At 45.1% G+C, this 119,178-nt stretch overlaps 10 protein-coding genes across 14 annotated transcripts; 5 read left to right on the top strand and 5 right to left on the bottom strand.

Moving 5' to 3' along the window:
* Positions 1-2,833: 2,833 nt before the first annotated feature.
* F2RL3 (F2R like thrombin or trypsin receptor 3) lies at positions 2,834-5,797 on the bottom strand. Its single transcript, XM_076359182.1, has 2 exons — positions 5,678-5,797; positions 2,834-5,027 (listed from the first exon to the last, which is right to left on the bottom strand). The coding sequence occupies exons 1-2, from the start codon at positions 5,766-5,768 to the stop codon at positions 3,952-3,954; spliced, it is 1,167 nt and encodes a 388-aa protein (XP_076215297.1). The 5' UTR covers positions 5,769-5,797; the 3' UTR covers positions 2,834-3,951.
* Positions 5,798-10,428: 4,631 nt separating this feature from the next.
* Positions 10,429-25,122, bottom strand: SIN3B (SIN3 transcription regulator family member B). 2 transcript variants are annotated; one of them, XM_076359193.1, is made up of 19 exons: positions 25,015-25,122; positions 24,195-24,301; positions 23,440-23,593; positions 22,162-22,425; positions 21,616-21,759; positions 21,238-21,360; positions 20,648-20,737; positions 20,090-20,208; positions 19,143-19,350; positions 18,299-18,415; positions 17,684-17,922; positions 17,239-17,422; positions 16,419-17,013; positions 15,739-15,908; positions 15,005-15,178; positions 14,631-14,723; positions 14,220-14,314; positions 13,566-13,770; positions 10,429-13,172 (listed from the first exon to the last, which is right to left on the bottom strand). In XM_076359193.1, the coding sequence occupies exons 1-19, from the start codon at positions 25,105-25,107 to the stop codon at positions 12,942-12,944; spliced, it is 3,405 nt and encodes a 1,134-aa protein (XP_076215308.1). In that variant the 5' UTR covers positions 25,108-25,122; the 3' UTR covers positions 10,429-12,941. The 2 variants fall into 2 exon arrangements, with proteins under 2 accessions (XP_076215308.1, XP_076215307.1); XM_076359192.1 differs by lacking the exon at positions 25,015-25,122 and having other exon boundaries at positions 20,648-20,734; positions 24,195-24,281.
* Positions 25,123-25,885: 763 nt separating this feature from the next.
* Positions 25,886-37,365, bottom strand: NWD1 (NACHT and WD repeat domain containing 1). The gene is given in 21 exon segments (XM_076359687.1): positions 25,886-26,115; positions 26,671-26,776; positions 27,526-28,076; positions 28,508-28,724; positions 29,422-29,484; positions 29,486-29,569; positions 29,968-30,017; positions 30,020-30,065; positions 30,383-30,655; positions 30,792-31,002; positions 31,178-31,292; positions 31,732-31,926; positions 32,498-32,566; positions 32,569-32,658; positions 33,133-33,250; positions 33,727-33,886; positions 34,069-34,272; positions 34,676-35,097; positions 35,099-35,934; positions 36,395-36,629; positions 37,219-37,365. Coding segments are annotated over 21 exon segments (4,422 nt in total).
* Positions 37,366-46,731: 9,366 nt separating this feature from the next.
* Positions 46,732-53,468, bottom strand: TMEM38A (transmembrane protein 38A). 2 transcript variants are annotated; one of them, XM_076359654.1, is made up of 7 exons: positions 51,890-52,852; positions 51,423-51,501; positions 50,895-51,051; positions 50,133-50,317; positions 49,402-49,489; positions 49,169-49,286; positions 46,732-48,859 (listed from the first exon to the last, which is right to left on the bottom strand). In XM_076359654.1, the coding sequence occupies exons 3-7, from the start codon at positions 51,038-51,040 to the stop codon at positions 48,638-48,640; spliced, it is 759 nt and encodes a 252-aa protein (XP_076215769.1). In that variant the 5' UTR covers positions 51,041-51,051; positions 51,423-51,501; positions 51,890-52,852; the 3' UTR covers positions 46,732-48,637. The 2 variants fall into 2 exon arrangements, with proteins under 2 accessions (XP_076215769.1, XP_076215768.1); XM_076359653.1 differs by lacking the exons at positions 51,423-51,501; positions 51,890-52,852 and adding an exon at positions 53,313-53,468.
* Positions 53,469-53,734: 266 nt separating this feature from the next.
* Positions 53,735-57,564, top strand: SMIM7 (small integral membrane protein 7). The gene is made up of 5 exons (XM_076359652.1): positions 53,735-53,816; positions 53,898-53,939; positions 54,045-54,097; positions 54,838-54,928; positions 55,511-57,564. Exons 1-5 carry the CDS (start codon positions 53,791-53,793, stop codon positions 55,524-55,526), a joined length of 228 nt encoding a protein of 75 aa, XP_076215767.1. The 5' UTR covers positions 53,735-53,790; the 3' UTR covers positions 55,527-57,564.
* Positions 57,565-58,390: 826 nt separating this feature from the next.
* MED26 (mediator complex subunit 26) lies at positions 58,391-81,116 on the top strand. Its single transcript, XM_076359651.1, has 3 exons — positions 58,391-58,472; positions 76,926-77,000; positions 78,379-81,116. The coding sequence occupies exons 1-3, from the start codon at positions 58,398-58,400 to the stop codon at positions 80,071-80,073; spliced, it is 1,845 nt and encodes a 614-aa protein (XP_076215766.1). The 5' UTR covers positions 58,391-58,397; the 3' UTR covers positions 80,074-81,116.
* A 2,640-nt stretch (positions 81,117-83,756) lies between these two features.
* On the top strand, positions 83,757-92,319 carry SLC35E1 (solute carrier family 35 member E1). The gene is made up of 6 exons (XM_076359097.1): positions 83,757-84,153; positions 84,757-84,827; positions 85,224-85,361; positions 86,056-86,181; positions 86,696-86,941; positions 87,376-92,319. The coding sequence occupies exons 1-6, from the start codon at positions 83,757-83,759 to the stop codon at positions 87,607-87,609; spliced, it is 1,212 nt and encodes a 403-aa protein (XP_076215212.1). The 3' UTR covers positions 87,610-92,319.
* A 1,234-nt stretch (positions 92,320-93,553) lies between these two features.
* Positions 93,554-106,531, top strand: CHERP (calcium homeostasis endoplasmic reticulum protein). 2 transcript variants are annotated; one of them, XM_076359663.1, is made up of 18 exons: positions 93,554-93,625; positions 93,724-93,897; positions 94,453-94,634; positions 95,404-95,541; positions 95,775-95,926; positions 96,297-96,408; positions 96,758-96,847; positions 97,487-97,721; positions 98,069-98,247; positions 98,675-99,071; positions 100,986-101,224; positions 102,066-102,199; positions 102,492-102,578; positions 102,865-103,014; positions 103,143-103,259; positions 103,755-103,849; positions 104,400-104,585; positions 105,794-106,531. In XM_076359663.1, exons 1-18 carry the CDS (start codon positions 93,601-93,603, stop codon positions 105,796-105,798), a joined length of 2,697 nt encoding a protein of 898 aa, XP_076215778.1. In that variant the 5' UTR covers positions 93,554-93,600; the 3' UTR covers positions 105,799-106,531. The 2 variants fall into 2 exon arrangements, with proteins under 2 accessions (XP_076215778.1, XP_076215777.1); XM_076359662.1 differs by having other exon boundaries at positions 105,375-106,531.
* C25H19orf44 (chromosome 25 C19orf44 homolog) lies at positions 104,633-111,931 on the bottom strand. Of its 2 annotated transcripts, XR_012997117.1 has the most exons (9): positions 111,837-111,931; positions 110,921-111,562; positions 110,303-110,660; positions 109,644-109,720; positions 108,809-109,280; positions 107,865-107,960; positions 107,568-107,734; positions 106,782-107,129; positions 104,633-105,718 (listed from the first exon to the last, which is right to left on the bottom strand). XR_012997117.1 is itself a non-coding variant. In XM_076359664.1 (8 exons), exons 1-8 carry the CDS (start codon positions 111,882-111,884, stop codon positions 107,043-107,045), a joined length of 1,947 nt encoding a protein of 648 aa, XP_076215779.1. In that variant the 5' UTR covers positions 111,885-111,931; the 3' UTR covers positions 106,075-107,042. The 2 variants fall into 2 exon arrangements, 1 of the variants encoding a protein (XP_076215779.1); XM_076359664.1 differs by lacking the exon at positions 104,633-105,718 and having other exon boundaries at positions 106,075-107,129.
* A 157-nt stretch (positions 111,932-112,088) lies between these two features.
* Positions 112,089-117,915, top strand: CALR3 (calreticulin 3). The gene is made up of 10 exons (XM_076359685.1): positions 112,089-112,148; positions 112,194-112,422; positions 112,562-112,663; positions 112,803-113,006; positions 113,671-113,765; positions 116,182-116,391; positions 116,507-116,620; positions 116,711-116,854; positions 117,510-117,602; positions 117,715-117,915. The coding sequence occupies exons 1-10, from the start codon at positions 112,089-112,091 to the stop codon at positions 117,880-117,882; spliced, it is 1,419 nt and encodes a 472-aa protein (XP_076215800.1). The 3' UTR covers positions 117,883-117,915.
* The last annotated feature ends 1,263 nt before the right edge of the window (positions 117,916-119,178 follow it).

Genomic DNA, 119,178 nt, shown 5'->3' with positions numbered 1-119,178 from the left:
AGTTACATGCAATTGCCTGTTGCAAAATAGTGTTAATATTTTATCTTTCCACTTCTATTGTTACCAGGACCCAGAGTGGGGTGGAAACTCCTTTTGAGGGTGTTTATTGGTGAATGGAAACAGGAAAAAGCCCAGCTCCATTCATTTTTAGGGCTTGTTTACACAGGAACCATGACAAGAATATATCCCAGTATAGACATTCCATTCCAGAATAAAGGCAATTTTATTCCAGAAAAATGTCCACATGGGGACAAAACAGGAGGTATCCCAGAAGTTGGGCATATTTAGTTTCCAGTCCTTTTTGTCTGGGGCCAGATATTTGCAGAATGTAGTTGACATGATGAAGGTCTGGGTCTTGAAGTTCCCAGAAACTTCAGAACTGCTTTGTTGGCAAGTTTCCAAGCCTTCCTTCATGGCTGCTCTGAGCTTTCCTCACAGGATCTTGACGTGGCTGCTGCCCATATGTACCCACTGCTTCTCAGCAGAGGTTTTTGCCACGTCTCTTTAGTGTGCATGAACAGACCATGTCCTCACTGTGTCCGCACAGCACGGCAGAAGCACTGGTGGCTGCATTCCTGTCTGGCAGGTAAATAAATGCCTTTAAACTAAATTCCATCTCCTGTAAGCAACTGGCCTGGTAGACACTGGCTATTGTGTACACACACAGGACTGAGTCAATATTTATCCCCTGGGTAAATAACAGACCTAGTGTGAGCTGCAACAAGAGGGTGGTTTTTTTTCTTTTCTAAATAGCAAAGCTGCACAATACAAACCCTGCTGTTTGCTGGTTCCAGCCTCAGCTGTTGAATGCTTTGAGTCTGGGAGAATTTAGTCACCCTGATAATGTCTGTGTGACTAGCTTCCCACAGAAGATGGGACCTGTTCTGGATTCTTCAGCCTCCTATCCTCTGTCCCTTTCTGGCTTTAGTTTCCTTGTCCATTGTATGCTTTTGGATAGATATTTGAGGTAATCTTATATTGCTTGGTCCTCTCATAGCTCCTTGGGCAGTCAGACAGCATCACCACTGGGGACAAGGAAATGAAGGTAGGGTGGTTCAGCCAAGTATTAAACCTTACTTTCTTCACTTTCCTCAGGCTCAGGTACGTGTAGTGTACTGATTCAAGATGCAGACATCTCCCCATTGCTGCCAGCTAAATAATTCCTCCTGGTGGTGCCAGCCCATCATTCATGGCCTTGTTCTGTGGGGTCTCTGTGTGCCAGTGCACTCACCTGTTTGAGGCAGAGGAGTCTTGCTTCTGTTTTACAACTACAAGAAAAGCCAGAGAGACCTGGACCCTCAGAAGGTGAAGGCAGAGCAGCCTTAGCGTCCTTAAACCGAGACAGTTAGAACAGGACAGTGTGTGTGAGGTAGTGTGCCAGGGTTTCTGGATCCTGGAGCCTGACTTCACCTTGAGTGCTTCTTCACAGCTTTGGTACTTTCAGGGAAATCACTAGTCCGTCTGCTCTTGGCAGCCTCCACCTCCCCCCAGTCTTGCCACACCAAACTAGCTCCTTTCTGTAGTTAAAAAAAAAAAAGTAATTTTATTTAAGGAATTGAATAAAGGAACCTGCAATTACACAGCTGTGGTTGCCTTTTCTCCCCTATCACAGGAGTAAAGGAGCAGGTCTCTACCCTCTTCTCCACCCCAGCTGATGGTCCTTCTGTCCATAGCTTTCCCCTGTCCCAGATTTGTTGTTCATGTTTCTTGTAATCATCATTAATTCTTATCTAGGAAAAAAATTTTCCTAGATTATTTTTCCTCCATTCTTCACAATCCTACTTGGAACACAGAAACTCTTTAGGACTAGGTCCATGAGAACCACTGGACACAGCATAGCCTTATCAGACTCAATATTATTCAAAGGCTTTGGCCCAGTTCTGACTGTGAAGCTTATCAGTCACACTCCTGTCCCTGAGAACACAAGAACGTCTCAGCACTGAAAACTCAGGCTCCAACTTTGTGAAGTCCAGCCAATCCTAGTTTGGAGAGAAGGGATTGATTTGTTTTGTTTTGTTTTGTTTCCCACCAAGGAAGAGACCAACTTGGTGGTGGAAAGCCAGCAAGGACAGCAGACCTGCTGCTGCTTTGGGCTTTGAATTGTTTCTGGCTTAGAGACATTTGCCTCCCTCTGTCAGAGAGATGCTTCTCCTTTCCTTTCTCTGATGGTCCCTCATTGCAAAAGGAGAAAAGTGCCAGTGGGTTTGTAAGACACAGAGATTCCTACTTACATCAAGTTATGTTACTGAATAGCTGCAGCAGTGCTAGTTATCAGTGATTTTTGCTTGCAATCCTTTCAATGAAATTAATATTTATATATTTGTAACTGTACATTATGCAGAGTAATCATTACCATGGTATTTATTTTAAAGCAATAGTTCCCTTGTTCTTTCTTGTCCAAGTGTTTTGGTCTTGCCTCTTTCCCTTCTTCTTAATCAGCCTCAGTAGAAAACAAATACCAGAAGAATGTTCAGCTTGCTTGAAGAACATCATTGAAACAACAGCACTTGCTTTGCTGACGTCGACTATTGACATTCAATGCACAATAACCTGGTTTTCATTATTGTGAATAGATCATCTATTTAGAAAACCTCAGCTCAGTTTGGGGTTTGGGTTTTTTTAGTACTTGCTATTTCTGACTGAGTGGCAATAGCCCTGGCTACACCAGGTCTCCTGTGTTCAGTACCTGGCACATCCTCTGCACGTGCAGTACTGCAGCCATAGGAGATAGGCTCTAGTTTTTCACCTGTGTTTCGCCCCCACACATACATGTACATGCAAACAGTTCTATGACCATTTTTGTTTTGTTCACACAAATCTTAGCAAGTCTGAGTCCAGAAAAGGGTTTGTTTTAGATTCTGATAAATATTTTATTAAAAACTGATTTTAAGACAATCTTGTCTGCCTCTTCTTATTCACATTGTAGGCTGTAAGTTTGTTTGATCATAGATTAGGGTGAGGACAGAAGTCATGTCTGTACCAGTGAAACTAAAGAATTCAGGAACTCTAAGGAGGTTTATCACTCATTTTCTACCTTGCTGCTTACTGGGATATGCCCTAGTTGTGTCTGAGAGATGAGTTGGCCGCATTTTGTCAAATTCGCAACAGGTTCCAATAAGCAACAAGCTTGGTCACCTGCTTCGTAAGACAGCTCTTGATTGTGTATGACATCACGCAAAAGTGTGGAGTTCTAGAGTGAGGGTTTTATCAATTCCTTCTTTAATATTTCCCTCCAAGAGACATAATATTACTTTTTTTAAAATCCATTTAATACAATCCTTGCCTCAAAGAAATTATGGATGCCAAGGGTCATTTGCAAAAATAGGGATTAGTGAATGGGATTTTTACACTTGTTACCAACAATGGGCTGACTTTACTATGGTATTGCTTACTAATCAAGCCAAGAATGTATTTGCTAGAAAAGCCAGTGCTCTGCATTCTCTTGACAGTATGTTTTAATTCAGGAGAGTACCTTTCACGTAGGTACCTCCTAGTACTTTTGAAATGTTTAGAAATTTGGTTTTGCAAGCACCTGTTCTTTTTCAGTTTTAGGTGAAGGGAATGTGCGTTCAAGGACAGCAAGCAAGTCAGTAGCAGCAAAAAAAAAAATAGAACACAAATAGCAATCAGTCTGCAAGATGCATTAGGAAAACCAGACCTAGATATATTGGCAAGAACATCCCTGGCAATACGTGACCAGATGAGAAGTTGCATGCGGTAACAGATCTATGCATGTTCAGCACTCCACATCTTGGCTGGACTCCGCACCTCTCAAGGAATCCTGTGGTCCAGGTTTATTCAGTTTTAGCTGTGCAGACAGGAGACAGGACTTGTCTCCTGGGAAATACTGCTCGCTGCTCTGGATGAAACTTGTGGGATCCCAGTGTTGTCTTCATCTCATCCCCAGTGTATGTTGCGAGTGCCTTAGGAGCAGGGAGCTGGGACGGAGGCTTACACCAGTGAATCTTTGGAACTTTTTTGAGGGAGTGTTTCCTTGGAGGTTTTTAGGGATGTGGTGTTTTGTTTTCTGTGACTGAAGAATCTCCTTCTCACCTTATCCCGGAAGTCTTCAGAAACGTAGTAGTAGACAAAGGGATCCGCGCAGCTGTTAAAGGTACTGATGGCCAGGCTCACCATGTAGCTGATATACAGGTTGCCATACAGCTTGGAGTTATAGCTGGAGTAATGAACAAGGAGGAGAACGTTGCTGGGTGTGTAGAAGGCCACAAGTGTGAACAGTACGAGAGCTGTGAGCTTGATAGAGTAGGAGTACCGCTTCCCACTGTCCAGGAGAGCTCGCAATACTGAGCAGTAGCTGAACAGCATCACCACCAGAGGAGCGAGGAAAGCACAGGCGATCAGGCAGATGAAGTAGTAGAAGTAATACCCGTCATCCTCGTGCCTGGGGAGAACATCGTGGCAGAGAGTGACGTCTGCTCCATACAGGGGATACGACTGCTGCTGCAGAGTCAGAGGCAGGGTGAGGATGGCAGCACAGAGCCAGATGGCAGTGCAGGTGCAGGCAGCAAAGGCAGGGGTGCGGAAAGAACGTGAAAAGAACGGATGCACCACAGCCAGATACCGGTCGACGCTGATGCATGTGAGCAGCAGCACTGAGCAGTACATGTTCCCATAGAAGAAAGCTGTGGTGAGCCGGCACAGGCCTTCCCCAAAGGGCCAGTTGTTCCCCAGGAAATAGTAGAAAATCTTGAAGGGCAGTACCAATACGAGCAGCAAGTCTGCTGCAGCCAAGTTAATCAGAAAGACAGTGGAGGTCAGCTTCTCAGCCCTGGTGGCCAGGACCCACAGGGCCAGCCCGTTTGAAGGCAGCCCCACCAGGAAGACGAGGGTGTAGAGGCAGGGGATGAGCCGCACTGTGACCACACTGTCCAGCTGAGAGCGTGTGGTCTCGTGTATCAACAGGTATGTGATGTTGTTTATGGTTGCTTTTTCCCCGGGGATAGCTCGGGGACACGGTGTGATCTCTGGTGTCGTTACCTGCTCGTTGGTGCTGTTCTGAGAGTAATCTGTCAAATAAATACAGTCTGTTACTTGCTGTTTGTACCCTTGTACTTTGCAGAGCAGGCTTACCCCAATAATGCTTACCCCAAAGGCTACAGTTTTGCATTTTATGTTGGGGTCCCTAGCAGTGGGAGTATTCAGTAAAATGCTGTTGTGTGACGGGCAGAAAAAGCTGGCTAACAGAATTAGGTGTGCAGGAGTAGCCATCAGCAACCTTACTGAAAATTTACGTGATTCCTCTGTTGTGTGGTTTCCCACAGCTCACAAATGATTGCTATGTTGTACAACTATCAGCAGGCCTGGGAAACCAGAGAGCAATTCCTCTGCCCAGCTTTCAAAAGAATCCGAAGATCTGGGGCCACTCCAGGGTAAAGTCATGGCTGTGGGAGTCTAGCAAAGATTTTGGTTTCAAGTGATCTCTGTTTTACTTCTCCTCTAATTTTTCTTTCTCTTTTTAGTTTCTTCAACCCCAGTTTCTTTCTCTTCCGTATCACCTGCTATCACCTCCTGCTTCAACTGGAGTATGCACGAAGCTCAATTAGAGTGTGCTCCCACGTGATAGTTTTAAAAAATGAGTTTTCAGGGATCTTATAAAGGTACCAAGTATCTAGTACTTTAAGCAGCAGCAATTTTTCACCCAAAGATACGCACTCACCATCGTAGTCTGGAGAGGCCAGGCAGAGTCCCCAAAAGGCGCAGCACAGCATAAGCCTCCGTGACAGCCGTCCGCTCCCGAGGGTCTCCATTCTGGTGCAGGATCCAACAGTGCACTGCTGTGCTCAGAGCTGTGCGGGAAAGGCAGTATTAAGTGACCCTGCTTACGCATTTCCTTCTGTTAGTCCTTAACTCACGGAAGCACCAGGCTTATCCCGTGAAGGATGAGGCGTATGGGGGGCTGTCACGACATGCACGAGTATGCCCAAGCAGAGGCTTAGCTCCAGTGTCAGATGCAGGACTGGGAGGGGCATACATATCTAGATCCACAGCGTATTGGGGCCATACTGCATCGTCAGAGCTAGACGATGGCTCGAGTGACTCATTTGGGCCTCCTTCCTGCTCCAGAATATTCCTGGAAATAACAAATGTGATCAGATTTGATGCAGTTTGAATTTGGTTTAGAGTGTAAACTGAACTTCTGACCTCCTATGTCAAGCATCCTTCCACACAAGAGACCCAAGTGGCTCTGTGTGAGATTCGAGGTCTTTCCCCACACCCTGATTTAGAAGGCTTTCTCGTAGTGCAAATTGAGAAGGTATCCCCTCACAGAAACATAAATGAAGTGCAGGAGAACTGCAGATCCAGAGAAACCTCTGGGCTCCCACAGCCTCATCTTGCGGCAGTTAAGGGTTTTTACTGTCTGCCTTGCAGTCCCCAGATCAGGCTGGGCCTTTCAGAGTTCTCTCGTTTCTTTACTTCTGCTCCTGCTCCCTGGCTAAATAGGGGACAAAGCTCCTGCACCTTCCTTCTTGATCTCACTGCAGAGGTTGATCAAAAGTCCTGTGGGTCGGAGCTATGTGCACTTGAAAGAATCAGCACTAGCACCAGCCTGGAGTGCGGTAACATATAAACGATAAGTGGCGAGGTCTCACGGCTTGATGGAGACACTGTGCTTCCGCTGATAAACTACCAGCAACAGGGAGAGCAGCTCCATCCAGCAGGAAAGGGGCCTGACAAGGGTGCACAGGAAGTCTCTGCTGTTGGGTAGATAATGGTGAATTTTAGTCACTCTTGCCCAAGAGCTGTGTTTTTCCAGCAGTCTCCACCCAGTAAACTCCCAAGAGGGTTGAGCACTCTGTGTTAACTAATAGCTTGGAGCAGTGGCATGCTGCTGCCACATACCTGCTGGTTGTATGGAGATGACCCACATAACGTAAGAGGGACTGGCAGATGTTACCTGAACCTTTAAGATCCTTTGCTGCTTGGTCCCCCCTTCTCTAACTCCTTGAGAGTGTAAGTCCCTTCCATGCTCTGTCTTGCACAGCATTGCTGGGAAAGTCCCAAATCCTCTCCCATCACCTGTGTAAGAGCCCCAGCACGACCACTTCCCAGTGGTCATCAAGTGGGTAGGCCAGTGGGGCAGGAGGTCATAGCTTCAGAGGTTGCTGGTTTTTAGGCTTTTGCTCTCCAGTCCCCTGCCTGGCTCTGCAAGGGAGTAAAGACAGAAGCTGGAGTCCGGGCAGTAGGAACTGTAAATTTGGTTTGGCAACCTGAGGAGTAGTTCATTTCTTTCTCCTCAGCTTATGAATGGCCTCTTCTGTGAAGGTTGCACATCTGAGCCTGGCTGCTGTTTGATGAGATTCTTCTATTCCAAGGAGAAAATGATCCTATTTCCTTTGCTTTCACCATATTCCCACATCCTTGTGCCGAGCGTGTCGAGAGGTGGAGTTCCACTGGCAGGGACAGGGAAGATGCAATGTTAGATGTTTTGCTTTTGTGATTCTCTCAGGATTTATGAACCATTACAGAATGACTCATGTGGCCACATATTTTCCATGCCTCAGCCAGGATCCTTTCCGTGCTCTGTATGCAAAAAATTAGACATAATCAGGTTCAGATAGTGTGCAAATCGCAGCCCTGCTTCCTATGGACAGGTCTCTGGAGTGGAGCAGAGAGAGGTTACTCATTGCTGTGTCCTTCATTTTTCAGATGCTGTGTGATCTTTAGTGACTGCTTTAGATGCAGAACAGCTTGCTTGAAAATTCTAATGCCAGAGGTTTGTCATGGCTTGTTAACATCTCTTTAAGTCGTGTGATCCCTGCCCTGTGGGGCAACAATTTGGTTTTAAAGTAATTCATTGTGCAATAGATCGTCTCCTGGGAAAAGGCGCTCTTTTATTCCATGGCTCTGAACCCAAAAGATGTAATGCTGGAAAACAGGCTAGGGATTTTAAAGCTCAGAGGGAGGGTACAAACAAACATCACCTGGCTCCCATACATCTTTAAGGCTTGGAAGAGCAAACTTTGGTAGGCAAATAATGGGGCTTGCTATTTCTGCTCTGTTCCAGCAGCTCTAGAGAGTTCTTCAGCTGCGAGTCAGGTGTGAAGAGGGAAATGTTAGTGGAGCTAATACCTGCCCCAGGCTGAGGTCGCATTTGCAATGCAGACACAGGAGGCAGCTGACCATGGAGGCAGCAGCTCTGCCTTAGCGCCAGCAGCATGAAGCATTTCCACCAGTGTCAGCACAACCTCACATTTTCCATGAATGCAATGCTGGCCCTGCCTTTCCCAGCCGCTGGGTGTGCAAGCATCTGAGCCTTCTCAGAACCACAAGGCACAGAAAACTTCCACTGACTATTGAAACAGAAACGATGGTCCTTCGAACCAGGATCCCCCCACCCCGGATTTGTCTTTGCAGGCTCTGGCACATACAAGACGACTTCATGCCTTGGGCATTCTTCCTGACTTTGCCATCACACCAGCTCCCCTTCCTCTCACTTCATCAGGTCTCTTTCTTACCATCACCCTGAGACTCTCCACAGCTCCAGGGAATCTCCCTGCCTCTCTTCTCTTCTGCTTGTTCCACAGTTCTCGTGTTCCACTGGGATCCCATCCAATCTTTTCCCTTGGTTATGCCACACCTTTTGTGCTCGCATTCTCCTCACCCCTTGTAAGCCTTATGCTGGTGTAATACTTTTGGGGAGACAGGTTTTTTTCAGAACTGCTCTTCTGCTTGCTTGCAGTTTTCACTTCAGAGTGTAGGAAGTCCACGTGAAGCCATTTTTCAGGAATATCTGAGTTTATTAGCATCACTACAACTCACTATATGTTCTGGAATAGCTTCTTCTGGTCCTTTCTCAGCAAGATAGTGACACTGGGGTAGGGGCTACTTTGCCTCATAGAGACAACATCATCCCTTTTCAGCACTGGGTCTCAGATGATTCTTTTTGGATTCATCCTTTAGCACAGATATGGTTTAGAATTGCTAGACTTTAATTTACTCTTTAATTCTGATGAGTGGAAGGTAGAGCGTACCTCTGGTTTCATTAAGGTTGAGTTACTTAGTTCTAATCCAGAGGAATGGCTAAAGCACGAAGAAAAACTCAACTCATGTTTACACACATACTTCTAGACTACCTCTCACTGGTCCGCAGCCCCGTCTTTCTCTATGTGCATCACTGTGATACGGAAACATGTTAAAAAAAAAAAAGTCCTGAAATATTAAATACTGAATTCAGGTACTCCCTTTAGCAATTCTTAATTTAGAAAACCATTAATTCTTATTCCACCCTGCAAACCTGAAAGAGATTTTTTAAGCTGTCGTTGCCAAAGCTGTCCACTTGCTGAGATCTCCAACTGCTCTTGGGTGATGTCAGATCTGGCTGTCCCTCCCCTTGAGCACAGGGAACGTCCTCTTTGTGAGAAGTCCAAGATCTCTGCGAGAAGCCTTGTGTAAAGTGGACTGTGTCCTCTGAGACACCACTACCATCATTTTAATCAAATTATTCCATGCAATTTATGCATCAGAGGATTGTTATTAGGAGAACAACAGTGTGTTTCCCTGTGAGCAAGTAATACGCTGCACAGAAAGCAGACTTGCCTTTTGTTATGGCAACGGAAGTGTTGAGAATGATGTAAAGGAAACTCCTATCAGATCTGGGTCACATCACTACAGCTTAATTTGCAAAATCTACACATTCATTTGTTGTGCAGAGCTCACAGGGAACACAGTTAAACATGTTATTACCCAGGAATTTGGGGAGGTTGAGGGAAAGGCGGGTGGAGGGTTATTTTCATGGTTGCAGTTGTATTGTCTTAACCTGTAGCAGATGTGCTTATAGATTTCGGAACTGGAATCAGTCACTTTTCTTGAATGTCTGTTGTATTTAGCGTGCGAGGACTTGGGGGCCAGGTCTGGACCATATTTTTGCACCACACCTCTCATGGCAAAGGTGCTGCTAGAAATAAACCAATCTGCAAAAAGATACGCTTTGCTGGCACCACGCAATGTTTTCTTTTGAAACCCTATCTCTGCATGGAGCAACTATGCCACCCCATGGACTCCCGTGCTCTCGTCCCGCCGTGGGCCTTTGCTCCAAGAGAGGTCTTGGCAGCGCACACAGAAGTACAGAGCCACAGGCACTATCTTCCTGCATGGGATCTCCTATTGCACGCTACTTGCAGGAAACTTATTTCCCTTTTATGTTAGCTACTGCACTAGCTTACATACGCTTACTGTGCACTAACTTCTCGGTGTGGGTAAGGTTAAAGATTTGCTGCCTGCTGGCCCACATCTAAGTCATTACATCCTGCAGCCCGTCTTGCAACTGCTTGAAGGGAAGTTTATCCAACTTTTCAATTGCATTTTTCTACCATTTAAAATTCAGTTTCAGGTGCAAGACAATCAGTTCTGGGGATTGTCAGAAAGTTTCAATTAATTTAAAACAAATTTAAAACAGTGAGAGCTGCAGACTTTTAAAATCAATATTTTATTTTACTTGAATGTGCAAATAAATATAAAAAAAAACTACATTCAAAGAGCTGGCAAAGCAATTACAAGCCCAAAAGCAAAGATCCTTCAAAAAAATGGAAGAACAAACTCTTGAATTAAGGTCGTGCTAGCAGATACACAGCGGTCGACGTTAGCAAGCCACTCTCAAACCTGCACTGCCTGCTTATTCCATTCACATCATTTGCTACTATCATTTTTGAGACAATAGCACTGTAAAGGGCGAAAGTCTTACTTAATCTGTTCAGATTATAAATTAAGGTTTACAAAATAAGGATGCTTAAAAATACCTGAAGTACACTTAAAAATGGGGAGATGGAACAGGACGGTGCACAGGTGCGTTACCCTCCTACACCCTGGTACACTTGGAATCAAATGCATTTTAAGCCACAAGTTGCAACCTATTTTCTAGTAAACATTTTTTCTGTATCATAAAACCATAAAATTTGGCACAGTTGTCATCTCCACTGGAAGACAGCAGAGAGGTGAACAGGACTGAGGTGTATTTTGTTGAGCTGTCTGGAAGCAAAAGGGGGATACTGTGCTTTGCAGTGGGCTTGTCCACCCAGCCCTCACATAGCTACGTGGTCAGTGTCTTTTATCACTTACTGCAACAAGAGCGGGGAAGAACCTTCAGATCGTTTCAGTAACCAAAATTTAACAGAGACCCAGACAACGAGAACATGAGTTCTTGATGAAAAGTCCTCTGCTGGCAGTGGTTGTGCAAGTGGCCACGAATGCCAGAGGCTGGCCTCCCTCCTTCCCTCCTACAGATTATTTTGCAAAAAAGACAAAGAGTCAGTACAGTTTTCTATTAAACGTACCCCAAAGGCCAATTTTTCTACTGTCAAGTGAGACAATTGCAAAACCAAATGTTGTACAGTGGAAATAACCCAGGACAAATCCTACAGGCTGCTACTTAGGTCTGGCAGAAATTATAACCTAAAAATCAAAGCCACAAAAAATATCGGGGTGAGGGGGTTATTCCCCCAAAAGCCAGAAAAAACGTTGGAAGCAGAGCTGAAAGGAGGCTTGGACCTGCCTCAAGACATTATGTTTGTAATACACTCCATGGACAGTGTGCTTGCCCTTGGCCCCTGAAAAACAAGAGCGAAGTCACAGTGGGGCTGCAGGACGGACACAGCTAAATTTTCTTGATTTTTCAATAGATTAAGTCAGACAATTGACGTAGTGTTCTGCATGGTTTGGGGTAGGTTTTTTGTTAGGTTTCATTGCAAGAAAGCTTAGATAGAAGTACAGATGGTTCAGTGGAAAAGCTTGTCTACGATGGTTGTGGCTGGATCTAACACTGCCCATTACAGATTTCCATGTGTCACTGCAAACACAGCATCTGTGCTGACCCAGCAGAAACAGCAAAGTATCTGGGACAAACCTCAGATCCAGTGCAAACACTGTGCCGCAAGAGCTCCATCTACTGATGTTACTGAAGTGGTACAACCCAGCAGAACCAAGGAGTCCGGGCATGCACAAGGAAAGCGAAGCGCCCGAGAACGCGGTCTCCAGAGGCTGCCAATCGACATGCAAAATACAAAAAAAAAAAAAGAAAAAAAAAAAAAATAGGCCAGACCTCGCAATGGATATTCCTCCTCAGGCACACGCTCTAAGCAGCTCCAGATCTGAGAAGGCAGAGTCTGCAGCAGGTCGTAAGTTCACAAAGCAACAACATGGGATCCGGTGCACATCTGCAGAGGGGTAGCTGACGGGCCTAGGCTGTCTTGCACCGCAAAATGCTCTCTTGCCTAGCACTGCAGCTCAGAGAGTTTCTTCCCCTTAGTTCACGCTCCAAAATACTTAGTTGATGAGTGAGAGTTAGAGCGTTTAGTACGCCGTTCACCCTTCTCTCAGTTTTGGCATTTTTCTCACCAGAGCACCAGTAACAAATACTGCATTCATTGCCTTATTAGTACACATAGATAATGAAGCAGCCCATAGTGGGGCTAGCAATCTGTGCCAGGTGCTCTCAGCCCCGCTGGCACTCGGAGGTTACATTGAAGAGTTCTGCAGGCTCCAAGACGGCATAAATTCAGGAAGATAGGGAACATTAAACCTTTCAAAGTGGAAGCAGCTGCCAGCATCTGCTCGAACACCAGCCCAGCTCCATCTCTCCAGCAAAGCCACTAGTGGTAGTTCGCCCAGAGCCTGACCCCCTCACTCAGCCTTCCAGTATTGGCTGGTCAGCAGTGGCCTAAGGCTAGGAAACTACTAAAAAGTGTGTGGCAATGCCAAGAGCCCTCTTCCCATAAAGCTTTTAAAAGTCTCTTCATGATGGCTGGAGGATTACACTGCAAGGAGACAAGTCTATGCCATATGGAAAATACATCATAATCCAAAGTAAAATGCTGTTTGGATAAATATCATTAATACATACATTGCATTCCCACCACTATTCTCAGAGTAAATGTATTTCACCAGCAACGCTCCTACTTGTCTTGGTCCCAGGAACAAGTCTCTGCTCACGGTGAAGCTGGACGGCGACTGTACTGAACTCTGTATCTGTTCACTGGGACCCCATGGACATTCACCGTCTCACAAGTTGTTTTACAGGGCACCATCTCCTCATCTTCGTCTCCCATCAGCCAGTCTTGAACTACATCAACTGCCTCCATGGTCACGTTCTCTTCTAGCCACCTATTGTGCCACTCTTCAAACTGCTGGTGATGCTTTAGCAGCACCATTGGCTGTACCTGAAAGCAAGACAAGTAAAGATCACTGAGAGGTTTCTGGGGGAGAAGCCAAAACCTTCGCCTCTTTGTGTGTCTGAGATGTGCATGCTTTACAACACAACACAACACAAACAGTAAAACAGGAAACTGCATACCTGCATTTAAAGATCTCTATTTCTTAATGTTTGCCACTCCCCCTTAAAATTTGCATGGTAAAGTAAAGGCTGCTAAACTAAACTAAAGTACAGAGCATTTACCAGCTCTCCTCCATGTTTCATCCAACACAGAGTAGTAACTTCTGGGTGTAGTTTGCAGGGATTCAGCCACAAGACTTCTTATCGGTACCTGTCTTTTGGCTCACATCCTCAACCTCTGCTACTGCCCGAGCTGCAGAGAGAGTAATAGGAGATGCACCTGCTTGGCTCGGCAGAGCGCTCCCCGCCTGTACATGTAATCCTCCGAGTTCATGATGAACATCATTTTGTGGGTGTTGAGCTTGAACCGGCAGTCCACGTTGCAGGCACTTTCCACCCCAATCAGCCTCTTCCAGGAGCTCTTCACTTCGCTACGCAGAGCTCTCACTTGCTTACATTGCCACTTGCGAAACTTTTTTAGGTTTCTAGAACAAAACAAGGATTACGAAGCATGTGTCACACTCGGTTATCCATTCTCTTAAGCTAGCAGAGCTGACAGCGTAAGTATGAAATTTGTATTCCCACATTTCGTTTTCAGACTTTCTCCAGGATCTTCCTCCATACACTCTTGACAAATATTTAGTGAAATGGGAACAAATTAGACCTCAAATCCCTCCCAGAAGGGACTGCTTAGACAGTCCCACTCCTTTCTAAACACAGTTTCATGAAAAAACCTCAATGCCGTGGTCATAAATTTTTTCTTCAGCATTCTTATGCAGTGCACTGGACTACAGCAGCCCCTTTGGACCTCAAAGATGAGTGCGTTGCCCTGGAGTTGCTTGTATGGCACATCACCTAAAATGGCTGCCACATATGGAGAGAGGAAGCAGTACCAGCTGCTGCAGGTGTGACTCAGGAGAGGGAGCGCGCTCACCTTTGCAGAAAGACCGGTTTCAATAAGAAGCCATCATTCTGGTTGTTTGGAGCTCCTTCTACCCCAACGTACTGCTCCATGTAGTTAGCCAGGTGCTACACAAGAGAGACCATTTTCAAGTCAGACTTTGCTCTCATCAAGACAAACACCACTGCAAAGAACTAGTTTATTTCCAAGCTGCTTTTTATGAAGCTGCTGGTATCTCACTCAACCCCAAGCTGATTTACGTTGCAACTCTTTCGCTAACATACCCATTTCTGTCAATGACCACAGCCCCACATGTAATCTTCCCACTTCCCAGGTAAACTTCTCCTGGCAAAGTCTCACAGTTTGGAACAAGAAAGCGGAAAAGCATTCTTAGACATCTGCTTTGTCTTGGTACAGCAGACTCCACGGTCACTGTGATACTACCTGGACCTCCACAGGATCTTCTGTCTGGGTTTCTTCCGTATCCAGAAGCTCAATGGTCATGATCACCTGTCCTTTCCGCTGAAGAAACATTACCTGTAAAAGTTACAGGCACAAGATATTGGCCACATGGGTTCACAATAAAATGCTGTATATTCACAACAAGTCACTTGGACAACAAATATGAGCTAGGAGAGAAGTAAGCAGCAGGGCTTTTCAGTGAGCCAGGATGCCACTTCACTGTCTATGCTCTGGTTTTGGTACCTTCTCTTCACATTGCTCTCTCTCACCATTGTGGCCTTGGAGCTTCCAAACCCACTTCTCCCAGGTAAAGTGCCACAGTCACTTTATGAAGTTCCCTGGCAGCAAGTTCTTACCTTGAAACAGTTCTCATCCGCCATGCAACGTTCAGCCTTCCACTGATAGCTGGTCTCCTTTGCTGCCCGGACACACCTAGAGGATAAGTTACCTCCAGCAGCACCTCGCTTCCTTTCGTTCAAGTAGAGCTCAACAACCTTCAAGCAGATGTCATCGCTCACTAGATGGTGAAGCTTCCATTAAAAAAGGGGAAATTCAGTCAGCAAGTCTGGGCCAAGAGTTAAGTCTAGCGTGTTATGAAAGGAGCACAAAACTCAGCACAGCATCATACCTCACATGAAACAGCAAAGTCTCTCTAGAGACTTCACACATTTCACTCTCTTTTTCATTACTTTGCAATAAAAGGAACAGAGAAGACTGGGGGGCTGATGTGCCTTAACTGTAACAAAACTACAATTAGAAGACAGATTTGAGTAAAAAGGACTGGACCTTTTTTTTTTTTTTTTTGCCTTAGATGTATTTTGGGAATGGCAGAATTTTGAAAAGGCTGGAACTCAAAAAAATGTTGGAAAAGGCCAGGAAGAGTAAATCCCCTAAGGTGGTCCCTGTACCGAAGCTGAACAATCTCACTGAACTTCTGTTAGAGTGTTTCCCCTACATATATAACTTTTCTATGAATTTGCTTTAAGTTTAGTGAGTCCTTGCATTACAGGTTACTGTGAGAAACCTATCTGTCTATAGAAGGGAGATGTGCAGCCCCCCAAACACGCAGCACAGCCATCAAATTAGTTACCTGGCGGACAATATTCTGCACCAGTTTGTCCATAGTAAAGCCAATATAGGCATGGATAGTGAACATCTCCCTCAGAGTGTCCTCGTACTGCGTTGGGTCAATATTCCCATCCAGCAGACTCCTCACCATATCCAGGAACGCGGGGTAGTACTCCTCCAGCTCCACTTCACCTGGGTAGGGGAGAAGTGCAGTCGCTTAATGCATGTAAGAGGCAGAGTGAAGTCAAGAGATACAAGGGACAGCACTGCTCAAGAACCATGACATTCAGTATCGAGAATATGCTTACAGGCAGACAGTTCTCCGTAAGGAGTGCTGACAGACTGTAACAGTTTTATCTCGTGCACTTCCATGACTGCCTTGTGTAGTTAACTATTTCATTGTGGAGCCATTTACATTTTAAATCAAAGCGACAGATTAATACAATGAGACGCTTGAGAACATCTGACAGCAGGGGGCTTGCGTGAAGTCTCTATGAACTACGCATGAGAGCCCTCAGAAGATAAATTGCAAACTGGCTATTGTGTTGAAATTAGCTGTATCCACAAATCACAAATATAGCGGAGGTTTGCACCTCTGCATTCCTTACAGACTTGCCTGCAGGTCTCAGTTACTCAGATATACACAATCGTGCACTAGCAACCAGAGCATTAAGAATGGACTATGTCCTGGGTTATTCTTACTTGGTTGCTTCAGTCTTAGTTCCATGGCTGGATCATTGGTTTTTTCTTTTCTTCCCTCACAAAGGAGTTTCTCTCTCTCTTTTTCAGTCCGATATTCTAGAAGCTGCTTCTGAGCTTGACGATAAATCTTTAGGAGCCTTGAGCACAGAGTCTGGTGAAGGCGGAGGAAGAAATACCAATTATTATTGACAAAGAACAGACTGTAAACATCATCCAGAGTGTTGTGGGGCTCAGCAGCTGTAACATCACAGAAGGTTGCTTTTGCCTCCAAAGGACTGCTTGGAGGCCCAGGCACATTTTTTTTCCGTAGCTCAGGAGTATCCAGGTTCTGCCCCTGATGGTTTTCTCTGTCTTCATCTGTTGATTCTTCAGAAATACTGTGCTCAGGGGGCTGAGAGAAAAACAGCTCAGGTATGAAGTGATGCACTATCTGCCGGATGGTTGCTTGGTCCTCCTTTTGGATAGTAGGCTGCCTTTTTACATAATAGCTGATAAGAGACGCTGCATCTTCCAAAATCTGCTTATCTTCATAGATGAAGATAAGATGAGGCTCGTTTGTGGACGAACTTCTCCCTTCTGAATGCTGCTCCTGATGCTGTAATCAAGAGACAAATAGATAAAGATCCTTCCAATCCATGCTCAAGAGCCATTCCTGCCAGAAGAAATAAGCCAGTATTAACGCTATGCTTGGGACAGTAATTTTTGACTGAGAACTCTTCAGAGCACTACCACTTCAACAAGGTCCCAGGTGCTATGTAAACATCTAGATAATACTATAAATGAAGGACACACAGGATGGAGTATTTACTAGCATACGCACCTCATCGTAGACACTCTCAATTTCATTCAGCAAGCTCTTGGAGCGCAAAGCTTTGGTGTCATTTTGTTTGAAGTTGACGGCCTGGTGGTCAAGGGACTTCAAGTAGGCTTTCTCATACTGCTCCCGCCAAATTTTGTTGAAGCCCTGCTGGGCCTCCCGCCATTCCTCCTCTTTTGCTTTCAATCTGTGTAAATGTATGATCTACTTCAGTTCAAAAAGACAACCACAGAAATGCACACAAAGCATTTTTAATGTAGCCAACTGTGATGCACCAAACACTTTTCAGTATACCTGGAAGCAATAAATAACTAAAAAAAAGCACCACCACTGAAGAGAAGTTATCCTTTGAAACAACATCTACAGAAAACAGTTGTTTAAAAATGCTTTAAAAATTATGTATCAGTTTCTTAAAGAACCCGGGTGAACACAGGAGACTGGGAATTACCTCTTAAGAACAACAGGAACTGCAGTAACTGGGTTTTTCTTAAGACTTTCAATGATCTCTGGTGCTTTATCACCATAGATGCGATAGATGGCCCTGCGCTGGATCACTTCTGATGTTCCTCCCAAGCAATCATCCAGTCGAAATTTCTCCTGATCCTCTTGAGTCAGTCGTGACAGTTTTTTCTGCACACTCTCCAGCACACGTATTGTGGCTAAATTGGTCTCCAAGACAACATCCAACTGTTAAAGAGTTCACAAAAGACACAGTGTAAGAGCAGGCATAGCAGGAAAATGGAGACCAGCGGCACCAGGTTTGTGGCATGCATTCCAGCCCCACTGGGTGGAGCTAAGAAACATCAGCAAGGTTTCTTACTGGAAAATATACCTCCGCCAGTTCTCCCAAAGGTAACGTGCTTTTTAGAACTGGACTCATGCCTAGAAAGAACTATTAGACTCCAAGGAAGTGGAAAACACCAAACTCTAGCTGAAACCAACGAACACTAACAGAACTTTTCAGTAACTGGTCCCCAATTAATTCAGTCAAACTCCTCATAGCTACAAGTTTTGCTTTCTGAGGAGGCAGACAGGCAGAAAGGAAGCTCAGTAGCAGAGGTACCTCAAACCGCTCATCTTCACAGCGGTGCAACTGCTCCTCATAAGGGGTCTTCTTGGAGCTGACAAAAGTGGAGTCTTCAGACCAGGATGGAAATGAAACCCAGGTATCATTTAACACCTGCAACAGTGCAAAGACATGACATTGAACAGAGCCTTATGAGCCCAGAGCTGTTCTCATGGGGTCTGATACTTCTCTGTTTTATTTTTGCACAGTTCTTCCCTGAGTTTCTATTGGAAGTTTCAGACCTAGTTCACAAGTCACTGTCATGACTCAGAAGATCAGAGGTCTGTGTGGAACTGTGCCAGGGCCCTGCTCAGAAAGCTCAAAAGCACCTTCACTATCATCTCACAAACCAGAGAGATCACTCTGCAGTAATCAGCAACTGTAAGTAAAGGAGACAGAGTTGCCAACGACAGTGAGAGGTGGGAGCACCTATGCTGCAGATGTCTGTTCTCAGTGAGAACAGTGCCTAAGACACTGGCTCACAGTGCTCTTTCAGGAGAGAAACTGTTTCTAAAGGCCATATTGGTCCACTGCTAGAAAATTAATTTCAGGCTATTTAATATACTTTTCTGTCTATAGGAATAAATTTGTGTATGCACACAGACTCAAAAGACGTTAAAGTGAAAGACGTGATTTGAGATGGGTTTAGATAAAATTAGTAAAATGCACGTGGATACTCTTATTTCAATAAATTGGATGAGTAACTGCTGTGAGATTAAAGCTGGCTAATCAGCATTAAAGAGGGGAATCCACATGCAGAAGCTGTAGCACTAACTACCCCACTTCAAGGTATGTAAGTGCAATGTGTGTTCAGGGATTGAACAGGTTGATCCCAAAGTACCTCCTTGCAAATGGCTGTTCTTCCACTGCACTTTGGCTGCTGATAGGTTTTTGGGAGAGCCCGGTAACTTGATCCTATGCGTTTGCAGGAAGCATAATCAATTTCCCGACTCATTCCATCTCCAGATCGGTCGCTCAGAGGAGAAGCAAATGAAAGCTCTTTCACACCAAGAAAGGACTTGAACTGTGCAAACAGTTCTGGGAATTTCCTTCAAAAACACAAGTAAGCATATTTTGTTATTTCACTCTAACAGTTTTAGGGTGGCTAACGTGTGTTATAAAAGCGAGGGAGAAAATCTAAACAAACAGCATTGCAGTGAGAAATCTTTCACCAACGTTTTACCTCTGTTATCATTCTCTCTGAATTACTTTAGGTTTTTTTATTACTTAAGGCAGGAAAAGAATTTCCCTTCACAACTTCACGAATGCTCCCCTTAACTGATTGAGGAGTCACTGATCCTTGCCATCTGACTCCCCCTCTTGTGTTGGAAGCCAAACAGCACGAGAGGCTCACATCAGAGCTAGCACTATTTATCCTTTTCACAGCTCTGTTCTGAGATTTCATGTTTATACCTGTATTAAATTTTGAGAGATTAGAACAGGGAGTGTGAACAGAGACCACCCTCCAGAATTAATGAGATTCTCTGCCCCCCGATGATTTGGTGTAACATCAGCTAGTCTGCTGCTTGTGAGGCTTTCAACTGGATGCACAGACAGAGGGAAATATCCTCCCCAAAATGCTCTTTAAGAGCTGTGTAGATATGTTAAAAGATTCCGATTTTATTACTCCTCTTTTTGGATTAGCCTTCAATTTCTTGCATGCTACCTAGGAGATATTTCTGAAGTTAAATCCAAAACTTCAGTAACAAATTTCACAATGTCTACCAAAAAGTAACAGAGTAAGACCTAAAAACTATGACACAGCAGAGAAGGTAGTCAGTAACTTACCCTAAAAACGGTGTAACTAGCTGGAGCAACTCAGAGCCAGAGACCAACTCCTGGTTGAAGAGAGCAATGCAACGGAGAAAATTTTCGTAGACTTCCTGACTCTTTAGCACCCTACGCACCTAAAGCACGGTTTGGAGAGAAACGATCAGATCGCTTGAACACCACTTTTATTTAGTTCATATTCTAAGTAGTCTGAACCATGGGTACAGTGACAAACCTCTGTCTAGACTGCAACATAAGAAGAGAATATGCACAAAAATGCCCAGTTTCAAACAATAATCTAGTAACGACAGATGGTACCATGAGGAAACATCACTGAAAAATAGAGAAAAACATGTCTGTAAGAGACAAGCATTCAGGAAAAGGTTAATTATCCGTTTCTCTTCGTCTCCCAAACCCACCTATTTTCTCTTTTCTTGGTCTGTCTTTCTCTACCACTTGACAAGTCAGCAATTGCTAAGTGCTGAGACACAGATCGTATAGAAAACCAACCAATTAATAACCTCATAAATGGTTGGAAATAAGTCCACAGAATGTGAGAACAGGCCAAATACTGACCTTGTCAAAGAAGGAAAACTCTTGCAGCGTTCCATATTTTCCCACTGTCGCTACTGACAGATCTTTGGTACCTCGCAGTTTCATTTTCTTCTGTTAAAAGAACAAACAGTTACCCGACTCAAATGCTATTGAATCCCTCTTCGCTGACATCTAACAGCTCTCTGCAAAGTCTGAAACTCAGGATTTCCCAAATAGTGATCTAGCACTGCTGTGTCAAGTCCTCCACAGCAATCTCTATCAAATGACTCCCAGCTAAGAAGAAGAAACAACAACAAAAAAGGATCACTTGAGAAAGAATTCCAAAGAACCATTTCTTTGTAGAAGCAATAAATTGTCCCTTTCCAGGGCCAATACTTAGTACAGAAGATCTTGATATTTAGTATTCAACACGTTACCACACACATTTAAGCATACTTTAAAAAATCCCTTTTTCGACAGTAATTATTTTAAAAATAACTTTGAAATTTTGTTTCTCGTACCTAACACCTACATACCTCGAAGACGCTACTCATTACAGCTTCATCTAAGCAATTATCTAAATACAACGAATAATATCAGGTTATTCTAAGTTTCTACTTGCTAAAAGATACCTTTGCTGGCCCAGAAACAGGACGCAACAGCAGTGGTCTGGATCGCTTTTTGCTGTGTTCCAGATTCTTCTCATGCTCGGTTTTTTGGACACTGTTCACTTCACATGGTCCATTTCCTGTGAACTGAAGTAAATAAATAATGATTTCAACGTTCTCTTCTTGGTCGGCGCAAATAAAGAACCCTATAAATCTGAACAGAACAGAGAACATGTAGTTAAGTCATCTGTTCTGCGAAATTCCAAACAATGAAGAGGAGCAAAGTTCATCTACTGGCTGTATGTTTTCCCATAATGTTTTGCGTTCCTAAAGCTTCTTTATGTATTCTACATACGAACAGAGAGTATTCAATATTCTGCCTTGTTCTAAGCCTACACATACCAAAGACCTTTTAGCCTCTGGGAGGAACTGTCCAAACTCAGAAAGCAGATCCTCCTGTCCCCTGAACAGATTTGCTACTTCGGTAAACACTTCTTCCTCTGACATGCCTCGAAAGGGTCGGCCTTTAGTGTTCAGCTGTTCTTTCTGAAAAGATACGCACAGATGTTAAATAGAGTCAGAAACATACCTCACTATGCAAGAAAACTCATCAACTCAGCCAAAAACCTTATGCTACACAAACTTGAAATAACTATCAGATAGCCCAAGGTTCTTACAGTGCATCCTTTCACAGAGAGTATCACTAAATCAACTGAAGGTTAGTAAAGACAGCTCTAGGTACAACCCCTTTACACCTCAGCGCCTGGGAAGTTCTACAATTTTCACACTTTTGTCATTTCATGTGAATACCTATGAGGCAACTGCTGGACAAAGGCTAATGCTCGGGAACTGTATAAGCCTGTTCAATAGGCAGACATTTCATCTGACAACAACTACTCAAACAGCTACAGTGCAAACCCACAATCTCTTATATGGAAGACTTTTTACCTGGTAAGTATGAAGAATTTCTAAAAAGGATCTGTAAATTTCTGGATGGTCAAGAAAACGTGTTTTGATCTTATTCACGTAACTGATAGCGTTATTGAACTCTACAGAATCAGACTCCAAAGGAATTTGGGATTTATCTTCTTTGTATGGAAGCTGTTGCCTAAACTCCTCAGAGCAGTCACTGTGATTGTGCGAATTCTCCTGGGAGTAATGCAACAACAGCCCGCTGCCAGGGAGAGCGCTGGGAACAGGCTCTGAGGGCACCTAGTGGCATAAGACACAGAAGACAGTGACTTGTACAGAAACACAGGTGCAAGTTCAACCACAATCTAGCATCAGGATTTTCAAGCTGTTTAGCTAAAAAAGATTACCACGTGAAGAAGAAAGAAAAAAGATTTAATTAGTCAATAAATTTCCCTACCTCGTTTATTAACACCATCAGTTAAAAAAACCACGTAAGTCATATCTGGCTTAGGAACCACCTGACTCATTACCGCTTTTGACTGCCACTGCATTGTCTGCTACACTTGAGAGGGTGTACCAGACAACACGCACCACAGTTTCTGTTACCACGGTTTTACTTCAGAGGAACTGCCAGTTTTAAGAAACATATTAAAATGTAAGGCTCTTAAAGATGCTAAATTTCCAAGCAACAGAGAGATCTAAGGGAACTGAGGTCTAAAAGATATTTACTGCTACTAATTAGGGTTAAACCATAAGTTTCTCAGTAGCCTTCAGGTAATAGCTCTGTTTCAGCCTCCACAACAACACAACAACAAAGAAGCAGAGGCCAATACGTATCCATCTGTATTACAGCAGATGTCCTTTATTGCAGGATGTCAGCAATTGCATGGCAATACCTGACATGTATTTTCTGCCTATTGCCTAATCACGTTTCCCAGTTTCTCAGCGGAAGACTGGAAATGCGATTCTTCCAGGATCTCTTTTTGAAATTTGTCACTACACACACCACGTATTAAGGATCTGTATAAATATGTCAAGCCAATTACAATTTCAGTTTCCAAATCTGACCGAAGTATTTGGAGTTGAAATGGCACTTCGTGCAGGAATATCATTCTTGTGTAAGCTAAACTAACAACTGGTTTGAAAATAAATGTTTAAATTTATATTATACCCATTATCATAGACTTTCAAAACCACATAAAAACTTCAGCAACGTGCAATACACGTAAATCTACATAGCCTAAACTGTGCAAGAGATGTGTATAGCGACACATGTAACAGAATTATTTAGAGAATATAAGTTCTATAACCTACCTGACTATTCAAAGGTGACTGTATACTTAACTTCCCATTCTTTGGAATTTCTATCCTATAGCCCAGAGGGAGGAAAGCATTGAATCCTACAATGAGGTCGGGATGCTCATGGAAAAGCTGCGAAACACGTCGGATTACTCCAGGTGTGTCAATGCTAAAATTGAGAAGAGTTTGTTACTTGTGTCCGAATCAGAAATACAAGTTAAGCCTGGCAAATTACAGAGGTATGTGAAGCATCTGGCTTCTAAGAAATGCAATTTTTTAACAAGAAAGTTTGGGAACCTCGGACCTAGAAATTAGCCCAAGCAGAGGGAATGACCACCACCCACTGCAGCCTCATACTGGGAGTGTTATCCACAGAGCGGAGATATGAGTGGGCACGTTACCCAAAACGGGCAAGACAGCCATCACCTCTAGGGCTGACAGGTCACAGAGAGGCTCTGCACTCAAGCTTCTTCACTTATTTTCCAGATCTGCATTTCAGAGCGGGAAGTAAATATAGATTTGCCCTTTCCTGTGGATTTCATCTCTGGAAAATGACGGGATGAACAGAGACCCTCCACCTCCAATGTTTAGTGACTACACTACTGGGGGACAGGCCAGCAGGGCGGCCCGTGTGTCTGTGGAGGTGGAAAGATGATGTGAAGGCGGGGGGACCCTGCAAAGGCAGAAAGGCCCCTGCAAAGGCAGAGAGACCCCCACAAAGGCTGAGGAGCTCCCCGGAGCAGCCCTGGGCCGCAGGGCCTGGGCCTTACCTCTGGCTCTTGAACTCTTTCATGATCTCCAGGAAGCCGTTGTAGGTGGCAGGGTCGCTGCCAAAGCGGATCTTCACCTGGTCCAGGTAGGAAAGCGCATCCTCCACCTGCAGGGTGAGAACGCGGGTGAGGCACAGAAAGGGGGAACAGGCCCCGGGGCACCCCACGGTCCCAGAATGGGGGCAGGGGCACCCCACGGCACTGAGGGAGGTGGGAACAGGCCCCGGGGGGGGAGCCCCACAGCACCGGGGAAGGGGGAGCAGCCTGGGGAGGGGCACACGGTACCAAATGAAGAGGCCCTGAGGATGACAGGTCCCGGTGGGGCACCACCGTACCGGGGAAGGTGGGCCTCACGGTGCTGGAGGAGGATGGCAGGGCACGGAGGACGGCACGGTACCGGGGAGAGGGGAACAGGTCCCCGGGGAGCATGACCGCAGTACCGGAGGAGAACAGCCGAGCTGGGGAGGCGGGGCACGGTATAGGGAAGAGGGGAACAGGCCTAGGGGGGGCCCTCACGGTACCGGAGGAGGGCGCAGGCCCCAGGGGACCCCACCGTACCGGGGAAGGAGGGCGGGAGTGCCCCACGGCACCGGGGGGAGAAGGCCCCGGGACACCCCACGGTATCGGCGGGGGGGGACAGGCACCGGGGGCGGGTTCGGCGCTGCGGACGGGGCGGGGCAGTTCACGGCGGGGCGGGCAGGGCCGTCCCGGGGGGTCGAGGGCGGCGGGGAGCGGCCCTTCGCGGGGGGGGTGGGGGGGGGAAGGGGGAAATCACGGCGGCCCCGGCGGGGGCGGCCGCCGGGGCGGTCGCCGCACTCACATGCACCGGCAGCTTCTCCTGCGCCGCGGCTCGGCCGCCGCCGCCCCAGCGCGGGGCGCTGCCCCCCCGGCCGCCGCCGCCCCCCGCCGCCATGTTGGGAGTCGGGCAGCAGCGCGCCCCCCGTCAGCGCGTGCGGAGCGCCTGCGTCAGCGCGCACGGCGCCACGGCCCGGCCCGGCCCGGCCCGGAGCGGAACCTTCGCGGCCGCCGTCGGCGCCGCCCGGGAGCGCGCGCTGCTTCCGGCCGTTCAACCGCCATGGCGGGAGCCGCGCCTCGGGCGGCTGCGGGAGGGGGAGCGGCAGCGGCGCGGCCCCGGTGAGCGGCCTGACGGAGGGAGGGGATCACCGGGGGTCCGGCGCCGGTGGGGTGAGCGCGCTCCGGGCTGGGGGGCTCGGGGGTGGCTGTCGGCAGTGCCGGGGTGGTGCCGGGGCTGGAGCCGAGCCCCTAAGGGGGCAGCGGCGGCCCAAATCCCCGGTGGCCTTCGCGGGAAGGGGAGCGGCGAGGTGGGGCGCGGGAAGGCCGCAGCGCCGAGTGCCCGCCGGCCGCTTCTCCTGAGCTCCGGCCGGGCTGCGGGCAACGGTCCGCACCGAGCTCTGATGCCTGGTCTGGTGTAGTTGGATAAAATGTGGGTTTAGGGTTGGGTTTTGGTTTTGGTTTTTCTTATTTACCTTTCTTACGTGGTTATGACTATGGTACTCGATAGCAGTAGTATTGTGCCAAGGTATCAATAGACTCTAAATAACCGCAGCGAGGGAGTTTTCAGCGACGTTTAATGTTGTAATTCTGAGACACCAGGGCAAAAGGGTAGAAAGAGAAACCCCCAAGCTCAATCCTGGGTGTTTATGCTGGTTTATCCTATTCATCTTTGCTCTTTACACCACTGAACAGACTTGAGAGAGCTTGCTGGTATGAATCAGGCTCCCAGAAGAATTTCCTTGGTTGTACTGTTGCCTGCTTGAGTTTTCCCTGTCTTCCGTTCTGGATTTTACCGTGCATGCTGCCACGATGTTCTGGAGTGGGTTATACCGAGGAGGGGTGGTCTTAGGACAGTGAAACTTCTCACGAATTATATAACCAACTTTTGTTATTGCAGCAAATCTATCTGCAGTTGGTACAGTTCCGTTAGCCGTTGTGTATGCACACTGTACAGCCAGCAAGGCACCTGCGGAAACCAAGCTCGGAATAAAGCATTTGCTCTGTAGTAGGAATGGACTTAAAATATGCTGCTTCCCTCAAATGGTCCCTCGTCACCAGACGATTTGAACTCAGTAAAACTGAGTCACATGAAGAGCAAGGAGGAGAGGGGAAAAAATAAGCCATGCTGCTTGTTTCTCTTTAGAACGTTATAGATGATTTGCATAATAGAAACATACAGAAACCTTTCCTGCTTTGCCCTTAAACTCACTGCTGTATTTGACCTCAGAATATTTCTCACTACTGTGTGCTGGAATACTCCAAGTGAAGTCTTGCGATTGCAGCTTCCAGTCACAATGCTAATACGCTACCTCTGGATTCGGTATTCTCGCCTCTGTTCTGATACTTGCACAAACTGTTGCTGTATGGCATGTTTCCCTTCTTACAACACGAAGGATGCTACAAGCCTATTTAATACAGGAAGGAGTACAGACTGTCTCGTAGTTGCTAGCATTTCACTCACCACTTGCAACATCCTGGACTGCAATGGACTGATCCAGCGGTCCAGTGTACAAGTACTTATCTTCTGAGAAGGAAGCACAGCAAATGCTTTTCAGGAGAGATGTAGACCGAAAATGGATGGTTAGGGTTGGATTGTTATGCTGGTAAATACAGGTTGAGGTGAAGATACCTTAGAGTATCCAGTGGTTATTCAATGCTTAAGAATAGAGGTAATAAATAAAGATTTTTACAAGAGTGATCCTGGAAGGAGAGTGGGAGGTATCACAAAAGAAAGCCCCTAGCTTCTGAAGCACTCCATAGCTGTGCAGGAAGGAGAGCCTAGTGTGACTGTACAAAAGCCTGTTATTCCACCTATGGCGAGGAGTAGCTCAAACACGTCTGTGGTATATTGTCAGGTAAAAGGGAACAGCATCGATCCAGCCTCCTCCATCGCTTTTTTTTTTTCCCTGTACTGGATTCTCCTGAGCTGGCCCAATTTACCCCTTCTGTTGCTATTGTTAACTTGTGAAGTCTCATTCTCTTCAGTTTAGATTTGTGTCACCTAGCTTACACTGGCTAAATGAGCAGTAAAAAGCTGTAGATATATAACTCCTATGACTTACGTTTAAAGTCAGACTGGTGTTAACACCACTCATTCACTTAGACAGCATTGACACCTTGATAGCGTATCTAGATGTGAGGGTGCTTTAAAATCAGACCTAGACGCTGAGAATAGCTTGCTGCCTGTCAGTCTGAACAGCTACATACAGGATTTGGGTATTCTCTTTGAAAGCTGGGAATCCTGTCAGTTGGATCTTCCCTGACAGCTCAGGGCAGTGATCGACTATTGATAGTCTTACCACTGTAGTACCTTATAATAGCACATCTCGTGTTCCTGCTGACAGAACTCCAAGTCCCAGAGGTACTGCAGGGAATCTTCAGACCTACTGAGTGCCCACTGCTCTCTGTGGCTGCTTTCCAAACAGGAGATCTGGCTTCTGTGACCTTCCAAAGGAAACACTGGGGCTCGAGGGCAGTCATAAAGGAGTAAGTCCCCGCTAGTCATGCCATAGAGGACTCTGTGATCTGCAAGGACAGCCGCTCTGGACATCAGAGAGCCAGGGATCTGAGTTTTAAAAGTGTAGGCGGGCCTGTCGATCATTGGGCATGGATCTGCAGGGATAACACCCAGCACAAGGACTAAATCATCCTGTGCTATGGCAAGCTGCTTTTCCTGCTTGTTGATTGCCGTGTCGTTGACTGGTTTCTGTGACTCTGGAGGTGGGATGCGTGCTACATCCTGCCTGGCGTTCAGTAGAAAGACAAGGACTGTTCCAGATATAAGCCCTGTGAAAAGGAGCTGGTTTTGCTCAGCTGGTTCCAGTCATCTCACTCGGGCGGAGGTGTCCGGTGTGTCACACGCTTCACCTGTGAAACAGAAGGAAATCAGCAAGACTGTTCTTACTCCAGCTGCACGTGAATGTCTTCCCTCAGACGGGGCTCACGATTGGCTTCTTTATTTGTGAAATAATTTGCGTATTATTCATTTTTTCCAGTTTTCCCATGTCATAATAATAAGCTATTCTAGACAAAAACTTTGGAGAGGAGATTAAAAAGCTTTCCAAGCCTGAAATAACTTTTCCTAAATCTCACGCTTAGAAAAAGCAGGAAGGAGCAGACTATACTTGTCATATGCTCAGAAAGCTAACCCTACCTTTGCTGCCTCTGTGAGTTGTTTTGTTTCTATCCTACCCCGTATTCAGGCTTAATTTAATGCAGTATTTCTGAGATGCCGTTCATCTTCTGTGGCGTTCCAGATGACGACTTTTATGTGCGTCTTCAGTTTGGGTAAAATAGACATAGTTCCCCCTCATGGGACAGTGCAGCGCAGCCTGTATTTGGGATAGGTGCCAAGGTTTTCTGCTGATGATTGTAAATGGGGTTCCACACTCCTAGATACAGTGCGCTGTGGGAGACAGAGACCAGAGTGCAGTCGCACAGGGCTAAGAGTGTTACCGGTGCTCCCATGCCATCCAGTATGTCAGTCAGCAACCCCTGGTCTGATAAACTCCACACCTGGGAAAAGTTGAGGGGGAGAAGTCATCAGTGCCTGAGCTACTTTTTCCTTAGTCCTATTTAAGAGGTAAAACAATATACCTTAACTAACTTGTACAGAAACGTAAGTAAAGTCAAAGGATAACATCCTAATACTAGAAGGCAAAACATTGCTTTCTTACTCTAAAACAAATGTTTGAAGCACCTGGAGCCATTCAGCCCACTTGCTTCCTTTGCTCTGAAAGATGCCTAATTAGATCCTGCACATTTTGGACTGTACTGGTTGTTTACCTCTTTCTTTGGCAAGAGATGGTGCTCCAGATGTTGTGTATTCCACCTGGCTCCTGCTCACAGATGGGTAACAAGGCAGCTTTTAGGAGTTCAAATTTAAAACATTTCGGAAATGAAATAGTATTTCAGGCCTGAGGTGTACACTGGCTTGAGGCTGGCCCCCTGAATTGATAAAGTGCTCTCCATTCAGTGTCAAAAATAAAAGGAGAACAGAAAGGCTTGAAGCAATAAAGAGAAGGGTCAGTGGTCATCTTCTTTTTAGAAGCGTGGCAGTACTAGAAACATGTTCAGAACTGCAAATCCAACCCCCAGACAGGTTGCTGGGGATCAAGACGACCCCTTTGCTGGATCAGAGGCGTATTCTGTAAGCTGGATTTGTAAGAGATGCTTCTGATTGGGAAGTTGCCCAGCCTTCCTTCCTCCCTACCTGGATAGATGCAGCCTGAGAACCAGTAACAATAATGCTGTTGTCAGCAGTGATAACAGCCGTTATGAACCACTCCTTCACGTTCCAAATGTGCCACTAGGAACCTGTGGAATCCCTTTGGGTCTGCCAGGTACACTTGCACATACTCCTCAAAGCCTAAAACAATAAAATGTTAGTTACTGATTTATTGAGCTGAGGAAGTCTCTAATCCCCTTCAACACCATGTCCTTAAGCATACGATTTAATTCCTGTATTTCTTTAAAGGTAAGCCCAAAGGGTAGCTTAGAAACCCTAAAAAATAATCACGACAGCTTAAGTCTTTTTCACTACTTACATCTCACTTATTCCCTTGAAAAAGGGCTCCTGGTACACAGGCAATGTTCTGACTCTTTGTGAAGAGAATTTCACCTAATCTTTGTTACTCTCTTAAGCACAATAGTTGAATGAGGCCAGGCTAATGGGAAATTCCACATGCTGGCCCCTTTTAAAGGACACTTGGCATGTGGGAGAGCAGCTATTACCAACGCTTTCCTAAGGAATGGGTGCTATTGAATCTGCAGCAAGAATGGACTCGTCTTCTGACACCACCGCAAAGCAACCCTTCCAGGAAGCTTCTCTAGCAAACCGTTTCCATCAGAAGAGACCTGCACAAAAATAAGGCAAGAGTAAGCCATGAAGCTGGGATAGCTGAGCTGCCTGTCTCGTGAAGGAAAGAGGATAGATTGGCAGTGAAATTTACTTTGGCTGCATGGTATTGGGCAGAGCTATAAGGTGCAGAAGGATAGAAAGCATTATGCTTGTCCATTTGGGAACTAGGATATGGAAGTCTGAGGAGGATGCTCTATTCAGAATGGAGGAGGGCCCGTTGGTTACCAGATGTGTTACCTGGCTCAGCAAACCTCTGGATATTATAAGAAAATACAAGAAATGTTATAAGAACGTTGAACAGATAGGTGTGTGCCATGGATAGAGATCCCCCACTAAATCCCACTATCATCTTCCCTTGCTTCTGGATCAGAACACTGGACGTTGGTGTTTCTTCCTGTAGCCCTGATAGCTGACGCTTAGATCTCAGCTCACTGGTGTTGCTGCTCCACGGACTCGGTGTTCCTCCTTCAGACACAGTCATAATCACTAGCCTTGGGCTGAATGCTGCAGAACACACCCATACAGCTGACACCTCTCCAGAAATCTGGAAGATGAGTTCTGCTGTCCCCAGGTGCCAAGCATTGACCTAGTAAAGAGGTGGCAAAAGAGAGAGGAGTAGTGAGGACTGAGGTAGCTTTTCTGTCTACAACCTTTGTGATTGTGGCTGTAACTTCTAAAGTTCTTGTTCTTTCAGCACGCTTTAAGTTAAAGACTGGCCATACCTTTGTATCTGAGGAAGAATATACAATCATGTGCCACTCATCCACATGAAGGTGATGTGAGAGCTGTTCTTTGATATGTGTATCCTGGATAATAAACCTTGCTCTGCCAGAAATCAAATTCCAGATGCGCAGATCCATGTGATCCATGGCAGCTGAAACAGCACAGGTTCCTTTTCCAAACACTTTCACACACCTCACCTCAGCTATAAAATAAGATGAGGATTCACAAAATGAGGGATTCTCAGTGCTTTCAGCAATTGGGAGAATGCTGGCAGCTGGGAGGTGTCTGTGTGTCTACAGCTCAAGGATCGCCAAGCTGTCAGAGCTCTTTTCAGACATGAAAAGAGCTTTCCAACCATAAAAAGTGGAGAAGGCTCACTGGAGTGCCCGGAAGGGCATGCAGCATCTCCAAAACTTTCATATTCCAGGCAAGCATTGAGCCATCCTGGGAACATGCCACCAGCAGCCAGTAATCAGAACTAAGTGCTATCACTGTGACAGCTGCCATGAGACACAAAGAGGAAAGGCTGTTCTTGATACCACAGACAGGAAAGAGACATTTTGGGATTGTTAATATGCTGTGTTTCCCCAACTGGAACCCCCCCTATACTGTCTGAACCCCATAGTCTGTGCCAAGAGCAAGATTAGGTTCCCTCAGACATATCTAGGTCAGTGCGTGCTTTTGTTGTCCTGACGACAAAATGACCCACTTTATCCTCATTTGTTGAAGCAATTGCGAATGGGACTGGTGCATGACTGAGCACAAAGGCAAATGGACCTTTATCCTGCCTTTGTGTAAGCTCACAGGCAAACTGTATTTCTACAGAAATAGACGTTCTCTCCTTCTTGCTCTGTTTATTATGTTTCTTGGATCTCATTCGTAACAGGTGGATGATCAGATATATTCTTGGGCTGTATCTGTCCCCGGGAATAATCCTACCTTTGAGGAATCCGGTTAGTGTTGTGTGTAGGGGCCCACCAGGTGACTGGAGAAATCCACAGAGTAGAATGAGAACAGGATAGGGACAGACACTGCACCAGCTTAGACACTGCTGGCACAGCTTCCCAATTACCTCCAGGTAAGAAGGCATGGAAAAAAGAAGCCTGGCCAACACTTCTGTGTATATTATACTCACTGCTAAGAGGGCAGAGACAAAAAAAGTGTTTTAGAACATGACTGTGGTGGGCCTGTGAGAGCTACCATAGTTGTATTTTATGTGATGTACAGTATGTAATGAACTGAGCTGGCCTTATCTGGCCAGGTACTTGAATAATATAAGCATAAAACATGGGCAAATGTAATGGTGTGGCAGGATTTTTCCCCTGAGAGAGGAATGGGTATTCTGAGGAGAAGACAGAGGAGGAGCACTGTGTACCCTCTTCTCTAGTTAGCTTTAAAGCTGCAAGGGAATCCAGATAGCTAACGGGTGCTTCTACTAGACGTGGAGCAACAGGCGCTTTGGTTGTGGTAAAATGCTCTAATCAAATAGACAAAATGTCTGTTGGCAAAGAAGAAACCTCAGCTTCCCATACAGAGGCCCTACCAAAATGAGGCATTTATGAGTCTTTTGATGGATCCCAGAACAGAGAATTTTGTCACTGGTTGTAATTCCTCAGAAAAGTACTTTTACTTGGAAAGGAAAATTCCAGTTCTTTCCTCTGGTAAACATTTGCGTCACGCTCTGTCACTCTGACATAGCTGTTACCTTCAGGGCTGTGTATAGTGCTGATGGCAGGCTTCAAAAGGAGAAGTGTGTCCTGCACAAGGCGTAGTTTGGACAGCTGATGCATTCAGTACACATGGCAAAGTCATCAACACTCTCTATTCCAGAGGCGATTATTTTACGGCTGATCCAGTTCATATTCCCTGCAGAAAGAAATACTATTAAAGCAGAGAACATCAGCCCTGAGAATGCACAGTTATTCTGAAAAGACTGAGATAAAAAAATGCTTTTTTGGGGAAGGAGGGGATAGAAGGATTAACAGCCACTAGCAGTGGAACTAGGACTCATTTGCTGAGGAAGCGGAGGGCTCGCATTGTCACAGTTTCTTCTTTAGCCTCTTAAATGCTCTATGTAGTTTTTTTTAAATTTGTTAGGTTTTTTAATAGGTTTTCTTCTCAGCGTTTGGAGGATCTAGATCATTTCTTTCAGCTACTGAAGGAGTGTGGTGATAATTCTAGGATAACAGTTCGTAAAAGTTAGCTTATTTCTCTTTTTCAAGCTTCCTTCTCACAGCGGTTATTGACGCTGTGCAGAAAGGTTGTGATTCTTACCTGTGGCTGTAGGCATGAAGCATGCCTCTGCAGAGCACTGTATACCCCCTCTTGCCCAGTCCTTACCCAGCACATCCTGTTTTAGCTCCTCAATTCATCCAGCATTAAGTAAATGAAATGGCAATTCACTCAACTTCCTCAGATTTGCAACAGTATCAGAGAACCAGAGTGGCTGAGGGGCTACCTAGGAGTAACCAGAACAGTGGATTTGAGACGTGGCTTGTGGATTAATCTGTTTGATTTCACAACTTCAGTGCTAGATGATATCTCAAGGTACGCTAGACAGCACTTCCAGGACTTTCATTGTTTTCCTGGTAGTAGGAAATGTTTTTCATGACTAAATTTCTCTTGCTACAATCTAAGGCAGGCTGCCTTTCTGCAGATGTGAATAATAAATTCCTTCCTTTCTTGTTGCAGTAGCCTTTTACATATATGAAGACTGCATGACAGAGTTTGTAAAATGACTTTAGATCTCCTTGGTTGGAGATACCTGTTTAAAACAAAACCAAACAAAAACTTTGTCATTGCTGAAAGCACTGAATAGTGTTATTTACTATTATTTACATTGTCTTCTGATTTCAGACCCTGTCCAGCAGTCTGGAGACACAGAGCCCTAGTCCGGAGCTTACAGGTATGGAAATGCCTGCTAATACTCCTCACCTTCCTGTCGGCATTCAAGGTCCTGCTAAAGTGTGGCAATGTAAGAGGTTTCTTCATTCCCCAGCTCCAAGTCCCCTTGAAGAAATCTGCCAGGAGAAAATGCCTCTTGATTCGGTCTTGTTTTGATAGATAACGGTTCTGCACCATTTCAACAAATTGCCTGGGAAGGGAAAAAGTACTAGGTGTACTGGAACAGGGAGCTAGAGCTGGGTTTTTTCTAGAGTCTCGGCACTGACAAAGTTTAAGAATGGAGAGGAGTCTAGGCAGGGTGCCCGAAAGCCCAGGATGGGAACATCTCATACTCAAAGGTTTGGCTTCTCATTCTCTGCCCTCTAAAAGTACCTGTGTGCAAAGCAAAGAAGGGTGAAGCCATCTGCCTTCCATTCTGCCAGGCACTCTCCCATGTCACTGCGTAGCCGTGCCTGGTGGAGAGGAGGAAGGTGCAGGATAGTCTTACTTGAAGAAAGGTGGCAGTGGTGAATCTTTGAGAGAACTTCATTGTCAAGGGATAAAATGTCCTTCAGCTCCATGTCTGACAGTCCATTTCTGCAAGCGAAGTGTGATATATGAAAGGAAATTATTTCTCCTCCTCCTTACTGTTTACGCTGCTATCCGTAGTGGGAGGGTGAGTGGTTTTTCTGGCAGTTCAAAAGTACTAGTCACCAAAAATCTCACTAGCTCACATGCACACATGGCAGTCTCGGCTGAGAGCTTAGACCCTGGATAAGCCATGGAGATCAATTGTAATCCCAGAATATCTCCCTTCAAGACAGTAGTTTAGGTAGGCTGCCAGGTATGAGAGGAATGTTATGCTTGCTAAATATATGTATGAACACATTCACAGGCTCAAAGAACTGAGAGCTTTGACTGGTTTTGGCTGTATTTAGTTGGATTCCCTATGAACAGCAGGAAATATGGGCTCTTCCATCAGAGATACAGCAGTACTCACCATGAGGAAGCAATATAGCCAAACCCATGAACCACAAGGACTGTGCCATGTGACTTTTCCAGTCTCTCGCACAGACGGTGCATGGCATCCTGGGCTGTGCTAGCAAACGCTAGTTCTGAAGGTGAAGTGTAAGATGCCCATTTTCTGGCCTCATGGAAGGCCAGCTTGAAGAGCAGGGCTTGTCCACCACTAGGGAAGCTCTGACAGAAATAGGCCCGTTGAGCTGGGTTTAGCTGTTGTCTGTCTGATGCTAAGAGCATCTCTAGCATCTCCTCACCTTCCTCACAGGATAAGGGTCCTACTTCAAAGTATGCTTCAGCCTCAGGCACAGCATGTTGGAGAGCTTTCAGAGTATCGGGCTCTGCTGTGGAAATGGAAATGATGATGTGGACCTTTGGAGGGCAATCTGTAGGGAGCCAAGTGGAATCTGTGAGCACCATCACCAGAAAGTAACCTTTCCACAGAGTCAAGGAACAACACCAGTGTTTGTGTGCCACAATGGGAGACAGTGAGGAGGAGTTTACCGAGGAACAAGACTAAATCACTGCAAGCCTGTTTGGTCTGGGTTGGAGGTGGTGGCAAATCAGATGCTAAACACACTTGGAGACAGATGTCCCTCAGCAGGCTGTGAATGGCAGAACTGAGCTGGGATGTCCCCAGTAAACGAATCATGACTACGGTGTCTTGCCCTAAAACAGCTTGCACCTGCTCAGATAGTTTGCACATCACAGCTGTTTTTCCACAGCCTGGTGGCCCATAAAGGATGAAGGCTGTGTGGGTTTCATTATTGTTCTGCTTAATACGGTGAAAGATGTTATCCAATAAATTCTGTCTCCCACAGAAAAATCTGCAGTTCTTCAGGCACAGAGCTGTGTGGTGGCCTAGCTCCTGCAGAAGTCGCCCTGGCTCCTTGCTGATCCCTCCTCAGTATCGAAGATTCTCTAAAACCTGGTGATTAGTGACAGCAGTGAACTGCTCACAAAGTTGTTTCAGGTATTTGTTATTGTCCTTGTGCTTGCGGGTTCCCAGAGTCTTTTCTGTATGCCAGTGTGTGTACTTTGAGGTGTTTGGGATAATGGCTTGCAATTTTTGCTTTAAGGTTGCTGAGCAGCTGTTTGCTTCACTGTCTTCTTTCAGCTCACAGTTTGTCCATTGCCCAATTTGTTTGTTGGAATCCTCAACCTCTCTGAGGAATATGAAAGCCCCCGGGTTGCTCTCCTGGGTATTGAGGAGACCCTGTTCAATCTTCCATTCAATTGCTACAAAAAAACAAAAACAAAAAACCGGGAGATGTGAGCATTCACTTTCAGAACAGAACACAGGAAAAGCCATCCATCAACATTAATGTGACATCCCTTGGTCCTTCTGTATTTCACACGATGCTAGCAGGTTAGCATTCCCCGTGTCCTCTGAGCTAGGCATACTCCTGGATGTGGTCAGGGAGATTGGGGGGAAAAAGGAGAAACATTTGTATCTGGTGTATTACTGTTTGCTAGTCAGCACCAACCTCCCTCCTCAGGATTTGGGGTATCGCAGATAGTTAGCAAGTCTCTTCCTTCCCTGCATCTTTCCTGTTGTGTACAATCTGATGTTGTCTTGAAACAAACAGCTGTCCTCCCTGACAGCTCTGGTTAGAAGGACATTACAGCCCTGCCAGAACACGCCTGATTTGTTGTAGCAGTGCCTCTGCTCTGGGCTGAGCAGCTCGCACCTCTCTGCCTCCTGGGCTGCCAAGGCACAGCGCTGAGGCCAGGCGTCTCTCCAGGCGAGGCCGGGCCTGCCCGTCAGCCGGCTGCAGCACGTAGCAGGTGGGCAGCACGTTCTCATCCCGCCGGTACCACTGTGTCAGGAGCTGGGCAGAGTCCCCTGACAGCTGCAGAGTTAGGGCCTCAAATTCCTTCCCTGCAATGAGCTGAGGCACAGTCTGGTGCCCACAGTGGTCCCCCAGGAGTCCCTGCAACAAGCAAAAAAGGTCCAGCATTCAGGCGCTGCTTCTGCAGTGACAGCTGGGACGTGGACTGGCTGCTTGCCTTAGCACCTAGGGTTGCGAGGGAGGGCTGCTCAGAAAACCTGCTGGTAACCACAGCGCCCTTGTGGCTTCCATGTTGGATGGGGACAGCCAGGCAGAGCCCCAGCCTGCCCCATGGTCGGGGAGAAGTGGCTTTACAGCAGCTGCTCCTCAGGCCTTTACAGTGTGTCTAGGGGGGGAGAGTGATGGAGGTGAGGCAGTGGAAGCACAGAGCAGAATTGGTTTGGGGACTTTGGCCAGTGGTGCTCTAAGATTGGCTTTGGGGTGGAGAAGAACTAGGGGAACAGGACTGAGCCTGGAGACTTTTGATTAGGACTGAAGGCTGGGCCGGGGAAGAGGGAGATCCTGCAAAGGGTCAGCATCCAGTATCCATGCAGTCTGGAAACAGCCAGAATGAGCTCAGAGCGCAAACCCACAGTGTAATCCTTGAGCAGTGCTCTTCTGGTGGGTGTAAGCGGGAGAGGGAGTAGTCGAACCTTTGTGGCTGGCTCTACTGAGATTTCTAGGTACACACTGAGAACCAGTCTGAGGAATACACTGCGTGAGTGCCTGCTAGTGCCATCTGCATATGCGATATGGCGCTGCTAACAGAGGTGTGAGCTGCAGGGAGCTCAGTGATGGTGAGCTCCTGGGTGCAGTAACACTGTGGTGAGGCTCTCATGGTCTCTGCCCTTCCGTTGCTGGCTTCTGGTGGAAGGGTCTTGAGGGAAATCACGCACAACTTGCACAAATACTTAATTGGTTATTTATTTACTTGTGGCTTCAATTATGCCCCCTGGGACTGCATATTTATTCTCTTTGTTCAGCAAAACTTTTTCTCCCTTTCTAAAACCAAAACAACCTGAGGAAGCAACCTGGCACTTATGCAGGTGTCTCAGCCTCCTCTCCCCTTCTGCAAGGCTTAAAGTTCTGGGTGTGGGTTTCTGTTCGGGGCTGTCACCAAAGTGCTTCAAGGAAGCTGAGGCAGGCTGCTGCCGTGGGGAGCTTTCAGTGGTTAGGTGGAGTGATCGGAGGGATTTGCATAGGGCAGAAGCATGGAACAGGTATCAGTTTGCAGTGTGACACCCCGCTCTGTCCCTGGTGGTTGCTATGGCATTTTCATTTCTGGTTCTTTGCGTGGGGAATTTGTATTTATTCCTTAGTTACTGAGAAAACCTCCTCAATATTGAGGTATTGGGCAGGAAGCAAACTTGGAGCAAGAGCTTCTTGCCTTATGTGTATCTCCATCTGGCTCTTCTATCTGCTAGTTAATACACACAACCCCTGTTACCTTCTGCTCCAAAGAGGCTCTGTGTTCAGGGCTGGACTTACATGTGTGTGCCTGTCAGGGCTCCTTTTGTCTTTTAGGGACTACTGGCAGGTATTGACATCTCAGCCCCATCAGCTAGCTGATTTGTGAAGCTGCTCAGGCAGGCTAATTACTTTTGAAAACCACCTTAATTGTCCAGTAGACCTTCTGAGCACGTGTGGCCTGCCCTGTATGTCTCACTTTAGCCATAGGGATTGAGTATGCACGGCAGTGCTAGCACTTGCAATGAAGATAGGACCGCCTGACAGTTTCTGACAGCTTCAATTTCCTCCAGAGTTGTGTGTGTCTGTGATCAGGGTCTACAAGCTCAGAAATACCCCATTTCAAGTCAATTACCAGCACAAAAATTTTTTTTTTAAGGTTCTTAGACTGGTCAGTACTATCATAAAAACAGTGACATGGGAAAATTAAGTTGTTCTATTGCGTTTAATTTTTAGATCAGTCTGAACACTAGTGGTATGCAACTTTAACTACGGGAACTCTATGAGAGACACTGAGATATTCAAAATCTCTCAGGAGGGTTTTCTCCTGTGAAAGACTTAGGGATTTGGACCATGGATGACCAAGTAAACAACTTAGTTTTTCAGGACAAGGAACCACAAGACTGTAGGTTATTTGCTGCAACATTTCAAGCCTATCTTCTATCATAGAAAATAAGGATCCTAAACATTTCAATAGCCCCTTTTATGCTAGAAGTTCTGTGCAAATTAATATAATTAGGACTAGTTCAACTACCCCTGAAGTATATCCAGTGGAATTTATACATGGAACGTTTTTTCCAATTGAATATAGAAACAAAAGGATGATGTAAACCCTCATGTCCAGGTGCTTGAAGATGATTAGCCACCTAACTCTGCACTGAAATCCATACAACTCAAGCATACAAATATACTTTATCCAAAAGTTCTAGGAAATCGATACAGCAGTATTTGACTCTTAGGAGGCTTCTAAGGAGGTGGAAAACTTACGAGCATTTGGGTTTTTTTCCTCCATCCCACACATTTTGATGGCCTTTGGGCAGGATAGACAGGAGAGAAGTGCTTTACCTCAAAATTAGGCCATGCTTCTGGCAGAAGGCCTGTGCTTCTGGGTATGCTTTCTCCAGGAGGGTGTCCCTTTCTGAGCCATGTCTGTGTGGAAGGATCTGTGCAGCACAACAGAAGTTAGGAATTTGGAACCAGGTTGTCTACTTGTCATTTTAGACTTTGCACTGAAAATGCAGTTTGTGTTGCTATCATCTAATCTGTGTTGAGTTTCATATAGATGACATTGTGGTTAAGTCTTGTAAAACTGTGGTTTCCAGATGTCTGCAGGCTTGTGCCCACGTTACTACAGTACCAACGTGAGTGCATTTTCAAGGTTCTATACTGGCTTGTCACACTGTGTTTTTATTTGCTAATATGAAAACTCTGGATCAGGAAATTTTGGATTGCATAGTTATAGAATACAATACAGCAGCATTGATCCAGAAAAATGTCTGCCTTGCATCTTGCTGCAGCAAACCCTCCATCCTATTTTAAGACCACTCAGCCACACTGTTGGCCATCTGAGCAGTGATAAATAGCCACACTAAAAGGCAATTCTACCCACAGGGAATCTTTTCATACAGAGTCAAGTCTGTGAAATTTTTATGGCTGCTTCCCCTGCTGTGCTTTTTACAAGAGAGATTACCACTTTCTAGAAAAATCTTTGTGACACCTTTTAAGTGACATATTCACTGAATTAAATCAAACAACAAACTAGGTAAATTTAAGATAAATTAAGAAGACAAAGCAAGTAGGAGAAAAGGTAAGCACATAGATGCACACGAACACAAGCATGAGTGCTCGCTCCCAGCGCCCACATGCATGCACCCTCTCCTGTTCACTGATACATAGGTCTTATATTCATGGATACTTTTCACACCTGCAAAATTAAAAGTCATGGGGAATATAAAGGTCATTTTTCTCCTTACATATGTTTTACCATATGAGATTATAATTTCTTCAGAACTGGAATATTCTCCCCCCGAAATCATGTAAACATTCATGGCACTACATAATCGTGTGATATAGTACAAGAGGGAATGCTAAAATTAGGATGGGGAATGGCTGTATCTGCAGCTTTCCTTGGGACTGTTCTAAGTGAAAAGGGATCACTAATGAAGTCTGTGCCAGCGTCAGATGAGGAAAGGGCTCCCTTGAGTTAGGAATTGTCATGTCTGCCCTGCTGTCCAACAGGGAGCAAGCACTCCTAGCGTAATACCCCTGGAATGATTCATTAGCTTTCACCAAGGTTGCAGTAGTTACGGGAAATCCATGTATCGCTTTACGCTCCAGCCCACATGAATTCCAAACTTGACAGTGAGAGAGTGGGTTTAACTTATAACCCTGTCTTTTGGTGAAAATCCAATCACGTCACATCCTTCATCCCAAAACTGTTCTTGAAAATACATGAGGTCTACCACAACTTGGACAGGTGTTGTAGGTAAAATCTTAACACTAGCTGTGTCCTTATATGCCCACTAATTTCAGATTGTCTGCAGTTCTCACACATTCCTTCCAGAAACTGCAGCTGTAACCGTTTCTGTAAATGCTGACCTATCTGCTTAGGCTGGGAACACCTCACTGTCCAAACAGCATATTCATCGCGTTATCTCCTACTGGAAGAGATGCTGCAGCATTTTCTTTCTTTGGAAGGCACTTCTTGTGGAATTGAGAGCCCATCTAAGCCTATGTTTTCTTATTTAAAAATGGAGACAGAGTGAAAGATTTTCAGAAGAAGGGAAATCTGAGTTTTGTAATTCCTGAAAATCTGAGTCATTGCTACCCACTTGCCAGTTACCACTTTAGGAGCTTAGTCTGGCAACTGTGTCCCAGTAAGCAGAGGAAGTGGGAAATATTTGGATGTTCTCCAAGAAGAGAAGTTCTTCACAAATATTTCTTGCTGTTACAGTGGTGGATGGGAATCAAATGTGTGTTGCCCAGGGTTTCAAGAAAGCCTGAGAGTTTTGCTGTCTTGTGCGCAGACAGGCATTGCCCTGCACCGAGCTATTATTGCACTGTAGTGCCTAGGCTGAATTTGGCTTCACTGCAGATGCCATTAGCTCCTGAACTAATGCAGAATTCTGCCATCTCTGACATGTTCTCAGTGCAAATTGGGTGTGACAGAATAAAGCTGTATATAAAATGCAGCAGATTATGGGCATCTTCACTTTCAAATGAAGCTGCAAGCTTACAGCTTCTCTGCTAAGCACAGTAGTCTCACCGCATTGTAACACTTTGCAAACTCTAGCAGAGAGAGTGCCTGATGCATTCAGCCGCTTCAGGACTTTTCAGCTTATTTACCTGAAAATAGTGAGCTGATGAAGACTCGGACCAGGCTGGAGGGCTGGAAAGGAAGAGGAACCATCCTCCCATAGAGAAGATCCCGGCGTGTATCGGGACTGAAGCTCATGCTGCTCTCTGGACTCCCTGAGTTCGCCTCAGCAGAGACTGCTCGTTAGAGAGGAGATGACTAATGGCAATGAACACCAGTCAGTGGTGCCTCTCTCCAGAAAGCTGGCTTGCTCCTTCTTTAAAGGAAAGCCTGGGGAAATTTCAGCTACTTTGACAGGGACAGTAGGAGATGGTTGACTGTCTGCACTGAGATGCAGTGAAACTTCACTGCATCCCGGAGCGATCCAGCTGTATTTGAAGAGGACAGCTATCTCTATAGCAACTGGTGTTTGTCGCTTGGGCAGAATCCCCAGGGTCTCTTTCTAAGGCACTAAATGTGGTCCCTGTCAGCTGCTATACACCTGAGGTCCCTTTGTTCGCTACCCCTGACTATTTTAGAAATACTCATCTGTGTATTTTAGCATCAGGTAAGCCTACCAGTACTAGTATGGTTAATGGTTCAGGCACTCTCAGCCATTTAAAGTAGGTTTCTTAATACCCAGGGAGTATGCCTATGCCCTGTCACTATTTGCCTTCTGTCAAGCTGTGCAAGAGTGAATTTACTAAAAGGTGTTTAAGCTGTGCACAATAAATATTTGCTACTTTATGGCTACGTTTGGACTGGAGTACCATTCCCAAAAGAGCAGCACATGGGAAAAGGTAGAAAGAAAAATTTAATAATTTACAAGCTCAAAGGCAGGAAACTGCAGCTGTCATCAGAGAACAAGTGGGAAAATAACATCTTTGTCCAAATGCCCTTGGAATGCACAGGGAGAGAAGGTAACTGGTGCAACCATCTCGGCACAGGCCCTAATAGAATAGGTGTCTCCCCCTCATGTTCACAGAGCGTGCTTTTCAATGTCTGTCTTCCACGCTGGTCTGTTTTCCAATATTCGCAGCACGTTGCTATTTCAGTTTGTTTCAATATGTGTTTCTGTATTTGTTCAGTATAGCTTTTCCCATAAGAAATGCTGCTTTCTCCATGTCCTGTGGAAACAGAGATGGTGCTGTACCAGCCAAGCAGATTCACTCACTCGGAACCACTTTCTGGTTCCCCATTTTCTCACAGGAGACCATAATCTATTATTTCTGTGGCTTTTTGCTTTTCCCAGGAAACTGAACTGAGCATGTCAGAGACAACCAGTATCAGTCAGAGCAGCTGCTGTGGTTTTTCTGTTTCTCTCATGAAGTGAGATTTAAGAGGCTGGTGTCTATCCTTGTCTGTACTCCCTCTGTATCCCTCTGGCATACAGAGGAATAATTAAAGAAAAATTAGTAATCTGTATTTATGGGTTCCTTTTGCAGACAATACTTGATTAATCTCCACAGTCATCTAGCCAAATAAGAAGAGATTAACCGACATCCTAACCTATCATAAATCAAACAGGCAGGGAGACGAAGAGTCTTACCTTAAGAGACAAACATTACAGAGAGCCTACATTAGGGTTTAGCCTACATTAGTCTAAATCTAATTTAAGTCAACATTAGGACTCTGAAGTCATGGATTTTTAGACTGTTCTTCAAGGCACTGCAATCTGTGACATGCTATATGCATCTCACTGCATATACCTGTCATTATTACTGATTACACCAATTCTTGTCACTAACAAATCAAAGAAAATTAGCTCACTCACTGATTCAAGCAGTTGGTTGCAGTGGGACCAGAAGTCCCCAACTAGCAGATCTTTTTTTGGAAAGTCGAGATCTGCCAGCTCGACTGAGAAGCATCAGGGGCTGGGATAATTGGAAAAGCAGCAGCGTGCTTTCTGCAGGAATGCAGCGCGTGTGTTACGGTTTCTGGTGAGCTTTCTGTAATTTGCAGATCAAAATCAAACAAAATCAACCAACCAAATCTTTCCCAGGGACATTCTGGATTTCCTCAGGCTATAAAAATGTTCAAGCCTCTAAACATCTCAGACCTGTTTTCCTGCATTCCACATCTATAGCCTACCTGTACCCTAAAGCTAAGATGAAATCACTTATCTCACACTGATTCTTCCTAAAAGGTTACAGTTCGCAAGCTCTCTAAAAAAATTTTCTCCCCAAATTCTCTTTTGGAACATAAAGGAAACAGATAAAAGTCACGATAGCAAATGTTATAAATGGTACATTTTTTCTAGGGATAATGTGAGAAAGATGCAAATGCACAAGTGTAAAAGAGAGACCAGACTCAAAGATACTCATGAATGTTGATCTTAGCACTATCAACATCTCCTTTTTGTCAGAAATGTCATCACAGAGCTGAAGTGAGTAGCAACTGTGAGTCACGATGGCAGCGTGGGCTCTGGCATGACAGGGAACTTGTTTTCTCACCGTCTGTCTGTTCTGTGAGCCATCATCCCCCAACAGCTTGCTCACAGACTGCTGCGTTTAGAGACCACATGAGAGCAGGATTAAATTCTTAGCTGGGAGGTAATTTTGTGGGTGTTTACCAAGTAAGAACCACACTGTTGGTGTCTGATGAAATCCAAACCCCTTTAATTGGCCTTTCCTTACTGTGGATGTGCACATGGGACAAACCAGATCTCCTTGGGGCCAATAGTAAGAGCGTCCTAAAGAGGCAAATATCAACCCTCTGTGTGCAGAGTGACTGTCTCCACTTTGGTATCGACGGTGTGTTTTCTCCATTGCTAGTAGTTTGCCTTGTCAGTGTCCTGTCTTCCTAGTAGAGATGGAAGAAGCTTATACCAAATCCAGACTACCTTTGTGAGCTTTCTAGAAAATCTTTTATTGATGTATATCCTGATTTCCCATTATTTTGGCAAAGAACTAAAATATCTTGAGAGAAAAACCTTTGCTGCAGCAAAAAGCTGGGTATCTAAGGTCATAGGAAATGCCATGCTATACCAGCCTTACTTTCCATATAATCCTCGGTCTTGCGTCTTACGGTAGCCAGTTAGGTCCTTTAAAGAATAGCACAAGAACCGTAAAGCAGACAATTATAGCTAAGGGCCCAAATAAAGATGTGCTACTGTGAAATGCATAAAGCTGTAATTTTTAACGCTCCTATGTGTCCTGTGTGCTATTTGGATTGACACTCTCAGCACTGATGTAGTGCTTTACACCTTTAAAGCACCATACAGCCATGAAATAGGCTGCAGGAAGAAGAAGCAGGCATTTGGCAGCTAATCACCTGGCAAGCGTTAAAAGAACAACTTCTCTGTTGCTCAGGAGATGGCCAAGGTAACATCCATCTTTACCTTCTGGGTCTTTCCGCTTAGCTGGATTATATAATTTGGTTACTCTTTGGACAAAATGTGGAAGAATGTACATGCTGTCATTAATAATAAAAGGAAAAGGGGAAAACAAGAACACTGGTTGCTCCAGCTTGGTGCTCTATTGTATTGGCTTTGCCCTTTCTCACATAAGCTTTTCAGTATAGAGATTCTTTCCTTTGGCCTCCTTTTTTTTTTTTTTTTTTTTACTTCAGTTCATTTACTGTGAAAAATTATTAATGTTTTCTGTAAAATTATCCTATGGGTTGTTTTTTTTTTTTCCTACAAACACAGTAAGGGCTGTAGAGCTTTCCCTATCTGTGAAGCTGATCTGCAACGATGAAAAAGCTGAAGACACTGGGTTTGGCTCGCACTGTGTAACAGAAAAGGGAAACGTGTCAACAAGAAATGCCGAGAGCAGCAACTGAAACACTTTGCTTTTTCCATCAGGCAACTAGGGCCTCTTTGAGGATTAAACCTATCGCTAAATTTAGCTACATCTCACTGGAGTTAGTATCAGGAGTTATCAGATCAGAACATCTTTGGAGGGAATGACGTCTGTCCCGTGGAAGTCTAAGCCCTGGCATGCTTCTCTCCTACCCTGTGCTGCAGCAGAGTTTGGAGCCGGGAACATTCTGCACAGCCAGCACAGCATGGGACTCTTCAGACATCGTAGGATTTTTCAAAGCACTTGAAATACCTACTCTCATCAGCCTGCTCTTGTTTATTGTTCGGGTCCTGAGCAAAATTTGTTCATAACGCTGAAATGGATATCATGGGAGAGGAGAATGGTTAAACCACATGAAATATTCTAGTGCTTTTTTCTGGAGTTTTTTTTTTAATATGCGTAAGGCTTGCACTGACCCTCTTTCCATTGGTTGGGTCATACAGAGACTTTAAATCCCACACTCCCATGCAATTTGTATTCTCAACTGCTCTGATGATAAATTAAGGAGTATTAATAAACATTTTAAGAGAGTTAGGTCTGGGGGGAGACAAGTAAAACCCTTCAGAAAATAAATAGCCCTTTGCAGGTCCTCGTTTAGTGAGCCAGGTAGATGGACTGCATCGTGTTTTCCTCATCACTCCCATCTCTGTGCCATGGAAGCAAGTTACTCCATCCCTCTAGGAAATGCCCAGCTACCATTTTCATTATGGTTGGAGCAGAGTCCTAAGGAAGAAGTGTATGTACAGGTAAATTAGGGCTTCTCAGAAGTGTAGAAGCAGCTCTGTAGAACCCTGTGTCCCTGCAGCAATGGTTAAAATATGCTGCTTTTTGAAAGATCCATCTTTGCTTCTTGGGATGAAGGACGCCTGTCTGGAATTGTACCAAAGACCACCAGCACTGAGCCATGGAAATTCAAGAAAGGTTCCCTATCTCTCACTATGAAAGGCCTCACTACATGAAACTTGTGACTCTTCTTTACGGCAGTTGTCTTCTCAATACTAATCCCTTTCCAGATAAGGTACTTCAAAGGTGTACAGAGCTTTAATTTTAACATCTCTTGGAATACTTCTCCTATCTGTTCTTGGTTAGTAGCTATGATTTGACTCAGGCCGAAAGACTTTGAAGAGCAAGGACTCTGGCACTTAGAAAGCAGAGCAGCAGCTAACAGTACCATGCTAAATAAATATTCACACTCATTCAAAGCATTTTGGGTTTTTTTCAGTTTTAAATAGAAATACTGAAACTCCATATAAATATGCTAGAATTGTGTGTGTGTGGTTGTATGCGCGTGTGTATATTTACCTGTCCCAGATGAATGTCCTCCTTCCTCTCATAGCGACAAAAGGAAAGACAGAGTCAACTGGTATAAACACCAAAGGAAGTTAGTTTCCTTATTTCCCTCCCTGTCAGAAGGTCTGCTTGGACGACAACACTACAAATACAACAAAAGCAATGGACCTTTTACCGTGTTATTTCCATATATAACATGCTCAGGCATACTTGTAGGACATAATCAAAGTTTGATCTCTCTCTTCAGTTAGAACCATTTTGTCAGCAGATCAAGGAGCGTGTGGCTTCTGAGACTGGCAAGAGTAAAAGAAACACGCGTATTTCCTCAAATGCCAGTGGACAATCAGAGTCACCTCACAATTTTTATTTGTTGATGGCTTTTATAAAACAAAATTCCCCTTGAATCAGACATGTCATAAAACATTTATAGTCTTGTGCATGCTAGTGATACATCAGGTTTCAGTAGACGTGCATCTGCAAAACCAGACAGTTGAGCTGTCGGGTACAATTCCTGTTTTCTACTGAAGGGGAGGGAAACTCACAAAATTAAGGCACTGTCAAAACCCAAGCCCACAAATCATTTGACCTTTTGTACTGGCTTTCATCTGGTTGTATACAAGAAATCTTGATTATTTTTTTTAATGAACCATCAATTTCAATTTTGAACAGGGACACCAAAAAACAAAAAAAAAGGCTTTTCTTAAATCCTCCTATTTATATTCCCAGTTGCAAGATGACAGCAGCAAACCTTATTGCTAGGGATGGCAACATGCTTAACTGAAAGCCCAGTGCTACATCCCCACGCATGCCATTTTCACCGCAGTGATCCCAGCCCTTGGTTATAAAAGCCTCGGAACGAGTTCTGGTCTTTTGGGTGCAATGCTTAAGATGACACTTTTAAGAACAAAATCAGTTATAAGAACAGCTTAAAACTAGCCTAAAAGCCAGTATTCACTAAGTAGAACATGAACGAACTGACAGACTCCTCCCTGAGCCACGCAAGGCATTTCATATTCTTCACTCCTTGGGCACAAGCTGCTTTCACAGACCGGTAGTCCGGCTGAAAGGGACCTGCAAAGGATAGTCGATATCTTCAGCTGGTGTGCTTTTATCAGTCCTTTAAAGCAGTGTTAATCAGCTGGTGTGAAATCCACTTCTTCAGCCTTTATATCTTAATTTAAGAATATAGGAAATGTTCATTCCTGCATCCAGTGAGAGTGTTCAGGCTGTCCTTCAGCACACCAAAATCCCTGCTTCAAGCACAAACCAGCATGTAGCTGTGGGCTTAGGAGATACTTAGAAGTATCCAATTCTCTATATAAAGAGGCAACATCTTAAAAAAGCCAGTTTTGGGTCCATGAATTAGGTGCCCCAGCAATTATAAATAAATAGTAATAAATACTTATTTACACTCACACACCCTTCTTGTATCCCACAGGATTACAAACAAACCAGAACTATGCTTCTTCCCTAGTTAAATATGATCAGGTTTGAGGTGGGACACACTATTATTATCAATGTGCAGCAACGCTACACAACAGTTTAGAATAATAACAATACCAATACATAGCACTCGGAGCATTTCACAGCTTCAAAGCTCTCGCAGACACAGACTTATTTAAGAGAGTGACATGTTCTATCCATTAAGAATCAGAAGGAACTTAGGTGAGAGAAACAGTTTGGCTAGGACACCAGAGTCGATGTCCTTATTGCATATAAAATGTCACATTAATTGGAGATATGGCAGATGTGGGAGCTAGGAAAAATTAGATCAGGCTCGTAAGAGACCATTTAATTTCCTTGAGTATGAAATCCAATTTCCACATTGATCGTGTCTAAACAGTTTGTTCTCTTGGTAGACATCAAAAAGGTCAGTGAAAACTCAAAGGAACTTAGGAGTTGCAGGAGCACAAACCATTACCTCCATTCATAAATAAACACAGTGAAAGATTTTACATCAATGGAAAATGCTGCATCATAATTGCTGACAGCTTGGGAACTGGCACTCACTTATCATCCTGGCACAGATCTACAAATCCCTGAAAATATGATCAGAATAGAGAGACTGAGACCAAGAAGCAAGCAGCAGCACAGAGAGCACAAATGAAATTCAAGGACCCGCCTGGCAGTGTTCTGGCTTCCACCTCTCCTCTGGAGTCTGAGAGAGAAGGACTGGAGGATAAAGGAGGTCACAGGTGGCTTTGAGACTCGGCTCTGGAAGAATTTTCTTGGCCTATATACTGTGTGGTGGTTTTTTATTCAGCTTTTTTTGCTTTCCGTTTCCTTGTGCCTTCATTTAGCTCCTCTTTTGACTTTGCAGGAGGAGGCGGAGGATGGGAAACCTCTTGGGACGCCCCATGCTGATCGTGATGATGACTAGTGTGTCCGCTGGAAACAGAGCCAAAGAAAACTGGGCAGATGAAGCTTTCCACTGGAGCAAAAGGTGAGGCGTGAGAGTGAGTTGCCGTCATGAAAACCTGCCATGCAACAGTGAATACTTAAAGATCACATACACCAGCTATGAAATACTAACTAGTAAGGAGCATTCCACTTACCCCAGATAAAAGTCCCTATTGCTACATGACTCAGGGCTATATCACAAGGATCTTCTACCATACTGCCTATATGATGGAGAATTTAGCCTACAATTTCCAGAGCAGATCTTTCCCGGTATGTACAGCCAATGCCTTCAATAGTGGCTTAGAAAGGTGAACACCCCCAGTTTAAGTCTGTGCCCTTTCTCTGGTTCTGTAGATTTGTTAGCAGCAAACCTGCTGTAAACTTACCTTGCAAACTATCATGAACATGGTGAAAAAGAAGATGAGGTTGGCTTCAGAGATAGGGAGCCAGTGAGTTTGTTGCAGAGTGAAGAGGACTGTGCCATACAGACTAGCCTTTGTAGGGCTAGAAGAGAAATAAAGAAGTTTTCTAGGAGGTTTGCATCGTTTACATCCAGTCCTGAATGGTTCTTTAAATTCCATTTTTGGTCTGACAGAGAATTTACAGGCTACCTACTTACAAGGACATACGAAGAATTTCGTTTGTTTCTGGCTTCCAGACCCCACACAGCAGTTGCTCAAAGTTAGACATCAAGGCAACACCAGAACCTGTGAAACAGTAAAAGTGAACAGCTAGAACTGCCACACCAGCAGAGAGCAGAGAGCTGTCTTTTCCAGATCCCCAAGGGATAAGGATAACCTAAGGGGAACAAAAGGTTCATGACATTCTTCCCAAATTTAAAAGAAGTTAGCCTAAAACAACAGAGCAGGGCAAATGCTTTCTAGACTTTCTATAAAGTGTTTCCTGATGCAGGGAAAGGGCATTTGCCTTTGTTCCATTTAGTGATACTCAAATGCTTGCTCCAAACAAAAGCTAAAGGAAAACTGACTGGGCTGTTTCAACACTGATAGAACCTCCCTGAAAAGATAGGGGTGAGGCCAGAGACTGTAGAACACAGGAGAAAGAATGAAGAATTCCTGAATTCTACACCCATATTTCATAATGACTCCAGTTCTTTACGCCTCCATTAAAGTTAGATGATGACTCAACTGACAACCATTCCGCAAGTATGACTGAATACCTGTGTTCTAGGGAACTTGATTGATTGAAGCCAGCTGACCACATCCACTGACCAGCCTGCTGGTCAGCACCGGCTGATGCGGTCACCTTAAGCTTCATTCACAGATTCTCCCGTCCCTCCCCACAGGGCTGGGTGCCTCCCTGCTGCGTTAGGAGTATCTCACGTTTCACCTTTGACCCATCCAGTAGCCATCATAATGAACCACCCATGGTGGTAACGGTGATGAGCGTGGTGGACCCCAGCTGCAATTTTGCGAACTCTGACCACCTCCTTCATTGCCACAAAGATGAGCTTCAGAGGCAGAAAGCTAACGCACTTGTAGAAGAGGTTCATGGGACAGAAGAATATCAAATACCTGGAACAAAACCACAAAGAGTTTAGGGACCCATTTGTTTGTCCTGATCTGGGACGTACAGAGAGGATTAAGAGTACTGTGGTGTTCGCCTGAATTACGTCAGGGAGAAGGAAATACTGGTTCAAGCACATACAACCCATACGCACCAAGGACATTGAACTTGGAGTAACTGTGGTTAATTTGTGCCCATTTCACTTACACAATGAATAAAATGCCCCCAAATCTTCAGTGTGTGCCACTCCTCTACTATATGTGGTATCAGCGCAGCGCATGCTGCTGTTGCGGTTTGGCCACAGTTCAGCTGCGGCAGCTATGAATAGAAATGCCCGGCGATTGGACTGGACCCAACCCATATAATCAAAGCATTAGACAACTGGTCAGAGAAACTGGAAACTAGATCTAGGAATACAAAGGACTCAAAGACTACCTCGCCCCACCTTTTCTTTCCCCAGTTAATCCACACAAGATAATACACGTGTGTCACACAAACAGAATACCTCCCTTCACACCAGATGGTTTTGTACACAGCCAGCGGTGTCTCATGCTTAATAAATCGGGTGAAGTGCAGAAGACTCACCAGACTGCTGTGGCCAGGATGACACTGGAGTTATTACTGAAGTAATCAATAGGTGATTCTCCAAGTAACAGATCAGCAAGTATGTAACTTCCGAAGCAGTGGAGCATAGCACAAAGCCAGGAGGCAAAAGGGCTCCTACGAGACATCTCCACGGCTCCTGTGAAGCAAATTCTAAATGAGAAGATGGATTCAGCAAATAAGCAGAAATTTCAAGACCCTCTAAGAAAGAGGCTTGCGGTGCATGTTCTCCAACAAAATAAGTCAAAGAAAAGTGCTTGCAAAACAAAATACAAAAACGTGTCTTCTGTGAAGCCTGAACACGTGCCAGATATTGTCAAGAAATGGTGTGTGTGATCATAGCTTGCAGCCCCCCCGTAAGGTTTCAAATGAACTGAGTCATTAGAAGTTTACGAATTAGCTAAGAGTTTATCTCCTGTATTTGCTGCTACTTACTGCAATCAGAAAGAACAATTTTCCCCTTGAAATCAATGTCTTTTTACAGTCTAAAAATAAAATGCATACTAGTACCATTCTCTCCATTGCTTCAACCTAGGTGCCCTCTAGAATTCATGAACAATCTGTTCAGCTCTTTCATTCATAAGATAACCTGTAAAAATAGAACAATAATTCTTAATCTTTATTTGAAAGAAGAGGATTTGAGGATTCTTCCCTGCTCCTGTACTAGTTTGGAAATGCCCTTTGAAAATACAACTAGATATTAAAACAGTGTCACTATTTGGTAATACGTTATGGTCTCCTCCCACAACCTTCTATTGCCTTTTTTTTATTCCTCTGGCCATTTTCATCCACCTCTGTACTTCTTCAAGGAAGTCTCTCAAGAACATCAATTCTGTAAGGTTGTTTCATCACCTTAAACTGCTCCAGAGTCCTTTGTGCAGCATTTCAGATACCAAACTCTGTTCAGTAAGCCAGTAACAGGCAGTCAAAAGAGAGAATGCTAAAATGTTACGTCAACGTTACTAACAGTGGCCTACCTTAAATAGCAGTAAGTGAATCAGCATACGCTAAAACTATGACTGCTCACACTCTTCCACCCTCAAAGACGTTTGAACCAGCTGAAAACACAGTGGAAGCGAGACAGCTGCAACAGCCATGATATGAACCTGGTTCTATACGAACCTGAAGTTTAGCTTGAGGCTTAAATTTAGTAACACTTGTTTTGCTGTGGCTCCATGAAGCCACGCTGTCTCCAAGGAGGAAACAGGACATTACTGTCCTGACACCGATCTTCAGCGTAGGAGCTGTGGGATGACGCAATGTAGGAATCTAGTGAAAAGTACACCCCAGCCTTATCCAGTCCAAGTGGATTACTGGGCTTACATATTTTTAAAAGCTATTTTCATAAGGGTTGCCTGTTAACTGTTCCATTCAGGACTTAATGCTGGAAGACAGCCATAAGTGATCGGGCCTCAAAAACCCAGCACCTCTGTTTACGTGGAGTTTAAATAGAACAGTATGTAGATCGTACAGCCCAGAGATCTCACAACTGGAGGATTTAAAAATCATACCAAAGTGGGGGGGTGTGTGTTTCTCCTCAGTCATCGGGCAGTTACACTGAAACCGCTCAAAACAAGAGCACGAAGAGTGCACACGCTATCAAAAATACACAGAGAAGATGGCATTCGGAAAAGACCAAGGCACAGTCAGACTGCAACAGCGCAGGAAGCGAAAGCTGAGATGCAGATCCATCGATCTTTACAAGATAAGCCCAGGGGAACAAACAAAACAAGGTCAGTTAGGGTGCCTGAGAACAGATTACAGCATGGTCTGGAAGGTGGGAAAAACCCAGGGTTTTACTTACAGCCTTTTTGTATATAAATAGGAGGAGAGTATTGCCACAAAAATAGAAAAGCCAAGCAACTGGACAGAAACGTAACACTAAGTCCTGGGACAGCAGCAAAGAAGTGACTGAACTGAAATACTTCCATGTGGTTGGAATCCAATCTTAAATAAAATGCAAGATTAATTTTCAAAATCGGAGGGACTAGTTCTTGGGTTTTTTTCTGCTTTATATTTAGACACGTGTCAGAACCTCTGAAAAAAAGCAGTGCAGCAAAGCTTTGAGCCCTGAGTCCTATCACACACGGCACCGCGGCTGCTTACAGCGACAGCCGAGAGGTACGGACCAGGCAGGCAGGATTACCTCTCCGTGCACAAAAAACGTCAGGTTTATGCCTCAGAAAAGATGACACGAGTGTTACTGCTCTTCCCCAACACGCCCCGTGTCATTTACCGCCCGTTAAAAAGCGGTTTAACCCCAACCCCGCTCGGCCCGGCCCGCCCCCGGCGCTGACTGACGGGGCTATTTGCGAGGCGGCCGCCGGCTCCCCCCGCCTCACCCAGGCGCGAACCGGACCGGACCGGGCCAGGCGGCCAAGAGCGCGGGGCCGCACTCACCTGGCTCGTATCTGAGGTAGAGGACGGAGACGATGAAGTAGGCCGTGTCGAAGAGCGGGAAGACGGGCAGGGCGGCGAAGGCGGCCGCCAGCTCCCCGAGCTGCAGGGCCCCCGCCAGCTCCATGGCGCCGCGGCAGCGGGCAGCGCCGCCCGGCCGCCCTCCCTCCGCCGCTCGCTCCGGCCCGCCCTCGCCCCCGGACCCGCCTCCAGAGGGACGTCCCGGGGCGCGGCCTCGCGTCTAACGGGGCTGTGGCGGCGGCGGAGAGGCGTGACCGGCGCAGCCCAGGCCCGTGGGGCGGCTCCCTCTCCCGCCGCCGCGGCGGGACGGTGTCCGGGCGCCGACCTCCCCCCCCCCCCCCCGGTGCCGGTACCGGTCCCAGTCCCGGTGCCGGTGCCGGTGCCGCGCCCGGTGAGCGCAGGCGCCGCACCGGTCCGAGCAGCGCCCGCCCTTTCCGCTTCCGCCGCCGGAGCCGCCGCCATGATCGGGGACCTGCTGCTCTGCGGGTAGCGGGGACGGGGCCCGGGGGCGGCCCGGTTCGGCTCGTCCCGGCCGTGCCTGACGCGCTCTCTCTGTCTCTCCCTTAGGACGCTGCTGATGAACGCCGGCGCCGTCCTCAACTTCAGGCTGTGAGCGGGCGGGAAAGGGAGGGAGGGAGGGAGGGAGGGAGGCGCCGGTTTGGAGGGGGAGGCTTCACCCTACCTGATGCGGACCCCCCCCCCGCTGTCCCGCAGGAGGAAGAGAGACACGGAGGGCTTCGGCGAGGAGTCGAGGGAACCCACGACCGGTAACGGAGGGGACCCGGGAGCCGCGGAGCGGGGTCTGGGCACAGCCAGCCTGCGCCCTTACCCCTGGACCGCCTCTCTGCTCGGGGTTGTCTAAATACATACAGGAACGGGCGTTTTCTGAAGGAAATTCTTGGTTAAAGCGTTTTCAAGGCGCCGAAGTACAAGTTTAACCCCATCTTGTTTGGATGCGAATTACTCTGTGGCAGGAGTAACTGGTTTACTAAATTGCAACCTAAAATTTTCCTCCGTGATGTTTGCATACAGGCATGACAAACCTAACTGTTGATCCCAAATTGGTGATTCGAGAAGAAATGCAAACCCACACATTTCTTTCTGCATTTTTGAACGTAGGTGCCTGTGCTACAGAGGTAACGCTCTGCTTACAACCCGATTCCCATTTCGCTGTGTATGCACCTGCATTGCTCCTTTCTGTCTCCGCTCACTGGTTAAAAGCGGCAGGAAGGCTGGAAACTACAACAGAGGGCTGTCCTTCCCTTTTTAATAGCTTGACCCCTTTTTATCCTTTATTGTTTATTTTCCCACACGCCCTTAGTAGGGATGCACCGAACATATATGGATCGTTTACCTAATACTTCAACATCCAGTTTTTTGTTCGCTGACCTTTTGGGGTTTTTTTTCTGTGTCAGAGTTGCTTATATTTTTCAGGCAGTGTCGAAAATGTGACTTGTCAGTGTATTGGGTATTTTTAACGTCAAAGGTTTCTTCTCTTGATTTTTAGGTGATAATATCAGAGAGTTTTTGCTGAGTCTCAGGTATTTTCGAATCTTCATTGCCTTGTGGAATGTCTTCATGATGTTCTGCATGATTGTGTAAGTTAACGCTGTGTAGCATCTTGTCATTTGTTTATAGGAAGTCATACGTGTTGGGATTTTTCTTGCACATATATTTCTTTTCAGATCTCTTTCTCTCCCACTCTATTGTTCCCTAACTCCTTTTCATTTCACTTATTTCAGTCTTTAAAGAGACGTTGGCTGACCTCATACTTCTTTGCTAATATGGGCACCTGTAGTGCATGAAAACCTTCTCTGCCAGCGTGCGAGTCGTTTAGCCTTAGATATAGTGTTCCTTGTCATGGGTTGCTTAAATAAAACATCATTGGGGTCAGCATTTCAGTTTAACTTTCGGGATGTTTTTCATTTTGCGGGGGGGAAAACCCACCAAGTAATAGAATGGAATCAGCCTTGAGAATAGTCTCTGGAAAGAGGTTTTGGTTCTGACAGGGAGGCTAGCAGGCTGCTTTCCTTTCACTTCTGTAGCTCTATGGTCTGATGTGTGGGGGAGCAAAATCGATCTCCAGATGTGCAGCAGAGTTCTGAGTTGGAAGGGCATTGGCACGGCTGTTAACAGTTGTACCCAGTTCTCATCTACTTTTTCTCTGTTGCGTCCGCTAGGTTATTTGGATCTTGAAAGTCGTCCACAAACATGTCTGTTAACTTGGAAGAGACTTTTGGCTGGAAACATAACTTTTCTATAAAGTAAACGATTATAATGCTTTCAAAATACAGCCCTGGGATTGTGGCCTGTTCTTCGGTACAAGCTCCTAACACGCTCAAGGGACAGGAGACGTTCGTCCTCTTCAGCCGGTCGTGTAATAATACGGTGCATGCCGGTTCGCTTGCTGCCGGCGGGATTGAGCCTTTAGGCCCCCGAACCAAAATCTTCAAAGTAAAATTATTTCAACTTTGCTGAAATAAAGAGAACTTTAAATTGTTTTGCTAGGCTTAGAGTGCAGTGCCTAGTATGCAGGGTAGAATTGCGGCATGGCTGAAGACCACAGGCTTTAAAACTCTGTGGTGTTAGTTGCTCCCAGCTCCTGATGTGTCTGCTGATGTCACCATTGTCGAGGTTACTTGGAAGTCGTACTTCTTAATTCTCATTTTTATAAAGTTGAGCAAAGCATTGGTGTAACTTCTCACCGTTCCATCTAGTTTTGTTGGAGAAATAGAAAAGGATGATTAAGAAAAATTGGATTCTCACCTTCTGTTTTTCCAACAAAATGCTTTTTAAATTAAAATTTCAAAGATAAGATTTTTTTTTCTAAGCAATATGTAAGGGATTTTTGCATAGGAAAAACAGCAAAAATAATTCTATAAGCCAATCCTAAGGAATAGTTTTGGAATAATCTTGGATTTGGTTGAATAAAGTTGTTCTGTTTAAGGGTAAAATATTTAATTCCGTGTTCATTCTGTTACAGGAGAAATCAATTCAGTATTGGTGTGTTTTGAGAAATTTTCACTAGTCTTGTAATTGTCTGGCTTCTTGTGTTATTTATGTTAAGTTAGCCTCTTTGACCAGCAACTTTTCCCCAGCATCACCAAGACAATTTAAGAGAGCGTGCCGTGCTGGGTATCTTTTAAATCAAACTGTAAACTGTTGGTGGGGCTTCCTCGGCTTCGGTTTCTTTAGCTGTCCGACTATTGAGAAGGAGCGAGAGGCCTCATTTAAATGATTCTGAGGCTCAGGTTTTAGCGAATACCTTGAATTTTAATCCGGATGCAGTCGGGTGGTCAGGCACAAGTGGTGGGCACTCGCAGCAGTTTACTCGAGCCACCCTCTTTTGCATTACCTGAAGTTTTTATGCTTGCTTTTGGGGAAGGATAGGTTGAGGGAAGACGCCTTGGCGTAATGAAAACAGAAAAGGGATCCTTCGAGTGCGGTTTGTCATGGCATCCAAACAAAATCCAGTGCTTTTATATAGTTCTTGGAAAACATTTTCTCCCTAATAGCCATTAAACCAAGTCTTCCCCTGGAACGTAAAGGGGAGGGGTGGAAGCGGCCGTCGCCGTCTGTGCGTAACCCGCCGGAGGCCCCTGGACTCGGCACCGCAGCACTCGGGCTCGGTTTCGGACTAGGGGGTTTCATTCTTCCTTGGAAAAATGGTTGATCCTGTGCAGAACTGGCATTCTGCTTTCTGAGCAACGCTTTGAATATGGTGAATACAAGAAACCGAAGACGATCAAGCTCTACTGGTAAAGGAACACAGACAATTTTATCGCTCTAAATAGGTTATGTGGCTTAATGGCGCTGCTGCCACCTCAAGATTTCAGTTGTTCAAAAGAATAAAAGTTGTCATTCGGCCCCTAAGCAGGTGCTTTAAAAATGCCTAGTTAGTGCTGAGCTGCTCTTAAATGCTTTGGGAAGTGTAAATGCTGGGCCGATCGCTGGCTGCCTTTCACTAAGGGTTTGTTGTTGTACGGCTGCTTTTGTGCCGAGTCCATTTTTGTATTACAAGCTTCTGAAAACCTGACTTGCTTTTTTTAATTGTGGTTTCTTCCGAATCAAGGAGAGGACAGAAGTGAGAAGGCAAATACGTCTTTGTAAAGAACCATTCGCTCCGGTTTTGTACGGTTAACTCTTTCCAGGTAACGGCTGGAAGTTTGTAATTGTTGCCTCGCCCGTTATTCTGAAAATAATGAAAAAGTGAAGTTCTGCCGCTTGGCAAAAACTTTTAGTCGTCGTGATTTTTTTCCAGAACACGTCGGATTCTATGACTTTTCACGACTGAAAGGACCACGGTGCCTTCCCGGGAGCCCGAAACCGGGCGCGTTACGGTGCGCGTACGGTGCGCCGGGTCTGCCGTGCCCGCGCGGCGATGGTTTATTTCCGCTATTGATTCACTCAAACCCTCTCTCCCCGCGGGGGCGGGTCCCGGCGCGCGTCCGGGGCCGCCTCCCGCCGAGGGCGGCCCGCAGCAGCGCCGCCGGCCCGTAGCGCTCGGGGACCGGCGCTCGGCGGGGACGCAGGGCTCGCTCCTCTCCCCTCCGGGCCGGGCCCCGCGGCGGGGGCCCAGCTCCCGCCTCCGCCGCCCACCTCGCTCCCGGCCCGGCCGCCCCCGCCCCGCGCAGGCGCGCGCCGCCTCCGCCCGCTGCGCAGGCGCGTCCCGGCCCGTCCCCCGTTTCCCCCCCCCCCCCGCCCCGGGCAAAGCCCGCTGCGCAGGCGCCCTCCGTGCCCGCCGGTGCGTGCGGCGGGGCGTCAGGGGCGCGCCGTGCGTTACGGCGTCGGGCGTGTCCCAGGGTGCCCTGCGCGGGGCTGGCTCCTGCCCACAGTTGAGTTTGGCCCCGAGCGGAACAGTCGGGCCCGGCCCGGTCGCGCCGTCGCGGTTCCCCCCCGCGCCCCGCTCCGAGCGCCGCCGCCCCCGCCTCGCGGGGAGCGAACATGCGACTCCGGCTCCCCGAGGAGGCCGCCGCCGCCGGCGAGTGAGGAGGAGCCGCCGCCCCGGCCCGGCCCGGCCCCGCCGCCCGCCCGCCCCGGCCGCAGCCGCCCCGCTTCGCCCAGGCAATGACAGCGGCTCCGGCCCCCTCCCCGCAGCAGATCAGGGACCGGCTGCTGCAGGCCATCGACCCGCAGAGCAACGTGAGTACGGCCCGCCGGGCCCCGGGGCTCCTCTGCCGGCGGCGCGGGGACGCCGGCCGCGGGCCGCCGCCGCCGCGGCCCCGCGCGGCCGCCCGCCCGCCCGGGGCTCCCGCCCCGCCGTCCCCCGCCGCTGTCCGAGGGGGCGCCGGGGCCGCGCGTCCGCCGCCGCCTCGCCTCCCGCCGGGACCGCGGCGGCGGCCGGGCTCCTCCCCGGGCACCGGAAGCCTCCGCTGCGGGCGGTAGCGGGGAGCTCCCAGGCGCCCTGCCCGCCCGGGGTCCCGCTGCCAGCGGCGCCTCGCCGCCCGCTCCCCCGAGCCGGGACCGCGGGGCCGCTCCGGCGGTGGCACCGGAGGCCTCTCCCCTCCTCCCAGGGGGGCCGCGTCCGCCCCCCGCCGCACCGCCTCCCGCCGCCGCACGGCACCCCCCGGGGCCCGGCCGGCGCTGCCCGGCCATGCGGCGTGCGGCCCGGCGGCCTCCCCACGCCAGGCCGCGGCTCGGGCGCGGCCTGCAGGGGGCTCTGGGCCGGGCTCCGCCGCGGCTCGCCGGGACCTTCCGGGGCGCCCACCTGTTCCTCGGCCCCTGCGGCCGCTTCCAGCCGGAGTCGCGGGGCCGTGGGGTAACCCCGGGCTCCGGGGACACCGGGAGGGCTTCGACGGTGGCTTCGGGGCTCTGGAGCTGCTCCAGCACCGAGCAGCCTCGGTCTTCGCTTTTATCCCTTCCTGCAGCGCGCTAATGAGCTTATCTGCTCCTTCTGGGATGTAGTGTAAGCACAGGAGTCGGTGTATATTTTACCTGCAAGTGGCCTTAACGTTTAAGTGGCGGTTACCCAAAGTATCGTTTACTCCTTTTACGGGTTTTTTTGGCGCATTAAAGCAGTTCTCCGCTTAGGTGTTTATTACCGTGAGAGGGCTGCAGAGCCTGCAGGCTGTCAGATTTTTGAATCTTGGATCAACAGTCGCCGCAGCGGGATGCAAAGGTGGGTTTGGCTTGGCCATCTGCAGTCTGCAGGGGCAGCTACGGGTGCGTCAGGCTGAACCCATGTGTGTCTGTTATTCCAGGAGGCTGGGTACGTGAAATGGTATTTTGGTTCTATTAAAGCCATACCTGCTTCTGTCTGACCAAGTGGGGCTTTTTTTTTTTTTTGTAATAGACCTGTATTGAAGTCTTAAAGTAGCTATCAAAGTCATTGCCGTTTGGAAACACTCTGGAGTGGCCTGCCTGGGACACGAGACCTGAAGAAAAATCACCCTGACCTTGTAGCTTCTTTAGTAATGCCCTGTGATGTGCGTTTGTCGACGAGCTGCAATATTACATGTTCTAGTAACAGTAATGAATTATAATGGTAATTGTGGGCTTTTAAATGTCAAAGTTGTTTGAGTTTGCAGTACTTTAATGTGGATCTCGCTGAAATGTCAGTACACCTCATGAATTTTGTTTGCTCTTGAGTTCTCTTTTTTTTGTGGCTGCAAATTTTTCACCTTACGTTAGACCAAGTGTCAACCTGGTTTAATAAAATTCTAACAGATCTATGGTTTCTTTTGACTTCTAAACTGTGGGCAGCACTGGTTACCCTACTTCTGGTGTTACTTTCTAAAACACTGTGGCTGCGTGGAATTAAGCAGCCAGGAAATACATTTTGTGATGGATACTTTTCTCTTTCTCCACACGTTAATGTTACATTGTGCCGCGAAGGTGCTTGCAGTTTGGTTGTGATGAGGGGGACCAGAAATGACCAGGCAGCTGTCTGCGAGGGGAAGCTAGAGCATCAGCCAGTAGCTCTGCTGAGCTTCCAACAGGTCAGTAGCCCCATAAGCTGAGGAGTAATGTATGTTAAATTATAATTCTACATACTTGATACTTATCCAGGGCAATAATTGGTGGCAGAAAAATCAGCCCATTGTTTAGAAATGCCTGTAGGCAGGGGGCCGTCTTCCATTTTAACCTTTTCTTCGAATGAGAGCAGAGGTGGTGTAGTTGAGATTCATTGTGCAGGCTTAGATCTCAGTCTTTTTTCTCCAAAGCACATAGAACACATGGTAAACAATCGATAAAACTACCTGTCGTGCCATTTGCACGAAGGGAAGAAAAACGTAAGTTTTGAACGTGCTTAAAAGCAGATTCTGAATTTAATCGCACTTGGGCACCAGCGTAAAAGTGTAAGAAACTGTTCTGATGTTTTCCCGCAGGAAGAAGTCAAAGCAGCTATGAGCTGCTGCGCTCCCGGAAAACTCTGACTGCTTTCTTCTGGCTTTTAGAATCTTCTCCTAAAAGAAGTGGTTGCGTTCAAACTTACAGCGTTCATTATTGTGATTGACTTCCTTGTTTACCAAGGAAAGTCAAGCTTTGAGGCCTGGATTTTATTCAGGCTTTTCAATGTAATTGTCGGTGTGTACGTGCGTGTTTCTGGAGAGGGTGAAAACTGCACTAATATTGTCAGGTGTGCGAAAACCGGTCTAGTTCTGCGAGGTTGAGGAGGATACGGTTTGTTATAGTGCTTTACTGTGGGGCGCTGTAAATTTAAGCTTCGCTGATACGTTCTCTAATACAAGCTGATTCCCCATTGTGGATATTCATTCCAGTGTAGCCGTAAAGGTCTTTGTGGTATATACAGGTCTTGGTTAACTCCGAGGTCCTGCCTTAAATTTAAAAAAAAAAAAAAAAAAAAGATAAGTTTCCCTACCTGTGTTGAGTTGAACTGGTCAAAATAATCTTTTCCCCAAGCTTTCAGAACCTGCTTGCTTTGAGAAATCAACTTGGGTGCCAGTTGTTCACCTTGGTTTTAACTGCTACATGAAGCCGTGCTGACTCAGGAGCAATGTTTTAATTGTACACATGCATTTAGCGTTGAGACCTCTTCTAGTAATTGTTGCAGAATATATTTATAACTTAGTTTCACACAGTTAGTTCAGAATTTACACGGGTAACCTCTATTTCAAAGGAGACCTATAAGAAATAAGCTATTTTAAAAAAATTACATCATCTTGGAAGCCATCCGGGATGTCTGGTATTATGTCTTCATTTATTCAGCCTTTTCCCCTCGAAAAAAACCATATGGGCAAACTACTTCTGCTACACGACTTAAACACTAAGTATCAACATCAATTTCCTTCCAAAGCTTGTGCGTTAGTGAGAACGTACCAAGACTCATGTTGGAGGAAAGCATGAGTTCAGTGGTATCACCCACAGCGATGGAAAATCCTTTTCCTGGAAGAACCGTGTAGAAACACTAACTGGAGGAGAGTGTCCGAACCCTTATTGCAGCAGTTGTGTGAGGTCTTGCAGGGGAGATGTTCCTTGGTTCTGGTAGAAGCAACGCTTTTCCCTTTGGGCTCGGTGTGCCGAGAAACCACCTCTTCCCCCAAGCAGAACACCTTCGCCTTGTTAAATCGTACTCTGTACTCTTCAGGGAATTTATTACCTGATGTCAGGAATAATGAGATCTGTTAGTTTTAGCTCTGTGGGAAAGCCTGTCATTTCCAACTGGCTGTTAGAATTGTGCTTGCAATTAAATGGTTCCTCATCCTGAATATGTAGCAATTTTTTTTTCCGATTTTAAATATTAGACAATAATTTAATTATTTGCCATTAATACCTCTCTGTGATGCAAACCTAGCTTTGGTTTGAGTAACAACCCGTTATATTCTCACTGTGTGGTTGGAGCTGATTGTAAATCAGGCTGCCGTTCATGCAGTATCTCAGCTGGCCTTGCTGCTCAGACCTTCAAGAGAGGTCCACTCTCTGAATTATTAATAATGAATTGGTCCGTGTGTTGTAATATGTTAAGTAGTGTATTGGCCTGGGGTGATCTTCCAGTTGACACGAGTTGCATAAAGATGCTTCCGTGGCTGTTTTCTGTAGTGATTGCTTTACCGAGATCTTAGAAACAAAAGCCTCTCTCATCAGTGATAAATATGCTTTCTAGAATTGAGTTTAAAAACGGGGGGAGAAGGTGCCACACGCTGCTGTAACAATATACACGTAGAGAGTGGAGGAGGACGGTGGTTCACTTTGGGAGGGTCTTGGTGATTTCTTTGGATGCGGGGAAGTGTTACGTGTGGGCGAAAGTAGACTAGGCATGGCTTTTGCTTTAGCTTTATCCTTTTCTGTGAGGCCTTAATAAGCTTATCAGTTTTGAGGAAGCTGCAGTGTGCAAAGAGGCCGGAGCCTGTCGTACCTCTCACCATTTTTGTTTATTTCCTTATTGTAGCTTGTCTTGTTTCAAGTAGTATTGCATTTTGTGCATCAAGGCGCAGTGGATTGTGTTTCAGGTTGTGGTGAAACATGTGGGTGGTTGTGGCATTTCCTAATGTGTAGGGTCTGAAGCATCGTTATCGTGTCGGTCCTGGGTTCCAGATAAAGATTTGGGCCTGTTGCAGTAAGTCCCACTGTATTCAGTTTCTTCATAATTCTAAATAACCTTAAATGAGGATGACTGCTTTTCTTTTGATGCCCTGTATTGTAGACAGCTGGATACACTTGAATTCACCAGTTTGAGGGTGGTGGCATAGTTAGCTTCTTGGCCTTGCTTTGCAGCTTTCCTGTCCACCTCTTTCCAAAAAAGCTTTTTTTGCGTGGTGGAAGTATATTCCAACAGCGCCCGTGATGCTTACGTAGATACTGAGTTTAACTAGTCCAAGTTAGCACTTGTCTGGTTAGTTGCCTGGATAGCCCTGGACAATTTGGTTTTGGTGGTAATAAAGCCTATTACTTTTTGAGAGGTTTGGGGGGGGGGGGGGGGGGGGGAGTTTAAAAACTTTTCACTTGCACAGTACTCCTTGCAGTAGTGAGACCATCCTAAAGTTTGAGGCTGCTGAAACAAAATCTGGGCAAACAAAAGTAGCAGGGAGTTTGGGTTGAGGGGTCAAAGCAAGGGGAATGCCAGGCTGCCTTTCTATTGTTAATTCCTTGAAACTCCACAGGTTGCAGTGATGATGGCAGTAGTCATTTGCTCTTAAGCTGTAATTTGAGTGTTTGTTTCGGCAGCAGTGACAATTTAAATGACACCCTCTTCTTATTCCTGCTACACACACCCATTTTGTGTGTGCCGGTGCAACTATTTGCAGGATCATGTGGTGAACTGAACTGGGGAATTGATCAGGGTTTAGAAAAGAAAAGATAATACATCTTTTTTCCCTAGGTAGTTTTTGATGTAGCTCAATTACCCGATAAAACTTCTGGTGCATCACTAATAGTGCTGGCACAGGTGTGGCAGCAGAATTGGATATTAAAATGTTTAAATAAGTATGGAAGCTGAAAAATGGAATGCTATTTCTTCCTTGTGCTTCCCTGCTGCCTTAGCAGCCTGGTTTGGGATCTTGTAGGAAAGAGGTATGTGTTACCTGTAAAAGTTAACCACACCTGGCTGCGGCTTTTGAGACGAGAGTGGATGCCTTATGGTCGAGTTTCATTTGTAGAGTCTTTATCGTCACTGTCGCTTGTGTGTGGTTCAAAGATGTCTGGAATTGTACCCTGTGCTTGTTGCGATGCGGTAGTGTGGGGGCTCGGCACGTGTTCCTGGGATAAATCCTGGGAGACTTCTTCATGGGTATCCAGGAGGATGCTCCTGCGTAGCGAGCTTTGCGACTCGAGAGTAAACCACTTTACACTGAAGGCCGTGTGGCTAATGCTCCAAATAATCAAAAATTGACTTGGCTTAGACTTGCATGCTTACACCAGCCGAAACTGCCAATGGAGCTGTGCCCGGCGGGAGAGCTGCTGGGATCCCCATCCACTTCCCCACCTCCAGCTGCACATTCCTGTTCCCTCCCTTGTGCTGGCACGGGGCTGCCTGGCTGACCCCAGCCGAGGAACTTACTTGGCCAAAGCCCACCTGAAAGGAGACTCCTCTGAGGTCTCTTTCCCCGCCCTGGCTCATCCTGCGCTCGGGGAGGTGGCAGTTTTGGCACAAAGCAGTAGTTGGGGGAGCATGTGTGGCAAGGATGGTGGGGTAGTTGCAGCCCCAAGTGGTACAAGCCCGAGCTGTTGCAGAGCAGCACCCTCCAGCCAGACACCCCTCAGTTTGCAGGTTGTTTCATTAAAGGGGAGCAGGCTTTTCAAATCCAAATGATAAAACTTTGCAGCAAGTAGCTGTCTGCACACGCTATAGCATGGGCATGAGCACTTTGATTGCTCAGAGGCTGGAGGGAGGAAGCGCTGAGAGGGAAATAACTAATCTAACGCATTTTTCTTGATGTAACCATGAAGCAGTTTACTGAATGGAAGAACCAACTTTTTGTAGGTAGAATAAACATCAGGAATAATCTCTGACAGTCACCGTGAGCCACAGCATGGAAGAGACAGCTGATGTGCAAGATGCGCGTCCTTCCAGGAGAAATGCCCTAAAACAAACTTCCCGGACAGCAAAGAAGCCGAGGCTGCAGTTTCCCAGGTTGCTCTGACTTGGGGCAGCTGTGTTCCTGCGGCCGCTGGTGCACCTGGGACGCTGTGTTAAGCCATTTCGATGCACGTCGGCACACAGTTAACCCAAGAAAGCAGGGGGCTGAGGGAGCTGAGCGCGGGGTCCCGGGAGGGCTGGAGCTGGTGTGGTGCGGGCATGGGGTGCAGCTGGATCGGCTCCTGCTGCCGAGGCGCTGCAGCCTGACACTGGTATGGGTGGGAGGGAAAATATTTGCGGTCAAAAGCTGCCAAGTGGGGAGAAGACCCAATCTGTGTCTTAGGAAGTAAGACAACCTTCAGCTTAGCCCGTGTTTCAGGAGTCTGGACCTAAGGTTGAAACTCCCATTTGTCATTTGTTAGGGTTCTGTACGGCAAGTTGAGGGTGAGCCCCGTTTAGGGGTGCGTAAGGTGTAGGTTGTTGCCTCTCTTCAGGGTTTTTCGTGTGGCCATATGACACGGCAGCACTGTCATCCTGGCAACCTGATCAAAGTAGTTTCAGAGCAGCTGAAGCTTTTTCTCCCAGTTCCTGTGAGGCGAGAGCCTTTTCCAGTTTCTTCAAGGAGCTGCTGCAGTTGACAAGTAGAGTTTTCTTTTTTCAGGAACCACAAGTTTCAGGATAGAGAAAGAAGAAATCTATTCTGCCTACTGGGGAAATTTGATGTTAATTAAGAAGCACTTTTAAAGCATAGTTACTCCAATGTATTAGATTTGGAGTTAAATTTAATGTCAGTATAGTTTTTATAAATACACACACACACACCCCCCATGTCTGTTTTGGCTGATAATGTTTTACTGCTATCTCGTCTCACCCATTTTGTGCTTCGTGATAACTTCAAATAAACTTTCTCCGGTCTGTAGAACATATGGTATGATGTGGCCCCACTTACATATTTGGTCTTTAAAGAAATATTTAAGGTCAAGGTAAGTACATCACATTCAGTTTAATGTAAATGTAGGTTTGTTTATTCAGTATTCTAGCAGCTAAATTATTCTTTCTGCAGGTAATTCACGCTTTCAGTGTTTGGAACAATATTTAAGTGCTAGCAAATTGCTTTAATTTGAGGTGCAATCTGCTAAACTTAACAGCATGTCAGTGTTTTCTGGGGCATGGCTTTCATGGGGCAGCGGTGCACGCTTAAGTGTGATTGTTAATATCAAAGTATACAATTTTCAGCATGTCCAAACAGTCGGTGGTAGAAATTTCTATTGAGGAATCCCTGGAAGTAAAACGTAATTAGTTCTGTTTTACTGAACAAAGTGGTTTGCTAACATGGCAGTTGGGGAGGAGAGGAATCCTACGTCCAAGTCGGTAGTATTCAGCAACATACTCAACTGGGTGTATTTTGAAACTTTGTGCTGTAAAGATGATTGTGCAGAGGTGGAAGCCTTGTCGAAGAGTGACAGCCGGCACCTTTGTGGATCTGCTTTCTCACATACTCTTCTCATGCAGAATCAGCTTGCAGAGTATCATGGTTATACTGCAGGTCTAAGTTGATGTATTTTTTCAAGGAGCGTAGAACTTGTGAAGGTAGAGGAGCATGGGTTTTTCCCAAGGTGGTGATGCACATTCATAACTTCTCTTCAGCGAACAAACTTCCAGCACATCTACAACCAGCTCAGTTTCTGTAACTCAAGCTGTCTCTTAAGCGGAGCTCTTTGAGCTGGGTAGCATGGACAGTCTGTAACGCTCGTGCTGTGTAAATTAATTGCATGGGAAGGAACAAGGAAATTTTGTGTTTGTATATAAGTTATCATCCTGAAAGTTCCAGAAAAACGTATACCTCAATATTATAGTTTGTCCTTGGAGAAACTACAGTTGATTCTTGAATAGAGGTGAGCGTAGTGAGGTGGAAGAGAAGAAGATGCAAGAGGTGATGTTTCAAACGTGTTTGCAGAGGTGGGGCGCCCGCAGCTTGTGTGCTTATGGGGTAAGCACGCTAGTTCAGAATCTGACTGCAACATGAAAGCTCGGTCTCCGTTGTCATGTGTGTAAAAGCTCCAGTCTATCAAAGTATGAGCTATTGGGTTTTGACTTTGTGTAGTATTTTCTTCACTGGACTTTTTAAGACAGGCTGCCAAGGGGCTTAAGCATCAGTGGGGCTTTCTTAAGTGGAAATCATGAAGTTTTTTGCTGCTAGGTTAGAAATAACTAGCGCCAGGTTGCAGCTTCCCGAGTGTTCTGTGTTTAAATATAAATAAAATGCTGATGGGGTACTGGGTTCTTTTGTCCTGTCGTGATCACGCTGGGCGAGGAGCTGGTCTTAAAGTAGCTTTCCAACTCGTAAGCTCTGAGATGAAAGGTGCTGTGCTTACAGTCCTCTGGGGGAAGATTTTTTTTTTCCAGCCAAAGGTAGAAAACTCATTTTGTTTCTAAGTAGCTGCTAATGATTGTGCCACTGAATGGAATGGCCGAGCATTCTCGACTGATCATCGCGGGGGGGGGGGGGGGGGGGGGGGGTAGGGGGGTGTATCGCTTTCCCCCGACAGGTTATATTCTCCCGAGGACCTGCACAGTCTTCAGTGAATGGAGGTATTTGGAAATGGGTGGCTGGCAGCTCCATTTTATCTAGAATTTGGTGAGCAATAATTCTAGGAGATGGGCAAATTGATTTCAATTTTTTTTGCATATCCATAAAACTTCTCTGTGGTACGTGCTGACGGAAATTCTGTGTCAGTAACTGTTGTAGAAAGGATACAGTGACTTCTCTCCAAACTGGGTGTTTAAAACTTTCCCAATTTGTAAGACTATTTTTCTCAGGTTTTGTGAACAAATACGCCATGCGTAAATTCTCATGAGCAGTCATGCAAGCAGATTGCGCTTCAGTGTGATGAATTAATAAATTCCACAGTGCAGTGTATTCAGCAGGCTCTTACCTCAGCCTCCTTTATCATTGAAGGAATCGGCTGAGAAGCTTCCCTAGCATTTTGAAAAAAGTTGGCCTGCTGCATTTAAAAGTACACCAATATGGTGATAGATGTTTTTATTTTTTAAGAAAAGAGTGACAAGTCCATATTGTGGGGACATTAGTAGGGCGTTTCTGTATTACGTTCAGATATAAACTGCTCCCTGTTAACAGCTCTGGGTAGATATTCCATGTGATGGGTAACATAATATTTAAGAACTTCAGAAAGCTCTTGACCCTTTGAAGCCATTCTCATCAAGTCCTTAAATGCGTGTTGCATAATTTTAAATCTCCACTAGTTCTCTGGAGTGCATTAAGATTAAGCAGGTGATTGCAGAATGATTCTGTCCAGGTGATGCCTTTAAGGGTCATTCCCACAATCTAGTTTGGTGTCTGACTTTGCTCTGACCGTAACGCGGGTAGACAATAACAGTGAGTTCAGGTGAAGTGGAGCTGCCGTGCTGGGAGCGTCCGGCTCTGCTGGCGCCCGCCTGTTGTGCATTAACTCTCAGCGTTGGCTTTTCACTTCCCCGAATAACTGCAGTCAAAGTACAGACTTCTGGCTGAATGAGTGGGTCTCTCCTTACCGTAGAAAGCACCAAGATCATGATAAATCAAAAGGGGCGCATTTTAAGGCTGAATTTTCTGTATATTCTGTATTATTCTGTCTGAATAATCAACAAACTCTGCGTTTCTCTCTTGTTGAAGTAGGACCAGTTGTTCCTGTGACTTTGATTGCACAGTGACCCCATTTTATGGCTCTCTAAATTTTTAAGCAGTAATTTTGGACTTCAGTTCATGGCTTATAATAAATAGTAACTACCAAGATTCATCTGGTTAAAGTTTCTGTACAGGTGGAAGAGGAGGAGAGATGGTTATCATGTATACAACAAAACTGTATCGTGGTTAGACGTCCTTAGGACCAGTGTAGTGATTGGGTTTTTAGGGCTTGTGTGTTAGTGACGTGTTCTATGGGTGTTATTTATTGTGCTGAAATAATCTGTAGCGATGGATGCGCCTGGGGGGGACGTACTGCATTATTTCCTACTTTTTGGTTGTGCAGCTCAATGCTTGACAAGTCTCGTTCTGTAAGACATGCTATGTTGTGCCACTAAATGTTAAAAGGCATTTGTAGCTGGCCGTGTGATCGGTAGTGTTTACACCAGAAGGCAATGGATGTATAGGGCTGGTCAAACCGAATAGTTTCCGTGGTTATTTGTGGTTTAGTATGCTTTGTTTTGGCAGGACCACACTGTTTTAGAAGTGCGCTCGGGTGTTGGGACGTAGAGGGGTAAGCGTGAGGTGGTTGAAACGGTGATATGAAGTGACTGCAGAGCCTGAGTGGTGATGAGCCGCCTGCGAAGGCTGGGACAGCCTTGGGCCTTTCTTCTGGGATCACGTTCACTCGGGGCACTGCGCTTGGGCTAGTGAGCCTGCCCTGCGTGGTAGGGCAGCACGGGCCAGAGGGGCAGCGGATTTTGACGTGTTGAATTTTGTAAGTCCTTTATAATACAAACTGCTTCATGTAATTACCTGTATGTGTCTCTTTGAGAGGGCAGAATTTAGAATTACTATTTTGAGTCTAGTTTGGACTAGATAGAAATGGGTGTTTCAATGTGTCTCTACTACTTGCTGTTCAGTATCTGTTCCCCAGGTGTGAATCATAGGGGTGCATGGCTGGAAGGGACTTCGTGAAGCTACATGGTCCATCACCTTCACTAAAGTACCATCACCTATATAAAACAACTCCTTCCAGACTTGTCTAATCTGTTCCTAAACCACTATAGTGGCTATGGAAACTATTGGAGAGCTTGTTTGAGTGCGTTGGTAGCTCTCTGGTTATTCCTAATATGTAATCAGTATTTGTCTTGTTGCAAATTAGGCCAGTGAGCATGAAAACAGTTGATCACCATTTTCTTTATTATGACTAATAACGCCCAGGAAGGCTTATTTCGAGCTTTGTGTGTCTCTTCTCTGTTTTTTTCAAGACTGTGTGAACTGAGTGCTTAAACTTTTTCTTATTAACCATGTTTTCAAAACCTCTTATCACTGCTTGCCTCTGAACTCCTCTTTGTACACGTTCTTCTTGAACTGTGGCGCCTTGAGATGAACATGTAATTCCAGCTGAATTTGATTCCTTTACCATTCCTTATCAGTATGCTGTTGAGTGAAAAACAAGACTAAAATTTATCTGGCTTGCAGTATGCCATGGTGGATACCACTGAGGCCGTGTTCTGCCCTGCTGTGACAATGACTGCCTGGCTTTGTGGTCCGCAGTACCCACTCCTCTTCTTACTCTGTTCCCTTACCTTGAATTTGTGCCACACATGTCTTCCCAGTTTAACAGTATTTCATGTAACTAACCTTCACTTCATCTGCTGGGCTTTTTAAATCAGGCTAATAAATTTGTTCCCCAAAAAGGTTTTGCCCAACTTTGTGGTCTGGTGGTTTGGTTTTTTTGGGGGGGGGGTCACGTTGCAGTGAGTCTTCTATGTTTCACATACAACTGAGGGGTGGGCGCTACAGGTACAATTCTTACGATATTATACAAAATGTTTAGTGAATGTTGAAGTTGACAGTTATGCCTCTCTGTAGTAACAAGAATGTCTTCCAATTATTGGCTAATAAATATGAATGGAGAAAAGTGTTATACCGTTGACTGTTTTCTATTTGCCTTAAAGACCTCTTCCTGTAGAGCAGGAAGACTCCCCTCAGTGTGCCCCTGCCGTTCTGTGAACTGGTTACGTTCTGGGTGTGCGTCTTGTCCCCATTGTCTGTATTTTACTACCCCCTTGTATCCTACCTTCTAAATGACTCCACCGATGGATACTCCTTTCATCGGGTGGTTTCCCCTGCCTTGCCAAAGCGTGCAGCGTTTTCCTGCTGTGTCGAGGGCCTCTGCCAGGGTTAGACGTCTCCTTTGGAGTGGACCGTGTAGAGAAGAGCTAGAGTGGCGATGGCACTTCCCAACTGCTGTGGATTTGCGTCTCGAGGCTGTTTGTAACTGCCGGGGCAAACTGTGTTTTCTGCTGGCAAACTCCTCTTAACCTCTTGGCTGTTCTAGTCTCTCTACACCTTCCTTACGTGCGTACGTACTGCCAAAAGGTAACAGAGGGCTAAACTGTTGTCTCACTCAAGTGAAATATTTCAGGTCTGCCGATGTCTTCGCAGTGCGGTATTTTGTTGGAACCTGACCTTACTCGTTTGATGATCCAGGCTTTGTAAAGTGTATACGGGGAGGTATCTGGATGATGTTACTTTACCATTAAATAAAACCTAAGTACAAATAAAATACATGCAGATTGTTTTGCCTCTTTAAATTAGAGCTGAAAGTTTTAAATCCAGAGGTAAGGATAAGTGCTTGCTGTGCCTAGCCACTTTTTTGACTGTTCTTGGTAGTCAAGGAGCATTTCTTCTACCTGTTGCTTTGCAGCACAAGTTTCTGATCAGTTCTCAAAGCATGGACTCCAAAGGAATTTCTCTGTCGTAGAAGATACTCTCAGTGGATGACTTTCAACCCAAATCATAGATTCCTTCATGTTTAAAGATCTGCTTTACTAAATACTATTAGAAAACTCGCCTCCACCTTTGAGAATATCTTTTGTGTACTGGTGAATATTTGAACTCCGCTTAGCAAACTGACTTTCAAACATTTTCAATAATTATGAACAAAGTAGTGCATGGTCATCTTTTTGGTATGTCATTTCTGTGAATAGTGTCTCGTGTACCCTATCTTTAGACAACATCATGTCACATTGGGGATAGGGGAAACTGTTAATAGATCAGTTGCAAGGGAACTGAACTAAATACCAGCAGGTTGTAACCTGAATTCTAACTTTGTGTGTTTGGTCTGTACCTTTGAAAAAAATGACATTATAGTTTACTGTTCATGGTATGTGCTGTTAGTGTCTGGTATCTAATGCGTCTTGTGTGAAGTGCTAAATAAACACTATACTACTGTATTTCCATTGCAGCATTTAAATAAAGCCTACTATGAATAGCAACTTTTCTCTTCTTACTTCTTATTCCATGTTTCAGATTACTGTGCAGCGCAGTAGCTTTTATACAAACGCGGTGCTGGGGGCAAGATCTGATACTGATCAGAGACCCCAGGCCGGGGTAGGAATCGGTGCTTAGACGCAGGCGATCGCTACACTGCCTTGGAGGAAACAAATGCGAGCGGAGGACATCGCTCGTGGTGCTGTTGCTGTACCCTTCTTTTGAATCAGTTCTGCGTTCTTGGCAACTTCAGCAATATTGGCCTTGAACCCGGGATTTTCTTGAACGCTACCCTGCGCTACCGAGGGATATACGTGGCCCGTAGATACATGACAGTTTTTATAACCACCCAATAAAGTGCTGCTGTCCCTGGGAGCGGGGGGAAGACAATAAAAAAATGGTACAGATGCTCCTGTGAACTTCTGTGTAGACCGTACTGCATTTCTTACGTGAATTGCCAACAGAAAACACCAACTTGGCGATAGAGATCTGGATTTGTATCTGTAGGAAATACAGGAAGATCTGTTTAGTCTTCCACGGTGGGTCCGCTTCTCTGCTTGCTTTTGTAAAATTGCTTTGATACCACAAATGGGAAAATATTACAAAAGTGCTTTCTTTGAAACTAGCAAAATATTGAGTATTTATAGCATAGTATTTATAACATAGACGACAAATACATTCTCTCAAAGCCGGTGTTTTCTGCTATATCTGTATAGCCTGTTTCAAAATGCTTATAATGGAGTCATTGATTGTTATAACCTGGGATTTCAGGAGGATAATAGCATTACACTTTGTTTTTAGAAAAGCTTCAGTGATTAGGGACTCTAGACCTGCTAGGCCAAGTTTAAATACCCTTTAGAAACTTCTAAAGGTACTAATGCGGCCCATACGGATGATGATGATACTGTGTCAAAAGATGCCTCTTAGTGCTGTTACGTGAACTTTATGCAAGTGATTAAAAAGAGCCTTTCTAGGCAGAATCCAGTAGGATGGGCATCTGTACTGGCGGTTTCACTGCAATTTTTTTTGTAATTGTACACCTAGCTCTCAGGTTTTCATGTTACAAGGAAATACCTACTCTTCCCCTACTCCAGGCCTGTGTAACCAAGTGTCTCAGCAGCAGCATCCTTGCTAACTCACATCTGGTTTGTCGACTAGCATGGTCTAGTCATGCATGCAAAGATCTTTAGAAACATCCCTGTGAAACATTTTAAAAAAAAACCCAACAACAACAACAACAAAAAAAACCCAAAAAAACCCAAATTGCTTTATTCAAATGACTGCAATTGAGTGTTTCTGTAACGTTTGTTTCTTAGGCAGCAGTGGAGTGAGACGCAGGGTGTCCTGTGTGTCGAGGCAGTCCTGAGGAAGAAAGGAAGGTGTTACAAAACACACTGGTGCTCATTTTGTATCTGGACTGGTCTGTAGATGAAAGAAGACAAAGCACAACAGTGCGGTGTGCGAGTCCAACATAAAATGCGTCCCAGCAGGTTGGTAGTCCTGGCCCTTCCACACCTGCAGCACGTGGAAGCGGTGATACCAGCTCGCGTGCGGGTGCTGAGTTTGCTGCTGTTTTCAAATCTGCCTGGGAAGGAGGCAGTGGAATTGGAGGTGGCAGGGAACAGCTGTACATTAAACTTCCCAAACCCGAAGACACTTTTTTTTATCCTTTTAAACTGCTGTGTGACACTTACCCTGAAGTTAGTTACTGAATTGTTCTTGATTTATAAAAGCTAAAATAGGATTAAGATGGCAGATAAAAAAAGGAAATTAAGCTGCTTGATCTTTTCCAGAGAGTTCAGAAACCCATGCTTTTGTCTGAGGCTGTAGTAAAAACATTTAGTGCTTAACTTGGAAAAGATCTCAGATAGCAGTAGTAAGCTCCAGAGTATAGCTGAATGACTTAAGGAGACTTGCATGGAATAAATAAGATTTGTTTTCTGTGACTGTCATTAGGGTTGGCTGGAAAGGATTATCGTAGATGACTCAAAGCAGATGTTCTCCAGTAAACTTCTGAGTGAATTAATCTGTGTGCCAGTCAATCTTCACAACATGGGAATAGCATGGGATGGTTTGAAATGCTGTATAAACTATTCTTAGCCGTTTTCTGCAAGCTCCTAAATGCGAGGTCCTGGGGTTGCTTCATGGAAGTTCTTGTTTTGGGGTGGTAGTAATGGGTTGCAGCATAAGTAGACAAAGGCAAATAGAAACTAAAGGGATGTGCAAGTTCCTGAGACGCTGACTTATGCAATTGTACTCTTAGCTGGTGTCTGAAGAGAGCAAGGTTGCCAAACTCCGTTGTCCCGCTCTGCTTTATGTCACTTTGCCTATCAGCTGTGTAGCCAATAAGCATTTTTGATAGCAGCTTGCGTTAATAAATTATCATTTCTGGTGCTGCTCAAAGTAGGATGATGTCCTGGTAGGTTTTGTAACTTCGGTCTCATGTCAGTTATGTGACAATATATTAATTTTATTAAGCCAGTAACAGATGGTTTAAGGTAGAGGTACTGGTGTGCAATACTGATGTGCTGCTGTTACCGAAATAAGTGTCTTCACATTGAATAGATGATACTCAAAGTGTTTTGGGGAGGTCGTCTTGTTTTCATCACAGTGTTTAACTATACCGCAAGAAATTTCATAGTCTATATTATTTTGAAATAGGTGAATATGATTTTTATTATAAGCTTCTCTTTACGGCAGGTTGGGTGAAGCATTCCAAGGAAACTACACAAAACTGCTGGGGAAGGGTGGAGCAGTTGTTGAACCTGCCTGAACATTTTATTTTTATTTTTTTTAAGAGCCACACGTCCCTGCAGGTCAAAAAGAAGGGAAAATGAGAGGAGCTTCTTGCAGTTGATCTCGAGTGTGAGCCTTCGTGCTCCTTGCAGCAATTGCTTCAGTGCGACAGCATGTTTTCAATTGGTTACAAATGTGTGAAGAATCTGAAATGGGTGTTTTGTGTTTTACCAGAAGTTGAGCGATCAGCACAGACTCAGCGGTGTAAGGCTGCTTTCACTGTCTTAATTGGCACCATGTGTCCCTCAAAGGAGGGAATGAAGTAACAGTCTATCAGTCTCGGTGTAGACCTGGACTCCGGTAGGTGATTTAGCATTCGGGGGCATCCATGTGTGTGTACTGGGGTATATTGAAACAAAGGCAAAGCTGTTACTGGAAATTCCCTGACCAATGTCATCTTTCTGTAGGTGTGTGTATATACGAGCGTATCACTTTCTCCATCTTGACCTTTTGATAGACTAATGATCCTTTTTTGCTATCAGTTTGTCGTTTAGATAATGAATATTTGGGGATTACCAGTAACTGCAAAAATAATTGTACCGATTGTTGATGTGTGCAATACACAGAGCCTTTTTGCACCCTGGTAATTCATAGCCTAAAATATGTGTTGGGAAGGAGAGTATCATGTTTTGCAAGTCTAAAAATGTTTGTCTGGAAACTCCCAGAATTGAGCATTAGCTATTCTAAGTGCTCTGGTTCTAGAAACTGAAAAAAACCCTGGTGTTATGTATTACTTAAACTGTGATTTAAGTAGGCACTGAGGGCAGTGCAAGGATCAAAACATGAAAGAAAGTCAGCGCACTGAAGTGAAATAGTAAGAACTAAAATATGTCAAAATACGTGCTATTGCCGCTTTAAAGCTTAAGCGGAGTTTTACTAGACCTGACCGGATGGTAGGGCTTTAACTATCTGCAGAGGCTGTTGTAGTTCAGTGAAGAAAAGACCATGACAAATTAATGCATCTTTGGTCTGAAGTTGGTTTTACAACCTGTAAGAGTTATAATCATTCAAAGCCTGTGTAGTCTTTAAACCTAAGTTTGATAAAAGTAAGTCTAAAAATGGGGCAAAGTGTTTAACTGACAGCTTTAGCCAAGTATCTCCAACATCAAGCAGTCCTGCTGTGACGGAAAAAACATTGTCTATGCACAAGATTTTCTGAAAGGAAGAGACTTCAGCTCCTGATTCTCCTGAATAGAATTGACTTGAAAAAGCAAATTCTTACAAACTTGCAGCCTTTTTAAAATGAAGACTCTTGCAGCAGAGTGTGTGGCTGGGAGGGTGGGACTACCTGACACTGCTCCTGAGAAGACTTGAGGATAACGTGGGATCCCTGCAGAGGTTCTCGCTGCGAGATTTTTCTCAGATGCAGTTCACGTCCAGTTGAGTCACAAATGAAATTAAGCAATAAATGAGACTGTGATTCAAGTTTTCCTTTGCTTATCTTTTAATTCTATCTACAAAGGTGAATTAGAAATTCCAGGTTTTGGTGCTCTTAACATCAGGTAGTGGAAATACGATCTCTGTGTAGTCTGGGGGTTCTTAGAAATTATTAAAATCACACTTGCGCTTAACATCTACAGATTGTGGCAACCGCTTTTGTGCGGAGCTTACTCATGCATACCGAAATGTTGCAGTGGAGCCCGTCAGAAAATCTGATACACGCTTTGTTAACGTAATGTGTATTTCTGCAGTTACTCCTCACCATCTTAGGTATCAGGAAATACAATTCTAGAATGATTGTGGAGTTTTTAAGGTGGCTGTTCAGGAGCTGTGGCTGTATCCCACGCCTGGTCCGTCTGGTGCTGGGCGATGGTCTGAGGACACCTACTGGGCACAGCGTTTGCTTCATCTCTGCGTTTAAACTTGGAGGAGTTCATACCTGGGTTTTTAGACTCTTGGTGTGTAGCTACAGGAAGCATCAATGTTTTGAACAAAATCGTAGAACGGTGACTTGTGTAAATCTAAAGCAGTGCCTAGAGGAATAAATGCAACGTTTCTGATTTGACTCGTTGCTGCTCTTGGTCCACTTGCGTTTCCAGTTAGGCTGTAGGACGGTTAACTAATACCTTGGCTCGGGGGCTCAGAACTTCGCTAGTAAGTCACACTGGTTTTATTGCTAATGTTTCCTTTAGCTTTACATAAGAGGAGTATGTTTGTTACAGCTCCTGCAGTTTCCAACTAGGTCAGTGAAGTGTCCTTGTCCCTATTCTTTGAACAATCAGCTCCCTAAAGCCAGACAGTGTGATAGTAATTTTGTGATTAATGCTTCCAGCAATTATAAAGTGGAAGGTCTTAAATTACATTTGATAACTAAGACCTGTACATGAAACATGAAGTGACTTTGTCTTCCTTGTTGCAGATCCATAACATGGTGGCAGTGCTGGAAGTGATCTCCAGCCTGGAGAAATATCCCATTACCAAAGAGGCACTTGAGGTATGTCACCCTCTAAACATCGCTTGATTTTTGTGTGTATAAAAGGACTTTCTCTGCCTATCTAATTTCCATAAGAGCTTTTCTTGAAACAATAGATTGATTGCAGAGGATTCACAATTAAGATATTATTTTGTCCCCCTCGTGCTGCTTCTGACATCTCGGTGCATACACAGTGATTCTTTCTGGATTCAGATCAGTATTCTGTGCAGCACAGTTCCTGTTTGTGTAGGGCACTAAATTAATCATTACTTGTTACCAATTAATTCTGTTGCATCCAGCAACGTCACTCTGCTTGCTGAAGTACTGATCGCCTTTTTAGATGTCTGGTGACCAAGCACCGAAGAACCTGAAATAGGAATATAGTTACTCTGTGTCTGTAAAATTAATCTTAAATTCAGTTAAGCAGGTTTCAATGCCTGATGTAGCTGGTGAGATGAGGTGTATTAAAAGCTGAAGCATCAGGTGGGATCGCAGCTGCAGCCTCACTGGCCGCTCTTAGAAACAGAGCCCAAAGAACTTTTTATGGCTGAATTATAAAACTTTTTTCAATCTTTATATTGAAATTATTGGTATTACTTGCTTTTAACTATTGCTTAACTATAACTCCAGCTGTATTTCGACGTATGTATCACAACATGTTGCATATTTCTGTCACAGTCCGGTCTACGTTTTCCTTTGAAGTGCTTTTCTTAAGTAATCTGACTTGTGGAACAATTCTTTGTTTTCAAATGTGCTTTGGGAACAATCAAACACTTCTCTTCCTTCTGCTTACGAAACCACTTTGGGACACCCTAGGAATGCTTGTTTAAATCGGTCTTTCATGCCCTTTCGAGATACTGGGGAGTGAAGGGAGAGGAGAGATGGAGGAGGAAGGTAGGACGTAAGTCGCACCCTGGCTAGTCGGGTTTGTGAAATGGAGATTTTCATTGTCAACGTATTACGTCCTGTAACAGGCGGAGATTCTGGAATTTTTTCTCTTGCCTCTTTCTGCAGATCTTATACTTTCACTGTGATAAACACGCACCTTTTCTGCCTGGGGTGCTGCATTTCCCCTCCAATCTGAACTTGCACCTTTATTCTCAAGATTCTTGCTGATTAAAGAATTCCTTTCTGATGTTTTTCACAGCTAACGGCTCTGGTGCTTTAGCCAGGGAATAAGGGCAGGGTGACTTGAAACCTACAGCAGGTTTCACGTTGCGTGGCAGAGCACTGGACCACCTGGAGTGAAATCCTTTCCAAAAAGATTAATTCAACACTTAAATCTTTAGTGGTTTTTAACTAGGTATTTCTTAGGGTAAGCATTACAAAGCAGAAACGTACCTTAAAAACTCTGTTCAGAATGATACCTCTTTGTAAAACAACTTTTCTTTCTTTCTAGGAAACGAGACTTGGGAGGCTTATCAATGAGGTGAGGAAGAAGACATCCAATGAGGAACTTGCCAAACGTGCCAAGAAATTATTGCGGAATTGGCAAAAGTTGATAGAACCTGTAACCCAGAATGAACCAGTGCCAAGAGGGTTGCCGAATCCACCCGGATCAGCAAATGGTGGTGCTCACAACTGCAAACCAGAAGCGCAACTTCCTGCTGTGGCTGGATCAAAGCCGATCAGCGAATTGAAAAGCAGGAATGATATACAGAAACTAAATTCTCCAAAACCAGAGAAATTGGGAAATCGGAAAAGGAAAGGTGAACACAGGGACGGGCATCAGGGCCCTCCTCCCCCAAAAGTCTCCAAAGCTAGTCATGAAGTATTACAAAACTCTTCACCCCCTCCAACAAATGGAATTGGAGGTAGTCCTGAAAATTTTCCTAGTCCTGTAGACGTAAATCTACATGCAGGGCCTGAAAGCAGCAGGACAGAACTCAGTGAAAATGATAAACACAATAAGATCCCAGTAAATGCTGTAAAACCTCACACCAGTTCTCCAGGACTTGTAAAACCTTCAAGCACTTCCTCGTTATTAAAGACTGCAGTGCTTCAGCAGCATGATAAATCGGAAGAAACCACAGGACCGCACCAACCTAAGAGTCCTCGCTGTTCCTCGTTTAGCCCTAGAAATGTTAGGCATGATACTTTTGCTCGGCAGCATACTACGTACTCACCAAAGGATTCAATGCCTAGTCCATCTCAAAGGTCTCAGTTCTTAGATACTGCACAGGTGCCGTCACCGCCACCATCCTTGATGCAACCATCAACACCTCCAATGCCAGCAAAAAGACTGGAGTTCTCTCAGCAATCAGTAACTGAGGTTTCTCAGCACTGGCAGGAGCAGCAGGTACCTTCTGAAAGCCAGCACAGGCATACAGCAGGGACACTTCAACAGCACACATCTCCCAGCTGCAAAACCAGCTCCCACCCTGGGGAATCTCTCACGCCACACATGGGCTTTTCACAGGACACTTCAAAAATGGACAGTGATGATGCTGCTTCAGGTTCCGATAGTAAAAAGAAGAAAAGGTACCGACCCAGAGACTATACAGTCAACTTGGATGGGCACGTGACAGAAGGGGGTGTGAAACCTGTGAGATTAAAAGAGAGAAAACTCACTTTTGATCCCATGACAGGACAGATAAAACCTTTAACACAGAAAGATCCTTTGCAGGTAGAAATCCCTGCACTTACTGAACAGCACAGGACAGAAACGGAAAAGCAGGAGCAAAAACCCAACCTGCAAAGCCCTTTTGAACAAACGAACTGGAAAGAATTATCCAGAAATGAAATCATTCAGTCATATTTAAACAGACAGAGTAGCTTGCTGTCTTCATCAGGAGTACAGACTCCAGGAGCTCACTACTTCATGTCTGAATATTTAAAGCAGGAGGAAAGCACTAGAAAAGAGGCTAGAAAGACTCACGTTCTAGCTCCTAACAGCAAACCTACAGACTTGCCTGGGGTCACAAGAGAGGTCACAAGTGATGACCTCAACAGAATACGTGAACACAACTGGCCAGGCGTGAACGGTTGTTATGACACACAGGGTAACTGGTATGATTGGACACAGTGCATATCTTTAGATCCACACGGGGATGATGGTAGATTGAACATCCTGCCTTACGTCTGCCTAGACTGAGTACAGTTTTGCTAAAAATGCTTTTACATCTGCAGTTAGCAAAAATGGCAGACACTATGCCACTTAAAGACGGAGAAAGCCTCCTGTCCCGGACAAACAGGCCCAACGAGCAGAGGGTGTGAGGGAGCTGGTTCTTTACAGCTCTTTCCTTTAAATTCTCCTTTTGTGAAATGCTGCTACCAGTTTACTAACAATTGCAAAGGAAGGCATACGAAGGTTGATAAATTGAGTTCAAAACTCTATAGCGAGCCAGCTATAAAAAAGTGTTAGTCCCCAAGAAGCGAAGAGGATTTCCAGCACTTTCTGAATGCCGGAATCTTATTACAGGCAGGTACAGAGAAAATTGTGGAAGTTACCTTAACAAAATATGCATCTATTTATTTGACTTGATTTGGGTTTTTATTTGGCAGTGAGATATTCGAGAGACAATGTGCAAAAACTGTAGTTTTATTTGTATCACATCTCTGAACATGATTGCGTTTTTTTTAAAGTCATGTGGTACGGAGATTGGGTTTTAAACAGCAGGTGTTGCACTGCAGGCTGGGAGACCAGCTTCAGCTCAACATTCCATAGGCATCCACATATTTTAGTCTGGTTTCAGTTTAAGTCCAGTCTCTGAGAAATGCTGCAAAAACTAGATGTTTAACGATATTTTTGATCCCACCACCACCAGCCAAATATTTTTCCTCCTTTTCCCTTCCTGCAAACTTCTAGGAAAAAAAGAAAAAGAAAAAAAAAAAAGAAAAATCACCTTTTCTAGAATCTAAATGTAATGAGGGTGCTACAAGTTTGTAACTGTACTGTGAGAGGGAAAAAGGAAGCCTGTTTGTATGCTGGAAATATACTTGTTACCATTCCTTTAGATATTGTTTGCCTTATGGATATCCATCATAAACGCAATTTGCAAAAACAAAGAGCCTTAGTGAATGTACAGTAACTAGACTTCTGTGTTCTTGGGATGCAGAAGGGAGCAACTTTGCTATTTGGTCCTTTAAGTGGACACATTGTGATATAAATGTGGAAATAAAAAAAATTTGCACAAAACAGTTTGTGAATTATTTATACTTAACTCATTTTTTTTTAAAGTTTGCTCAGTTCAGACCAGCTAAGTGATCATCGACACTGAGAATCCGTCGGAGCAGTGTGGTGAAGCTGAATCCCATCCGACACTGGCGAAAGCAGCTGGCTGTTAGGGATATACAAGATGTCTTCCAAGTACGTTGGTGGTGTTCAGTCGCACAGGTTGGATTATTTTTTTAACTCTGGTTGCATCCAGGGTCTGGAGACTGATAACCCGATTGCTGTTAATGTACCTCAACGTCTAAAAAGATCATAGTTCACCTTTTTGTCTCAGTAACTTTGTAATATATTATTCCTAATTGTTAAAACGCTTTCTAAAGCAGCCTGGTTCAGTATAGAAAGCGAAGAATTTCTATTCACTGTAATTGCTTTAACATTTGGGACTCGGTGTTTTCTGCAGTCCCCGGTGCTGGGCTTCTGTCCAGGGGAAGAGGGGAGGGGACACTATACCAAAAATATTTCTAGGTTTAGTGATGTTAACTCTGTTAACCCGTTTGTGCTGGATCTCGCTTCTGTGGAGGAGAGCCCTGGCAAGAGTTTTCCTGCCTTTGAGAGCGGAGTCAAGCTCTTACATGATTTTTAAAGGGGTGTTCCTCGCCAGGTATGTGTTAAGTTGGTTCATTCCCTGGACTACAACTGATAAAGGTTTGGTTTATTTTTAAGTCGTTCAAACCTACTGCTTTTGTGATCTGACTGGTATCGAAATGTGTGGGTGTCTCAGAAATCTTAACTGATGCCTGTTCGCTTCCACTTCTGAAATCTGAGATCTGAGTGAGAAACCAGAAAAAGTGGTTACCAAAAACCGTTGCCAAGCATATTTTCAGTTTACTTCCATTTTGTCCTTCTGCAGTTGGTGAGGTCAAGCAGTGTGTTTTAGAGTTGGGGGAAAGCTACTGTCTTGCAAGAAGGCAGAAGTGATGGTAGAGGGCTAAAAAGCTGGTAATTCTGGAAAACACTTGGGTTTTGTTCGTGTAAAAAAAATATTGTGCATCTTGTCTCCCCCCACCCCTTCTCCCTCTTTCCCTGACTGGCCTTATTTAGGAACAGGGTCCGTGCTCTTTCGAGGCCTTTGGATATAGGGCAAATTTCAGGAAATGACAAAGTATTACATTACGCTTTATACACCCCATCTTTTTCTACGCTGCTTACATTTCTGATGCAGTCGATGGCCCTCGTGGACCACACCCGCTGAGGTGATGCCCCAAGCTCATCACTGCTTTCAAATTACATCCAGCTCTCGGTAGCGAACTGACGGTGCCGATGCTCATCTTTGAGGGAGCGTCGGGTAGTAGAGCCAGGCCTTTCCCTAGTGCACCGAATCGCCAGAGAAATCCACGCACAATGCAAGCTTTAGATCTCGTTCCACACCGAGTCTGTTTCTGCTGTAAGGGTCAACTCACTCGGGTGTCATCCAGGGTGAGACGAGGCTTGACAATCTTTATTTCAGCATGCGAGTATAACCAGTTCTGTGAGCTCCAACAAATGTGAATAAGTTTACAAGGTGGTGGGTTTTTTTCCTTGTCAATTTTGTAAACGAGTTCAAATGAAGTTTACCATGTGCGTATCTGCTGTGTACTCTCATTTTTGCATGAACTCAGTTTCTCTGCTACTGGTTTCTCCTGACTGCCTTACAAAATTTATTCTTCTAATCCTAAACTCTTAAATTAATAAACTGCCCTCTCTCTCTTGTCAATGGATGGCATGAAATGGCTCACCTGCAAATCTTCTGGGAATCGCCATTACCTAAAGTGCATGTTTTCTATAGGTACGTCAATGATGTAGAAATGTCTTTTGGCAGACTGCGTGGGTGAAGCAGGCTCTAGAACCCCCTCCCGCTTGACAGGTACTCGCCCATCTTTTAGCGTAGCCAGCGTTACGTGTTCCTTGGGACAACTGTCTCGCTGCCTTTGAGTACGTGACCTTTGCTCGGTCACCGCGCCGGCTGCCGCTTGGGTTTCCTGAGGTGGTCTTCAGTGGCTGCGCCGCTGTTAAGGCCTGCCTTCCACTTTTTACCGCTCGTGCTGTAAAACCAGCTCAGAAAGGAGGGTTTTGTGCGTTTCTGTCGCCCCACGCTCTCTCCCGGGTTGTTTTAACCTGTCAGGCTGCCTCTCAGCCTAAGCTACAGCGGCGTAAGTCAGCAGCGCTGAGGAGGGCTCCTGTCTGAGGAAGTAACAGGCTGGAGCCGGCGGGAGACCGGGCTCTGGGCCTTCGCTTCTGCTCTGGAGGCGGGAGTGAGCGCCTTCCCCGGCCCCGCAACCTGCCGCTGCTGGACTGAGCCCGCCTGCAGGCGGGAAAGCGCCGCCGGCGGCTCGGCGGGGCGGGAGGCGGGGGGGGGGGAGCCCGGAGGGGGCGCGGGGCTGGGAGCGCTGCGGGCCCGGAGGAACGGTGAGTGCGGGGCGGGCGGCAGCGGCCCCTCCGCGGCGGCTTCCCGTCAGGGGAGACGGGACGGCCGCGGCGGAAGTGACGCGCGGGACCGGCCCGGCGGCTCCTGCCGGCACCCGTAGCCGCTGAGGCGGCGGCGGCTGCCCGCGCCGGCCCCGCCCCAGGAAGCGACGCGTTGGCGGCGGTGACGTTCCACCGGCGGCCGGGCGGCGCAGGGAGCCATGGCGGCCCCGCTGGCGGCTGCGGGCGGCGGGGCGGCGGCGGCGGCGGCGGCGGGGAGGGGGGGGCGCGGGCGAGGGCCGGCGCTGCGCGAGGGGGCGCGGGTGTCGGTGCTGTGCCTGGCCTGGTACGGGCTGAGCGCCGGCGGGAACGTGGTGAACAAGCTGCTGCTCGGCGGCTTCCCGCGGCCCGTCACCGTCTCGCTCTTCCACATCCTGGGGCTGTGCGGGCTCCTGCCGCCGCTGCTGCGCGCCTGGCGGGTGCCGCCCGCCGGCCCGGCCCAGCTGCCGCCCCGCGCCTACCCCCGCTACATCCTGCCCCTCGCCTTCGGCAAGTACTTCGCCTCCGTCTCCGCGCACGTCTCGCTCTGGAGGGTCCCGGTCTCCTACGCGCACACAGGTGAGGCCCGGTGTGTGCGGGGAGCGGGGGGCGCCCGGTGGGGTGTCCTTATGCCCGGTGCGGGCGCCTGGTGGGGTGTCCCAGCGCCGGTTCTGTGCTCGTACGGGGGCCCGGTGCAGTGACCTGAAGCCCCGTGCGTGCTCGTACGGGGGCCCGGCGCGGTGTCCCGGTCTCCGCTGCGTGCTCGTACGGGGGCCCGGCGCGGTGTCCCGGTCTCCGCTGCGTGCTCGTACGGGGGCCCGGCGCGGTGTCCCGGTCTCCGCTGCGTGCTCGTACGGGGGCCCGGCGCGGTGTCCCGGTCTCCGCTGCGTGCTTGTGTGGGGGCCCGGTGCATGCTTGTGCCCGGTGCAGTGACCTGAAGCCCGGTGGGTGCTCATGCGGGTGTCCGGTGCGGTGTCCCAGAGCACCGAGAACCAGCCCGTGTTTGTACGAGGACCCGGCACGGTGACGAGGAGGGGTGACCCAGTGTGGGCTGAGGTTATGGCTTTGGTGGGACCGGACCTGAGCCCCTCCTCCATCCCCAGCGCTCACCCTCTGCCGATGGCGGTTAACGGAGTTGGCCCAAGCTTCGCATCCCCACCGACATTTTCTTTCCGTTCTCAGTAAAAGCGACGATGCCAATATGGGTGGTTCTTCTTTCGCGGATCATAATGAAGGAAAAGCAGACGACGAAGGTGCGGACAGGTTTGCTGAGGTTTCTTCTCTTGGTGGTGTTTGTGGTGCGCTCCGCTGGCTGGGGTCAGGAAAGCTCAGGCTTTGGTTAGCTGGGTGAATTTTGTGATTGAAATTAGATTATGCAGATTTTACAAGTTCCTTTTCCTTTTATTGTGAATGTTAAGAAAACACGTCTAAACATTGAGCAAGGTGATGCTCTCTGATACGCTGGAGTTGTTGTAGTGTGTATTGTGGTCACTTAATTTCCTCAAACTACAGTAGCATAAAAGTTGATCCCTGGTTCTGTTGCTTTATTCTTCCTTCTCCTTCCCTCCCCAAATCGGTGGTATGTGTAAACTCAGTTGAAATGAAAATTCCTAGAAGATTTAAACTATTCCTCTCTCTTCCTCGTTCAGGTGTACTTGTCTCTGATCCCCATAATAACTGGTGTCCTGTTGGCCACCGTCACGGAACTTTCCTTTGACATGTGGGGACTCATCAGTGCGCTTGCTGCTACTCTGTGTTTTTCACTTCAGAACATCTTCTCAAAGAAGGTAACAGTTTTGCTCTTCATACCATCGGTCAGTCGCATCATCCTTTAGCAGGACAGTGTGTGTTTCCCAGTACATATATATATATTTTTTTTTAAGTTGACTTTATAGTCAAAGGAACCCAAAGTAGCGGTTGGCTATTTTGTATGCCTGTTCTCTACAGCTCTTCCTACCTGTTGAAGCTGTTACACTGAAAATTGGGCAGAACTCAGAGCTTATCCTGAGCCTTTTCTTTACTGCTCGGCATGGATTTTTTTTTTTTTCTGCTGACAGTTCGATAGTGCTTGAATTTAACCATTCATTTGAAAGCTTTTAATGTATCTTGCTGTATCAAATCCTTTCTCTGTAGTGAATGAGTCGGTGTCAACACCAGGCACTCCTTGAAATCTTAGAAACAAAGTTAAAATGTACGTCTTGAATCTACTTAGCTACGAAATGATTTCTGGTTTGTACAGCATTTTAACTGTATTACTATGTTGTTAATGCTAAGAGTCACCGCTCAAGAAACCACTGTTTTTCAAATGGGCATCTGTTTTTCTTTGGTCATCCTTATAGGAAATTCACACTATAACAGTGTTTACTTATTTTCATAATTTATCTTTCATCTAAAGCTGTTATTGTTACATGGCTCCTGCATCTCCCCTGGTAACGTGGGCAGTAGCTGAAGAAAGGCTGTTTAATGATGTTTTTTTGTCAGGTGTTAAGAGATTCCCGAATACATCATCTTCGGTTGCTGAACATACTTGGGTGCCATGCTGTGTTCTTCATGATCCCAACGTGGGTTTTGGTAGATCTTTCTTCCTTCTTAGTAGAGAATGACTTGGTAAGTGTTGTATTTGGGAAACTGTTCGCTATTAAGAAAGAAAAGAGGGAGGAAAAAAAAACCCAAAACAACAACCACCACCACCCACACCAAAAAAGTGCACTGATATGTTTCAGTGTAGTTCCTCATCAGCATGGAAAGAACTGTTGTGAAATACCTGCAAATTGTTTCACAAAACAATATAAAAAAAATAAGCGTAGTGTTTATTGTGAGAATTCATGTCAGGGTTAGGAGAGGTAGCTTATGTGACAGCGTAAATCTCAGGAATTAGTAGCTGGAGACAGGAACAAAGGCACCCAGAATGCGCGTTACGAGTATGTAGCGAGGTTTTCTCAGCGTTGGTAGTTGCGTAATGTAAGGTACTTGGGTGCCTCTTTAGAGTGAAGTTGCAGGTGTTCTTCCTATCAAAGGCAGGTAAGAAGTGACTCAAGTTGTATTTGTGTTTCTTTGTCTCTTATCTGAAACCTGAGATAGGTTTGGTTTTTTTTTCTTGTAATGTTTGTCTTTATAACAGAGCACGATGTCACATTGGTCCTGGACCTTGATGCTGCTTATAATCAGTGGATTCTGTAATTTTGCCCAGAATGTCATTGCCTTCAGTATTCTTAACCTGATCAGCCCACTAAGTTACTCTGTCGCAAATGCCACAAAAAGAATCATGGTCATCACGGTGTCCCTTATAATGCTTCGCAATCCGGTTACGAGCACCAACGTCCTTGGAATGATGACAGCTATCTTAGGGGTCTTCTTATATAACAAGGTAAGGTTTTGAAACAGTCTAGGAGCTTTGAATGATTTTTGTTTGTACAACAAGTTAACAGCTAGCAGAACGAGAATGTAGAATGCGTGGCATAAAACTTCACTGCAGAGGAGGTACGTCTATCACCTCAGCGAAGTACTCGGGTGCTTGGGTCAGGCCAGCTGTTACGTCTCTAACAAACTTAAATTTTGATCTCAGTATTTTCTTGAAAAATGAAGATTGGGAAGGAACTCACTCAAATCTCTTGAGCAAAAGAGCAGCTTACTGATTTGGCGTATGAGAGGAATGAGGTTTTTATTAGGAGTCATTAATATTTTAAGACTCTAACAGGCATAGATAGTAGTGTAATTGTAAAACTGTATGCTTTTTTCCTAGGTGTATGAATATGTTAGGCGATATCTAAGAAAAACATTCTTTCTTTCTTTCTTCCCCAGACAAAATATGATGCAAACCAAGAAGCAAAGAAGCAGCTACTTCCAGTTACAACTGGAGACCTTGTGAATTTGGACCGGCATCGAAACACTCCTGAAAAGTCTCAGAACGGACTTACGGCATTTGCACAGCATGGAGACTATCAGTATGGTCGAACCAATATCTTAACAGACCACTTCCAGTATAATCGGCAAAACTATCCAACTACCTACAACTTAAATCGTTTTGATATATAGAATCCTGGCAAACAGGTATAGACTCTGATATCAAAGTGTCCCCAACATTATCAGAAACTTTTAGTACATCCATGAATGTAAAGCCATTTTATTGTACAGTTTTTGCAGAAGGGAAGATGCATGTGTAGTGAAAGCAGTACAGACCCTCAACTTCTGCTAAGCAGATCTTTAAACATGAAACAGCTAGATCTGACACTGGAACTAAATGCACAGTGTAGCTCTTGTACAGAGATTCTGGTGAAGTGCACGTACAAAACTTCAGAGTAAAATATCTGCTGTCATTGCTCCTTTTCAGTCTGCCAACTGAGTATTCTTTTGGCAGCTAAATTCTGGCCAGTATTGTGTCTCCACGCCGGTAGCGTCACCTTTAATTTGTTCTCTGATGTGTTCTAATGATACTTAGATGAAACTTTCAGAAAGAAGTGAAACTAAGGCGTACTTCTGGTTATCAGGATTTGTCTGTCTGAGGAGGATTGACTTATGTATATCAGTTGCAGATGGGTAGACCTGAATTCATCTCGAGCAACTACGAAACTTCATGTGGGTGTTAATTACTTTTGTGCCTATGCCTTTGGTTTTTGATGACAAACCAGAAGTGTTTCTGAAAGAGCAGACAGTAGAAAGATTGATCTCTTCAAGAAGCGTACTTCAGGCGTAGAGAAACAGAATTCTCTGAAATGACTGTTGTCCCAGTCACTGTAGATAACAAGCAAACAGAGCTTGAGATCGCAATTGTTTTCTGAATAATGTAGTCCTGTAACTTCAGACATCGCTCTTCCTTGGCAATACAGAAAACACCTTCACAAATAAAGTGTTTGGAATAAGACGATTTTTTTTTTTTACTTGCTCCACACCTGTTCTTACAGAACTCCTTTGTTGCTTTAGAAATTGTAAGGTTTAAGGTGTTTTCTTCTCAGTTTTATGCATAAATTATGCTTTCTTATATGATTCATATATTATGAATGCATTAATTTGAATAATCATCGTTCTTAATTGTTTCTTAAGTCTATCTTTTTAGCCCCTAATTGTTTTTCTTAAGTTTCTTAATTACTGCTGTTGGAGTTGCTGTGTGCATTTAGCCTGACTTCCACTTTCTGCTGAAAAGAAGTTGAATTTGGTATCCTGCTCTGTTCCTGCAACTCCCCTAGCTCAAATAGTAAATCGTTAAGAAAAAATTATTTGAATCAGCAGTAAATAACTTGTCTTTAAGAAGAACTGATTCAGTTAGTGTAAACGAACGTGCTTAATTCTAGACAAGCTGGTGGTTGTGCGTCAGATACTGCATTTGTGCATGAAAGGAATGAAACGAGTTGAACTTGGGTTTCACTGAATCGGATTGCTATTGTTACTACTTTAGCAAAAGAACATTTTAGGGGCCTTCTTTCCTTAACAGAAAAGCTGTTGTACAGTGAGATTTTTGATAGCATAAGTTTTATGTTTTTACTAGAGAGGTATTAGATACCAGTGACAAAGTTTAGGGTGTGGTGCAGAACACTCCCTCCACTTATTTATTGCTTTAAAAATGACCATTTCCGTGATGTGAGATGATGATTTGGGTCCTTTCTGGGTAATAAAGAATTTATTTTTAAGTGCAAAGTCAACCTGATCTTATTCTTTCAGCAGACTGCGGAGGTAGTTACGTAGACAGCCTTCCACCATACAGTCCAAAAGAGGATATGGTCCTTCTGAAACTTCAGAGATGGGTTAAATATGCCGCTAATGTTTGTGAGCGGGACTTCGTTCACTTGACTGGAGTTGAATCTGTTCCTGCTCGCTTAGAACTTGGGCTTTTAGTTTAGAAAATCTAAATAAATTATTCCCTAACCTGGGTTAACAAGAACAAAACAATGAGGAAAAGCATTCTTTCAGATGAAATTGCTTTTGCCTCTTCCAGTATTAATTTATGTATAATTGTTTCTTTTTAATATGGGAAAGTGCAAAATGTGTATTTCTAAGGCTCACTTCCCAATATTTAAGTGCTTTTACATACACGTAAAAAGGATTGTGTGGGCTCTGGATTTGGATTAGGTGCTGGCTCTGCAAAACACTGATTTGAGGATGAGATATTTAGGCTGAGATTTGTAGGAGGGGCTGAAGTTCTCCAGCTGTAAAGTGTTAGACTCCCGCAAATGCTTATTTGTGTTCTTTGTGCCTCAGTTTCCCATTTGGAAAATGGAGATGATTCTTCCCTACTTTGTAGGGGGGTGAAATACCAGAAGAAGGTAGCAGTGGGGGTCCCAGGGAGGTACAGGCATACTATGAGTTCATCTCTACATCTTCTGGTATGTCTGCCGCTGTACCATCTTCATATAACTTGAACTGTTACTTGGAATAAAGCTCTGCATACTTTATTCACGGATCGGAGGCTTTATTAAATATCTTTAGATGGTTTCCTTTTAAAGAACACAACCAGACCTTTTTTGCAACTGTTCTCAGAGAAAGCTTGCGCTGCACGCTTATTGTGGCAGGTCTTTAGCTCAGCTTTTTCTGTCGAGAGTATGGTCGCAGTTGAGGGCTTTCTGTTGAAAATACCTTGTCCCAAATTGCGGTCTGGGCTTGTGGCCTCACTGTGTCTCTGAGACAGAACTACTGTACTTGCAGAGCAAAAAGGGACTGACCCAAAATGAGGATATCATCCGTTTAGGGCCCGGAGAGTGAATCTCTTCCCTGGAGACTGCGTGACAGTGTTCCTGCTCTTCTAGTTCAGGTCTGTGGTCAACAGGGGTAATTTTGTACGGTAGAACATATAATTAAAGCGGTTAAGTGAATCGGTTACAAGAGGTGGTTTTGCTGAGCACCTGAATCCGAGTCCTTAAGCAATATTGCCCGCATTCAGGTAAAGGAAGTTTCTGATACTGTTGTAATATATATTTTAATCCTGGACCGCTGTGAGATTTTGTTTGGCAAGGTGAAACATTTGTTTTAACACGGTTTGTAAATTAATGACGTATTTAACTCTGTACATAGGTCTGTAGAAAGTATGGAAACACTGGAATAAAAAGGGCATATCTAGACAATCGTGTATAATGACCCTGTTATTAAATCAAAGTGAAGGGGGTTGGTTTGGGTTTTTTTTTCCTTGCAGGAAGCTTTGGGAGTGCCATACGTTAGTAGTAATGGCCACTCGTGAGAAATTGGATTAATGTTTCGCGGTATGGGTGTGATACCTTACCGGATGGTTCCGTAGACTGAAACTACGACGATTTGGATACCGTAACGAGTGTTAGGACACTAGTCGCTGGTATCCTTAGAAATGTTTTGATTTCTGTTGTGCATTTCTAACGTACATGTAAATACATCACAAAATTGGGAAATTCTTCCTGAAACAGTCCTGGATGGTTCTAGAAACACCAGTGTGAAAGAAATCAATCTCTCCCCACTGCGTGTGGGTTTTCTGTTGATAGCTCCGTAGAGTATTTGGTGCTCTTTGAAGATCTCTTGAAAATATTTCCCTTGCAGATTCAATTTTAGTACCCAGTAGTGATTAGAGCATCTTTATCATCTGGTAAAATGCTTGTGGTTTTTTAAGTACCTGAATGCTAAATAAAATGGAGGCGATACTTAGACTTTGTAGGTGTACAGTGATTTGTAGAAATAGTGTTGGTAATTTGGGGTCAACTCATGATGATTCCTGAAGCTCAAGACCTTTTGTGTGTTCAAACCCACATTTTTCTGATGTAGCATTTTGCAGCAGAAGGAACTTCTGCCATGTAGCTATTTGTGAAAAAGGTGCAATATAAATAAAGGGAAAGTTTTGTTTTTCTAAGGCTTCCATTTCTGAACCGTGTTGTAAGCTGATAAAAATAATTCTGGAATATCTTTGTGGTGATGGTACAGGCTGGTAAAACAGAAATTTGTTAATCCTGAGATCACAGGTGTACGATACAATCACAATATGTAGATATGCAAGTGCAAATATGCAGGTGGCAGCCACTGCCCAGCTTTTTTTTTTTGGTTGGTTTTTTTTTTTTTATGTTGGTACTCTATAAATCAATGTGAATATGGGTGGTTTTACCAAAAAACCCCCGCGCTCCTTACTGTACGAAATCTGGCACTTAAGCAAATGAACACTTTTGTATTGTTTTCCCGTTCTTATCCCAACTCTGTCGTTCTGTGAAGTTCTGGATGTTACTCAGCCGGATTGTCTGCGACGCACCCCTCCAGCCTGTCGATACTGCTGCTGAAGCTGGGATCCCTAATGGGCTGATGGGAAGAAACCACCCTGGTGACTTCCGGGTACCGGGACTCTTTCCTGTCGAAAATAAATCGGGCATTCAGATGGGTTTTGGCGGACGCCTCTGTCAGGTAACTGTAGCTTTTGGGGCAGTTTGTGGATAAACCGTTGCTGCGTGCTGAGGAACGTGGCAGCCTGGACGGTGACTGCGTCGGCTCTCAACGTGCAAAGCAGTAACGTTTGTGTTGGGATGGAAGGCGGCAGCAGGAATTTTGAAAAGTTTCTTATTTTTGAGTATGAGCTAAGATTTGAACTTAATCTGGTCTTCTGGGATCTGTGCTAATTTCCAGGACTGCCGAGTGATGTTGAATCATGATCAGAGTCTGTATCTGATTTTTTTTTTTTGTTGGTGTTCATTTGTTATTTGGATACATGGAAACACACATCTTTCTGAGTTTTTATATTCTGTAGATAATATAGCGGGGTCTTTGTGGTATGTCTTGTTAAGAATAAAAAGTTCTGCCTTTTTGTGAGGATGTCTGTGTTATCTGTGTGACTTGAAATCCTGTCAAGTGTAATTTAATGCCTGAAACTTAACATAGCGATTACAGCTCCAGGTGAGCGTTAGGATGCTCAGGGTTTGCTTTTGGCCTCTTACGATTCCCGGATGATTGCTTGTAGATTCAGTTTTCCTAAAATTTTAAGACACCAAAATTATTTGGGCCCCACTTTGAGTTTTGATGTCTAGTTCTCATATAAATGGTCCTCAAGCGTTTTTGTGGGGTTTTTTGAATCGTCTAAGTAGAGGGAGTTGAGCTATTTCGGCCGTGCCCTGTACCTCTTGACAAGGGTGTGAAGCTGATCAGATCAGTACCTGGCTTTTGAGGGAATGTTTTCCTGAATCCAGCAGGTATGTGGTGTATTTTTAATCCCATTTTGAAAGACAGTGGAGTATCAGGTGCCAAAGGGAAGTTAAAGTAAGAACCAGAAACAGGCATTTTTGTTTTAACGGCATAAAGAAATGAAGGCACTTCAGGAAAGCAACAGTGCTTAAGTGTGACTTAACACACAGATGCTGTGCGGGGACATTTTCTCTCCTTAACAATCATATATTAAGCTCAGTTTGCTCTGTACTGAGTGTCCTACACATCCACGGTCCTTTTTACACCTTGCCAATGCTCTACGTAGCTGAAGTTCCGCTGCAATGGATTGTCCCCCAAGATGAAACAGATGTTAAACGACATGCTTTCTTTTAACGCTGTTAATTTCTGGCAACTGAACTGCAGCTTGGACGTGGTGTTTTAAAAGTAGAGGAACCAGCTGCTTCTCGAATTGGCGTGATCTGACACCTCTGCAGGTACCCGGGGAGCCGAGTGGGAGAGGACGAGGTCTCGCAGGCTGCAGCCCAGAAGCAGCTTCTCCTTCAGGGGCCGGCGAAGGCGATGTGCGTGCAAGCCTCGGCTACGCCGGGGACGGGCGCGTTACGGGCCGAGGTGGCTCCGGCAACACCGACAGGGCGGCCTGAGGCCCTGGCCTGGAGTGGGCCTGCGTGCGGGCCCCGTGCGGGCCCTTACCGGACTCGGTCCCGCTCCCGCTCCCCGCCGGGCCCCGGTCTCCCCTCAGGGCGCCTCGTCCCGCCCTCCGCGCGCGGGAGGTGGGGGAACGGCCGCACGTGCCCTGCGTCGCGCGCCGTCTCCACAGCGACGGGGCCGTAAAGCGCGGCTGCGCGTGCCGCCTCGGCGTCTCGCGGCACTTCCGGCCGGTGCGGCCTAGCGGCGGCGGCGGCGACGGCGGCGGCGCCCCGTTGTCCCGCAGCCATGGAGATGCCGCTGCCGCCCGACGGTGAGCGCGGCCCGGGCGGGGGCGGGAGGGAGGGGAGGGTGCGGGGGGGAGCGGAGCGGAGCGGGGCGGCGGGGGCTGACGGCGCTGCCTCCCCGCAGACCAGGAGCTGCGGAATGTCATCGACAAGCTGGCGCAGTTCGTGGCGCGGAACGGGCCCGAGTTCGAGAAGATGACGATGGAGAAGCAGAAGGAGAACCCCAAATTCTCCTTCCTCTTCGGGGGCGACTTCTACGGCTACTACAAGTACAAGCTGGCCCTGGAGCAGCAGCAGCGTGAGTGGGGCCCGCGGCTGGTGCGGGGCCGGCGGCTCGGGGCCGGCACGGGGCCGCGGCGGGGCCTGCTCCCCCCCCCCCCCGCCCCCGCGGCCGTTGGTGCTCGGCCCCGGCTGGCGGAGCCACTTTTCTCCCTCCTGGCCTCGCTCTGACCCGCCAGGACCGGTTTGCGGCCTCCTCCTGTCCTCTGAGCTCCAGGTAGTTGGCTGAGCCCCGCCGGCGGCTCTTCACGCCCCCCCGTGCGTGGGTTCGGAGGTAGGCTGGGCTGCGCCGCAGGTACCGGCGGTGCGGTGAGACGGGAGTTCAGCACCCCGAGGGCCCTCAGGAGTAGGGCGGTCCAGCGCAGCGGCTCCGGGGGCTGGTCTTCGAAGTGCGCAAGGAGTTGCTGACACTCCTCTTTTGCACCACCCACCCTTGACTGCACGATTTTCATTTTGTGTTAAGCAATTACGTAAAGAGCGAGGGTCTGTTTTGGAACCAGCACGGTTTTCACGCGTGGGCTGGTGATAGCGGATTTCTTTGACACTTACTTTAAAAGTTTACTTTGTCCGATAGTGTTGTGCAAGCAAAGTCAAGATATCGAGGCTACCGCGCAGATCCAGCCACTGCCACAACCATCTCTCCCACCGGCTGCGCCTATCCCAGCTCCTCAGGGCACTCCTTCCGTGGAGGAACTTATCCAGCAGAGTCAGTGGAACCTGCAGCAGCAGGAGCAGCATCTCCTCGCCATGAGACAGGTTGGTTTAAGATAAGCGCTTGACCGGTTTGTCCTAGACTACCCGTGGCTGTAAAAATTAGGAGCGAAGGGGGAGAGGAAAGTTTCCTTCTGACTAGTGGTGGCGGCATCGCGTGTTGGTGAGGAGAGGGAGTATTACTTTGCTTATTTTTGTTCTGTGGCAGCTGCTGTCACCTTAGAACAGATGTATCCGATGTGCTAGCAAGACTGATCTTTGATTAAAACGGTTCATTTACTTTATGAATAACCTTGTTGGTTTGCAGAGTGGAATAAATTGTGCCTGCTTTAATCTTTGTTTAACATACAGGTTGCCAGGAACTGCAAGACATTCCAGCTTGTAGTATTCTGAGGTGGATTCTGATTAGGGGTGGAAGGGAACTGCGTACTTTGAACTAGTTGGTTTTTGCGGGTGATGTTTTGCTGTTAAAGCTACTGGGAACCAAACTGAAGAGTTCCTGGAGGAAAGCAGTATGCCTAGATTGTGTTCTACACGTTTAGGAGCTTCCTGCAATTATTTTTTTCATGATGGAGAGATTTTAGAGGTGGAAATGAACTGGACTTCTCCTGAAGAACGAGAAGAGTCTTTTCTTCTCAAAAACAAATAACTGAAACATTTGTACGTGGTCACATTGCTTGTAAAAGGTCTTGGTCTTCAAGATAGCTGCTTATAGTTAAGAGGACGGGGATACAGCGGCTTAGTTCTTCAGAAGAACGTTGGATGTAATATAATTCTTTTTTTTTATTATTGTTTTTCTTCTTCTTTTTTCCAGGAACAAGTCACATCAGCAGTAGCCCTTGCAATTGAGCAACAAATGCAGAAAGTTTTGGAGGAAACCCAGTTAGATATGAACGAATTTGACAACTTGTTGCAGCCGATAATTGACACTTGTACAAAAGATGCAATCTCAGTAAGTGATGTAAATCTGAACAGTTGTTTGGTGGAGTCGTGGATTAAGTATAATTTGCATTTGGAGGCTGTCTGTGTAGTAAACAGCAGCTTTATTGTTTTGTTGTATGGTAGGTGCGATGGTAGCTGTTACTTGAAAGCTTCCCGTCTTGCAGTTATTTCAGAGTTCTAGGAAGTTCATACGACGTGAACACGTTAGACTAACTTAAAATATTTTCAATTTGCTTTTCTAAGGCTGGCAAGAACTGGATGTTTAGTAATGCAAAATCTCCTGCACACTGTGAGCTGATGGCTGGGCACCTGCGAAATCGTATAACGGCCGAAGGAGCTCACTTTGAGCTTCGGTTACATCTAATCTACTTAATCAATGATGTATTGCATCACTGGTAAGAGTTAAACTATGGTTTTCGGTTTGATGTTTTGATTCATTCGGTGAAGTCTCTCTCCGCTAGGTACATTGTTAGTTTGACTACTCACTTTTTATTTTTAATGTGTTCATTGTTTTTAGCAGCTGTCTTAAGATGTCCATAGCTGGCACAAAGATCTAGGGCTTTAATAATCAAATGCAGCTTTTACCGTTTTTGTATTTTTTTTCTCCAGACAAGACTTTACAGTAAAAATGTAAAGGAGGGAACTCTCTATTTTATGAATCCACTACTTTTAGTATAGCAGAAGTTGGGAGGAATTGAGTATTACGACGCTCTTAGTGTTATAGCGAAAGGCAGTAACTCTTCTCTTCCCGTTCCTTTTTTGAAGCCAGCGGAAGCAAGCACGAGATCTTCTGGCTGCTTTACAGAAGGTGGTTGTGCCTATTTATTGTACCAGTTTTCTAGCAGTGGAAGAGGATAAGCAACAGAAAATTGCCAGAGTGAGTATTTGGGTTTGATTTAACTGTATGCTTTGCTTTGTTAGGTTAGTGCTAGGCAAATTCACAAATATGAGGGTGGAAGAGGACCACTGAGATTTTTCTAGTGTGATTGTCTTCATAAAGTCTATTATGGAATGTGCTTTAATTCATGTTTAAACTAGAACTTAAAAGTACCTACGCTTTATTTAAGAGTTACCATATTGATGAATGCATCTGAATCTTTGGTGGTTCAAAGACAAGTGCTGAAATCCTGGGTCTTTTGACAAAGCTAGACATAAAAATGCTGTGCCTCAATTTTTCTTTTATCATTCATAATTTCTAAAAACCTTTCACTCTTGAATTTATGCAGCTTCTTCAACTATGGGAGAAAAATGGATACTTTGATGAGTCAATTATTCAGCAGTTACAGAGCCCGGCTCTTGGACTTGGCCAGTACCAGGTTAGCCACGAAAGAAAAGTAACAGTTTTCTTATTTATGTAAATATTTTGAAAACAAATTTAGGAAATGTTTTCCTTTTTTGAAAGGTAAATATTAATTCCCCCCGCTCCCCCCCCTGCCTTGAAGCTGTTTACAAAGGATTACAAAAATAATGTAAAACATAACCTTGTTATTTCAAACATTCAATAATCCAGCTGCTGATCCGATCCCGGAAAGTCTGTTTGCATTTGTAACTACTACAGTCGTGTACATATTTGACAGTGCATTCTCTTTTTATGGAGATGAATGGTAAAAAGGAAACTAAAGAAACCATAGCTTTAAATTGTATACAGTAAGCATAAAAAGTATTGTGGCAGCAGGAACTATTAATTTTTAGCATTAATAATGAATGCTGTTGATTTTTAGCTGTATTTGAAAGCGAGGCATTAATATAGACAGTGGATTCTAACCTGTAGAGAATATTTTGGAAATCTTCACAGAGCTTCATAGCGTGGCTGGGTGGTTCTGCCAGCCGGTTCTCCTGCACGCTCATGCATTTCTTGGGAGGGGTGGAGAGCAATCTAGGAGATTCTGAAGGAGCAGATAGGATAACTGGTTTAGGTACAGCGTTAACTTGTTCTTCTTAATTTACCTCATCAGGCAAATTTGATCACTGAATATGCAACGGTAGTACAGCCTGTACAAGTAGCCTTCCAACAGCAGATACAGAACCTGAAAACTCAACATGAAGAGTTTGTGAACAGTTTAACGCAGCAGCAGCAGCAACAAATACAAATACCACCACTAGAGAACGAGGTGAAATCGACACCCCCACCTCAAGCCCCCACAGCAGCACCAGCCTCGGCTCCACCATCTGCTCCAGTTACACAAGCAGGTACTAACCTGTTCTGGGGTCCTGTGCAGAAATCAGTGGGTGGCAACACTGTGAGATTATTTTTTTTGCTCCTTTTTTAGTAGTGAGGTACTGTGCTGTGCTGGTTTGGTTCAGGCGAAAGCCTCAAACTGTTTGGAAGCTTGCAGCTGGTGCAGTCTGATGCTTGAATATAAAAAGAACCAGAGAGACAAGTGTTAAACGGGTTGGAAATCCTCTCTCCCAGTAACAGATTTCTGCAGAATATTTATGCATCCAACAAAATTCAGATGGAGCCTGTTGTAGGTGTGCTGGTGTTTTATTAATGACACATGACCTGGATGCTTACAATAGTCTCCAATTTGTTTCAGATGATGGTAAATCTCAGCTGCCTCTAGCTGGTTCTACAGAGTATGACACAACAGGGTCTGGAGTGCAGGATCCTGCCTCTGGTGGACCACGTGGCCCTGGATCCCATGATCAGATTCCTCCAAATAAACCACCCTGGTTTGATCAACCTCACCCTGTTGCACCATGGGGTCAACAACAGGTAAGAAACATAGCTCTGAAACGAGATGTAGAGGGAGGTGGAGGTTCAGAATGGCCGTCTTCGTTGTGGAAGTGTCGTGAAAAGCTGTGAAAGTTATAAATCCAGATTCAAATGCCAAGCTTTCTCATTCTGAGCCCAGTTAAAGGCGAAGTATAAGTTGTATTTCAGTTTGTCAGCCATCACACTTTCCCTATGAACAAGCAGAACAAGAAGTACTGTCTTGAGTACAGAGCTGTGTGGTTCAGTAACAGTTTGGTCTTTTCCTGTCTTTTCTTTGAAGCTGCAGTTGTTCAGACCTTGTATTTGGAAAATTCTTTCACTTGTGCATGTTGCCTGCAGGCTATATTTACTTTTAAAAGGTAGATTTCTTTTATTGCGGTCTTTATTTTTGTAGCCTAATGACCAGGCTTCTTTTCTTCACCACTAGGGACCACCTCATTGTCCTCCGTGGAATAACAACCATGAAGGAATGTGGAACGAACAGAGAGATCAAGGCTGGAACAATCAGCGAGAGACACCTTGGAACAACCAGCCCGATCCTTCTTGGAACAACCAGTTTGAAGCACCGTGGAACAACCAGCATGAACAACCTCCATGGGGTGGGGGTCAAAGGGAACCTCCATTTCGAATGCAGCGGCCACCTCACTTCAGAGGCCCATTTCCTCCACATCAGCAACATCCCCAATTCAACCAGCCCCCGCATCCGCATAATTTCAACCGCTTTCCACCTCGCTTCATGCAGGATGATTTTCCACCTCGCCATCCCTTTGAAAGGCCTCCTTATCCTCATCGTTTTGATTACCCCCAGGGGGATTTTCCTCAAGGTAAAGTGTGTACCAGGCCAGGTTTTCTTATGTTGCGATGCTGATTGCCATTACAAAATTATTTTAGTGTTTTGGGGTGACAGCTTATTCGTGGTGGACTGTTGTGGTTTTCCTGAGAAATGTTGAGTTTGGGGGTTTGGGAAGCTACTGCTAACAACTCGGTAGGAAGTACATGCAAAGTTGGATGCTTCCTTGCTTTTTGAGTCTTCCCTAACGGATGCAGATAATCAGAAATTGTAATCCAAACTCAAGTCAGCATCTCTACAGGCACCCCTTTTGTGACTATTACACTTCAAAAATGGTAAGCTCAAAGGTGAGAGGCAGCGTTTACTTGTACATTCGATCTCCTGCACATCAGGTCATAGATGAGGGCTTTTCAGCTGTGCCCTCCATAGATGAAGTTAGAGGAAGCCAGGCTGGAAGCATTTGTTCTTGTGCGTACATTCATCCATGCCCTTCCTTTCTTCTCTTTTATTTGTACTGAAAAGCTCTCTGATTATCTGCCTTAACGTTGTGTGGCTTGGTAGTGCCTGGTGAAATGATCCTGACCTCCAGTCCTCCCTTCTTGTTTGGTTTGCTGTCCTGCTGGAACACAGGGATGTCTGAGAGTGTAGTCAGTGCACTGCTTGCCTGGCCTTTGTGGCTCAGATTTGGCTGCAGGCTCCCTCCTGAAGTCTGGTATAGTTCTGCCCCGATGTAGTTTCTATTTCACGTGCAGAAGTTATGATTATTCTGGAATGGTCCTTATCAGTGTAAAGTCTAAAGATCACTGTGGTTCTGTATGGCAAGCCGCTTAAAAGAGCAATTATGTTGCTATGTAGGAGTTGCTATTTTAAGCTTAAAAGATTCTGGGTTCCCCAAGTCCAAAACCCATTGAAAACGGATGAATTAGAGCTTATATATTTAGGATTGTGATTAACTTCTCCAGTAGAGATTGTACCGGTTTTTTTCCTTTTTCTTTGGGTTTGTTGTTTGTTTGTTAAGAGTTCTGGTAGTGAGCAGGGAGAACAGCTTTTCTTGTCCTGGGGGAATTAAGGTTTAAGCTCAGACAAGATGCTCTGTTTTGGATTGTAGTGGTGATCCAAAATATCTGTTGTTTTATGTAAAGTTGCTGGAGGAGGGGATCTACTAAAACAGATGGCTAAAATTAGGAAAGCGGTGAAGCAATGACAACGCAGACTGTGTTCAAGTTCTGATGAAGATAAGTTCAATAGTACTGGCTGAAGATTGGCTTTTCCTGGAAAAACTGTTGGTCCTGCTGCGGAAGATGTTGATTTTCAGTCTTGCATTTTTCTCTGTATAGTGCAATGAGTTCAGCAGGGTATCCTGGCGTTCATGGCAAATGGTTCGTCCATCAGTGATTGGATGTCATTCACCTCTCTATTTTAACAGGATATTATCTCTACCTCTTCCTGAAACGCCTCTTTAAACAAAGTATTTTCTTGTCACCTGCTCATGTGAGTTAATTCCTGCCATATTTATTTTTTTTGTATATGATGATTTGGCATAGAGACAGAACTAATTACAGGTCCATGCTTGTGTATTTAGGCTTCAGAAATAGATCTTATCAGTAGCTGCCCTGCTGCATCCGAAACCTTTTGTTCTTGAGCGTGTCTTTCTTGTGGTACTTTTTGACCACAGAATGTCCCAAAGTAAGCAGTGGCTTAGGGTTAAAGTATCCTGTTGTCTTGAGAGCGGTTGTTATGGCCAGGGAGGGAGATGCACTGCAAGATGTTCCTGAATGTGGACCTGCAGCCAGCCTCTAGTTCTTCAGTTCTGTTGCTTTTCTTGATCTGCAAGGCTCTGGGTGCCAAGATGGTTTTTTAGGATAAATGCACTAATTGAAGTATACATCTCTGATTGTTTTCCTTTCTCTATAGCTAAGTAAAATGTTTTAACCCTCCCACTCTGCAGAAATTGGACCTCCTCATCATCACCCTGGTCACAGATTGCCTCATCCTGGAATCAGCGAGCATCCTCCCTGGGGAGGGCCACAGCACCCTGATTTCGGGCCTCCCCCGCATGGATTTAACGGGCAGCCTCCTCATATGCGGCGACAAGGCCCCCCTCACATGAACCATGATGATCCTAGTCTGGTGCCAAATGTCCCCTACTTTGATCTTCCTGCTGGACTGATGGCTCCACTTGTAAAAGTAAGTGCTTGCAATGGGCCCTGACGAGTAGGATTAAAAGATCTAGATCCTATGGTCAATATTAGGGACAGTTTAACACGGACATGTGTAATTTCAAATCCTTTCATCCAGCAACCATTAGCCAAAGTTGTTGCGGGGTATACAAGGGCAGGAGCAGGGAGGGAGAAGGTAGTGAGAATGGTAACATTTTCAAGTGTTGTGTGCCAGTGAAAGCTGGTTGGCCTCATATATGTGAAAGACTAATTTACTCTTGAAAATCTTACCCCCGTTTTTAGAAAACAGAAATCCCCAGTGATTTTCAGCTGGCCAGAGGGATCTTGCAGTTCTGATGTGGTCACTGTGTACTGCTTTTTGGTATTCGGAGTTCGTTCTTACAAAGATGTTTTGCAACACTAATGTTACATATACAAACAAAGAATGGTAGAGAACAGGAAATGTATCAGCATCTTCAGGGATATATACATTTATGCATTCTGTGTTTGAGACAAACAAAGAGGTCTCTTCCATCTCTAACTGTGTGTTACTCTCAGCATACACCAGCTTTTGCCAGGCTTCCGTCCAGCCACTGTTGCCACAAAGGTGGATAGATGAGATCTGGATCTCCAGGCAGATAAAATGCAGTTAATGCTGCACCATGTGTAGTGCTGGCTTTTCTCGTAGAACTCAAAATGGTAGTGATGGCACGAGAAGGCATTGGGTCATCTGCAGAATCCTTATTTCTGGACCGTTTTTTATCCAATAGTGAAATGTGAGGTCCCTACACAGTTAAATCTGTATTTCTCTCTTCAGGTAGCCACCCCATGACACATGACACAAATGTAATTTGTTTTGTTTCCGGCAGCTTGAAGATCATGAGTATAAACCTTTAGATCCTAAAGATATACGTCTTCCACCCCCAATGCCCCCCAGTGAGAGACTACTGGCTGCGGTTGAGGCATTTTATAGTCCACCATCTCATGACAGGCCTAGAAACAGGTAAGAGTAGGTATAGCTAACAATATGGTAAGGAAAATGCCCTAAGGAGCTGTCTCAAACCACGAAGTGCCTCTCTCTTCCTTCGCCTGTGTCTTGGTTCTTCTAATGCTGAAATGAGTGCTCGTGTTGTATTTTAAACTGCACACGCTGTTTGATCTTACACTGAGATTTGCAAGACCTTTTTGCCCAGGCCCTTTGTTCCCTACAAAATCTAGCAGAAATCCCAAACGTCTCCGTTGATCAAAGTAGAATTTTACAGACGTCGGTTCTATGTGTGGTTGATTTATTGCAGTGAAGGCTGGGAGCAGAATGGACTGTACGAATTCTTCAGAGCTAAAATGAGAGCGAGGCGGAGGAAAGGTCAGGAGAAGAGAAACAGGTGAGAGATCCTGTCTGCTGTTCGTTTGGAAGGTGCTAGGAATACCTTGGGCTAAATGCAGAGGGAAAGTCTGTTCAGCAGCATGCTGGTGGAATAACTTGAGTTTCAATTTGCTGGAATTTCTGTCTAATCTGCAGAAAAGTTTTTGCCACACTCAAGTTTTCACTGGATTGTCTGCAGAAATACAGTGCTTTGTGTGTAATTTGAATTTGATCAGAAGTATATTTGCATTTCATGTGCTTCTCCCAGGAGTTTCACTGGGGTTTCTCTGCTTTTGTCTGTGCAGTGGGCCTTCTCGGTCTCGCAGTCGGTCTAAAAGCCGAGGTCGCTCATCCTCCCGGTCCAATTCGCGATCTTCAAAATCATCTGGCTCCTATTCGAGGTCACGATCTCGCTCTTGCTCTCGATCACGATCCTATTCACGCTCTCAGTCCAGGTAGAGTGCAATGGGCTGAAGCTTGGGAACTAAGGGGGTGGAAAAAAAACCCCTCAGGGCTGAATGAGGAACCCTGGATGTTGCTCTGGTAGCTTGTGCGTCTGATCTCATGTGCTCTCTCTTTCCAGAAGCCGGAGCAGGTCCCGCTCTTCTCATAGCCGCTCGCGGTCACGATCAAGATCAAGATCGAAATCGTACTCGCCGGGAAGGCGGCGCCGGTCCCGGTCTCGCAGCCCCACTCCTCCGTAAGCTTTTGTTTGTTTATTTCTCTCTTTTTACCTGGGGTGTTTGGAAAAGTACCAACAAGGGTGCTTTTCTCCCAAGCTGGGTATATTAAGCATTCCAACAAATAGTAGAAAAGAAGATGGGAAGCAGATTTAGAAACTATTTATATGCTATGTGTGCTTATAGAGAGAATATTACTCCGTTGTGGTGGCTTTTTGTTACAACAAAACACTGTGCAACTATGAAGGCTTCGTATGCCTTCCTAGGAAGCAGGAGGAATCCTCCGAGTACTCTCTGTGTTAGGAAGGCCGTAGTGTTTGATTTCCCTCGTATCGAGAAGCAAGTAGGGCATTTCTGGCACCTTTGTAATTCCGTCATCTAATAGCTTTATAAAAGAATAGCTTGGTAGAGTGGATGGGATTATATTGGATGTTAACGTTTAACAGAATATAAATGACCTTGCATTGTGTCAGAACAGGATCGCTTTTCTTAATTTCTTCTTTTTATTTCCTTAGTTCTTCTGCTGGTTTGGGCTCCAGTTCTGGGCCTCCTATACCAGAATCAAGACTCGGAGAAGAAAATAAAGGCCATCAAATGCTAGTGAAAATGGGTAAGATGCTCTTCTGGAATCTTACTCAAGCCAGGAAACAAAATCAGGCACCCAACTCTTGGATACAATTAATTAACGCATTTTCGTAAGTGACTATCCCTTGGTATTCCAAGGGCAGCGTAAGGATATTCAGAGATATAGGTATATAGAACATGGAGCAGTGGTGGTAGTTGCCTTTCTGGGAAGGATACGGAAGACGCTGTGAGTTTGGCATCCAATAGCACTTAGCTCCCCCCCAGGTATTTCATCTCCCTATGGCGCAGGTCAGCAGGGTTGACTGGACAGATTGGGCTTGCGCTGCCTTTCCCCTTGCCCTCTTAAAGGTTTTTAGGGATGGTGCTGATGTTTGTCAGCTCCCAGAATCTGCATATCAGTGCTTTTGAAATAAATGGGACAGGTCATACATTGTTTCAGGCTGTCTGTCGCCATCCTGCTGTATTAAATTGACATTTTCTTTGGTTGTTTCCAAAATGTCTATGCTTGTCTGTCTTCAGAATTCTAGTAATAAAAAAAATAGCGACAGGATTGCAATGTTGTGTCCTTTCTGCAGGATGGAGTGGATCTGGTGGATTGGGAGCCAAGGAACAAGGAATTCAGGATCCAATTAAAGGAGGGGATATCCGAGACAAATGGGATCAATATAAAGGAGTGGGAGTTGCATTAGATGACCCTTATGAAAACTACCGAAGAAATAAAAGTTACTCGTTTATCGCACGCATGAAGGCCAGAGACGAATGTAAGTGAATGTTTCTAAGCAATTTAAAACACTGTGCAGACTTGAGAGCGATTTTGTCCTATTTACTGTAGACTGTAAACCCAAATCAAAAGACCAGTAACTCTTAATTCTTTCTAATATAATGGATACAATAAAACAGGTAAGTAGACATATCCTCTGATTAACCCCGCATCTTTTCCTTTTTAGGAACTGTGTTGTATTCTAATTTCTGAAAGATTAATTAATTAACCTGTTCTGTGTAAGCCACTTCCTGGCTGCAATACCAAGAGCCTGCATCTTTGAATGTCACCCTCCAAAAAAATAGGAGCAATCTCAAAGGTAGCGGAGGGAGCCCTGCTGCAGGAGGGATGGTTGCCGGAGCAGGAAGGTCTTTGTGGTTGGAATGAAGTTAGACCACACCTACTGTTTGGCTCTGCCCAGCTCCGAGTTTCCCCCAATTAGTGCTGTGTTCTGCCAAAGCCAGAACTGGTGATAAATTCACTGTAGTGCAGGAAGGGTTCAGAAAAAGTGGAGGTGCTTCTTAAGAAATGAAGACCACTGATGGATTTTTGCAGAGAGTCTGTGTTACGTAGAACAACTACACTTGCCAGTGACTAAAAGGAAAAAAATTGGCATGCTAAATGAAAAGTCACTTCTGCCTATGGCTGCAGTAGATCTGAGAAATAAGATGGGTTCAAATGAAGCCCAGAAGGAAAAACTCCTTACTCGTAGAGCCCTCATTCCATGAAACATTTCAGACAGCTTAGGTAACTGCAGAATGTGTAAGAACTCTTTTCCCTATTGTTTCAGTGAAGCGTGAAACGCAAGACCCTCCACCACCTGAATAAGACTCTCTGAAGAAAGATGTCTTGCATCTTCTACAAAACATTAAACTTGTATAAATCCGGATTAAAGTCTGGAGGAAGTGACAAATGAATTACTTTTAAAACTATGGTGAAAAATGGAAAGCTATGACATGTACTTCAACACTTGTTGTTTAGTGTTTAAAAAAGGCCAGTCGTAACTATGACATGTCTAGCAAGTTTAAGAATTTCCATTTATTTTGCAAAATTTTTTTAATTAGTTGCCCATTTTATACTAGAATTAAACCCCAGTCAAGCCGTCCCTGGTGCAGGATTGTGATTCATTCATTCCTGTGGAATACAGACATTATCTGATATGGTTATATGTTCTCTAGTTCCATAATGTATGTTTATTTCTCTCAAAAGGTTAATTCTATTTGAAGTGGAGGGGTGCTGCCTTGGGATCAAGTCAGACTGATGCTGAGCAGTGTATCCTAATGTCTAAATGGGGAATGAAGCATCTAGTTCCAGTACAGGTGACCTATGAGCACTGTGCAAGCTTGTTAGAACCTACCATACAACTTAACGCCCCTACACACCAGCTGCTGCAGTCACAACTCTGGTCAGAACACGAGGGTTAACCGTTCTAGCTTTTCAAGCGCTCTAAGGGATGTTCAATGCTTTGTAATGGAAGACATTCTTTAAGCTTTTTATATTTTTGTATATACCCTTTAATAAAGCGAATTAGTTGAATAGAAGAGAATCAATTTTCTCTGCTCTGCAAGTTTCTGACAATGAAACGTTCTTGGAAACTTCCTTTAACCTAAATGAGAAAAAAAGCCTTTTGTAACTGTTTCCAGAGACCACCAGCTAAAGATGTTAGGCCCTTACACTGCACTTCCACTCCAGAGGTCTGCGTGGTGGTAACCTCTTCCAGAGTCATTTGTTTGTATAGCAGAAACCCTCTTGAAACCATTCAGTGAATATGGTGAAATATCAGTTTGTTCTAGATCTACTGTAGTTGTGGAACTGTGACTGTCTGTGAATCAGCATACACCACCTGTATGTTATCAACTTGTGGATTTTCTTGTTTTGCCTTCCAATAAACACTTTTTTTTTTTAATAAAAAGGTGGCTCATATTTCAGAGTCGGTGGATTCCAGTATGTTGGCTATAAGCCTTCCTTGTATTGAATTTATCTTAACTTTGTGTGTGTTTGGTTTCATAGTAATGTGACAAGGCTAACTGTATATAAACACTGTTTAAATATGGCACTAAAGCCAGGATATGGTATTTTTCTACTGTGATCATATTCCTCGGGTGCTGTAGTACAGACTTTCACTTCTACCACAATCACAGCTGTTATCGCAGATCACACAATCTACATGATAAACACGCATACTGGGATGACTTACCACGCTCCCTTCAGAGAGACGCGTTTTCTTGGTTTCTTTTTTGCTGACCTAGGCTGGCTGAAGGTTCCTGCCTATCCCTATATCGTGTACATTAGTAAAAAATTCAGATATAGGAAAATAAACTATGTATAATAAAATACATAGCAGTTAGTACAAATCCTTCCAGTACATAGTTTGTAGCTTTTTATCTGTGCAATTTGGAAGGGTTTCTCGTTCCAGCTTGAGATCTGTAAATGTAAATTTTACATAAAATTCAAAGAGTCAAAGCAGTTTTTCCTCCTGTGCCTTCCGAATTTCTTCACGTGCTTGCTCAACTGTTAGAGGTGGGGATTTGTGACTCTTGATGTACTGCAAAAAAAAAGTTAATATACAAATTTCTTTATTATGTAGATAAATGCTATTTAGTATTTAATAAATCTTCATGTCAAGATACCTGCACTTTTCTATACTAGCAACAGAAACTAACAACTTCTGTTGCAGCAGTTGGAAGATCCTCACTTGTTTGAGGACAGCTAAATGCTACAGCAGAAAGCTTATTCTTTCAAAACTACGGCCTCCAGTTAGACTTTAGTCTTTTTTTTACTGTATAAACTCCTACCTTGCTATTAAGATGGGCACATGCATTACAGTATTCTTCTAGGAAGTAATTTATTCAATGATAATATGAACTTTATCTGATTAATGAATAATACGTGAAGAAAATCTGTTTGCTGCAAATACTAGAAGCGTTTGGAAAGGAATATACACTTACGCTATTGAGGCTGCTGTCTAGTCTATCATAAATACCTGTTTAGCCTCTTCCAGGGTGTGGTAGTGGAACTTCTCATTCTCTAATGACTCCACAAGGGAGAAGTGAAGGTGGTGAATGTTCTCTACGAACTGCTGAGTCAACATCAAGTGCTGTTTCAACATGGCGTTTAAAACAAGAACTGAGGGGCTGTATGCTGTCAAGGCTGCAAGAAATGGAGAATATATACTTTAGTGATAGGTTACAGTCAGATAGTAAGGGCTAAACAATCCAAGCAGGGGTTAGATGTGTAAAATAGAGTAAAACAGAATACTAAGAAACATGTTTTTCAGTACCTTCTACTGCATCCATGCTGATGACGTGACTGGCAATAGGTACTGGATCAATGTAGCTGTTCCCTACAGGTGGGTCAAGTACTGCAGAGGTGTTTGCTGTGGACAGGATAAAAGCAGAATTACTGGGTTTGGAGGGTGGAAAGGTTTAGCGCTAGAACTTGGTTCATCTTCAGCAGTCTCTTGGGACGTCAGTTGCCGTAGAACCGCTGTAGAGCCTAACAGGGAATTCTGTCAGCCAAAACAATGCTAAACTAGTTGTATGACCTCCACAGTTTCTTTACTCTTACGTTCACAACACGTGCCATTGCAGAAGGCATCTTTTCTAACCCTAGACAGAGTGAAAATAAAGGCTTTTGTACTTGAAGGAAGCTACTGTTTTCAAGCACACCCGAGTTTCTATTTTCTCCTCCTTGAATGTGGCAAGAAGTGGCTCTTACCGCTTTTTCCTTTAGGTAAAGAGAGAGAGGAAAGGAGCTACCCCTCGGCAACAGTTCAAGGTCACATCTGTCTTTTGTAAATGGGGTCACAGTGCTTTCCCAAGAAATAAATACAATGCAAAAAAGAACTCTACGATGGGCGATCACTTCAGCAACAATATGATGGTATTGTTTACAATAGTAAAGATACAATAAAACCGTTGAATTCCATTTGAGAATATTACTCAGGCTATCGCAAACTCTGACGCTAACACTAGCTCTCCATCCAGAGTTCCTGTTGGTTTTTTTTTTAGCAAAAAACAGTTCCAAGTTCTTACTCTGTTGTCCAATCCCCATCTTTTCTACAGATAGCAGATTAAAGTGTTGGGCTTCAGAAAGTTTTTAATTTAATGTCAGCTAGGGGAAGCTAGTACTGAAACTAAGAACTCTATCAAGGCTGACTAGGCTAGCATATAAAATACGAAAGTGTAAAAATTGCCTGAATAGGGCAGTATCTTGTGAACTTACTCTTTGACCAGCAATAGGTGAATGGAGGATCCATTGTCTGAACCGCAGTTTCTTTGACAGTTACTCTGTGTACCTGGTCATGCCGCTCTCTGGTAAATAAAGCTGACGATGCTGAAGATGGGCATTTTCCAGAATACGTGCAGCTCTCAGAACTTTCCTCTGACATTTTCGATACAGATTCCCTGTCTGCTGTAGACAGAGACCTTTCAAAGTCTTCAGAATATTCTGAATTAACAGTTCTCTCGTCATGATCAAGATAATCCTGTTTGTGTCTAGGGAAATCTGCAGAAACTCCACTTAAATGCTCGGAGATTTCAGCTTCAGTCACAGTTTTTTCAATATCCCCTTCAGAAGCACCATTCACACCAGTTACTGTGCTTGTCATTTTAAGAGAAGCTTGGTCCTTTTCCACCAGGAATGTATCTTTTTTGGGATTTCTGTTTGATTCTTGAGGAATTTGAATGTCTGTCCCCTGTAAAACACAACAGCTGCATTTTGAGAGAATCAACAACATATAACCTAGAATATGCCTCCATTATTCTTCATCTGTTCTGCTGCATGTCACTACTTTATTAGGAAATAAAAATGTTGCTCTTCTGCGTCGCCTTGCAAACTGTGCAGTGCTGTTACATTTAGTAAGGAAATGCAGACACTAAAAAAAGAATTCGGTCAGGTTTCAGTAGACTGTAAAATCCTGATCTAACCCTTACAGCTAGTGAGACGTGCCCACCTCAGATAGCCTATGAGTAGAATAGAAGTATTCACTTCAGAATATCCACCTTCCACCAAACAAAGGCAGAATGGAAATATGTGCTAGTACGGAATTTCTACTTACTTTCTGCTTTAATTCTGCTGTCTCACTGGTGATATTTGGTGCCAAATCATCAAGGCTCAGGATATTCAGTCTGAAGCCTGCAATCAAATGACAAATCGTCATGAGCGTTTGCATGAAAATTACCGTACACTTTCCCTTAAGTGAGATAAGTGGGGAAAAATAAATCAGTACAACATTCCTAGTTTAGAGTGTAATACTAAAAAGTAATAGCAGTCAATCACTCTAAACCTTTAACTTAGCAGCGGCTCTTTCTAAAGTTTCCTCCTTTGCCTGTCGGTGGATCTGCTAACCCACAATCAAGAGATTCTTGATGCCCCTCATTTACACTTGTTCTCACTCAGACCCACTAGTACATTGTCCCACTGATATATGAAAACTGTTCTAAATGCTGCCATTGTTTTGACGTCATAATTAAGTGTCACCCAGGTAAGCACCACTAAGCTGAACCCATTCAATCAAAAGCCAAGGAAAAATACAAATACATTACACCAGAAAAAGAAACAGATCAACGTAATTCCTTTGAGAAAGCCTTGGTTTATGTAAAATCACGCTGCTGAATCCTTTCAAAGTGAGTACTTGCCCATGTTTATCAGAAAATTTATCAGTAGCTTAGTACAATTCACGTCAAGTCTACTGAGACAGTATTTTAGAACACTTACCATTTGAGCTGCTGCTAGTTGAATCTTCTGCATCAGCTGCTTTTGAAAACAATTCATCTAACGATTTTATTTCACTTCTGTCACTTTCAAGTGATATTTGGCTTTGCTTGGTGTTGCCTGTTCTAGGCAGAGTAATCTTTACAGTATTGTCTTTCATGGAAGAAGATAGCGATTGAGATCTCATATTATGTCGTACTGACGGGTTTCTGCTGGCTGGTGAAGGTGGTGGTGAATTAACTCTACCAAAAACATTTTTCTCTGAGTCTTTGCTATGAAAAGAAGATGGTTTAGATACCTCTGTCGGTGAAATTTCCTTACGAGATGGAGGAGGCATTCCTGACATAACTGGAGTCCTACTCTTTTGAAGAACATGAAAAAGAGATTTATGTGTTACTTCATTTATTATGTGTAGATCACTAAAAAGGAAAACAAATTATAACGGGTAAAAAAGAGTAATTTTCAAATGTGAATTGAAGCTAAATCATATCATGAGCAAGCCACAAATGCAAAATTAAAATTTAATTTCTGGTGTTATCTAAATAAAAAGTGACCTATCAATTAAAGCAATTTCATAAAAGTGTAAATAAAAATACATAATCCAGCAAAGTCTGTATTTACCTTTCCACCCCATTTAGAATCACTTACAACAACCCTCTGATTCTCATTTCCACTGGAAAACGCCGAAGAGCTCTCCATCAGTTCTCTCATCTCTTCTTCATCACTCTCCAAACCAAGCTGCTGTTTAACCATAATGTTCCTTTTAAGGCTTTGGATGCTTTCCTCTTCCTTAGAGCAGGCATTACTGGGGGTTATATTTCCACTGGTGGTAGCATAATTCTTCAGGTATTTCTTGCCCCTTGCACCGTGTTCATGACTGGAAGCAGATGAGAAGGACTCTTCATCCAAAGGCTTCTGGCCCAAGGCAGTGTTTTGCAATTCCATCTGCTTTTTTCGATTCATGATTTTGCTTTCTAGTTGCGCCACCTTCCTCAGAGCTGAGCTCGACCGTGTGTGGGAAGCGCTACCCGCAGTGCTCTTTGCTACATGTCTGCTCGTCTGCACAGCGCTTCTCGATGTCTGGCACCATTGGCTTCCATGTACGTTTTCGTTGCGCACCTTCAGGAATCTGCTGTGGCAGAACGGAGCTCTTCCAGTTTTCTCCAACTCTGTGTCAACCAGAGAGAGGCCGCTACAGGAGCGAGGAAGGACGCTGCTGTGCCCGGCTGTGATGGTTCTCCTACGGGGAGCATCGCTGTGTCCCTGCCGGGAAGAGGACGCACGGTGAAGAGCCCTCAGAGGCGGAAGCAGGCGGCCCGGTTCAGCTCCCAGCTCCCCGGACTGGGCAGACACTCCCGCTCCCCACGGCCCTGCCCTCGTCCCAGCCTGTGCCGGGCCACCTCCTCCCACTCTCCGGTGTGGGCCCTCCCCACACGCGGCTGAAACGCCGGCCCGGGGCCCACGGCTGCCCAGGTACAGACCGAGCGCGGCTGGCGCTGAGGCAGGGCGGAGGCCGGGACGAGAGCTGGCGCCTCACCTGCTCTCCGCCTGCGGGCGCCCTCTGCGCCCGAGCGACTGCAGCCATCCGGGACGGAGCACCCTGAGGCGGCGGCGGCTCCTCCGGCCGGAGCCGCGCCGTATCCCGGAGACCGTGACTCCCCAACATCCCGCCCCCTCATTGGCTCCACGCAGAGCCCCCTCGCGCGCCGGAGATCCTTGGGCGTAACCAGCCAATCCCAAGAAGGCATACTGTCGCCGGCCCGTGAGAGCGCTGACTACAAGTCCCAGCATGCGTCTGGGCACGTGGCAGACCGCTCCTCCCTCGGGAGCGCTGAGCCAATCTGATCCCGTATAAGTTGGGAAAGCGCAGCCAATCAGGGCCCGCCACGGACAGGGTGGGGGCCCGAAGGCGCGAGGCCGCGGGCCGAGGCTGGTCGGAGGCGTGAGGGCGGGAGCCCGTTGTCGTGTGAGGGCGGTGGCGGCCATGGCGGCGGCGGCTGGGCCGGGAGGGCCCGGTGGGAGAGCCCCGGCTGTCGTCGCGCTGAGGCTGGCCCTGCTCCTCGGGGCCGCGCTGCGCTCTGCCCGGGCCACGGTGTATTTCCAGGAGCAGTTTCTGGACGGAGGTTGGGTGAGGAGGGGGGGGATAGAGGGGGCGGGGGGGGGGCTGCCAGTAACGGCTGTGAGCTGGTGGGGAGGGAGCCCCGCTCACTGCACCGTGCTTAACGACCCCACTCTTGTGTTGGTGCTGGCCTTGCGGGACAGCCAGCTGGCAGAAGAGGTGGGTGAATTCTGAGTACAAGCCAGACCTCGGGAAGTTTAAACTCGCCGCTGGGAAGTTTTATGGAGATGCAGTGCGAGACAAGGGTACGTGCGTTTAATTAAAAAATACGCTATGGGTACCATCTCAAGAGTTGGGGATTTGCCATGCATGGCAATTGAAGTATTTTTTCTTTGCAAATGGAGAAAAAATGTAAGTTTGAATATTCTACTAATATCTTTACAGGTCTACAAACTAGTGAAAATTCTAAATTTTATGCTATCTCCTCACGATTTAAACCATTTAGTAACAAAGGGAAGACTCTGGTCATTCAGTACACTGTGAAACATGAGCAGAAGATAGATTGTGGTGGGGGATACGTTAAGATTTTTTCCTCAAACTTGGATCAGAAGAACCTAAGTGGAGATTCACGTTATTACATCATGTTTGGTGAGTTAATAGTTATTTCTTAATTACTAAAATACAGTCACTGCTGTTGTGGAAATGGTAGAAAAAACATTTAAAAAAAAAAAAAAGGATGTTGTGACTGTAAGGAGTTAGCTCTTCCATGCTTGAGAGATCTCTAAATATGTATTAACAAAATACATATTTATGCAAACATTCTGAGCTGATTTGAAGGACATAACTGAAAATGATTAGAGTGAGCTTAGAATAGAAATAGTTATTCAGCAGGATTTTTTTTTTTTTAAGACCTTTAACTGAAGGGCATTATCTGCCTTTGTACGTAGTTTTCAGTGACTTAGTGAAATTTGTACATTCAAATGTCAAAGTAAAATTTGTCACTGTGCATCTAATACAATTATATAGTTATTCAGCTTGTGCCATAGATAATTTTTATTTTGCCTGGATTTTTGTTTTCTGGGTTAGTTTTCTAAACTAATTCTAAGGTTGGAGACTTAGAGTAGAAGTCTCTTAGGTCTAATTCTAAATTAGAGACTTTGAGTAGAAGCCACATCATCCATTAAAAATGGAACGGAATACATCAAAATACGTGGAATGGGGGAGACGTCTAGCAGTATTAGAAGGAAAAGGTAAACAATCTGCATTTTTCTGCAAAGAAGTTAAGGATACAAAACATATAATCTCTTTGTAGGGCCAGATATTTGTGGATCTGAGACAAAGAAAGTCCATGTTATCTTAAATTACAAGAATAAACCCCATCCAATCAAGAAACTGATCAGATGCAAGGTAAATACACATATCTGGGTACCGAGCCCCCTGAGCTGGGAGATATGGACGGGGAACGGAATGAAGCCCCCATAATCCAAGGGGAAGTGGTTAGCGACCTGCTCCACCACTTGGACACCCACAAGTCTATGGGGCTGGATGGGATCCACCCGAGGGTGCGGAGGGAGCTGGCGGAAGTGCTCACCGAGCCACTTCCAATCCTTTACCAGCAGTCCTGGCTAACCGGAGAGGTCCCAGTTGACTGGAGGTTAGCAAATGTGATGCCCATCTACAAGAAGGGCCGGAAGGAGGATCCGGGGAACTACAGGCCTGTCAGCTTGACCTCAGTGCCAGGGAGGTTATGGAGCAGATCATCTTGAGTGCCCTCATGCAGCACGTACAGGACAACCAGGTGATCAGGCCCAGTCAGCATGGGTTGATGAAAGGCAGGTCCTGCTTGACCAACCTGATCTCCTTCTATCACAAGGTGACCCACTTAGTGGATGAGGGAAAGGCTGTGGATGTTGTGTACCTGGACTTTAGTAAAGCCTTTGACACCATTTCCCACAGCATTCTCCTGGAGAAACTGGCTGCTCATGGCTTGGACGGGTGTACTCTTTGCTGGGTAAAAAACTGGCTGGGTGGCCAGGCCCAGAGAGTTGTGGTGAATGGAGTTACATCCAGTTGGCGGCCAGTCACAAGTGGTGTTCCTCAGGGCTCAGTACTGGGGCCAGTTCTGTTCAATATCTTTATCAATGATCTGGACAAGGGGCTCGAGTGCACCCTCAGCAAGTTTGCAGATGACACCAAGTTGGGCGGGAGTGTTGATCTGCTCGAGGGTAGGAAGGCTCTGCAGAGGAATCTGGACAGGCTGGATCGATGGGCCGAAGCCAACTGTATGAGGTTCAATAGGGCTGAGTGCCGGGTCCTGCACTTGGGCCACAACAACCCCATGCAACGCTACAGGCTTGGGGAAGAGTGGCTGGAAAGCTGCCTGTCGGAAAAGGACCTGGGGGTGCTGGTCGACAGCCGGCTGAACATGAGCCGGCAGTGTGCCCAGGCGGCCAAGAAGGCCAATGGCATCCTGGCCTGTATCAGCAATAGTGTGGCCAGCAGGAGTAGGGAAGTGATCGTGCCCCTCTACTCGGCCCTGGTGAGGCCGCACCTCGAACACTGTGTTCAGTTTTGGGCCCCTCACTACAAGAAGGACGTCGAGGTGCTGGAGCGTGTCCAGAGAAGGGCAACAAAGCTGGTGAAGGGTCTGGAGCACAAGTCCTATGAGGAGCGGCTGAGGGAACCGGGGTTGTTTATCCTGGAGAAAAGGAGGCTGAGGGGAGACCTCATCGTGCTCTACAACTCCCTGAAAGGAGGTTGTAGCGAGGGGGGTGTCGGTCTCTTCTCCCAAGTAACAAGCGATAGGACGAGAGGAAATGGCCTCAAGTTGTGCCAGGGGAGGTTTAGACTGGATATTAGGAAAAGTTTCTTCACCAAAAGGGTTGTCGGGCATTGGAACAGGCTGCCCGGGGAAGCAGTTGAGTCACCATCCCTGGGGGTATTTAAAAGACGTGTAGATGAGGTGCTTGGGGACATGGTTTAGTGATGGACTTGGCAGTGCTGGGTTAATGGTTGGACTTGATGATCTTAGAGGTCTTTTCCAACCTAAACGATTCTGTGATTTCAAAGATACATAAACTTTGAAATAAACAAGTTACAGGGATATTAGGAAGAAAAAAAACCCCAAAACAAAAAAAAAAACCAAACAACTATTCCAAACATGTAACACCTTTGAGAAGTTCTACTTTTCATTGTATCTTGAAAGTCATGTTAATTTTGGGACTTCAGATATTTCTTAGTTCATGATATGTTTGCAACTTAATGATTGCATTCATAATACCTGATACTGATACAGGATGAAACAAGGTTGCAAGGCTGCTGTATGTTATTAAGAAATGTATGTCATTGTGTTTCTTAATTGTAATTTGAATTCCACATTACCTAGTGAGAGAGCGCTTTCTTGTGATAGAAATGTAAGATCCTGGCTATATTTTCAATATTTTTGCTTTTAGCCTATGTAGTAGGCCTTCACTGTAGCTATTTGGGATATAAATAACTTGTATTTGATATTAACTAAAATCATTACTTTATCTGATACTATTTTCAATCTTGTGACACTTCCTCTTGCCAGTCAGATATAGACTGTGTTTTCTTGCAACCATTCAGTTTTGTTCAGAGACCCAGATGGGAAGACTGGAAAATATATGTGAAAAATGTCATTAATTTTATTTTCCCCCTCTAGGAGACTTTGGGAATTATTTTTTCTTACTACTGCTTATGAAAAATCCATTAGAAATTAGTATTATAATTCTGGTGCGAGGCAGTTCCTAAGAGCTATATTTAAGGGTCTTAAAAAATTTTACTTGCTTTCTTTAAAACCCAGGTTGACGGATATACGCATCTATATACTTTGATTATAAGGCCAGATCAGACTTATGAAGTAAAAATTGATAATGAAATGGTTGCATCCGGCAACTTAGAAGATGATTTAGATTTTTTGCCACCTAGAAAAATCAATGATCCAACAGTGAGGAAACCCACTGACTGGGATGATCGAATCCAAATTGATGATCCAAATGACATCAAGCCTGAGGTAGTTGGCTCTCCTTACTCTGCATTATTGAGGTTTTTCATTCTTGCTGAATATACGCTTGATATAGTTGAACTATGCACTAGTTTTGCTTTCTTTTTCCCGTCTCTTTTTAAAGGATTGGGATGAACCTGAATACATCATGGACACTAGTGCTGAGCAACCTGAAGATTGGGATGATGCTGTGAATGGAGAATGGCATTATCCTATGGTCAAGAATCCTCTATACAGAGTATAAACAATTTTGTAATCCTAGCTATGGATAACCCTCTAAGCAACTTTTCTTTGCCTGACTGTATTCAGAACATGTGGTTTATCCTAGGGGGAATGGAAACCAAGGCAGATTGATAACCCAAATTATAGAGGAGTTTGGCCTCATCCACAGATTGACAATCCAAATTACTCGCCAGACGTCAGCATCTACAGCTATGAAAATATTAGCATCATTGGACTAGATATTTGGCAGGTGAGATGCCTTTACTGGAAAATAAAGACGACTTCTCAGTGAGTATATAGCAACCAGTTTACCCTTTGCATATAAACATCATCTGTTGTTTTGGGATCTTAGGGACCTCTGTCTTTAACTTGCTCTTATTTAAATATGTGTACAAAATTGAAAAATCTGTAAGACGCACTGATCTTCTGTTGTAGTTACTGTTTGGATGACAATCGTCTACAGGTAAGTGAGGGGCCTAAACTAATTTGTGTAAGTGTTGTAAAGTATGACTTATTTCACCTGACTAGAGGCGCATAACTGAGGCTTCAAGCAGCTCAGTTACTCCTGACTTACCCAAAGATTAATGAGGAGAAAACTGCCGTCTGGGGTGCCTCTGAGATCTTCCTCTATCTCCAGTTTCTTGACTAGCCAGTGATGAGACTTATAACTTCTTAAAGAGCAGTTAAATGCCTAAAGTTAAAACAAGTTCTTTAGATTCTTGAAAACAGTTGTCCAAAAAGAGAGAATTGTTCATCAAAATCTGCGAAAATCTACGGGGTTCTTAACGTGATTACTCTATATTGAATATGATACAAACATAGTTAAAAAAAGAGATGAAAACTCTTAAGAAAACAGAGGCATCCTTGTTCTTTTCCCCGCTCTTTTCCCCCCCGTTTCTTCAAAGGTGAGAGCTGGCACAATTTTTGACAACTTCTTGATAACAGATGATGAGGTTTATGCAGAAGACTTTGGAGATGAAACATGGGGAGAAACGAAGGTAACATGAAATTCTTGTGTCTGTTTTGGTTCTTTATTACCACATTTTAAAAATCCCCTGTGTAATCTGATCAAGAACCTATTGGTGCATAAAAATGAAATCTTAATATTAGGGTCCTGAAAAGGAAATGAACATAAAGCAGACTGAGGAAGAGCAGGAGAGAGAAAGGGTTACAGAAGAAAAATACTTTGCGCAACGGTTTAAGAAAAAGCTAGAGAGAAAAAAAGAATCGGGAAATGATAGAGCAGTGAGGAACACTATCAAGAAGGAAGAGCTTTGATTGTTATTTGAAAGAAGTTCACTTTTTTTTTCACTTAAATCACTTTAGGGATTTTTTCACTTCAGGATTTGGTATTTTGTTAACAGCTTGTTGAAGTCTGTACCAATGGAGTTGTATTAAAACAGGATTTTTTTTTTTAAATGCAACATTAAATTTTGTGACCAGTTTCAGTTATTTTTAATAAAAATATACCATAACTAAATTCTCTATAGAAAAAGTTGATTTTTTTTTTATTAACTGTGTCTTAACACTGCTAAAATGTATTAAAAAAAGCCTGTAATAAAGCACTAGGTTTTGGAACTGTTTACACTTTCATGATTTAATATTAAATGTGAAATTCATGCTCATTTTTGTTGAGGAAATATCGTAATAAGCTTTTTATGATATTTCATTAAAGGGTTCGGCGTGTCAAATGTGTGAAGCGTGTTTCACAACATACTTCAAACTAAGGAGGAGTTAAGCTTTGCTAAGCTTCTGTAGTAATTGTGCACCTGTCAGAGTTTCACGGATTACTGCAGCTGTATAGCTGCCGTGAACGCACCGTGGCTGCTCTCAGCTGTTCTGTCGTGGCTTATCTGCTGATGGAATGTTCTAGCTCTCTGTCTCAGTGTGGGACCTGAGTGACAGTAGTCTGTCCATCCATAAATCTGTCCTTAGAAGTTTAAATGCGTTCAGTTTTTTCCCCCTTCAAAAATCTGAAATGAATACATACAGTGCCTGGAAGCTATTTTAAATTTTTTTTTTTTCCCCCCCTAATAGGGTGGTGGTGGGAGGAGTTTGAAACAATGAACAACGTGCCTATTTTTCTGTCTGACCTGTCTTGTAACTCACTCTTGTAACTTGTTCAGTCACTTCCTTCATCCCTTCTCAGGTCCTTCTGCTTTTCTGCATTTCCTTCCTAATGCTATAAATTTAGCAAAAACTGAAGCCAGACTGCCAGCGCCAATGGTTTTGCATTTACCTCTAGGCTATCCCGACACTGGCGGAGAAGAGTTTTGTGTGGTAAGGAGATAGGGAGTGGGAGGATCTGTGGAAGCCTTGACTTCAGCCAGGCCAGTTTCTAGCCTGTGGAGCGGCCGAGGTCAAATTCTTTCACTTCTGCTTGTCTGAGTGCTGTGCCCTGTAAAACAATTCCAATGACGCTGTGGGGTGAAGAACTTTGAAAGCTATTGAAATACACTGTAATGACAGTCGCCCTTTACCTTTTTTCCTGAACAAATTCCTGTTGATTTAGCTTTTATATAGCCACAATGATCTCGCCTCATTCAGGCTGCTGTTGAATATTTATACGTTGCA

The sequence above is a fragment of the Aptenodytes patagonicus genome, chromosome 25 (assembly GCF_965638725.1).
Source record: "Aptenodytes patagonicus chromosome 25, bAptPat1.pri.cur, whole genome shotgun sequence".
Classification (NCBI taxonomy): domain Eukaryota; kingdom Metazoa; phylum Chordata; class Aves; order Sphenisciformes; family Spheniscidae; genus Aptenodytes; species Aptenodytes patagonicus.
Note: the sequence above shows the minus strand (reverse complement) of the source record. Positions and strands in the feature narration are given on the sequence as shown.

Excerpts from the sequence above, each read along its gene's own strand:
- C25H19orf44 (XM_076359664.1), bottom strand. The coding sequence starts at position 111,884 with ATGGCTGCAGTCGCTCGGGCGCAGAGGGCGCCCGCAGGCGGAGAGCAG. Across the intron at positions 109,721-110,302 it reads AACTAGCAGCAGCTCAAATG|GCTTCAGACTGAATATCCTG; the intron begins GTAAGTGTTCTA and ends ATTTGATTGCAG. Across the intron at positions 109,281-109,643 it reads CAGCAGAATTAAAGCAGAAA|GGGACAGACATTCAAATTCC; the intron begins GTAAGTAGAAAT and ends TGTGTTTTACAG.
- SLC35E1 (XM_076359097.1), top strand. The coding sequence starts at position 83,757 with ATGGCGGCCCCGCTGGCGGCTGCGGGCGGCGGGGCGGCGGCGGCGGCG. Across the intron at positions 84,154-84,756 it reads GGTCTCCTACGCGCACACAG|TAAAAGCGACGATGCCAATA; the intron begins GTGAGGCCCGGT and ends TTCCGTTCTCAG. Across the intron at positions 84,828-85,223 it reads AGGAAAAGCAGACGACGAAG|GTGTACTTGTCTCTGATCCC; the intron begins GTGCGGACAGGT and ends TTCCTCGTTCAG.
- SIN3B (XM_076359193.1), bottom strand. The coding sequence starts at position 25,107 with ATGGCGGCGGGGGGCGGCGGCGGCCGGGGGGGCAGCGCCCCGCGCTGG. Across the intron at positions 14,724-15,004 it reads CGGATGAGAACTGTTTCAAG|GTAATGTTTCTTCAGCGGAA; the intron begins GTAAGAACTTGC and ends TAACTTTTACAG. Across the intron at positions 14,315-14,630 it reads AAGATCCTGTGGAGGTCCAG|CACCTGGCTAACTACATGGA; the intron begins GTAGTATCACAG and ends TCTCTTGTGTAG.
- F2RL3 (XM_076359182.1), bottom strand. The coding sequence starts at position 5,768 with ATGGAGACCCTCGGGAGCGGACGGCTGTCACGGAGGCTTATGCTGTGC. Across the intron at positions 5,028-5,677 it reads GGCCTCTCCAGACTACGATG|ATTACTCTCAGAACAGCACC; the intron begins GTGAGTGCGTAT and ends TTTATTTGACAG.
- SMIM7 (XM_076359652.1), top strand. The coding sequence starts at position 53,791 with ATGATCGGGGACCTGCTGCTCTGCGG. Across the intron at positions 53,940-54,044 it reads GCCGTCCTCAACTTCAGGCT|GAGGAAGAGAGACACGGAGG; the intron begins GTGAGCGGGCGG and ends GCTGTCCCGCAG. Across the intron at positions 54,098-54,837 it reads GTCGAGGGAACCCACGACCG|GTGATAATATCAGAGAGTTT; the intron begins GTAACGGAGGGG and ends CTTGATTTTTAG.
- MED26 (XM_076359651.1), top strand. The coding sequence starts at position 58,398 with ATGACAGCGGCTCCGGCCCCCTCCCCGCAGCAGATCAGGGACCGGCTG. Across the intron at positions 58,473-76,925 it reads CCATCGACCCGCAGAGCAAC|ATCCATAACATGGTGGCAGT; the intron begins GTGAGTACGGCC and ends TCCTTGTTGCAG. Across the intron at positions 77,001-78,378 it reads TTACCAAAGAGGCACTTGAG|GAAACGAGACTTGGGAGGCT; the intron begins GTATGTCACCCT and ends CTTTCTTTCTAG.
- CALR3 (XM_076359685.1), top strand. The coding sequence starts at position 112,089 with ATGCGTCTGGGCACGTGGCAGACCGCTCCTCCCTCGGGAGCGCTGAGC. Across the intron at positions 112,149-112,193 it reads CGCTGAGCCAATCTGATCCC|GGTGGGGGCCCGAAGGCGCG; the intron begins GTATAAGTTGGG and ends CGCCACGGACAG. Across the intron at positions 112,423-112,561 it reads GGAGCAGTTTCTGGACGGAG|CCAGCTGGCAGAAGAGGTGG; the intron begins GTTGGGTGAGGA and ends CTTGCGGGACAG.
- TMEM38A (XM_076359653.1), bottom strand. The coding sequence starts at position 53,436 with ATGGAGCTGGCGGGGGCCCTGCAGCTCGGGGAGCTGGCGGCCGCCTTC. Across the intron at positions 51,052-53,312 it reads CTACCTCAGATACGAGCCAG|GAGCCGTGGAGATGTCTCGT; the intron begins GTGAGTGCGGCC and ends TTTGCTTCACAG. Across the intron at positions 48,860-49,168 it reads TGTTCATGATAGTTTGCAAG|GTTTTCATGACGGCAACTCA; the intron begins GTAAGTTTACAG and ends GTTGCATGGCAG.
- CHERP (XM_076359662.1), top strand. The coding sequence starts at position 93,601 with ATGGAGATGCCGCTGCCGCCCGACG. Across the intron at positions 96,409-96,757 it reads AGCAACAGAAAATTGCCAGA|CTTCTTCAACTATGGGAGAA; the intron begins GTGAGTATTTGG and ends GAATTTATGCAG. Across the intron at positions 99,072-100,985 it reads CCAGGGGGATTTTCCTCAAG|AAATTGGACCTCCTCATCAT; the intron begins GTAAAGTGTGTA and ends CCCACTCTGCAG.